At 33.9% G+C, this 144,179-nt stretch overlaps 1 protein-coding gene and 1 long non-coding RNA gene across 2 annotated transcripts; both read right to left on the reverse strand.

Annotated features, from left to right (window-relative positions):
* Positions 1–21,811: 21,811 nt before the first annotated feature.
* Positions 21,812–121,123, reverse strand: osy (ABC transporter oskyddad). The gene is made up of 9 exons (XM_073979414.1): positions 120,542–121,123; positions 101,190–101,571; positions 55,202–55,361; positions 54,843–55,105; positions 54,658–54,751; positions 30,903–31,330; positions 30,621–30,840; positions 23,084–23,261; positions 21,812–23,016 (listed from the first exon to the last, which is right to left on the reverse strand). The coding sequence occupies exons 2-9, from the start codon at positions 101,417–101,419 to the stop codon at positions 22,262–22,264; spliced, it is 2,328 nt and encodes a 775-aa protein (XP_073835515.1). The 5' UTR covers positions 101,420–101,571; positions 120,542–121,123; the 3' UTR covers positions 21,812–22,261.
* On the reverse strand, positions 73,941–86,612 carry LOC141400069 (uncharacterized). Its single transcript, XR_012412080.1, has 2 exons — positions 82,779–86,612; positions 73,941–80,859 (listed from the first exon to the last, which is right to left on the reverse strand). It is a non-coding gene; the product is annotated as an uncharacterized lncRNA (long non-coding RNA).
* Positions 121,124–144,179: the final 23,056 nt, after the last annotated feature.

Here is a 144,179-nt window from a genome sequence, read left to right on the forward strand (position 1 = left end):
TATATTCAACATATATCCTAACCCCAATTCAGTTTTCCAGTTCCCCTGAAACCCATTTGAGGACTATTTAGTAGTTTTTGTATAAATAAGTACGAATTTTCAAAACCTCCTCCCTACCTCCACTCTAAACACCAATTGCTAATCTAATACCGAATTTCAAAATTCCAGTTCTACCCTTTACAAAATCACAAATTGTACAAAATTCTATACCATATAGCAAATACCAAAAGGTACCAAATTTTGTACCATTTAGCACTTTTCGTACACAATTTTCCAAAATGTACTTTCATATCACAGCTCTATCCGTTCACCTAAACCCAAATTATAGCCAATGTAGTTCCATTTAGCACTTTTCCATAAGTACGAATTTCCAAAACTACCTCAATCCTACACTCCAACAATAATCTGTTCACGCAAATACAAATTATAGCGAATTTCGTACCATTTAGTACTACTTCGTGCACATTAGTACGATTTTCCAAAGCTACCTCCATATCTCAATTCTTTATTCCAACAGTAATCTTAATTCCAAATTTCAGGATTCCAGCTCTTCAAATCCAAATTATACTAAACTCACTACCATTTAGGACTTTTCGACCTTTGGTACATCTTTCTTACTCTTCATCAGTGATCCCCATTCCAAATTTCAGTATTCCGGCCCTATTCGTTAACCCATACCCAAATTGTACTATATTTAGTACCATTTAGTATTTTTCGTATAATTTTAATTCGAATTTCCAAAAACCTTTCTTTTTTACTCTCCATCAGTGACCTTCATTCCGAATTTCAAGATTCCAGCTCTATCCGTTCACCCAAACCCAAATTGTACTAAATTTACTACCATTTATTACTTTTCGTACACTTATAGTTCGAATTCCAAAAACCTTTCATTTTTACTCTTCATCAGTGATCCTCATTCCAAATTTCAGGATTCCAGCTCTATCCGTTCACCCAAATCCAAATTGCACTAAATTTAGCACCATTTAGTACTTTTCGTGCACTTTTAGTTCTAATTTCTAAAAACCTTTCTTTGTTACTCTCCATCAGTGACCCTCATTACAAATTTCAGGATTCCAGCTCAATCCGTTCACCCAAATCCAAATTGTACTAAATTTACTACCATTTAGAACTTTTCGTGCACTTATAATTCGAATTTCCAAAAACCTTTCTTTCATACTCTCCACCAGTGACCCTAATTTAAAATTTCAGGATTCCAGCTCAATCCGTTCACCCAAATCAAAATTGTACTAAATTTAGTACCATTTAGTACTTTTCGTACCCTTGTAATTCGAATTTCCAAAAACCTTTCTTTTTTACTCTTCATCAGTGACCTTCATTCCAAATTTCAGGATTCCAGCTCTATTCGTTCACCCGAACCCGAATTGTACTAAATTTATTACCATTTAATACTTTGCGTGCACTTATGGTTCGAATTTCCAAAAACCTTTCTTTTTTACTCTCCATCAGTGACCTTCATTCCAAATTTTAGGATTCCAGCTCTATTCTTTCACCCAAACCCAAATTGTACTAAATTTAGTACTTTTCGTACCTTTATAGTTCTAATTTACAAAAACCTTTCATTGTTACTCTTCATCGGTGACCCTCATTCCAAATGTCTGTATTCAGCTCAATCCGTTCACCCAAATCAAAAATGTACTAAATTTAGTAAGATTTAGTACTTTTCGTACCCTTACAGTTCGAATTTCCAAAAACCTTTCATTATTACTCTTCATCAGTGACCCTCATTCCAAATGCCTGTATTCCAGCTCTATCCGTTCACCCAAATCCAAATTGTATTAAATTTAGTACCATTTAGTACTATTCGTGCACTTATAGTTCGAATTTCCAAAAACCTTTCTTTGTTACTCTCCACAAGTTACCCTAATTTTAAATTTCAGGATTCCAGCTCTATCCGTTCACACAAATCCAAATTGTACTAAATTTAGTACCATTTAGTACTTTTCGTACCCTTGTAGTTCGATTTTCCAAAAACCCGTTGGTACATCTTTCTAACTCTCCATCAGTTACCCTCATTCCAAATTTCAGAATTCTAGCTCTTACCGTTTGCCTAATACAAAGGGTACCATATTTAGTACCTTTTAGTACTTTTCGTACACTTCTAGGTCGAATTTCCAAAAACGCAGCCTTATCTCACCCCTACACACCAATAGCAACCTACACCCAAAGTTTCAACTTTCTAGCTTCAGCGGTTTCGTCTGGGCGCTGATGAATCAGTCAGTCAATCAGTCAGTCAGTCACTCACCTCACTACTCTTTTATATATATAGATTATGTGTGTAAGGCCCCAAAATTTCAATTCAAAAAATGGGCAAATTAGACAAAATCAGATATCTTGGCGTAATATTTGATGAACGTCAGACATGTAGACTTCATCCTCAGTAGAGCCAAAAAAATGTATTTTGCCTATCAGGGAGCTTTGGGTCACAATGGTGGTCTTGGCAATAACATCAAACTACTAATTTATAAGCACGTAATCAGACCTATCATCTCCTACGCCTTTCCTACCTGGTTTGTAATCTCTTCAAGCCAGATGGAGAGGCTTAGGAGATGGGAAAGGTCAATACTTACCTATTGCCTCGGTATGGGTCCATACATAACACCTGATGATTCATTTAAAAGGCTTTCATGTCGTGCAGTTTATGACAGGGCAAACATTGAAAGGTTGGACAGGTTCCTGGTAACGGGGGACCTAAACTTTCTTGAGACTTCACGAAATGTCGACAATGCGCTAGTGCGAGGATTCCTGGAACATCCTGTTGATAGGGACTCTATAATGCCACGAAACCCCTCCCACCTGTAGCATTATTAAAAATTAACGAAGAAGGTCTATTGTGCAACAACGAAAATATACTAATGTTTTACCATAGACGGTTCAATACGATGAACACTACTGCCCAGCAAAATTTTATGGAAGTGGTTCCATGAGATGCCATGATTTCACTGGATCTTTTGCATTGGTTCAAATGAAGTCGTGAAAGATCCGATCTTTTCATCAGCATTTGGACCCATTCGAAGGAAGTCGTGAAAGATCCGATCGTTTCATCAGCATTTGAACCAATTCAAAGGAAGTAGTGATAGATCCGATCATTTCCTTAGCATTTGAACCCATTCCATCAATCCAATAGAGATGAATTTTGTGTTTTTATATTAACATATGTATATATTCTTTTATTTATCTAAATATGTACGTTTAAAGCAATGTAAGATTTATATGCTAGGAAGTCCCAACCATTGAGCTTAAAGTAGACTCGGACTGCACTCTTTGGTATTAGTTGTGTTCCTTTACGTGCTTGAGGTTACCAATTTTTTACCCGCAAAGTGTTTCCTTACTTTTAAAAGCATACAATTTATATGAGAACAGTTCACCACTTTTACCATTTTTGCAATACTTACCATTTTTTAAAGTAAAGGAACAGGCCAATTATAAAAGTTTCCTTGCCTGCTCTAGAGAACCCTGCTCAACAAGTCGATTTGTAGATCCCTTCAAAACAACAAACATTTCCAAAACGTTGTAAAATAAAATTCACGAAATAGTAATCTGCAGTTGGAGTCAATGTCGAAATCTGCACTGCACTGATGGGAAGTAAAATCCTTTTGTAAGATGAATCAAAACCTGTTGCGGAGGAAGTAAACTCTGTTGCGTGCAGCGGCGTTGTTTAGACTGCAACAGCTGGGACAACCGGAAGTCAAGTTTCTCACTTAAATTTACAACCTGTTGCTTGCCAAACACATCGTTCCCGAAGTCTGGAAAATAGGCCAGCTACTGAAGCCCGAAAAGGATGCCAGCAAAGATGAATCTTACAAACCGATTTTGTCGCCCGTAGCAAGGACCCTTGTGGCTATAGTTCTTCCAGCATCAGAAATAACTTTCCAGGATTCGTAAGCAGCACAACAACTGCGCTGAAGGCCATCTCCGTATTAGCAGAGGACTCACTCAGAGCAAGCCGTGCTCATAATCTAGAAAGAGAAGTCTAACGTTACAAGAGAGAACCTCTAGATCAACAAGCCTTTCAACCAGGTTTAAGTAGCATTCACACGAATGCAGTCACAGATGCAGTAAACAGTTATCGTGTGAATGCGGTCCTTGGAGAACATCCACCATCTATCGCAGCTGAGAAGCGCCAGCTGTCAGGACAAACCAGAGTAGTTTTGCGTCAATTCGCTCGGGATGGTGCAGCCGTTAAAATTCCTATAGGGCAAGTACTGATGACACGACACACTGCTCCTTTTCAATTGTCCTACCAATCCTGCTAATAAACTTAAGTTTGCAGCTTTGTGGTTACAAACCATACAAATAGCGAAATAGCCACATTCTTACGACTGATAGACCCAGAGTCAGATTAAGCAGAAAAATGAGAAAACAAACATATTAACTACTGTTACAACATCGAGAACAAACTGCAATTATAGATGTAAACTTTATGATGATAAATAAATTATAGTTATTTCATTAATTCCTTTGAATTAATAAAATAAAAAAAAAAATGAAAATCATTTTTCAATACAGCATTTTCCATTTTCCGAACAAGACGTGAAAATTACATGCCAAAGGGTTGGTGAAAATGACATGCCAAAGATTAGTGAAAATGCTATTCTTGGGAATTGGTTAAGATGCCATGCCAAAGAATTGTTGAAGATGCCATTCCATCGAGTTAGTAAAGATGACATGCTTAGGATCTGAAAATGAATTGCATCTTTTGGGGGTCACGCTCTTGTAAAAAGAATGAGTGAAGATGCTGAAAAAATGACATTCCATTTCACTTGCACCCATTCTTGAATAGCATCTTTGGCATCGAACATTTTGCTGGGTGACACCGTATACATAACGTCCCAGTAGATCCTTGTAAACATACAAAGATACACACATTATATTTTATATTAGGATCTCATTCGACTGGATACAAATTCTGTACCTAATTTAAAAGAACTACCTTAAAGCACTATCTAGGTTTCAAAAGACAACCCAAAATGGATAAATCGAGATAGAAATTAATACATTCTCCATATTAAAAGTGTTCATTTTGGTCATAGGTATACACCTGTATCACTCATACATACCTACATATTTTTTTTTATTTCGTCTATGGAAATACACTTTCCTTAAAACTAAGCCTAATAATAGCATTCAGTAAAAATAGATTGTAAAACAAAACAAAAAATGATAGAGAAATGATTTCATTTAGTTGATGCTACCACAAACTGTCAAACTTGATTTAAGTTCTTAAAATAATATCTCTAAATTTAAGAATTGTGATTTATTTGTTGAACTATAATTTAATTAAAATTTTTTGAATGAAATTATGTGGAAAATATTGTAAGAATCTTTTTTTTTCAAAATAAGTCTTCGTCGCAATACAAAACGTACAATAAGAGAAGACCATGAGGCTCATCCATCCTCTCTAAAGTCTATTGAGTCTATTTGTTACCGACAAACATTTTTAAAATAAAGTGCAAAATTTTGGATCAAAAGTAGTAACAAACGTTGATAACACTGTTGCTATCGGTAGGACTTAGCGGCAAGTTTATTTTGGTCGCTATCTTACCGACAAATTTTATTAATATCAAAATTAAAAACATTTTATTTTGGCCGATCTTTGTCGGTACGCAAACATTGAGTTAGTAAATACCACTACTGATGCAGACATTACATGCGAACATCTTCTTCATACTATAATCATAGAAAAACAAAATGTCAAGAAGGGTTTCTTACAGAAGAACTAGCACGACGAATCATCATACTTGAATAGGCCCTAAGCACCATGCAAAACTTCGTGACAAATTGTACTGCGATTTTACCTATAAAATAAAAAAAAAATTCCATTGTAGACACCAAAAATCAATATGTTAGAAATTCACAGGAGTGCGAGTTCCCTTAACTGAATTTTGATGTCCTGTACCTTCATACTGTTCTCGAACCGCAAAAACCACAATGTACGTGCTAGATATGTCATATTTAACCAATTCACTATCTTTTTCACTTTCTTTTTTAGATTACAACATACATTACGAAATACATACACATATGTTGAAACAAATGGATTGAAGACAATTTGTAGTATGTCAAGGGAATGCCGATTTAGTTTGGTGGTATTTTTTATCACAGTACACCTAATCGCCTATTAATTGTATGTCTAATTTTGAATTTATTTTTACCGGGTGAGATTCAATATTGTTACGTCTTTACTAAATATTATTATTAGTATGAGGGTGCCACCGTGGTGCAAACGTAACGACATCCGCCTTGCACGCCGAAAGTCGTGGTTTCGATTCCCTGGCCAGGCAACATAAAATTTTCAACGGTGGTCAAATACCCTTCAGTAATGTAGGCGACATTTCCTGAGTATTTCAGCCATGTAAAAATTCTCTACAAGTGTTGTCTTAAGACACGCCGTTCGGACTCAGCGATAAACAGTATGTCCCATATCATTGAGCTAATATGAATCGGGGTGCACTCATTGATATGGGAGTAGCCTCCCTTGTCCCGTCTGTGGAACAATTATGTTATTATATACCCAGCAAAATGTTCGATGCCAAAGATGCTATTCAATCATGGCTGAAAGTGATCTGGCATGTCAACTTTTTAGCATCTTCATCGATGAATTTTATATGAGCGTGAACCGCAACAAATGCTATTCATTTTTGGATCCATGTCATTTACACCAATGCTTAGACATGTAATTTTCACTAATGCTTTGGCATGTCATTTTCACCAACCCATTGCAATGACATTATCATTACGATGAGAGTTTTAACAACGTTTGTTGTGATTTCGTGTCTCCGACAACATCAAGCCTACTGTAAATAATTAATCTTATATATTTAGAAAATGTGTATAAATTAAAACACAAAATTCTTCTCTATTGGATCGATGGGATGGGTTCAAATGCTGATGAAAAGATCGGATCTTTCACGAGATGGATAGGCCATACACTCAGAAAAGATGACACTGATCTAAATAAAATGGCCTTCGAATGGAATCCCCATGGTACAAGGCGCAGAGGACGTCCCAAATGACATGGATACGAACAATTCAGGCAGAAAGCAAGAACTTTGGAACATGGCCAGAAATACGAAGAATTGCCCAAGATAGACAACGTTGGAACGAACTAGTTTCCGCCCTATGTTCCGTGTACATATGAATGTGTTTTAATATTGTTAAATAAATGTTGCCAAGGAAATAATAAAAAAAACAAATTTCCTTTACAATTCAATTTAAAAAAAATTTACGAGCACATCTACGACGTTTGGTATAGAGGTTAAGGACAAAATTCGGGTTTCAAATCTGTTCGCGTTTACAAAATTGGCCGATGCGCGCAAAAGCTATAGCAGTTTTTACTCTCTTATAAAGAAAATTTTTTATTTGTTGTATTGAGAAAATGTATGCATATATCAGTAACAGCATTTGACATCAGTCCGTGGATGCACCATAATTTCTAAACTTTGTTTTAATTTTCGCGGAAAATCAAAAAAAAAAATAAAAAAAATCTGGGAGCAAATCTAAATTATACTACCTCAGAGTCCGTATAAACCTATAAAAATAGATTAAAAATAGCTACAGAATCTAGACAACGCGTAAAAAATATGAAACCAAAATTATAAACATTGGCTTTATAAATTTCAAATTATAGCAACAACAAAATAGAGAAAACTTATTGTTAAAATATTCCAAATTTATTTTTTGGTTCGATTAACAAAATTAGAAAAGAATATTTGGGAGTTCTCCAACTATTTTGCTAAAACCCCATACAATAATTAATGTATACTGCTATGGTAAACCATATTTCTTGATGAAGTTTTACATCAAGAAATATGGTTTACCATAGTGAAAGCTTAACTGCTTACTGCGATAACTTATAAGGATAGGAAATTTTGATTTTCAATATAGTCTGGCTTAATCCCATTGTTGTTGTTTTAATATTTAAAACATCTAATTTATTTGTGGAGAAGGTTTGGCATTGTGCGCCAAGGGGTAAGGTAAAGAAGACTAGTTTCGACCCTCGCCACAGGATCTCATCAGTTTTCTTGTTTTTTTTTTGTGGATATTCTCCACCGAAGTTATTTTTCAATAATTTCTTTAACAAAAAACTTTTTATACCCAAACATGAATCGTCAGCTCGAAGTATAAAGGTGAACCAAGAAAAAAACTTCAATGAGAAGTTTTCCTTTGGCAACCTCACACAACCCCGACGAAAGTGTTTGCCACTGTTATGTGTCGTTAATTTTCAACGAAGTCGTCATAACAAAATGTTGTTGGTAGCTGTTTTCTAGCCATACAACCATACACAAACCGTGCCAATGTTTCTCTAATAGAACATTGGTGGTTTTTTTTATTGGGATAGCTGTTACAATTTTGATTTTTAAAATAGTCTGGCTTAATCACATTGTCGTTGTTTTAATATTTAAAACAACTAATTTCTTAGAGGAGAAGGTTTGGCACTGTTCGCCAAGGGGTAAGGCAGGGAAGACTAGGAAATTAAAGTAATATTGAAATTACTATCATTCAAAAAATATGAAAATTAAAAAGCCTGTTATTCGCGAATTAGTTAAAGTCGGTTGATGCGCATCCGATTTTTGATACAGCGAATCAATCTCTTTCAATATCTATGGATATTTCGATGTTTGACTCAGCGGACATTGTGTGCCGTCTGTTGCATCTCAGTATATCAAAAACCTTAAAGTGGGTAAAAGTCGTTTTAGGTGGATGCAGTGGATATATCGAAAAATCCCTCCCTCCTAAAACACTTCCTTTAAAAGAATTTCAGTCATACTATATAGAACATGTTAACAGTTCGCGAATTCTGGAAGGGTGAAACTCGGATTCCTCGATTGTAAAACATTTTTGGTTTTTACCATATATATTGTAAAAGTCTTTAAACATTTGAAGTGAAATGGAGAAAAACTGTGTAACTAACTGGGAGCCAATGTATTCGAACAGACCCCACAGAATGTACATATATGGAAAAAAATAATATGGTTTGTAGGTTTATTATTTAGATATTTGTAAATATCAGTTTGCGAAACATTAAAAAGAATTGGATGTGATTATAATTTTTCTGAACAAAATAGCCAAAAATAAATGTTGGTTAGTTTTCGTTCGCACCAAAATAAAAACAAATTTGACGGCTATTTCCGTAGCACGGCGATACAAATGCTTTGTCTGAAAGATTGTACTTTAAAAAATAAAAACAGTACATTTATTTTTATGAAGTGATTGACCACAAGGGAAGTGGTGACGGTGTTTGGAGCCAGTCTACCTTTCAAAACATCCCACATTTTACAAACTCTATGTTTTCCAATTCATGGTTGTTTGTTTATACTTACATGTATGTATCTTGGTAAAAACTTACATACATACACACATATATATCGACTTCCTGTAACCACAGCATCCTAAAAGGAATTACTCCGCAAACTGACCTTAAATAAAAAACGTCATGTTTGTATGTCTGTATGGCGCATCGAAGCGCGATTGTTGAAATTGTTTGTGTCAGTTCAGCTTTCCTTTGGTATTTCAACAATTTGTCGTAATTTTCCTTTGCAGCTAGGTTGACGGAAGTGAGCAGTAATACAGAACAAATGGGTGGTGGATGGGGAGTGGTCGAAGACAGCATAAAATGGGAATAATGATAAGAGCACATTTTATTTTCCGGACAATCAGTTTGAAAGCAACCGCAGCCAATTTAGCTAAAAGATTCTTGGCAATTTTCGGGCCTTTACTTCGCAACCACACGGCACGCTGGTGCGTGTAGTAGAAGCGTATAAACTCACTCATACCTAGACACACAATTACGTGTTAATGGCAAACAAAAAGCAGCACTCAATGACACTGCACACCGCATTCAAGCTGGGTCTTTTACTAAGTGCTACACCTTGGCCCCACTCAACCCATGCTTTACACAAGCCATTAGTTGAATCCATAACCGCTTCCGTTTACCCAATTGGGCCGACCGGGAGCCATTCATTTTCATGTCCGTGACAAATCACAAATGAAGTAATCACTTCATTTCGCAATGAAAACCCAGCATTGACATCTTGCTTTTGTCCTGTATTCTTCCTTGCTCCAAGAAACATTCGAACATTAGTTTAACAGCCGGTTTTCAGTGATTGTGTGTGTGCACATTGTGGTTTAACACAACAAGCACTCGCACACATACATGCATAGTAGTTTGCGCGTGTGTTTGTCACCCACAGTAGAAGGCATTAAAATAACTCTTCAATATGCCAGCTTAAATAAACCTTCACGACTATGGGGAACTGCAGTTATTATCACCTACGGATGCACGCCATTTTATTCAAGGAGGAAACCGCAAATCCCCTTAAGTGAATTTTATGGCGCTGGTTGTGGCCAACAACGACTGAAAACGCACTGTTTCTCTGTTTCTGGCTCAACTGATTAACTAGTGCACCGAATGTTCAAACGGTACATAATGCGTGCGAATACCGGCAAGGATGTTGCCATATCGTCCTCGTAGCTTAGTGTTTATTTGTCTTTTATTAAAAATACCAAAACTAAAATAACAATAACAACAAAAATAAAAAATAAGAAAAAGAAGAACGTTATTGTTTCAGTTTACGCATAAACAGAGTTATGTATGAGTGTGAGTGCATGTGAAACTCATTCGGGGCGATGTGATAGGGGAATGAACGAGTGCCACAATACACGTCCTTTGTGGCTGAGGAAGGATGTGTTGGGAAAACCATCTATGAAAAAATAACCGCAAGTGAGGCAATGTTGTGGCAGGTTCTACATATAGTCGGTGTCATGCTTAAGTGTTCCGTTCGCCATTTTTAGTGTTTTGAGGTAAATGTATCTTCAAATTCGGTTTAGTAGTTGCGGAGGAATTCAAAGTCAAAATTAAACTTTTGAGTTTTTTTTACTATTTTTCATAAAAATTATGAGCGTGTTTATGTTTCTGTTTTTTTATATCTTTCTATATATTTAAAATTCTAAATGGTTAAAAATATAAAAATATTCTTTGGGTTTTCATAAAACTCATATACAAACTCATATATTTGTTCACTTGTGTAAAAAATCTATAATTAATATGGGCAACGGAAAGAGAAAACACACATTTTCCCATGTAATTTCATTAAATTTAAAAAATTTAAAAGGCGGAACGGAACTGGTACGAAACGATTGAAGTAGGACACTCACGGACATCTTTCTGCAAATACGAAACTCTGTTTGTTCCATATTGTTCCCTAAAAATTCTGCTCCACTAACATTGGAATTTCACTAAAATTTAGTACCTGGGGAAAATAAAATAGTACTACGTATGAACGCTGCGGTTATTTATAAACATTTTTCTTGAATACAACAATCCTACCTATTAAAACAATGAACACAATGTGTGTAATAGTTTTCGAGAAATAGCTATTTCTTTCAAAAAAATTTTGCAAAAATTACTTATTTTCCAAAATGTGAGAAAATTGTCCTATTTAGTAGCACGTCACACGTTAGTTAGTTTCAATATGATTTGTCATCCGATATGACATGAACATCCTTGAAATTGGGAAATGGCGTATGGAAGACTTAGGTATGACGCCACGATATACAGCATAAACATTAACAGAAAAAATAATAAACAAGGAGAAGACGAAGTGGCTTTGAGTGGAAAATCCTCCAAATGGTTTGGATGAGAGGGAGACGGAACAACATGATCTACTTAATATGTATGATATTTAGTTTGCTATGGATAAATTATGAATTTAACTATCTCATAGTAGGGCGCATTGGGCTAAATGCCGCGCCAACTTAGTTTACTGTTAACAAAATCCATGAATAGTCGTAACTATGCACGTATGTATTTCTAACAATTGCAACAATTGAAGCAGACCCAAAGGTGTGTGTACTGCATATGTTCGTATATTACTTTCCGTTCCATCGTCTTTAAAATGACAAGCTAATTAGGGTTCTTTGTAGTTATTCCAAAACGGGACGAGTCTTATGCTGGTGTGAGAATCCTAAACCTTAATGTTTTGTCACAAAAATAAATAATAAAAAAATACAGGTCAAAATATTTCAACTTTTTTTTTAATATGCCGTTTCCATGGATATGCTAATTGAATTTGCGAAAACGAAATAAATCTGAAAATTGTCCAGTTAAAACAGGTCATGGTAAATATTTGCATGTGCTACATCCATTTAGACTGAACATTTAGAAACAGTTTGACTTGCTTTTTTATATATCAATTAGATGAATTTTGACTATACCATGGTGTAATACATACTTTTGTATACACCAAATTGACAGAATTTAATAGGATCTACTTAGAATATTCTAAATTCAATAAATAGCTTTCTAATATTTTCTATACAGTGCCACATACAAAGACATGAAGTATAGGTACGGTGACCAACCGTACTCTATTATAGAGTACAAAACTCTATTTTAGGTATCTGTATCCTATTTTGTATATTACCCCATTTGTCCTCTATTTTCATTGGGCGTACTCTATGCCCTCTATATTGGTTTACACATAAATGTAATCCAATGAAATCAGATAACCCAAGGTAGAAATTGAACAAAATATTGTTTCGGATTAAAAAAAATCACTGATTTTTCAGTTGATTTTAAAATTTTTGCTAGAGTATTAAAAAATTTCCGTTCTCTTTTTGGCATGTAACTTTTTGTAACTCTATTTTCATCAAAAAATATTAGTCACCGTAAGTATGGGGCATATCACATTCTGTCTGGAGTAAAATCGAATGCAATTAAGTTTAAATTTATTTTCTCCAAATATTTTCATTGACAATTTGGTTTTAATAAGTCAGTGTTGTTTTTGTAAAATGTTTAGTTGTTGTAATTCATGCAAACACCTCCTTCAGCAACGATTGAGTGATTTTTTTTCCACAATCTCCTTTCATTGGCATCTATATTATTCCTTCGGCATTGGAAAGTGTTATTTCTAATTTGTATTTTCATCATATCCCTCATTTAACGGCAACTCAAAAATCTGCCTCAACTATAACTTCGTTTAATATATCGACACTTACTTACTTAGCTGGCCCATTACAGAACATTTGTTCCATAGACCGAACTAAGAAAAGATCTCCATTTCTCTCTGTCTATTGCTTGGCTTTCTGGAATACCGCGCCTTGCCATCTCTTCATCCACTTGCTTGCGCCATCTATTCTTTGGCCTGCCAATTCTGCTTGCACCGCCATGTGCCATGTATTTATACGCCTTTTTAACGGGTTCATCATCTCTCATTCTTATGATATGGCCTAGCCAACGCAATCGCTGCATCTAGATACGTTTAACAATATTGATGTTGTTGTATAGCAGATACAGCTCGTGGTTCATGCGACGTCGATATTCACCGTCAACGCAGATTGGTCCGTAGATCTTCCGAAGAATTTTTCTCTCAATTACACCAAGCACTGCCTTATCTGCTTGCGCAAGTACCCAGGCTTCGGAACCATACATCAGCACGGGTAGTATCAGTGTTTTGTAAAGCGTTATTTTTGTTAGACGAGTTGTGGCTTTGTTTTTAAGGTGCTTACTTAAGCCAAAGTAGCATCTGTTGGCCAATACAATTCTTCTTTTTATTTCACAACTGATGTCGTTTGTTGTGTTTACGGCGGTGGCGAGGTATACGAAGTCTTTTACTACCTCAAAATTATAGGAACCAACTTCAACAGCTGGTCCGAGCTCAATGGACGCATTTCGCGTTGACACCATCAGCTTGGTCTTCTCGCCGTTTACCGCCAGACCCACTTTAGCAGATTCTCCTTTGACTTTCACAAAGGTTACTTCTTTTACTGATCGTCCCATGATGTCTATATCATCAGCACAAGCAAGTAACATGTGGCTATTGGTGTAGACTGTACCACATCTTTTGACGTTTGCCTCTCGTATAACCTTTTCAAGCAGGATGTTGAAAAGATCACGCGAAAGGCTGTCAACTTGCCTGAAACCTCTTTTGGTACAAAACTCTTGGGAGAGGTTCTTTCGTATCTTAACTGAAGATCTTGTGTCAGTTAGAGTCATTTTACAAAGCCGAATGAGCTTTGCGAGGATACCAAATTCAGACATGGCCTGGAATACCTTTGAACGTAGCGGACTGTCTAAAGCTGCTTTATAATCGACAACAATGTGATAGGTGTCGATCTGCATCTGGTCGATGGTGGACTTGCCAGGTCTAAAGCCGCATTGGTAAAGTCCAATTATTTCATCGACCACCAAAAAATTATATTTTTCTGGCTGCCGGTTCCCTGTTGATTTTTGTAGTCTGACTCCATTTCCGCTTATTCCACCCTAATGTCTTATTCCATCTTAATGTCACACATTGTCTCCAACTTACGTATCTTGTGAGTCTGGGGCGTAACAGCAATTGTTGCTGACCTTTTTGCGAGAGAAAAAAGTTAGTAGTTTCTGCAAATTATGCTCATGTGTATATGTTGCACGTTTAATCTCGATTTAATGCCGGTTGCAGCGCTACGGTTTTATTGTTTTCGTTCCACGGATTTCCCGTAACCACCGCCTTGATTTCCAGTTCCACACTTTTTCCCCAAAAATCTTTGCGTCTTCAACCAGAAACTTCTCATCAACTGACAGGAAAAGGAACCAGGCAGGCTTATGAAAATTACTAACGTGTGTAGCAAGTGATAGTCATACCACGAATAACAAGTAAGAAAGGGCTATAGTCGGACTGGGTCGACCATTTGATTCGCACATTTCACGGGATTTATTTGTTATGATTGATACAATTGATAAAATACCAGATATGTAGCATACACATACGAGGTCTAATCAAATAAACGTTATTTTCAAATTTCGTGGTATGTTGGAAGGCTCGTCTGTTATATATTTTGGTAAAATCAGCCAATTTGGATAGTCACTTTGTCTTAGGCAGATAAAAAGGTTAGTCGTGTTTTGGCGTGTTATTCGATTTTTTACTATTCCAAAAATATGGATCAAAGAGATTGTATTAAGTTGTATGTAAAAAATTAAATTAAGTGCACATTGACATTTAAAATGTTGACTGTGGCGTTTGGTGAGCCTACTATGAACAGAACATAATTTCAATTGTGGTATAACCAGTTTAAGGAAGACGGAGCACGTCAACAACCGCAGGAAATATTGAACCGATAAATTGTTGTCTAATAAATTGTCCAATCATCCAGAAGAGGCAAGACAGAAAAAAACGAGTTCGGTCTTATTTCTTTTATGGCACCGGGTTAGGGTTAATTCTAGCCTTGGTTAATTCCATTACCACTATAAGCACACGCGTACCATAATTATCACTGCTAACTTAAAAGGCTCGACTTTAAATAATGAATCAACAAGTGAGCAAAGGCTATAATCGGGACGCGGCCGACTATGTGATATCCTGCACCACTACACCTATGCATAAGTTCTTCACTGGTACACATTTTTAGAGAGCTTTTGTACGAAATGACTTAGGCTAACTGAGCCAAAATAATTAATAATTTTTGATTTGACTACTGTCGACAATGTACTGGGTACTGATTGAAAGCTTTGCAGAGGAGAAAAAGACAGAAGCGACGTATTTGTCATTAAACAAGTAAAAAAGAATCAGTCGGCTTTGCCGACAGAGATATACCCTCAGCCTGTGCAAATTGAAACACTTCTTTCACAAAAAACTTATGTATTTAGGGGGGTTTCAAAATTTTGGTCGTATGAACCGACAAAAATGTTGATTAGGATTAAAGTTCAAAAATTTTGCGGAAAAGTTACTTAAAGGAATGGACCGACATAGACCATGGGGGTGCCATAGGGGGTTTTTACAACCTTCAGGCTGTTTTCTCACGAAGTATGGACTTGCCCCTGAAAAAACTTTTACCATCGTAATTGAGGCAGCGTATGTAAGTTGCTTCAACAAAAATCAAAGTGATTCAATAGCAGGTCTTAAAGTGAACTTATCCAAAATTCTGTGTGGGAGGTACGGGATGGAGGGGACAAATATAGTCCATATTCGAACCTGATCTATATCTGGTAGATATTATGAGAATGTGTAAAGTATGGACCAAATCGGTCACTCCCATCAAGAGTTATCGTGCGCACAATTTTTCCGAATATTTTTGAACTTTTGTGGGGTAGGTACCTGAAGGAGTGGTCCGATATGGCTTATCTACGAACTTAAAGTAAGTTTGGAAACAATATTACGAAGGCCAAATTTTGGCCGGAATCGGCATATCCGTTCGAGAATTATCTTGCGCTTCCACCCATAAACATGGTGTCATAGGGTTTGTTTTTCAACTTTCAGGCTATTTTTTCAGGAAGTATGGACTTGCCCCTGAGGAAACTTGTACCTTCGTATAGGAAACAGTGAATACAAGATGTTACAACAAAAACAAAGGCGATTCGAGAGCAGGTCCTAAACTGAACTTTTCCGAAAATTTGTGTGGGAGGTACTCGAAGGGTTTACCGATTGAGTCCATATTGAAACCTCATCTAAGTCTGGTAGAAATTTCATAATGTGCAAAGTATGGACCAAATCGGTTACTCCCTTCAAGAGTTATCGTACGCGCAAATTTTCCGAGCATTTTCGAACTTTTGTGGGGGAGGTACCGGAAGGAGTGGACCGATATAATCCATCTTTGAACTTGAACAAAATATTATGAAAGCCAAATTTTTTACCGCATCGGCAGATCCGTTCGAGAGTTATCTTGCGCTCCAACCACTGCACACGGTGTTATAGGGTTTTGTGTAACTTTCAGGCTATTTTCTCAGGAAGTATGGACTTGCCCCTAATGAAACTTACAGCGTCGTATAGAGGACAGCGAATACAACTTGCGCAAACAAAAATCAAAGCGATTCGAGACCAGGTCCTAAACTGAACTTTTCCGAAATTTTGTGTGGGAGGTACCCGAAGGAGTGGACCGATTGAGTCCATATTGGAACCTTATCTAAGTTTGGTAGAAATTACACGATGTGCAAAGTATGGACCAAATCGGTTATTCCCTACAAGAGTTATCGTGCGCACAAGTTTTGCGACAATTTTTGAACATTTGCGGGGGAGGTACCCGAAGGAGTGGACCTATATGGCCTATCTTCGAACTTAAATCGAATCTGGACAAAATATTTCGATACCCAAAATTTGAACCGAATCGATTGATCCGTTCGAGAGTTATCGTGCGCACCAGCCAGCCAGACAGACAGACAGACAGACAGACGGACGGACATTCCTAGATCTACTCAAAATTGTCTGAAACGGATATCGTACAAACATACTTGGGGTCTAAAACCATTATTTCGATGAGGCACATTTTTGGTCGTATCAAAGTGTAAATACCCTCTTTAGCCTAAAGGCTGAGGGTATAAAAATACTTCAAAATATTAAAATTGGGATAGCTTAGTGCATTTTGCAATAACTCTGATATTTTACCATCAATGTCAACACATATATATATCCGCATTGTAAATACAATTCCACACATTAGAAAAAGGGATATCTGAGCATCTTTGTCTATATCTCAAGTATTTGACCACATTAGCAACACAATTTGGATCAATAAAAACATCAGAATGTCATGATGAAATTGTAGCCAACTTTCTACGCATCTTTGTAAACATGAATTTCTTCAATATGAGATATGTATTTTCATATTTCGACACCTCCAAATAATAGTATGCTAAGTCTAAAAAGTGAGTTTTGCAGGAGAAGCTCTCAAAGTTTGGAAATTTTTTTGAACTTCAGTACTATGCTAAGTCAATATTTGTTTATAACTTCTGTTCGGATTGACCGATCATTACCAAAATTAGACAGAATTTAAGTTAAAGGACGTTCGACACCTCCAAATAATAGTTTGCTAATTCTGAAAAGCGAGTTTTGCAGGACAAGCTCTAAAAGTTTGGAAATTTCTTTTATGGCACCGGGTTAGGGTTAATTCTAGCCTTGGTTAATTCCATTACCACTATAAGCACACGCGTACCATAATTATCACTGCTAACTTAAAAGGCTCGACTTTAAATAATGAATCAACAAGTGAGCAAAGGCTATAGTCGGGACGCGGCCGACTATGTGATATCCTACACCACTACCCCTATGCATAAGCTCTTCACTGGTACACATTTTTAGAGAGCTTTTGTACCAAATGACTTAGGCTAACTGAGCCAAAATAATTTTTGATTTGACTACTGTCGACAATGTACTGGGTACTGATTGAAAGCTTTGCAGAGGAGAAAAAGACAGAAGCGACGTATTTGTCATTAAACAAGTAAGAAAGTATCAGTCGGCTTTGCCGACAGAGATATACCCTCAGCCTGTGCAAAGTTTGGAAATTTCTTTGACCTCCAGTACTATGCTAAGTAAATATTTGTTTATAACTTCTGTTCGGATTGTCCGATTATTACCAAAATTTGACAGAATTTAAGTTAAAGGACGTTAAATATAAAAATGTAAAGAACTTGAAAACATGCTAAGTCGACTTAGCATACTATTGTTTGGAGGCGTCGATTTGAACATTCCTTCGACTGAATATTATATGTCCATCACCAAAATCAATAGCCTTTTTCCCCTATGGGACCCCCATCAGTGACGATCCTTATAATTGCGACCTGGAAAAATCTTCGTTGTTTGTCCACGTACGCCAACAAACTTTGCATTCTTGTAAAGGAGAAGTTTTCCACTTTCATTATCGCTTTGCTTTTGGAAAACTCATAATAGAAGTGGAGATATTCCCATTAGAATAAAACCTTGTGTTTTTCTTCACACAAGATTATTGCCCATTAAGACCCCTGAATCTGATCCGACCATCACCAAAATCAATAGGCTTGTTCAACAGGACCCCCATCAACCCCCAAAATTTCGTGTCGATTCGACCAAAATTGCGACTTGTAGCGTGATTCCAAGGTTTAAATGGACAGACGTACAGACACACAAATCGACTCAGCTCGTTGAGGCATACATTTTGGTATATATAAGTACAGGTCTACGATCATTATTTCGATGCGTTGTAAACTATGTAATATTGGTTATAAAAGTAATATTGGTGTCCTATTGGAGATACTTCTCTCTTTTGTCTACCGGCGTTATATTTTCCAAATACTGTAACTTTTTAAAGCACAACATCCGCCGACTTTGAATAATACCCCGGAATTAATGATTTACAACAGAATATTAAATAATTGTGTCCCCTCGCGGTACCCTCTTCTTCCGCTTTTCTAATTACGGCAGGGTATATTGCAATGATGAGGAATTCTAAAAAGTTTGAGTCAAAAATACTAAATTTGATATATGGGTCCTATGATGGTAATTGTTTCCTTTGAACCTGCCCGCTTTATATTTTCGCGACAACATACGCTGATATAATATTTTACCAAGGTTCTAGGTCAGAAATATAGTCATATTTAGTATTTGTATCTAGTATTAGGGGACCTTCCCCGTGTGATTACCGCTTAGTTTGATCCATAGCGAGGCTATTGTATGATTATCTTTATTGCGTAGTTTGAGGATTGTCAATCCGATAATACATCATATAGGTATATTAAATTTTATTGTTGGATCCAAAGGGGTTACTTCCCCACTCCACCCTTCCAATTGACTAACCGCCTTTTTTCTCGTGCCATACTTGTTTTAGATTATTTTCAGCATAAATTTTAACGATTGTAAAGGCCCTCAAGCGAATATTGATTCAAATAGACAATATTCGATGTTATCACATCAAGGGGAGAACTGCTCCCCCTGACCCCACACCGCTTGTTTTGTAAGAAATGACGTGTACTAACTTCACACTTATTTTGATCAAATTTGCATACTGTACCTGTTACCATTCTAAAGATATTCGCATAGAAAATCTAAATTTTTAACATGTACCTTAACTTATGATGCTATATCTCCGCATCACCGTTGAATTTCAAAAATTATTATGTTACTTTCAGGCTACGGTTTAGCGGTGTTTGATTTATTAAGGCACAAACAAACGTACAGCTGTTCATATCGGAATTTCAGATGACAAAAAATAAAAAAATAAATGATAGATTTTTATTTTTTATTGTACAATTTTAAGCTGCATTAATGCCATCAATTTATGCAAAATGGAAAATGATTTTAAAGCTAAAATTGTCCATTACAGTCCCTAATGTTCAACATAACGAAAGGGGGTTTAAAGATAAGATTTTAATATATCTTATCTTTAAAACTGCCTCTGAATATATATAATGTTATTTTGTTTTGTTTTTATTTGTACTGTAATGGGCAATTTATAATAATGCGTCAACACTTTTTTATAGTAACATTGATATGTATGAAAATTGTCATGCTTTGGATGTATGTATATTGAAAAAAAGGAGGACTATTGCTCAGTATGCCATTCGAGTTTTCTTGGTCTACGAAAGCAAAGGAACATTTTCATAAGTGTTCTTTTGAAATTTTTTGAATATGTCCAAAAAGAAGTCTTATGGTCGTTGAAATTGTTTTCGCTTTCCATTTGAACATAAAACAAATCATTGTGGCGTCCTATTGCGTCGCCAAAACTTCGGAAAAGGCTTTTTCATTTGGCGTTATCACTTTAGGGTAGACAAAGGAGAAGAAAGAATAATTGGTCCATCATTCGAAACGTCCGCAGTGACAAAGTTCACACAGTGCGTTAAATGGTGTTAACTTGTAGTGACTTTGTTATCGTTTGCTGGAAACCAGACCTACAAAGAGTTAGCGTCTTTGCTTGTTTTTAGTTCCGCTATAAAATCACATTGTAAATTTTAGTTACCCGGCTTGCCCCGGCGGACGAAGTCTCTCATGCGTCGACATGGGTGAGACATGTGGTTGATAAAGATTGACATCGTTTATTTTGCTAAACATTTATGTTTGGAAACTGTCGAATCGAAAACGGCTTTTGTTCAATGGCCAACCCCCTGACACACACGCAGTCAATTACGGATGAATGTGTAAGTTTGGTTGGTGTGGTTTTATGGGGATTCGAATGTGGAGCAAGTTGAACGGACAGACATAAACATCAATTCCCGATTGTGGCCGTGGTGTCGAAATGTAAAACTGAAAAGTTTGGAAAGTTGAAAATGTTTCGTAATCCGGTTGCAATGAATAGTTAGCCGGCTTCGTCGCCCTTTTTGGCATACCCGCTTCGTTACTGCATCTACATCGATGGTCACACAACGTCATAGATGACGGAATGATGCTGAGACTGTTGCGGACGTAGTTTATCCCCGGAACCCGGAAAATGGTGTGTTAATTAATTGCTCAATTAACTTGATGTTTACCATCTGTTACTGGATACAGCAATAACACTTTATTTCGCAGTCTAACTTGAAGCATCCCGATGCTGTTTACGGTGGCGATGATGATGAAGGTTTGATTTCTGTTGCTACTCTTGTTAGCTATGCCAAAACGTTGAAGCCAGCCACAGAGTAATAGAAGGAAACTTGAGACGCCTTCAACGTCATGACTCAACACACACACACAGTAAGTTTGTGCATAAGTATGTATATGCCATATATTTAATCGCCAAAGAAGTAACATTCAACTTTCGGTCTTGCAACATAATACTTGCGAAAAGTTCAAAAAGTCAATTGTTGAACATTTAGGCTTCCCCATCTCTGTTACCACTCAACCCCCCCACCTTGTTCCCTGTTACGCCAAACGATGTAGATATATTATTGTCAGATGTTCATGGGTGTTGAACAAGGAGAAACGGAAGAAGAGTGCGACTATGGCAAAGAATTAATTGTAATATTTTGCATTTTTATTAGGATCGCAGTGAGAATGATGGAGTTCAAAGATTGCTGGTGCACACACATACTCATACTTACATTTCTTCTAAGTGCCAACGGTTTGGCGGCATTGGAATAAAACTCTTGGCACAATGCTTGCTGGTTACACTACATATACATACATTTATTTACTTTATGTTGACCAAAATGACAATTAAAATGGAATGCGTAAAACTAAGATGTCCCTGTCTCTTTAGATGTTTTAAAACTAAATCGGCCACATATAGGTCGACTTTTCTTTTAAACTACTCCGACATTTCCCTACCAATACACGATACACACCACTGGGTCCACTGGGTAGTGCACATTGGCGGCATATTTTCATGTATTGATGGAAAAGTGTGGAGGAGATGTTTGTGCCATAGTGCGACACGCTTACATACTAAACGATTTCCAAGGTAAGAAAATTAATTAAATACTAATAACTAACAACTAATAATTTTTATGTTGGCTAGCTGGCCAGAAATGGTATTTTATAAGAGATGTAAAGATGTTTGGTATGTGACATGGCCAGCTGCACGCAATGACTATGACATGACATCACAATTAACCTTTCTTAAACTTGAGGAGACATATGCTCAAGACGAGGAATACCAGAACCCACGACGATATGGAAATAAACCCAGCATAAACGGATGGGTTGGACATATCCCAACCACGTTGTAGGATTGAGCGAAGCGATTCCGTTGGTTTAGTTAGCGGTAAGAAGAATGTTATGAACTGCAAGACGGGGTACATGCCTTCAATGGGCCAAATTATGCCGCACAGCATGACAATGGGCAGGAAGGATCCCATGGCAACATAAGTTGCTGTGCGTTCGGTATCTACGGCACAGGCTATGACAAAGCCGAAACACATACCGCAAAGGCCGTTCAAAAGGCAAAGGCCGACGACTAGCCATATGTTACCGACCACTGTCAAGTGGAAGAAGTAGAAGCTGACTACGAGGACAAATATCATTTGTGCAAACATCACGGTGAACTGTGTAATCACTTGCGAAAATAGAATTTCTGGTCCCGTGACCCCGGCTACTAAACATCTCTCCAACATGCCTTCGTTGCGGTCGATTAACATAGCTCCTGAAGTTATAGCCACCGATAAGAAGAATATGATAGTGAGAATGACACCAGGTGCCGCAAAATCCGTGAAGTTGGGGTTGTTGAATCCATATATAGGCTCCTTCCAGTCAACGGGCACTCGGCCTAGTTTTGGATTTAAATCACAGTCGATTAACATCTTCTCCACGAAGTCGAAGAACGTGTACTGCAAGTCTCTGTAAATGAGCGTCGAAATCTGTTGATCTGAAAATAAAACAAACGAAATTGATCATGGACTGAATCTAATCCGAATTCTGGCTTTGGTACTTACTTGACATATCCAGGCGGACATCGAGTTCAGAACTTTCTACAGTGGCGTCATCAGTAAAACGGGCATTCTCAGTTCTATCTACCAAAGAAGTGGAATAGTTGCTCTGGAATATTAAAGAGCCCCAGGCTTTGCCTCTTTTGACCATGTCGTGTGCCTCCTCATCGCTGTAAGTGTACGTCTATGGAAAAAAAATTTTAGTGAAACCCATTTGTATTCAATAACAACATATATATAAAAAACTACACTCCCTTTTAGGGAAGGTCACTTCTTAAAAATAAAAATGGAATGACACATATAAACAGCTCTATCGATAATTAAAATGCAATAATACTCGCACATAGTTATGCAGTTGTTCTTGCTTAGAAATAAAAAGTCACATTTCTTTGTGATGTAGCTACGTTGAGTTATAATTAACTTATCTCCATTAATTACTTGTGGGGATTGGAAGACAGAAGCTCAGTTGCCGCCTTAACTAACATGGATTTCGAATATACTACAGAAATTGGACTCAAGTTATCCTTGGTTGTTTTCTAACATTGACTTCGCAATTTATCAACATCATTTGGAAATAAAAGATGTCACCTCCACTTCCGTTGAAGTTTTGGACATTCGTAACGTAATTGACTTAATTTGGTTATTACCTTTTTTCAGATGTTGCGAAGGCTGTACTGGGTTCTACAAACATAAACGAACGAAGGAAAAAGGTGCAGGGGGTTACTATCGAATACTGCTTCTATGTTATTTTGCCATTTGTCTTGGCCAAATGAAGGCATACTCTACGAAGATACTTTATATCACGCAATGGAGGATTATGGCTTAATGGCTCAATTGTGTACCTTATAATTTGTTCACAAATAAAATGAAAGACAAGCGAGATGGATGACCACACAGTGTATAGAGGAGGCTGGAGTAGCCATAACATTGGGAGGAAATAAAGCTCTTTGGGATTAGTGTCTTTCTTGCGTGTGCCCCATATATCGGTGATAAGATTGACAGAGATTTGCAGTTAGTCCCCTTTACATTGACGTGTGGCATTGCCATTATGGCGGCCGTGTTTATCAACATGTTTTAGTTCCAGTTAAGCAGGACATTAATGTTGTGACAAATTGAATCAAATTATCTGACAGTGTAAAATCTTCTTTAACAACTCAAAACAAGACTAAGGCCATGTTTATAATATATAGCCTTTTGCAGGGTGTTTGTTAAATCCGGTTATATATAAACGTTCTCCAACAAATTTAAATGATTATCGGGTGGCCTGTATATGCCTGTGGATTTAATTTTTTAAAGAACAAATGTTTAAATTACTCCAGGAAATGCCTTTACGGATTTTCTTTAAAAGAGGATGTTAATAATGTTAAAATTAAAAGCCTCGGAACATAGACGTCTGGCTTTCTAGCTTAAGCTGTTTGAGTCCGAGTTTGGCTCGGCCGTTCTTTTTTATTATTTTATCCGAAATTACTGAAGCAAGAATGCCATGTTGCTTAGGTAACGAGGCCTAAAAGAACTAGGTTGCCCTTTGACAAGTAAAACAATTAAAAAAACAGTCAGCGTTCAGTTATATCTCTGTAACGTCAGCCTTTGTGAATTAAAGAACAAATGTTTAAATTACTCCAGGAAATGCCTTTACGGATTTTCTTTAAAAGAGGATGTTAATAATGTTAAAATTAAAAGCCTCGGAACATAGACGTCTGGCTTTCTAGCTTAAGCTGTTTGAGTCCGAGTTTGGCTCGGCCGTTCTTTTTTATTATTTTATCCGAAATTACTGAAGCAAGAATGCCATGTTGCTTAGGTAACGAGGCCTAAAAGAACTAGGTTGCCCTTTGACAAGTAAAACAATTAAAAAAACAGTCAGCGTTCAGTTATATCTCTGTAACGTCAGCCTTTGTGAATTGTAACCGGCTACACAACAAAAACCTTGTTCCCCAAAATTTAGGTAATAGGATAAAAATATGGATTTATATTAACTCACTTATTGCCACTGGTTGTTTAAACGCCACAAAAAATGGTAGAAAAAATTGACTCAAAACTCGAATATTGTTATTTTTATGAGATTTTTTGTATTTTCAGATAGTATTGTCTATAATCTATAGTTCCACGCTTATAACATTTCATTTACCGTATACATTTGCACACATTTGGATTTTTTTAATGATATGTCATATACATTTAATCTTAAATGTTACATCCATAAAAATTCTGGGATTTGTTAGGAATGTACTAAGAGTATTTCCTCAATCACAAACCAAGGGATTGGAAAATATTTATACACATTACCCTACAGAGTTTTCGGTAGTTTTAAAATAAGACCGATTCTAGAAAAACTATGCGTCAAAGAAAAACAACGCTTTACAAAACACAGATACTACCCGTGCTAATGTATGGTTATGAAGCCTTGGTACTTGCGCAAGCAGATAAGACAGTGCTGCGTTGACGGTGAATATCGACGTCGTATGAACCCCCAGCTGTATCTACTATACAACAACATCAGTACAGTTAAACGTATCGAGATACAACGATTGCGTTGGCTAGGCCATGTCATAAGAATGAGCGATGATTAACCCGGTAAAAAGGTGTATAAATATGGGCCACATGCATGGCGATACTCGCAGAGCTGCCAGGCCAAGGCTTCGATGAAGCAAACAAAAAGCAAAGCAACAAACAGAGAGGCTTATAAGACAAATATATAATAGGGTAACTAAGTAAGTAAGTATAAAATTTTAAAATCTTGGCGCTAAGTGGGTTAACCCATTTCGTACTTGGTGTTCGATTTTTCGAACAGTAAAACACTTTTTTCAAAGTAAATATATTAAGTCTCATATGTCAGCAAATAAAAAAATCTTCTCTTGAAAACTCCCTCTCGATGGTAGGGGTACATTTTTGAAACCTACATTTTTGGATACTTTTTAAATTAATTTAAAAAATATATATTAAAAAAATTAAAGTTAAAAAGTAATCATGAGGAATTATTGCCAATATATGTAACCGTTTTACAAAATAGAAATAACATGATTTACATACGCAAGCGCAACTTTACATATGTGCAAAGTTGACTGTTCGAAATTTCGAATAGTGGTTCTTATCCTATATTTCAGTGGCTATATCAAAACGTGAAAATTTACTGACAAATTAGGGGGAAACGTTATTATAGACACATAGAAGACTAAATACAAAATTTTAGCCATTCCTGTAGGATAGTACGGCTAAAATCCTGAAAAACCCAACAATCGGGAGGTACCGTTCTACTGAGGCTATATAAAACATGGACCAGTGCTGAAAAATTCCTGGAGGAATGTTTAGTATCCCGAAAGAATGCTAAATATGTATTGAATTGCAACCATTTCTGTAGAATGATGCAGCTGAATCTCTGAAAAAACCCCGAAAATCGGGCAGTACCGTTTTGAGAGGGTAATCCAAAATGTGGCCAAAATAAGACTCCATACCACTCTTCTACCATTTTTTCATAAAAAAAAAACGAAAAATCGGAAAAATTTTTTGAGTAAATTTTTGACATCAGTGGGTACTAATTACCCTAAAAAGTATTATTTTTTAAATAAATAAAAAAATTTCTCGGGACGAAATGGGTTAAAGCTCAATGGTGTTGCGGATAAAGCACACGAAGGAATGGACAATGCGGCCAGTTTGAAGTGGATCATATCTTGTTAGTTATTCCTTTTGACAGATATCGGTCAAACCAGTAACTTCAGTTGGTCACCGAATAATTAGAGCATTTGGGTCATTATATGAAGAAGCATGGACTTGGCCACGAAAAACATATATCCACGGTGTCAGGGACGTAGACAGGAAGATCATGTTAGCGAAAATTTCCTATTTTGCCATATAACAGCCAAACCATTGAGATTTTCGATCCAACACTAAGACAAAAGTTGTAGCCAAGAAAATAATTAAGTACATTCGAAAAGCATTGAAATACTCCTTCAGGGAGCTTTGTCTTGAGAAGGTGCACATCTTTCGGGAAATAACGATAAATGACATTGTGCTACAAAAGTTGACCGGAAAATATTCAAGCGTTCGGATGCAACAATTATATTATGTTGGGGTCGTTTGGGTCACTTCGCTTTATTGTTTTATAACGCTAAGAGCAGTGAAAATGTAAACGGGCATAACTTCTTTTTTTACCACGGATTTCTATTTCTTTATTCTTTTTTTCCTTTTAAATGGATGATATCTTTCGAATCGGTTAATAAATGGCTAAGTTATAGTGGTTGGTTCATACCAATACATACCAATACAATTCAAGTCAAAATCGGGAGGCTCGATTTTCAGCGTAGATATATGGTCCAGTGGACTTTCTGATTCCTGGGATTGTACTGCGCAAAAAAGTCCACTGGACCATATATCTACGGTGAAAATCGAGCCTCCCGATTTTGACTTGATTTGATGTTATGTGGTTGCTAAGCCGTTGCAGTACCTTGGATATTACTACTATAACATTTCTTGAAAATCCACACTTCTCCAAATAATTTCATAAAACTCCACGGCCGAAATTGCGTTAAATATGTCCATTCCTTTTTTGAGGTATTTGAACTTCAAGTACCTCTTTCGCAATAAGAAAGTTTTCACACTCAAAAGGAGCCACAAATTTCTGAATATCCTCTAAATGCAAACTTTTTGAGGAAAAGTATTTTGGTTGTGTAGCCGGTCGATCTGTCCATAGATGAACGTTTCAATTCACATAGGCTGAGATTGTAGCCCTGTCGGCAAAGTCGATTGATACTTTTTTACTTGTTGAAATTTTGAGGATCAAGAATTGGTTTCCTATCAGTTCTTTTTCGTCTGTCTTCGCAAAGTCCTTTACCGAAGAATAGAAAAGAAAAATTTCTAGAAATATACATCCATTGAAAGTACTTCTTTGTTCCATATGGTCCTATTTAACCAAACATACTTACATTTATTGAGGGTTTCTAGATGCAGTCATTTCAATTTGTCTCCTCTGCTTATCTCGGAAACTTATTTGAAGTACATAAGCAAATTTGTAGCAAGTGATCATTATAAAATAACGCTGTGATACACGAAAATTTTGCATGGATTCTGATGCATAAATTTGGTTTTGTGGGAGTCCATGAAAGACGAAAATACATTTTGTTTCTTTGGGTCACTTCGTTTTTGGATTTTATAAGGGTAAATGTAGCAAAAAGCGGTGTTTCTTGGATTTTTAACTTTGAACGAGCATAACTTATTTCTTCTACATCGCACTACTTCAGCTTATTTAGAAGGAGAGAATAATATCTTTCGATCAAGCCATAGCTTTTTAAAATCGGTTAACAAATGGCTGAGCTATAACGGTTTAAGTGTGAGAAAAACGCATTAAAAACAGAAAAATGATTTTTCTCGTGTTCCAGGCTGCGTAGAAGATGCAGTTAACATTGATTTAATTTCGGAAAAGGCAGAGAAGACTAGTTTCGTCCAATGTCACTTGGACTCATCAGTTCTCTTAGTTCTTTGCATTGAAACAAAGTACTCTTCCCCAATTTTATGAGCTCAAGAATAAACGAGACCGATGAATTCGTTTAAATGAATTCGTTTAAATAAATATTTAAAAACTCTTGTAGTCGCATATGGACGTTTGGGGGTATTCACTTGTAAATAACTTTTCTTTTTTAGGCCATCCTAATGTTTAACCACGTCAAAACGTGGAGATTTTCCAGCCCTTAGAACCAACAATACATTATTACAGGTAATTCTGCAGAAAAATGTTATAAAATCTTATAAAGTTTCGAAAAATGGTTGATAACCCTATAGTGGGGTACACACGATCAGTTTTGACTGTCAGTTTTGCTCAAATAATCGGTTGCTTGCTAGTGTGGTCGCTAATTTTTGTCAGTCATCAGCAACCACAAAATATTTTGTGGTATTTTGCCGTTTGTGTTGCAAGACCTGCAATATAGTAAAAATAACGCTGAGCAACACCCTATTCTCCTAGCAGCAGAATGTTTCCTGGCATCTGATACGTTGATCTTGGACATTTCCGCTAGAGTTTTTGCAATATCTGTTATTTTTCCGTTCAAGTATTTTTTGAACAAATTTGTATGCGAAAGCAATTTTTGACAAGTCGCTTTTTGCTAACTTTACCATTAAAAAATACGGGAACACGACGTACTTTTTTAGGCAAAAGCAGGGTTGCATATCATGAGTATTGTCATTTCGATGTTCATTTCGTTGAAATCACTAAATGAGATGATTTCATTTTCATATGCGAATTCATGGCAAATTTTGCTGATATCGAATGAAATCACGAAACGATGCCGAATGTAAACCAGCTATAAGAGTCTAAGCTTTGCCATCGAGCTTTGATTTTTCAAATGCAATGTATTGTAACAATTTAAAAAATATTTATATATTATGTTTGGAAACTTGTTTCTTTTTGTGGATATTAAAGAGCAGTATAGATGTGACGATGGGGGTGTAATGTAGGCGATATTTCCTGAGTATTCCAGCCAAGTACAACTTCTCTATAGGTGGTTTCGTAAGACCCGCACTCGTGATTCAAATCATCCCAGAAAATTGTTCGATGACCAAATCATGAGTCGAATCAGGGGTGCAAGTGACTTGTTATAGGTGAATCACCTATGACACACGGTCTTAACAATTCTTTGTCATGTAATTTTGCACCACTTAAACAATCCATAATGGTTTCTTTTTTAAAAGCAGACTGATACTTTTTTACTTGTTAAATATCGCCTACGTGTTATAAGGGCTTTACTTCGTTCTTTTGTATATTTAGATTTATTCAGAAAAATTGTGCTACGACGGATAACAAATTTTTCTAAGCTGCCTCATACAGCGTCGAACCTCAAATTGTACAAATGCGGATCGAATTTTATTTATGTGATAATATTTCATTGTAATAATGCAAAAAGCTCCATAACACATTTTAGGTATTTTTTATGTAACTAGTTATTATTATTATTATTATTATTATTATTATTATAATAATTATTATTATTATTATTATTATTATTATTATTATTAATATTATTATTATTATTATTATTATTATTATTATTATTATTATTATTATTATTATTATTATTATTATTATTATTATTATTATTATCATTATTATTATTATTATTATTATTATTATTATTATTATTATTATTATTATTATTATTATTATTATTATATTATTATTATTATTATTATTATTATTATTATTATTATTATTATTATTATTATTATTATTATTATTATTATTATTATTATTATTATTATTATTATTATTATTATTATTATTATTATTATTATTATTATTATTATTATTATTATTATTATTATTATTATTATTATTATTATTATTATTATTATTATTATTATTATTATTATTATTATTATTATTATTATTATTATTATTATTATTGGCGGAAATATAAACCTAATATGTATAACACTTCCGCACACAATTTAGAGATGTTATAATTTAAGGTGTGTTTATTTTTTCAATAAGACAAATACGTATGTATGTACGTCATTAGAAAAAAAATAAAGCAATATATCAGGGAAGGGAAAAACTCACCAGCACATAGCTTTTGTTTTTGACAAGCATATCCAGGTAGCGACAACTCAACATCGTCTGATTGCAACCCATGGTTTGGGGACAGAACTGTTGGGCAATCATTTCATCGGAAAGTTCGTGATTGGCTATAGCTATCTTTAGACCAGTAGGATCGTGTCCAATCGCGTAGCAAAACAAAATTATTTGGACTACAGGCAGACCCAAAATGAACAGCATGACTCTACAGAAAGGTAAAAGCATCAATTGGTATAGGAAACTGCCGGCGTATGAAGTCACACTTACCCAACATTGCGTACCATCCACAGGAAATTCTTCCACATCAATGCATGTAAATGGTTCCCACTCATGACGTGCAAGTGGTACCAGAAAGATGCGGGTATCTCTTGCTCCGGCGGCAGTGGTGGCGCTGGCACTGATGATGAACTTATAGGATCACGAATTGCGGAGGACATTGATATGTTGTCACCGAACTCCCCGGATATTTCAGCTGCACCCTGTTCATCGGACAAATCTAATGCTGGGTTCGAGATAGCTGGCACAGACACTTGTTCGACGATTTCTTGGGCTATGGAAGAACGCCGTCTTTTGCCCATATTTTGCAGAATGGCCAACTTTAAGAATACTTCTTCCAAGGACTCTGCATTGTACTGTTGCCTTAAGTACTCAGGAGATTCTTCTGCTAACATTCGGCCGCCACGCAGCAATCCAATCTAAAAGGCAAAAAATAACAAGATTAAGAATGTGTTGAGCAATGTTTTGAATGCAGCCCAGAACCAATCGTCGCCTTTTTCTTCACTGTAAAATAAATCACGCGACATTGATTAACCCCCCAGTTGGTAAAAACAAAACCTCAACTACTTGTACATTGAAATATTGCCAAGTTTTATGAACTTTCGCCCATTTCCTATCGTCTTGGTGGTCCTCTTCGGCTATGCTACGTCTTCCTATCAAAGCAAATGTGTAATCGTGGTTTTGCATAGCTTCCAAGCAGTCTCACCACGAAAAGACACAATTATAACCACCCACAAACACCCTGTCGTAGCTATCGTTTCGACCGGAAATTTTAGCCGGTAGCAGGCGGAAATTGACTTAATTGATTTATGTTCGAACATGACTAGACACATCGTCATGCCTTTGCCGCTTTTTCGCTTCTTAGTGCCATGTCAGAAGAGATGCACACTCTGGTTGGCTTTTCATTGCCCCTGCTCCATTCTAACTCGAAGCATAATGGAAACGAAAGCGAACCCAAAAAAAGTTGATTTTCTCTTGTGTTCTGGAGGGCTTTTGTTTTTATTTCACTTGAAATCAACTACCAGGCATTCGAACTATCTCCGCCAAACGCTAACCATGATGGCCACATGAACTGTAAGCATGTTTGTACGCCTACCAACGAGTGTGTGGTCTCTATTCGAAAACTTTTCACATTTCTCTTGGTCAGCTTCTGTAATTATAACAGCATTACGTTTATATATTCATGTCCTTGCATGGATCGATGCTTGCCTGGGCATGAGTTCTTGGGGTAATTAATGAACTTTATTCGAAGATTGATAAAGTTCGTTTTGACTCCGTGGAAAGAGCGAAAGCAACAAAATTGAATCAAAGTGTGAAACCAAGGATAAACCTATAACGCTGGAGAATGAGTGCCTCTCAATCTGTCGAAAATGTACGTTGTAATCCGATTTAGATTTGTTTCAGTAGCCATAGGGAAATATTCGAAGTACACACATTCATCCACTGTTATTGGGAAAAATGGAGAAGAAACACACAAATTTATTGAATTATCCCTTAATTACCAGTCTTTTGTTGCAGCCCACATACATTCAGAATATTATAAGTATAATAAATAGAAATAAGCCAATACCGAATCTTGTTGACTACATCATCTTTGAAAGCAATGTAAAATCTATGTAACATATGTAAACACATTTGGTTTCATACCCAACACGCCATTGTTGTTTTTTAATCAAAAAAAAAAAAAAAAATGAGACATTGACCGCACAGTACATGGCAGAAAAATCTCAGTTTTAAGTATCGTTAATAATATTATTTGTGAATAAATTGATAATATGTAGTTCTTCGATATCTTGATAAAAATTATACCTTTGATGTAATAATATGTTGGGATAATATCTAGGGTCGGAATAGTCACAAACTTTCTGGCGCTATTTCAACACAAATGACTGTCCATAAAAGTGGAACATATCACTTTTACATTGATGCAAAGAAGATTTATGTACATATATCCATACATACATAGTATGGGATCAAGCAACGGCGAAATCGCAATAGTCTATAACCATCTTATTTTTCAATTATTTCATTTTTAATTATAATGACGAATTTCCAAGTTTGTTTGGATAAATTTTAATCAAAATAAATAATATTAAATAATAAATAAATTATATTACAGGATGTTGTCAAATATCAGAGATATTGAAAAATACGCTATTCTATCCCATTATCCAATTTGTGGAATTTTTATGTTAATGGATAATATCTGTGATTCTGTTGAATATATGTATTCCAAGATGAAATCCTGATAATTAAATTAGGTCGTCTGAGCATTAAATTAATACCAAATACATATCTATATTGGTGTTAATGGTTTAGTTTTCATATTTTGAATTTTTTTGTAATGATAAATATATCTGCTTCTATTCTAATAACGGAACTTTCTAATCAAAGAAGTCAAGAATAGTTTTAAACAAGTACAAGTAGGTTATCGACTGTGGTCAGATATAAAGCATATAAAAACGACGCCATGTTATAAAAAATCAAACAATTAAAAAGTAAATGTGTCAAATATTAATTTTCCAGTGGCCATATCTTTTTAATTCAGAGCTCTTATGCGCAGACGCAAACGGCAATCGGTATACCCTCAGCCTTTAGGCTAACGGGGGTATATAAACATACTTTGATACGTACAAAAATTTGCCTCATCGAAATAATGGTTGTAGACCCCAAGTACAGTGACGGCCAACTAATTAGGAACAAAAAATTCGTTTTAATAGCTTTCTCGATTTCATTTAAAATTGGTTCGGAATGATGTCTGTCTATAAATATAATTTTTGTCATAAAGAGCCAAATCAATATTCATATTTTTGGTGCATTAATGAAAAATAAGGCCTAAGCTCACATTATTAGGGATTCTAGTAATATTTCGGCTCCTTAAAGGACTTGCGGTGGGGATAATGCATGAAATCGATTGAATACATTATAAACTAATTAATTTCAATCAATTCTTGAATAAAAATGTACTTCAATTAACGTTAATTTAATTTCATTACTACAGTCCCTAATTAACTGGCAAGGCTAATATGGACCATTTTTAGAAAAGTAGGAAGTCCTTCCCTCGCATAAGGCGAATCTCCGTATGTTTTAACATCACTCGATAGTGCTTATACCAATACCTCATATACAAAATTTATTTCATAAAAATCTTCATATATTGGAAGTGAAATCCAGTAAAATATTAAAGTCAATTTGTTGTCCCTAATTAGTTGGAAGCCACTGCATGTTCGGACGAAATCTGTTTCTGACAATTTGGAGTCGATTTTTTTCAGATTTTTTTTTTTTTTTTGCTAACTGTTGCCGAAAAGTTATTAAAATATTAGTTTCATAACTGCAAATAGTTTAAGCTTTAGTTTAATGCGTGGATATCTCGAAAACTAGAGCAGATAGGAGAAAGCCGACTAGAAATTTAGAAAGTGCATACCGGAAACCTGTGGAAACCACCTGTATCTCAAAAATGGCGAATGGAACACTTAAGCATGACACCGACGATATTATGATGTATTTTTTAAAGGTGATCACTGAAACCGGATGAGCATAAAAAGTAAATACACTTTTGTGGAAATTATGATATTTTTAAAGTTTTTAACACTAAAATACTACTGATACTACATCGTGGTCGCTAAATAGAATTTCAAAAACATTATATCAATTAAAAGAGAATGATTCGCTGTATTTAAAAATCGGATGCGCATCATGTGATTTTGACCATTTTCGGTTTATGTGCATTTTAAAAGTTTTAATTTTCAATAGAAGTTTATTTTAATATTAATTGATGGATTAATATTGGAATGGATTCGTGATTTAATGAAAAGACGTATTAATGTTCGCCATTAGGAAAACTATAAAGTAAAATTAGCTGTAGCAGAATATCGCCATTATTGCCCACAATTTTGGCAAAAATGAAATTAACTCGAACAATTTTTCTTATACTTTTGATATGAAACCATTTAAATAAAATATGACGGCAGAAAGATTTTTCATTTTTTTTTTCTTCATATAATCAATCTTCTTCTTTTTGCTAATTGCTTGAATATTATAACTACAACCTTTATGATTTATGGTTAATATTATTTGTCATGATGTCTGGATTCTGCTCTTATTTTGTTGTAAGTTTAACAGCTTTTTCTTCAAAACATTTTTGGAACTACAACTCGGTAGTCCGGACACTAGAATTTTTTACATTGTAGACTCGGTTATTCGGAAATCACATATTTTTCTCACCTTGATAATCCGGACATCAATATTTTTCCTATTAAGTTTTTCAAGGCTTTCGGTCCAAATCTCGTCTTACTAGACATCCCCTGTCAACTCAGTTATACAGTCAATATGACTATTTGAATCTGTCAAATAATTTTCGTACCGTTCAACCATTGATGATTGGCTATGACAAGCAACAGTATTTAAAACCTAGGGTTGGGTAGCCTAGTTTCCTGATAAATCGATATTGGGTGGTCCTTTCTTCTAAAGAAATTAGTTAATTGGACTTCCGATTAGTGAGAAAGTCTCTTGGGGCATGATTATTCCAAGGACATTTAACCTAGATTAATAGGTTAGTTTTCATTGGGATTTCTAGCTAAACGAGCAAACGAGTGAAGTCCTTATATAGGAATATCAATAAATTTAACAATATAGCATGGCCGCTTTTATTTCCTTTCCTTGATATTCAAAATCACCGGTAACTAAGAATTGTTGTATTGCAGTCTCGTAATTATGCAACCAGTAGATTTAAATTACATTTTGTCTTATTCGTTAGCTATTAATTACATTTATATAAAACAATGTTCCTTTTTGATTTCGTAGACGAGATGAAGTCATTTGGTGATGTTCATAGAAATCGCTAATTATTCCCCATAATGAGATGAGTGTATTTGAATTCTGAAGTTCTATCTGAAGGGAAATACAATATATGTATGTACGAAGTGTATATCCTTAAAAAGATTATGAATAGATATACACCAGTTGCCGAAAAGTTTCAGATGACAAAATAATCAGCAAATATCACCTAAACTACGCTGCACAGTGTGGCCAAAATGGGATTTTTGTGCCAAAAATGTGTATTTTCTAAACGGTAAAAGATAGAGCTATGAAATTTGGAGGAGATGTTTATCAGACAGTGGACTTATATTCCATGTAGTTATGTGATATTCGGTCAACGCCTTCTACAGAATTTTATTGAATAAAAATTTTTTTTTCATAATTTTTAAGTTTGTGTAATATATATATATGTATTTAAATCAGAATTTATAATTTTTAAGTGTTATTTAAAATAAAGATTTAAAGAAATAAAAACATAAAACAGAATTTTCTCTAATAAAAACAACTTAAAATAGTTCAAGTAAAAAGTATACTGTAACAAAAATACTACAAATAAACTCATATAAGACTATTTAATTAACGTAAAAATGGTAATATTTCACTGTTTAAGTAATGTTTTTTAGTTTTTGAATTCTTTCTTAAACTACAAATAAATGGATCAGATGATATTAAAAGTCCTCGTTTGTGGCCATTCTAGAAATCTTGCGTGTGAAGTTGTGGCGGTATTTCCTTGTATCCTTGTGACGTGACTCTTGTGCCTCCTCCGATAGTTGCCCAATAGGAAGTATACATGCTTCTATTATAGATTTTCCATGAAATAACACCTTATGTACAGTGGGCGGCATATTATACCAACTATAATTTTCTAAATAAACCTTGCACGTTTCTTGTGCGTATTCATCAAACTTTACCGAATCTATTGATTTACCAGACAGTAGACATCCCAAAATAACTCGAAATCTCGATTTTTATTTCTTCCAGCTTCAATCCACATTTCTCGTAACTTGGCGCAAAAACGTGATGACATGTTTTTTATCAAGGTTTCATCGATAACTGCATTTGATGAAGTTGGAATATTGTTAGTAATGTACTCCTGAATGCTTCTCACTTTATTATGTCGAGGCGTTTTTAGCCATATATCAAATAAAATATTGTGTGGAACTTTAAGAGACATGGTAATACAAAAAGTGGAAATGAATAATAAATAGCAAATGATAACTTGAAGTTTTAAAGTAGCGGGCAGCTAAACAATCGAAATTTCAACTTTCGGTTAGAAACTGTGTTCACAACGTTTAAAACCCTTAATATGGGGCAGTACCGTTATATGGGGACTATATTAAAACGTGGACATACACTGACAGCTTTTATAATAAATGATTCTCACTTGCAGAGATCCCAAAATACAAAATTTCAGCCGATTTGGTTGGCAAATGTGGACAGAAACACCAAAAACTCTTCAAATGGGCGGTACCGTTCTATGGGGTCTATATTAAAAAATGGACCCACTTTGACAATTTTTGGTAGGGAGATAGTGTTCTCGTAAATAACCTTATATTTCAATTTTTAACTAAATCGGATAATTGCTGTAGGTAAAATCTTGAAAATATATAAAATCGGGAGGTACAGTTATAGGGGGTCTATATCCCGGCGTCGCACGTGGTCGCAGCTAATTTATTGAGAAATTGATAGCTCAACAGCTCCTCTAAATTTGTGTACTATTAGAACTGCGGATAACCGCGGGGCTTTTTTGTTATATCCCATTTAAAAAGACCAATATAAGATATACACGTAGAAAAGGTTCCAAAACAAATCCGGGTTTTCTACAGAAGTGTTACACAAATGCAATTACTTTTAAACATATTTTAATACGCCAGATTTCGTACTATAGTTTAGCAAAAAGAACCATTAAAATTTTTCAATAACTCGCGACAATATGGTCCACACAAAATCGACAAATTTCACTGTGTTTTTGAGTATTCGTTTGCCGTAAAAAAAGTCCATGTTATAGGTACCGTTACATCAAAAATAGCGGTACAACCAACGAAATTTTTAATTTTCTCTCATAGCTAGAATGTTTTCTATCCCTACATGTAAAATTTTTGTAAATTTTTAAAAAAAAAATTTTGGCATTTTTGGCACAAAATATTGAATTTGGCCACACTGTGCGCTGGAGCAATATAAAATGGTCGTAACCCATAATATTTACTTAATATAAATTTGTTTATTTTATATGTCAGGTGATTATCTAGTAAAAGTCCATTATTAATGATTTAAACGTACAAAGTTATATGTTTTTGTTAGTACTCGATAATCCGGACACCGCCGATACATGTGGTGTCCGGATTATCGAGATTATACATAAAATTTATTAATAATTTTTTTCGCGATTTCATTGGAACCATTAAGGAGTATATTTGCATATACGCAAAGACTACAAATTTTTTTAGTGATAATCGGATATTACAGCTTATTATTTTAAAGCGCGATTTTTTAGGTTTTTTTCTAGTTATCAGAATTTAAAACTCCGTATGATTCGCGCGCATCGTTTGAAGTCGATAACAAACACAAATTTGGAATGGCGATTTTTGTGTAAATCTATATACCAAAACTCATTGATGTGGAACCAGAAACATATTTGGACTTCTTTAGAATATTTTGCCCATAATTGTTTTCTTCCAAGAAATGATAATACAGGACGGAACATGTGTACTTTTACAATAGGTCCATTTTCGCCCTAAGTGGTACCAAGTTACGTTTTTGGGGACGTTGGCTTCATTATCTTGAATTCAGTAATACCTTGTTATTGAACATCAAATGTTAAAAACAGAATGAATTTTATGTATAATACGGGCAAATAGTTTTAGCGTTTCCAGAGATATGGGTCGCCGAATTCGCCAAATAGCCAAAAAATCGAGATTTCCAAAACATCGAGGCCCAGTGGCACATCTAAACATCTTCAAATTGTGCTCACTCTTTGGCAACATTAAAATCTAACAAAGTGAAACATTTTAGGCTGAGCTGTCAAACAAATCAACATCGATTTTTTTTAAGACCACCCATACTTATAAATTTATATTTTTTTACACATTAAAGAACAACTTGAATTTTAACTATGATATGTTAACAAACATAGCGGCTATAAAAAAGTGATTCAAGCATGGATTTAAAGCTACGATGGCATCGACATCTCAACCCATTTAACCTTTCACTGTTTATGTATTAGCCATTCGCCAGAATATTGAGCATACGACATTATGGGAAACAAGTGATATGGGAAAACAATGTGTCTCCCTGGTACGTCATATGCAGGTTTGGTAGCCTTTGCACCACAGCAAGCGACATGTGGAGGGGTACTGCCGGGTACAACAGACCACAAACATGTCAAACGAGACTATTGTTGCACCAAAGATAGCAACTTTCATCTCCACCCACTAACAGACAAAAGTGCTATTTCAGGCCAAATGCAGAATGAAAACGGAATCACAGAAAAAAATACACATGAAACCGGCAACAGTTCTGTTCGTTACAGTTCAGCTCAGCTCCCTCAGTTTGAAATTCTTTTTGTTTTGGCTCTGGCTTGTTTGATTTCGTATCACATGAATAAATATTATCCTTATAGAAAGTTTTTGTTCTGATTGTGAATGTTGCTTAAAACAAGTAGGGTGAAAAGAAGCAAAACTATCTGCATTTGAAATTTCTCCCTCTCATGGTTGCCTAGCGCGTACAGTGGTTTTCTCACGCCAACAAATACCCCCCAACCCATTTTAAGAACTCATGTATTTGTTGCCGTGTACTTAGTTTGTTTATGTTTGATGTTTAATCATCAATATAAAGTAAACAAGTATCAGTCGACAGGGCCTGTGAATTGAGCTATGTATGGACAGAACGACAGGGCCTGTGAATTGAGCTATGGACAGATCGATTACCGGCTACACACTCACTCCAAAAAAATCGTCACTTTTCTGGGTATTTATCTTATCATTTGTAGACGTTCGGAATAAATGGTAACGTTTTGCTAATAAATTTGATTTGAACTTTGTTGAACTTTTGCGGAGTAGTTACCTGAAGATATGCACCAACATAGACCACTTTCGAAGTGGATTTTATTTTGGGATTCATTCCCCTGCTTTTTATTGAGCCCATCAGTAATTTTAGATGTTCGCCGTAGGATTTAGAGCTATTGACCCAATTTGTCAGGAAGCATTGAATGGCCTAGGTAAAAAATTCAAACTTAGGTAAACATTTCAAACTTAAGTAAAATGTTTAAGTTCTGTGAGGGAGGTATCCGAAGATGTTGTCCAATATAGGCCCTCTGGTAGGTTGACATATATCTGAACGAAATTTTATGATGTGCTAAGTTTCACCCAATTCGGATACTCATTTCGTATGTTATCGGTAGTTTCATTTGTTGCTAACCGGTATGTATGGACTTGGTAAGTACATATGAACTTTCCCCCGAAAAATATGTACCGTCGTAATAGGAAAATTTGCGTGGAGTGCATCTGAATGAATGGACAAATATAGTTACATTTCATTCTGATTTTTTAAGAAATATTGCGATGTTCAAAGTTTGGAACAAATCGATTGTGCCCTTCGAGAGTTATCGTGGGCACCTTTTAGGGACATTTTTAACTTTTGGGGGGATGTACCTGACATGCCAACTTTTCGAAGTTTAACTAAGTTTGGTTAAAATATTATCAAAATTTGGACCCAATCGGTTACTCTGTTCGGGAGTTATGGCTAAGTCGTCTCCCAATTATCTGAAACTGATTTCGTCCAAACATACTTGTTGGAGTCTAAAACTAAAGTCAAAAAATGTGTGATGTTATCGATTTTTTCGATAGTAACCGGTAATCGATCAGGTAATCTTCAGGGAATATTATACAGGTAGACGCCAAAAAATGTGTCTATTTTAAAACAAAAACTAAAAACCAAAATTATGAATGAAAACATGTCAATATTTGTGGAATTTGTTGAATAATACATTGAATAATAATTTCGGAATGAAGTAGTGCTAAGAAAATAAGAAAATTATTTATGCTTACAAAACCTTTTTGGCATTGTTGTAACAGATTGCTAATACATCTACCTTAATAGTTCTCTCTCAAAATAAATGAGAGATAATTTGGTAGGTTTTTTTGCTTAGCCTCTCCGAAAGAGTCTTTCCTTTGGTAAACAAAGGCGGATGTATTCTATTAAATGTTGTTCTCCTATAAAAAATGCCATTAATATTAAAATTTTATTGCGGAAAATTTTTAAATTATTTTTAAAGACTGCAAACAGTACATTTTGGCTAATGAATGCATACATTTGTATATGTATATATTTTTTAATTATAATTTTAATTCTATTTTTCAAACGAGTGCAAAGGACTTTTCTCAATTTTTATTGTTATTTTGTGTTAAAAAATTCTGAGATGTTTTTACTAATTTTATTTTTCATATACAAACCGACAACAAACAACAATTTTTACATTTTTTACAAAAAGACATTAAGAAGTCTTTCATTTTGTTGGTTTACGATAGGCAATTTAGCTACGAATAATTTCTTGCAAATTTATGCTCAATAAATCGATAACGAATGTTGTCATCCTAACTTTGAGTACTCGGGACGAAACAACTCGATATCGAATCACATAATTAGGCCCCTGTTTTATATAATATCAATGTTATGAGGGCGAGCATTACACCGTCCGACAGCCAAAATTACACATGAACCGGAATATATTCGTCTGAAACTATAGGCAAAATGGAGTAAAATGGCACTTATGATTTTTAGTATTCTCATAATGTTGACCTTTTAAAGGACATTCAAATTTCAAAGGACAACAGTTTTCAAAAATATTTTAAATACTTGTACTTTATATAATAATTTTCATTTATAGCATTCAACGACACCATCCTGTAATTTTTTTTCAAAAAAATGTATGTTAATTTCCTTTATGTAGTCCAACACTTCCCGATATTTCAATATCGTAGCTTTGTAAAGGCCTATTTCACTATGTCGAAAGAAAATGAATGCGAACGAAAAACACCTTTTCATGGTAATATTGAGTTTGTTTTTGCTTCGAAACAAATACAAATATTGAAAATCATACACGAGTTTAGTAGTTTTTCTTTCACAAACAGACCCTAATATTCTTTAAAGAAAACAAAAAATTTTTCTATATAACTGTGCGACACGAACAAAATGAAAACAAGTAAGAAAAGCGTTAAGTTCGGCCGAACATTGTATACCCTCCACCACGAACTGTATTGAAGTGAATATGAACAATTAGTTTGATTTCGTTTATAAAAGTACTAAACTCTTCCTTTTATTGCAGGAGTAGTTCATATATCTCGGGTGCCACCGTGGTGCAGTGGTATGCACACCCGCCTTGCACACTGAAGGTCGTGGGTTCGATTCCCCGGCCAGTCAACATCAAACACTTTTCAACGGTGGCAAAATACCCCTCAGTAATGTTGGCGACATTTTCTGATTATTTCAGCCTTGTACAACTTCTCTACAAGTGGTGTCTTAGACACGCCGTTCGGACTCGGCGATAAACAGTAGGTCCCATATCATTGAGCTAATATGAATCGGGGTGCACTCATTGATATGAGAGAAGTCTCCCCTGTCCCGCCTGTGATGTTTGTAGAACTATTATAGTACATATATCTCAACTGATAATACTCCCTTCAAAACAGCTCATATGGGGCGACATATTCGTTCTTTCCAAAACATGGACCAATATTTACAATTTTCCGAATTGAGCGAAATACATAATAATACATACGACTAGACCTAAACCTGGATATTCTGGATTTGGATAGTTAACAACATCGGGAGCACCGTTCTATGGAGTCTGTATAAAACGTTGAGCTGTAGCGATAAATTTCTGGAGGAAAGTTTCGTAACTCCAGCGAAGTCTAAATACCAAATTTCAGTTATTCCAGTTGAATAATGTGGCTAAAACTTTCAAAATACAGAAAATTGGGAGGGACCTTTCTATGGGGGCTATATAAAAACTTGGGACAATACCGGAGACTAAATATAATGTTTCACCCCCAACGAAGACTAACTATCAAATTTTAGCCATTTCGGTGAGATACTGAGATCACAAACTTCAAAATACCGAATATCGGGAGGTGCCGTTCCATGGGGGCTATACATATGAAGACGTGGACCTATACCGACAAATTTCATATGCGTTTAATACCCCAAATGAAAACCAAATACCAAATTTCAGCCATTTCGGTGGAATATTAAGACCACAACCTTCAAAATACCGAAAATAGGGAAATACCGTTCTATGGGGGCTATACTAAGGCGTGGACCTGTACCGACAAGTTTCTGAGGGAAAGTTGTATACCCCCAACGAAGACTAAATACCAAATATCCGCCATTTCTGAGGAATACTGAGGCCACAACCTTCAAAACACCGAAAATCGGGAGGTAAGTTCTATGGGGGATATATAAAGGCGCGGACCTATACCAACATATTTCATATGGAACGTTTTATAGCCCCAACGAAGACTAAGACCAAACTTCAGCCATTTCGGTGTGATAATGAGGCTAAAGCCTTTAAAATACCGAATTTTATGGTAGAAATGTTTCGTAGCCTCTGGAAACACAAAATACAAAAGATTCTGTGTTCAAATGGGACTAATACATTCGAAATATCTTAAAGTGACGTGTACTATGTATGGGGCGCTCTATGGGGGCTATACCAAAACTTGGACCTATATAAACAAACTTTGGTAGAAATGTTTTTTAGCCTCTGGATACACAAAACACCAAATTACAACCAATTCGGTGGTCAAATGGGACAAATATCTTAAAAATTCCTTATAACGACGACGCGTCACTTTGTATGCGGGCTATACGAAAACGTGGACCTATTTCGAGTAGTTACAAACGGAATGCCAGACTTAATAACCATATGGTGGAGGGTATAAAAATACGAACAAACCATATTCGCGGTTATCGGCCCTCAATGGTTTAATATTTACCAAATAATTTTGAATTGCTATTTAAGGCTTATATTGGAAAAATTCACATTTTAAAGAGATTTTGGACCTTTGATGTTCTCCTATTGCAGAGTTGTGTGCTTAGCGGAAATCTAGTTCCTTGCCCTGACTTTATGCAGATCTTTTCAAATATGGGCCGATTGGTCTGTATCATAAACATGGGAATATGTTATTCTCATCTGCATCATGTTGGGGCAGACCTTAAATCTTTGAACCAAGTCATTTTGTTTGTGGTTTTCCAAGCCAGTTTAAGCCAAATCATATTGAGCACTTCGAATTGGTTTACATTTCCCAAGACCACTTTTCGCGTGCAGCTTTAAAAACTTGGATTCATGCTTTCTTTCCATTGATTCCAATATTGATGATGTACATGGTAAATACAGATTTAAATTCTTAAGAATGTGAAACCACTGTCGCAATCCCACACGTATTGCTGTGAGTGAGCTTGTAACATATTTGATTTGGGCTTCACAGTGGGGTTGAAATGAGTATCTCTGTAGTTTAAGGCGGTGATGCATAAAATTCCAATCACATTAAAAGTCATTCGACTAACAAAGCAACAGACTGTGTGCCACAAAATCTATGCATCTGTATGTTTACCAAAACGAAATACATACTCAGATATGAACTTCTATATGTATTCGTCACGATATTTATATTGCTACAACTTTAAAATAACTCTCATTTTTTTTTGTTTGTCGGCGTTGGTTGCGTTTCAGTTGTGGCACGCCAATTGGGAATTGCTTTGCATATGTATGGGTGTTAGTGTATTTATGTATTCAAGTGCCAGTACCAAATGATATTCTTTGTGGGAAAGTAAATGTTTTTCACCGACACAAATACAATTTGGCAAATGCTATTTTTACTTGTAGACGTAAGCAGGAGCAATAGGGTAACAACATTAGTTTCCCCATAATAGACTTTTCACCGACGTACGGAGGGGCAAGTCAATGCGGTCTTTGTACACAGCAAAATTTTGGCAGTCATATAAGCCGAATAACTCATTACAATGTAATGTAAACCAGCGACTTAACAGGTAAACATACAACTAAAATCTCTACGTTATGGTCTCATCTTAATATAGATTGTTTTTTTTTTTTCGAACAAAAAGTTCATCTAGTTTTTCAAAAGTAATAAAATATGTAAATTTTGCAGTATTGTTGTATATTTTGCACCATATCTACAAAACTCCTGGGTTTATTGTAACGAGATCTTTACAAAATGTTTTGAAATACTTTCTGGGATGTTTGTGGAACAATTATATATATAAAACTATTACTAGTACAAAAAAGGAAATTAAGTAAGTCGGTTAAAAATATATGAGTTATGTATGTTTTGTGCTTTAATTTTTTGATTTTTTTTCAAAATAATCTGGCTTAACCCCATTGTTGTTATTTTAAAACAACAAATTTATTAGTGGAGAAAGTTTGGCATTGTTCGCTATGGGGTAATTGGTAGTTTCGATCTTCACCACAGGATCTCATCAGTTCCCTTGTTTCTTGTATGTGGATATTCTCCACCGAAATTATTTTTCAATAACTTCTTTAACAAAGAATTGTATACCCAAACATCAATCGGCTCGAAATACATATAAGAGTGACCACATAAACAATTTCCATGAGAATTTTATATTTGGCAATCCCTTATAGAACTTTTTGGTAGTCATAACTACTTACAAAATCCACTAACTCATTATTTTAACAAGGGCATGTCGCACTCGAATAACTAGTTATTCTATGACCACTGGAAGTTGAAAAATAAGATATAAGCTAAAAAAAATACTTTCTATTTTTAGAACAGTTGAGGTGGAATTTGTTTTCAATTTCAACTCACTTCATATTTTTTATTTTATTTCACTCTTTGCTGGGTTTGAACACACGAACTTCTGATTTGTAGCCGAATACGCTACACACTATGCCACGTTTACGAACATTAAGGGTTGTTTAAATACTTACATGTGCACTACCAATTGTTTTTTGTTTACAAAAATACTCGCCCGACGGTGAGCTTTGAACACACAACCCCAAGGATTTGTAGTCAGAAGCACACACTCTGTGCCACCGTACTCATAACTATAGTTACCTATAAGTAAGGGTAATATAAGTCGTTTTTCTGTCTACATTACTTTGTGTAACCCATTACAAATGACTAACGGATGCGAATTTTTGTTGGGCCCATCTATAATGTTTGCAAAAAAGACAAACCTTCTCCATTGTAATGTATCGTCGATTACAACGAAGGCAACATAACAAAATTTTGCTGGCCTGCTTATTACAGCAAAAGTCCACCATCAGAATAGCTAGTTTTGTAATATTTTGTATTTCTTAACATTGGTACCTTAGTGCTCATAATTGTTATAAAGCAGAAAAATTTCAATCATCCGAACTCAGGTAACAATGTTAAGAAATACAAAATATTAAAAAAAATCAAGGAGTTAAAATCATTATAACATGCCATTTGTTAAGTAGCTTAACTTTGGTTGAGATGTTTTAAAAGTAATGTCCTTAAAATCCCCACACAGGCCATGTTTGCAAACTGTTCCAAATTTTGAGAATTTTTAGTTAGTAAAAATTTCTAGATTAAAAAGTCTATATTAGGCTTTAAAATATCTGTGCCTATCAGTTGGACTTATATTTTATATGAAATCATAAATAATGTGACTCTTAGAATCGCGATATTTCAATCATTCTTATTTTAGTTTTTTATAAGGCTTACCGTTTCGAAGAAAATAAAAAAAAAACTTTGTAAAAGTTACAACATTTGGCCTTTTTTGACTCATGTGATCGGTTACAACTTCAACTACATACATTTGACAAAGCCTATATTTCTGTCCCCTCGCGTATTATTAAGTATTCGCGTCCCCCGCTTTCCTTATTGTGGCAGGTTATATTACAATGATGATGAATTTTAAAAAGTCGAAATAGATTTAATGCAGCTTTGATTCAAAAATACTAAATTTGATATGTGGATCCTATGATGGTAATTGCTTCCTCTGAAACTGCCCGCCTTATATTTTCGCGACAACATACACTGATATAAGATTTATTTTACCAAGGTTGAAGGTTTCTCGCACTTATAGTGAGTCAGAAATAGAGTCATATTTAGAATTTGTATCTATTAGGGGACATTCCCCATGTGATTACCCGCTTACTCTGACTCTGAGAGAACTGCTCCTCCTGACCACACCCCGCTTCGCACTTATTTTGATCAAATTTGGAGACTGTATCTGTTACCAATTTAAAGATATTCGCATAGAAAATCGAAATTTTTAAGAGGTACCTCAACCTATGATGCTATATGTCTGCATCACCGCGGAATTTCAAAAACTATTATAGCATATGTTACTTTCAGGCTGTGGTGTAATATACTCTAACAATTTCTGGAAAATACGTTAAGCGGGTTTTGAGTTATTAAACAAATGTACAAACATTTTTCTATTTTGAAGTATTACCCCAATGCACACGGGTCGAAATCACTGATATAGCGGCGCGAAAGTTTAAAATTCAAACAAATCAAAAATCAAACGAAATTTTTTCCATTGAATCGATTACAGACACTCTGCTGACTAAACTGTTGTTTTTACGTTGTTGTTGTAAATATTCTCTCATCTATTCACTATCCAATGTAAGAAACGTTGCATCAGATTTTAATATATGTAATTGTTGCAAAATATCTAACTTCATATTTGTTTAATTGTTAAATAAATTCTTAATAAGACTAAACAAAACTTATTTTTAATAATTAGATGAGGGTGTAAATTAAATGAAAAAAATTGTTTAGACTTTCCTGTAAAGTAACATAGTTATATAGCAATAAATTTTCAAAAAATATTGTTTTTCTTGTGGTTTTTAGTGCAATATACTTTTGTTAAATGGAGCGTAACTACAAAAGCTCCCTAAAGTCCAGTTCAATTCTTTTTCGACAAATTAAATTGGACTTCCTAGATTCCGAATAATACATTTTTGGCTGCCATGTGGCTTAAATCCTCAAAATACCAAAAATCGGGCGATACAGTTATATGGGGGCTATATCAAAATGTTGATCTATGTTCACAATTTTTGGTGGAGAAGATGTATAACCAACGAGAACCTCATTCAGGTTATTTGGTCTGAAATTGTGGGCAAAAAATCCTCAAAATACCAAATATTGGGAGATACCGTTATATGGGGGCAATATGAAAATGTAGACCACAATTTTTTGTGGAGAATTGTTATGTCCGCTCAGAACTCCAAATACCAAATTACACCTAATTCGGGCGGAAAATGTAGCTTAAATCCCCCAAAATACTGAAAATCGGTATTACCTAAAAAAGGGGCCTATGTCCACAATTTTTGGTGGAGAAGTTAAGTGACCGTTAAAAACCCTAAGTACAATATTACAATTAAGTTGGAAGGAAAGGGTGGCTTAACTCGTCCGTTATATGGGGGCTATACCAACATATTAACCGATGTTGTTCATATTTAGTCCATTTGCAAGTTATAATTTTGCGCCGATATATCAGTGATTTTGACCACTGTGCAATGACTTAATTTCATATTATTCTTTATTACAGAGATTCTATTATTTTTGTCCTTCTCCTATAAAGTAACAACAAATCGAGTTCGGCCGTTCTTATGTCTTACCACCGATATTTAAGTTATCAAACGAATGTGTTGGTTATTGCGTGTGTATTAGGGTTATTACTTTTTAAACTTTTTTCTAAAAAATGATTTCCTGTAGCAAGAATGAATGAACTTTTGCCTATCAATGACTAAAAGAACGTTTATTTTACTTAAGTATGCGCAAACCACATTGAAAATACATTTTTTGAAAAAATGCTATGAAATGAAATAGAGTCTCATAAAATTATTTCCAGTTACACTATTGGATTACATTTTGCCTATTATAAGTTTCATTCCATTTAAATATTGAAAAAGGTACCGTTCAAAATACTTTTAATTGATATGAAATATGAAATAAAATTATATATGATGTAAAATGATATATATGTAATGATATTATTATAAATTAAGTGAGAAACAAAAGGTTATGCCATTTTGGTTATGTAGTGTGGCTCCAAAACTTATTTTCAGTTATACATATACATATCTGCTTATAGTTAGTTACCTTTAAAATTTGTCATACAAGCTCATATAGGAACATTTTCAAATGTCTTTGTGCGCGAACTTTTTTTTGTCAAATCACCTTATAATTAGAATTTTAAATAATCTTAGGTAAAAACTGATAAAAATATGATACAGGGATTATGAGGTTGTAAAAAAGTCATAACCATAGGGTGTAGACCACAACATTGCGTAAATATGGGCATCAGTAACTTAAATATTATCAGGTAATTATCTTCCTACCACTGTCATACTTCTTCTTTGCTTTGTTTACACACAAACGTGACTAATCACCTGGAGTTCAACCACTGTTGTTACGATGAATGTAACAGATTCGGAATTTGAGTTTAAGTCCTTACTCAATATTAAAGAGAGATCCCAGGCAAACTTTGGTCACATTAATTATTTGTTAGACACATACAATGTCACGATAACGATACATATCTCGTTGGCTGGTTTCTTTCTTATCATTGTTTGTTTGGCATCTTCTCCCGCTATAATTACTCGGAAATTAGCATATAAAGTGCATGGAAATAAATAACACACACACGCACACATAAATGCACACTTAGATACGTAGGACAGATGAATTAATTGCTCTTGATGTTTAAAATATAGTGGAATGGTTTCCCTAAATACTAAGCAGAGAAGAAGTAACCAACAAAAGATGTTTCTATCTTTGCAAGGTTTAAGGTAAAAAATCCCACATCTTTCCTACGACTTAAGAAAAAGAAATGTCAAGTTCCAATGTATGCCTGGAATGGTGAAAGGGAGGACCGAAGCATTTTTTATCATCACACGTAGCCACATGACCATTATCCATTTGGACAAACTTCTAGGGGAGTTGTCATTCACGTTGTCCTTTTCTCGCTTTGTTTGCCAATACAATAAATGTTTGTCTTTTTAACACAATCACTCTTTGCAGAGAGCAATAAAAAGAAGATTTAATACAATGTGTTTTAAACATTTAAAGCAAACCTCCTGCGACTAATGCGGATGGTGATTTCCTTTCGACAAGAATCCCATCTGACTCTGTCGTCTGGATAGTGTCCGCACGCAGAAGGGGTGTGAATGCGCGTGTGGTTGTGCTACAATGTTCTTGCCTATTAAGTCGATAGTGTTGTTGTACGGAAAACTAATGCGAGCAATTAATCACCAGCACTTGGTGCGACGAAGCAATTGTGTGGATAGAAGGACAAAAATACACATCTAGGTTAAATGTTGAGTCTCAAACCTTTTGTCTGGACATTTAAGGGGAGAGGAGCGATATAAAAAAAAATAAATTTTACTTTTTACGTAATACTTTTAATGTTTTACATAAAATCATACAGCCAAGCAGCTATCTAACTCACGTCCCTGTCTTCATGTTGACGGATTCAATAATATGCATTATAATTTTCATATTAATACGGTAATTTCGTGATATATAGAACACTAGCAAGTGCTCCAACCATTTCGACGAATCCATTGAAGATTCTTAAATCTTCGAGTCCATTACTTGTTTGTACTTTATGAAACATTAAAAATGAAATTAAACATGTGTGCAGAATCTATACAGATATCACAGAGAAATACAGTCATAATATAGACACACACCAAACAAGTTAAAAGCATCAGCCGCCTTTGTCGACAGAGATATAACATCAGCCCGTGTAAATTAAGATATTCAGCTATGGACAGATCACATACCGGTTGAATATCCGAAATATTTTTCCCCAAAAATTATGTATTTAAGGAGTTTTCAAAAATGTGTGGTCTTTTCTGGGAATACGAACATGTTGACCAAAATATGGGACTTTCTGAAACTTTTCGGTTTTTTCTCTTAACGTCTGGAAGTCCGAGTAAATTTGATACAAATAGTTCTTGAGCATAGCGAACTAGAGAACCAACACCAATAACTATGAGGGCGATTACATATCCATAGAGAACTAGAAAAGCATAGACGCTACTCGAAAATATTGTCTATATCAACAGTTTATTCTGTTGGAAAAGATAGCTATATCATTAAAAATACGTGAAAACTGCAAGTACCTTTACATGATGGATATGATGGAAAAGATTGTTCTATACCAATAATTAATGGTTCATCTTCTTTTATTTGCACATCCGTTGTTCGGATATAAGCGATCATACATTAATTAGTTTTACAAAATAAATTTATATTTAAAGTTACATAAACATTTGTATACACTACACAACAATGTGGAAAGGGTATTATAAGTTTCCTGAAGCGATTTTAGGATGTGTGTCCGTCTGTCCATTAAAATTTGTAATCAAACTCCAGGCAGCAATCGTGGACCGAAATGCTCAATGGAGGTCAGCTTCAAACCAGAATAAACACCTATTTTTATTGGTGATGTGAAATGGACAAAAACCAAAATGTTTATCAGATTTTGTACCGGCTCTGTAGGTCGCAAATGGTAGTATGACAGAGACGAATTTTGCAATTCATAATGATGATAGTATTAAGCGGGTTATCTTTAAAAATAAAAGATTTTTAAGCTTGAGGTATTGTGTTCGTTGTTTCTATTTTTTTTTCGATATTTCGAGAATGAAAATTGCGGCAAACTTTATGTTGGTACGACGAAAACAAAAAAATTAAAAACAAGAATGTCGGCACACAAATCTGACAAAAAACTAAGAAACAGTAACATAACACAGAAAACTGCACTCTCAGAACACAGTAAGAAATATAACCACGAACCAAATATTGACAAAGTTTAAGTGTTACAAACCGAGAGAAGTTACAAAAGGAGACTCACATTACAAATGCTCCACATAAACAGTGTACCAACAACAAAGAAGGTCAACAGGGAGACACAGCCGAATGTCATGTGGCATGGTTGGCGTTTTCTCTGGCCGAAATTCGGATGAAAATCTGAAGTTTTTGCAGACTTTTGGAACTAATTCGGTCCGAATTCTGATGAACTATCGTATGAGCTTCTGATTTATTAATCGAAATTAACTGAAATTTGACTGCATTTTTAATGAATATACAACGACCAATACCCTCAGCTCCACGAACACCATTGTATTTTGAATAAATGTAAATACCATGATATCCAAACTAATTACCTAAACACCTGCTATGTTGTATATTAAAAATTATAGCAATTTTTACAGAAAAGGTATCCTATAATTTTCTTACATTGCAAGACCTTACTTAATATTTCGACCCGTTCGTTCTATTATTACATCTTACAGAGCTGCATGAACTTACAATATCCTGTCCACATTGTGACATCATTTTTCAAAATTAATATAACATACTCTACCTTAGAAATTAATGTACCATGGTTGTAAGGTTCTTGAAATTACCCTAATGTGAATATCACAATTTGTGCAGTATGTAGCCGCAAAAGTGAGCGTTATATCCAAAACATGTTTGCAATAACATTCGATGTGCAAATTTCGGACAAATTCGGTAAAACACATTTTTGAATTATAGTGTGTACCCTTTTACGTCATAAGGACGATAGACTTATATAAGAATTACTTCATTTTTAGATACAACATTAAATTATACAGAATTAAAAGGTACATTTTTTGCCTTTAATAAATTCAAATAAATTGGAGCATTATGTGCTTGATACAATATTTCCTAAAATTAGCTCATGTCCTACGTGCCTGTGTGGTGGTAGTTTTAATATTTGCATTGAAAACATTATAGTTCTAATACACATACATTGCAGAACTGAACATTTTTTACGGTTTCATTTTAGTCGGAAAAGTAAAAAATCATACTAGTAAGTTCGTCCAGTAGATTTAACCTCAATTTCACACATAGCTTGATATGACAACGCAACTGTAGTTATATGCGGAGCCATCCATCCCCAACCTTAACAATGAACAACGAAACAACAACTCAATCCCATTTCGTCTATCGCTTATCCCTTTTTTATTTCAGTTCCTTTTATTTGTTTATGTTTTTTGACTTTGTGTTCTTCTCTCGCTTCTTTATTGGTTTACTGTCTTGCCATTCATTTAAGTTCTTTTCGCATTAAAAGCTTAAATAAATCTCTTTGTAAATGCTTCTTGTTGTTTTATTTGTCCCCTGCCTAGTACTCAACAAATTTCGACTTGCGTACGTTTGCAGAACAATAGCCTCTGTCTCAAGTGTGTATAATGTTTAGCGGTGCCTTAGACCACAGATTGCAGGAGTAAAAATTAACCAGGAAGATAGTTATAAGTAATTCATCAAGACGACGAAGACAGACAATAAAAATAGCCATAACCGAATTTCGGCTTACCCCAATGTTAACAGCTCTTACACAAATCTATGTATTTAAGTCACGCAATTATATTTTATTGTTGGGGAAAGTAAATGTTTTTATGTTGCGCTATTGCCAAGGCTGTGTGTTTTATTCCCTCAACGCTGTCGTAGCCCTGTGACTAACACAAATCCAGTATTCTTTATGCCTTACCGAGATTTTGATAAATTGTCAACGAAAGCACGGCTTGTCGTATCATTAGCACAAGTTGTTTACTGGCTGCTCTCCGTACGGTCAAATTCTCCACTTGATCTGAAATGTGGTATCGCACAGTGATTCAAAATAGTGTTTCCTGGCCAAAATTCTACAACTTTTAAACGAGGAATTAAGGGTGAAAGTCCAACCTTTGAAATTTTTAAAAATGATAAATGATATTGGGCCTTTACAGAAAATATGTTTCTTTGCTCACGTATCTATTTGAGCGAGCAATTGACACTTGTGTATAAAAAGTTTCTTGTTGAAAAACAAGAAACAAGGGAACTGATGAAGATCTGTGGCGAGATCTGAAACTATAGTCTTCCCTGCCTTACCCCTTGGTAAACATCGCCAATTTTTCCCACTAATAAATTAAAGTTGTTTTAAAAAAATATTAAAACAACGACTATGGGATTAAGCCTTACTATTTTGAAAAACAAAATAGATGTCGTCATCCCAAATAAAAAACGCCAACCCTCCTAAAAAGTTTAATGGTAAGCGGCACGTATTGAGGATACATGTCAATGAAAAAGAAATTGCATCAACGAATTCTGGTTCTGACAGCATCTTACGTTTACTTCATATACCCTACACGACTATGTGATTTGAAACAATTCTTCAGGCTTTGTAAGCCTGATCTTCGAATTTTCTAGCTGACATATCTTTAATGCAATCGATTAAGCAATTGAACCACTGTTGGGCAGAAATGCTCGGCCTCATACACAAAAGTGTAAAAAATACATGAGTCTCTCGCAATTTGCGCACCATTGAATTGAACCAAATTCTCCAAATTGGAATTTCGATTCGTTAAAGATTTATGCACAGGGGCGGTGCACACGGTTGGGTCTGAACTGTTCATTCTATGATTTTTTTAATGAAATTACTTCGATATACATGCAACATCTAATAATACAAATTGCTATAGTCAACAACTCAATTCGATTTCAATATCCGATAAAAGTACATGATCGTAAATATGTATCTTCCTTAAGGTAAGGTCACATTAGGCAAATATTTGCTCCAGCGACCGGCAGTGTGCGCTTATTAAGTGTAAATGTAAATAATGCATTGAAATGTACACTCACTTCTTCTCAGTAAGCGCACACTGCCGGTCACTGGAGCAAATATTTGCCTGATGTGACCTTACCTTCAGTATATTGTTGTACACATTACAAGAACCTTTTTAAGATAGATGTACTACCGATGTCTTATTATTTTAAAACACGTTGAACGGTTTTTCATATTCCAAGACAATTTAGCGAATTCAATTTTTAAATAGTGTTTGTACCAACTATTCTTCTTAAGGACATTAATCCACTTTACATGTACGAGTATTTATTTTTGCACTTACCGCATGAGCTTGAGCACATTCATCGATGTAATGCGTTGTAATTATCACAGTTGTGCTACCATTCTTAGTTATGTCCACCAGATGATCCCAGATGCTGCAATAAGGAACGAATGTACCAACAAATGTTGGAATAAAATAAGAAGAAAGGTAAACAATTGTTAATTGAATTAGAATGATAGACTTACCTCTGTCTCAATACGGGATCGACGCCAGCGGTGGGTTCATCCAGAATTAAAAGTTCAGGTTCCTGTAGTAATGCAACCGCCAGACTTACACGTCGCTGTTGACCGCCACTCAAATTTTTCACAAATTTGGAACCATGAGGTAAATTCAACAGTTTTAGCAAAAATTCGGTCCTGTCTTCTATATCGGCTGCCGACATGTCAGCAATAAGGCCAAAGTATTTCAATGTCTCCCTCATCGTGAATTCGCCGTATAGTGCCACTTCCTATTATTCGTATTAGAGAAAATATCAATATCAATTTAAGGACGAACTACAAAAATAATATCAGAATAATCTGCCCATCTCGTCGTCTTTTCTTACCTGAGGCATATATCCGATTCTGGGACCTGGCACACCAGAGCCCCTTGAACCTGGGCGGCCACCAAGAACCCATATTTCACCAGAATTCAATCGCCTTCGTCCGACAATGCAGGACAGTAGGGTTGTCTTTCCACATCCAGATGCTCCCAGTAAACCATATCTGTAACGAAGAATGATTGGTATGTTCATTAATATATCATGAATCGTGCATAAATGTGGGGAATTCGGAAATGAAAAGAAGAACTCATATTACTGGTCGATTTGGTTAAAAGTTCCCGCACCGAATGCTATTTCTAAAGCTGGGTGCACACTATCAGTTTTGACTCTCAGTTTTGCTCATATAATCGGTTGCTTGCTAGTGTGGCCAGTCATCAGGCAACCACAAAATCTTGTGTGGTTGCTGGACAGTTTGACATTAATCGATATTTCCGAAAAATCCACAGTCAAAACTTATGGTGTGTACCCCGCATAAAGGAGTTTTAATTCTTATCTCCTTGAAAATTGCATATATTGAATATGTAAATCCAATGCATGGTGCAGTTGACTTAATAAGCCCAGCTGATGTCTTCTCTTGCTGTCAAAATATATTTTGTTTTAACAAAGTAATAGAAAGGAGAAAATTAATAAGAAACTGTTTTATTTGACCAAAAATATATTGTTCTTTATTTGAGTTTTGCCAATAACATTTTCTTGTTTAATTCTATTTGGTGCAATCCTCGCTCTAAAAACTTTTGACACCAAGAGAAAACTGACATTACTAAATTTTTCAACGCAGAAACTGTATCAGATTCAATCGATGCACATTTTTTAGTTTTATGTATGAGATTCAATCGATTTTTTTTTTGAGTAACGACTTTGGGCATTTATTGTTATTAAATTTGGATCGTTCGGAAAGTTGTTTTTATAGCAGCCTTGCTCAGAACGATATTTAATTACTCCTTGGGTTTTGTTGACACAGAAATAAATTTATATTTATTTCTAATTTTTTAATTTTTAAACTTTAAATTTTTAAATTTATAATTTTTAAATTAATAAAATATCGAAAGAAACTTTCAAAATAGTTGTTTCCTTAATTCTCATTCACTTTTTTGCTACAAATGTTTCGGTGTCTTCAGTTTTATCAATCAATGTTAAAATTTGTTTTTTTTGTCTTTTTTTTTTTTTTTTTTTTTGAATATGATAACAACTCCTTGTTTATCTCTATATTTATCTGTGATCGATAGAGCTGGCAAAAAATCTATGGCACTATCGATAAAATCGATTGTTTTTTAAAAATTAAATATCGATAGATAGTTTTGCCTATCGATATTATCGGAACAAAAACCCCCAACCCAAAACTCATTAAAATAAATAGAAATTTCGCTGCTTTTCGGTTTTGTGTGTGAGAAAATAAGCCCGTAGTCACACGTACATATTTTTCGGAAAGGTAAAATGCATTTTTTTTAATATTTTTATAAGATAAAAGCAATTTTTTATTCTCCTTTGCATTTCTGTGAACTACTTGTGCAAAATGTCAAGAAAAGCACTGACATTTCCGCCATTTTCATCTCCAAATTAATGGTGTTGACAGCTTAACGATAATATCGATAGTAATCGATATTTCAAACAATTATATCGAAAATATCTAATGTTGGGAATATCGATGGTTTGCCAGCTCTAGTGCTCGATAGGACTTTAACATATTATTCGCTATGCATTTATTATTATACCCTACACCACTATGTGGTAAGGGGTATTATGTGTTAGTGCATTTGTATGTAACATACAAAAGGAAGCGAGATAGACCCATAGTTCCTTCTAGGGATATACATAGAATCACTTTCTGAGTCGATTTATGCATGTCCGTCCGTCCGTCCGTCCGTTCGCAACATACAGGTCGCATTTGTTGACCGATTTCGCTGAAAATTGGGGAATACAATTTTTTTAGCCGTCGGAAGATCAAGTTCGAAGATGGGCTATATCGGTCCAAGTTTTGGTATAGCCCCCATATATATTTTCGGCCGATTTCACGTATTTTCTGTAACACACACGCTATATATGTCCGATTTCGATGAAATTTGGAATGTGTGACTGAATTTGGTCTAAAAATATATGTGCCAAATTATATCGAAATCGGTTCAGATTTGGATATAGCTCCCATATATATGTTCGCCCGATTTCTCGTATGTGATGTACCAATCACGCTATATACCTCCGATTTTAATGAAATTTGGAATGTTTGACTGAATTTGGTATAGAAATAAGTGTGCCAAATTATATCGAAATCGGTTCAGATTTGGACATAGCTCCCATATATATTTTCGGCCGATTTCACGTATTTTCTGTACCAAACACGCTATATATTTCCGATTTCGGTGAAATTTGGAATGTGTGACTGAATTCAGTCTAGAAATAAATGTGCCAAATTATATCGAAATCGGTTCAGATTTGGATATAGCACCCATATATATTTTCGGCCGATTTCGCGTATTTGCTGCTCCAAACACGCCATATAAGTCGGATTTCAATGATATTTGGAATGTGTGACTGAATTCGGTCTGGAAATAAATGTGCCAAATTATATCAAAATCGGTTTAGATCTGGATATAGCTCCGATTTATATTTTACATATTCACAGTGGTGTAGGGTATCATATAGTCGGCCCCGTCCGACTATTGACTTTGCTTACTTGTTTTTTGTATTAAAGTTGTCGTGTCATAACTCCCAACGGACATAGCTGCCAATTTAATTTTGGGAGTTATGTCCGCATTTGTCAGTATAAAGGGGTGAATTATAAACAACTTATAAAATATATTTTTTTATTTTTAGTAAAAGCAATCAATGAAAATATATTCCTGTCTGACGCTCTTTTTCGAATATTGATGCTGTAATTGTCAATAAACATTTTTGTATAGAATTTTTACATCACGGAATTTTAATTTAAGGACATGTGGACCCACTGTAATTGCTACTGCGTGGAATAAATATAAGAATCTAAGGAGAATATCCAACATAACATTCTAATAACTAATTTATCTGTTGTACAATGACACAGTCATTCACATTTTAAATTTGATTTTAAAATTAAAACATTAACGGTTGAGGTTAGTAGTCATATAATCAGAGATTATCGTTTGCGTATACAAATTTTTCATTGTTGGGATTTTTGTTTAGTCGTAATGTCCTGAACATGATCAGAAATATTAAATCGGCTAATTGTGACTATAGATTGAGCATAAATGGAATTCTTTCTACCATTTGATAAGTCTTCACCTGCTTTCAATGTAGATTTTTCTGTTTGGAATATTACGAAAAACAACTTAAATAAACATAATACTAATTTTAATACAAAGTAAAACGTATATTTTATGCCTTTTGATGAAAAGAAACATAAAGAAGATTCAGTTGTGGTTGGGGACAATGCTCAAAGGAAATGGACTTCTCGAATTCCTAATGAAAAACGCTTTGACTTAGATTTGCTTTATATTTGTTTGTTCAGCGCAGCTACCAATAGGACATGAGCATTTTAGTCTTGCTATTTTAATTAACTTTTAAGAGAACTTGGATATTATTTTTTTGGTAATGGTCGTTGTGGGTGGTTTGAGAACATTATGTGTCGGCACGTACAGCCAGCCCTTGCAATGTGGGGGTGTACTAGAGCTGCCCTCTTGTTTCGAAATCTGGTCTGTGTTTAATTGTGGTTTGTGTCTATGAAATTTCGTAAGTTTGTGGCATTCTGTGTGCTTTACATGCTCGTTCAGTGGTTTGTTTAATGCCTAACCTCAAAGCCAAAGGGAAGAATCAGAAAAACAACCACAACAATGAGTAAAACAGTTTTCGGCTACTCTGTATACCATTTGCCGTCGGCTGAGAACTTTAAGTTATATTAATATGTGTATCATACGAGAACGCGTTCGAATAAAAAAACAATCGAAGGGTGTACAAAATTCTGATTGTTTTTCGACCATTATAATATAATGTATTCATTAGAAATCTTAAACTTTGTAAATTCTCTTGAACTGGCTTTTCGTGAACTTCGAATTTTGAGTATGAAAAAAAGAAAATAGTTCTTAAATATAATGTGTGCTAGCCAGCGTTTCTATTGCTAACATATTCATGTTTTATTTGCTTTTACAATCACCAAGGCTTTTAGTTGCATACTGCAGACAAAGAGACTCAGACGTTCAACGATTAGTAGCATGAATTGATCCCCCAAAAAAGTTCAATTTCGACCACAGTCTACACTCGACCAATTCAGTACCATTCCACCTGCAACCGTGTACTAGATTTAAAATTTGGAAACTTTTTCCTTTCTAAATTTGTCAAAAAATTAAAAAAATAGTAGATTTTTGCAAGTTCTGGAAAGGAGCAATACTGTGAATAAATTTTCGAACCTGAAAATATTGTGGATGGAAAAACAAATAAGATATGTATTTCCACTTGAAACTGTTTCCCACTGAAAAATAACATTTTGAAAATATCAACCCCCAATTTCGAGCTTTATTAGACTATTCTGATCTCATATCCAGACATGGCTTTTTTTCTTAAAAACAACTTCACAAACATAAAATCTTTAAAAAATCGAATTTTATGTGCCTAAAACAGCTCTGTTCAGAACGTTATATTTCAACGACTTAATACATTAATATTTATGTAATTTTACTAAAATGTTTTTAATTACTTAATATATGGAATCGTTTTCGAGGTCATTTTAGTTCAATAATTAATATAATATAGAAAAATCTTTATTTCCTATTTCTTCTTTGAGCAGTACTGTCCTTAAAGCTATACTTGTACCTATATTTGTACATAGATGTACCTATATGAACTTATTACTTTGTTTTTTTGTGTTTACTAAAAAAATAATAAAATGTACCTTTTCATGGAAAAGAGTACCTAAAATGGTACTTTTTTCTATGAAAAGTTACGTTTTTAGATTTTTTTAATTTTCAATCCCTGCCGGACGGCATCAAAATGTCGCAATAACGAAAAACAAATTCCGTGGAGATCTAGTGGCTAGAGGTAGTAGTATATGGTCCGATTATGGCCTTTTCTTAATGGTTTTATTTTGGAAAATGTTAGTATGGAGGATATATTAAGTTTGTTTTTCCGTTTGTAACGCATTGAAATAATTTGCGTCGAAAATTTTGCGACCCTATAGATTATATATATACATGCTTGATCAGGGTAAAATTCTAAGTCGATCTATGCATGTCCGTCCGTCCGTCTGTTGTAATCACTCTAGCATCCATCAAAATTGAGAAAATTTTGGAAATGTGCATCTTTTGTTTTGCAGGCAGGTCAAGTTCGATGATGGGCTATATCGGTCCACATTTTGGTATAGCCCCCATATAACGGTACCCGATTTCAGGTTATTTGACGTTTATAGTCACATTTTCAGACAGAATTAGCTATAATTTGACATTTAGGGTTCCTAGTGGCCAAAAAACTTATATTCCAAAATTTATGGATATAGGTCAATGTTTTGATTTAGCCTCCCGATATTGGGTATTTTGAGGATAGCTACAATTTGTAATCATACTAGCTGTAATTTGACATTTGAGGTTCTCAGTGGCCACCAAACTTCTTCACTAAAAATCATCAGAATATGTCCCTTTTTTGGTAAGGCCCCCATATAATATTACCTCCCTATTTTCGGTATTTTGAGGGTTTTAGCTACAATTTTTAACCGTACTAACTGTAATTTGACACGAAACTTCTCCACCAAAAATCATCAACATGAGTCCATGTTTTGATATAGCCGCCATTAAAAGGTATCTCCCGATTTTCGATATTTTGAGGGTCTTAGCTACATTGTGTGTCGGAACTGCCAGTAATAAGAAATTTGAGGTTCCCTGCAGTTACAAAACTTGTATACCAAAAATTGTGAAGATAAGTTCACACTTGATATAGCCCCCATATAAAGCTACCACATGGTTTTATATTAGGTTTGATAATTTAGGCATTTGGGGTATCCGTGATCGAAACATTTTTGCACCTAAAATTGTGGCAGGAATGGAAACTAATTATTACTTTTTAGTTAAGAATATTTTATGGTGGAGGATATAAAAAGTTCGACTTTAGACTTGTTTAGATTAGGCATTTGGGGTGTCCGGTCAAAGAAATTTTGCATCTAAAATTGTGGACAGGAAAAGAAACTAATTATTACATTTTAGTTAAGAATATTTGATGGTGAAGGGTAAACATAATGACTTTTTATTTGTTATTCAAAAACAATTGTAATTGACCAAAGCCTAAACTCTGAGCAAATACAAAATTAAGATAAACCTAAGCTTGAAACAAGTACGAAAGCATCATTCATCTGTGCCGACAGAGATATACCCTCAGCCTCGAATATAATAAACATACGTGAACACAATATTTCAAACGTCTATAGGGTTTTTTTAGTTTTTAGACCAATTTCTCAAGAAGAATGGACTTGGGCCCGCGAAAAAATCGTAACTAGGGCCACTAAGAAAATTCATAAATATCCGAGACGGGTCCTTAAACGACACATATTCCAAAATGTGTGTGGGAGGTACAAAGTTTGTAACAAATCGGTTTCGCCCTACGAGAGTTATCTTAGCCACTAGGAGTATGAACGTGCTTCCGAAACAATTGCACCGTCTATCAAGGGCCGCAAGGCCATCATGTTTAAAACAAAACGATTCAAGAAGAGCTGTTAAACTATACTTTCCCTGATCTATGCATGAAAGTATGTAATATTTTCACATCCTTTGCTTGGAACAATTCGGTTACACGCTTCGTTATTATTGTTATTGTGAGTATCATCATAGTAAAAATTTTGAATTTTTGTGGGCGAAGAACCGGAGGAGTGGACCGATATGGCCCATCTTCGAACTTAAACTAAGTTTGGACAAAATATTACCAGACCCACAATTTGAATTAAATCGGTTGATCTGTTCGAGAGTTATAGTGCGCAACAGTTACACAGACATACGGACATGGCAGAAACGACTCCAAATTGCCTAAAACGGCTTACGTCCGAACATACTTAGGGTCTAAAACCATTATTTCGATGAGACACATTTTAGATCGTATCAAAGTGTATGTAGGGTATATTTAGCCTAAAGGCTGAGGGTATAAAACTATTGAATTCTTGACTTTGGTCTTTGGGAATATGAAGATTATTCTGTGTGAGTGGCAAACATCTAAATGGCCATAAATATCGTAAACTTCATATGTTGCCGTATCCCCTTGTATGTTTTCAATTTTACAACTGTCAAAATTAGAGTAAAAATAAAAACTAGTAAGCCTTTTTAACAATTGTTGAGTACGCAGACACTCATATTTTCATTATTCTACTCCATTAAAATAAATGCTATAATAAAGTTAGGATACACTTTTGTTACGGCATCCTTTCATTAACACTATTACTATCCTAGTTTAAAATTATGTTTTAAAGTCAAAGCTAAAATTTATTTTCCGCCAACATTTTGGGGACCCTTATACGAGTATGCAGGCTTCGTGCACCCAGGTTTATATATTTAACAATATCAAGGAAAAATTTAACTTTTCACCATTTTATCCATTAATATACTCGTTTACGTTGTAGATTTGATGTACATATGTATGTTGTTGCTGCATTTTGTTTTGACTTCGTTGTTTAGCAGGTTGTAGTTATACTCCGTTGGATGATTATAAGAGGGAAGCCGACAAATCCATAATTAAAAATAAGTTTGTATTTCTCCGGAAATGAGCTGAGTCAACAATTAAACAAAAGCAGTCATGGCGAGAAGATCCTTGTTGCAACACGAGAAACCCCGGGCATGGTGTGTTCGCTTATCATCCCATGGACAACTTTTGTTATATTCCTGAGTTTACGCAATGGCATTGAAGTTTGAACAACTTACAGCAGTCAAGAATGCAGCTGTAATAAGAGTAACTTTGTCGGTCCTTTGCACGACACTGAGGAGAAGAACTTACCAGCCCCCAGACAAGCTTTTTTAAATCACCAATGCCGCCACATAACACAATGGTCAACTGATTGCTAAGGAACTTCATCTAATTGGCGCTAATATTTTTGCTCTCCTCCTTACACTGGAATTGCTTCACAAACGAATTACAAGTTAATTGAACAAATTGGAATGGTTTATTAATTTAAATGAATTGTGGTCAGCTTCAGTTATTGTACGGAGACATAGATATGTACATACATACATATGTATGGGAATTGTATGGATACAGAGAAAATTAGGGATATACAGAGCGTGCGTATTGTTTTAAACACGACAATTTTAATGACTTGAAAATCGCAACGAGCTTGTTGACCACCACTGCCCCCACACAATCGCCGTAGTCAGAATACATAGTGAATTCGCTATAAAATCAAATAAAATTAATGTACTGTCATCCCAGTCATAATGAGGATGTGCCACACTAAATGGTTAATGACTCAGATGTGGCAGCATCTACTTACTTACTGTTGCTGGTGGTAATGATGATGAGTGAAATCATGGACGGCAGAGATTTAGATTTTATCGAACTTTAACAGAATGGCCTTGTTGTAGCGAACTGCCTATGTAATGACGCAAGTTAAATTCTTTACGGCACATGATTAACCAATAATTACGCAAACAAAAAGTAGGCCCGAGCATTATTAGCTGTCCGAGCCAATGAAAGCATCTAGCCAACCATTCTGTAACAAACACAACAGCGTTCCCTTTTTATTCCTTTTTGTGTTTGCTGTTCGTTATTGTTATAGCTAAAAGCCAAAGAACTAAAGAGAAGACTCAGCATACAAATTTAATTATGCTTAGACAAATAGCAAAAGAAAATAAGCCAAAAGTACAACCAAAGGGAAGTGGTGAGAGACCAAGCAGTCGCCCAAACATACACAGTAATAGCTGTCAAATACGAAACAAAGTAAAGTAATGACGTTTAAGAAAAAAAAAACATAAAGAGCAAAAGTTGTTTGAAGACCCCTTCAGCCATGCTCGAGTCCCTTTGTTCTAAATACACAATACAATTCATTTCAGCAACACCTCAGCCTTCACTGCTGGCCGCAACAATATCAGTACGAGTGTTTTGAAATACAGTGGCTCGTTGGACTACAATCGCTTCATAAGTACAGTGAAATCATTTCTTCCGGAATAGAAATTATTATGAGCAATGCCCAAATTATGACGTTATCAGTATTTTAATATTGCATTTTTTATTCATTCTAAGAAGTCTTGAATAATACATACCAAAGAATTCATTCAGTGAAGCATCCAAAAAGATATCATTGCACCCATGTAAAGGCAAGGCAAAAAAGCCTTTTGACGACGTCCACATAGTGTTGGACTAATATGAGCATTGCTACGTTGATTAAGTTGTTTTCACCCACTAAGCACAATCGCTCCCAAGAAATAATTTCATATCAAACTTAAGAATGCTCATCCACAAAGATTCTTATCATTGTGACCAGATCTAAAAAAGTGTTGCAGCTAAATCTGGATTGAAATAATGCTAAAATAAATATTAAAATGCCAAAAAATAATGCTAAACTTCAAAACGTCGTTTTTAATAAAATATACCCTCCGGCATTATATGAAAGGCATATGATTTAGTATTTAAAGTTCCAAAAAACTTCTCCACCGAAAATTGTGGACATATGGTCCACGTTTTGGAATTGCCCCCATATAACGCTTCCATCCGACTTCTGGTATTATGGCGTTTTTAGCAACATTTTCAGACCGAATTACCTATAATCTAGCATTTAGGGTTCCTAGTGGTAAAAAAAAGTACCGACCAAAAATTGCGGACACAGGTTAATTTTTTGGAATGGCCTCATATAACGGTACCACCCGATTTTGCGTATTTTTATGCTTTAGCTACATTTTCAGACAAGACCGAATTAGCTTTATTTTAGCATTTAGGGTTTTCAACAAACTTCTTCATTAACAAGTAAGAAAAGTCTATAGTCGGACGGAGCCGACCATGGGATACCCTATACCACTATCCCTGGACAATCGCTCTCCACGGAACTTCTTTTCAATGATTGTGAAAATTTTATTATCAAATATCAGAGATGTAATGTATAATACTTATGACCAAAAAGTTATCTAGCATGACAAAGACATTTTTGTAGCATGAAAGGAAAATTTAGTTCACACAAACTAAAATGTAATGAAACCCACTTATGTAGTACTACTACTTACGTTGTTTAACCGCTACGTAATTGAAATTTTTACCAATTTCACACAAAAGTTTCAGTCCATTTAACCCGCAAAGTATTATCTGATCTTCACTTGGGTTTGTACGCTTCTTCTTCATCATAAACTCAAACTTTGTTTAAAATTTTGCGGGTTATTATTTTGACCTACAGAGCCGCTACAAAATTGGTTAAAATTTTGTTTTTGGTCCATTTCAACCCCTGAACATTTCACGATCATCACCAAAAACTAATCATTTCTATTCTGGCCCGAACCCAACCTCCTTAAAAAATTCGTTACAATCGGTCCATAATTGCTTGTTTACAATTTTTAATGGACGGACACACATCGCTAAATCGCTTTATCTCGTCGAGATATGAATTTTGGCATTCCAAATAAGGGGTCTAGGACGAATATTTCGTGGCTTTACATAAACTTTTGGAGAGACTATATGTAGCATGGGATAAAAATGTGGTTCTCTACACAGAACCCATTATATATTAGGCAGTAGGCCCGTTATCTAGCAAACACTTTATTGCAATTTACATCAGAGGAAAGGTCAGTAGTTTTTTTTCCATATTTAGGCTACTTTGCGAAATATATATGTCCTCAAGGAATTAAAATATCGACCAAAAATAAAATTTTTAATATTTTTCATACAAAAGTAATTTCACCCGCTAAAGAATATCAGACCATCATTCAAAATTGTAGGCATCTTTTTCGACCTATACTCTTACCCGGTGAAAAATTTCGTGACTATTGATGTATAATTGCGACTTCTACACGCAAAAAAAAGTCGGCCTCTCTAACATATGTCCCAAACATATTTTGCAGCAAACATATATATGTTTGCAACAGTCCCAAACATAATATATGTTTGGGTCTGCAAACATATATATGTTTGGGAGGAAACAAATATATGTTTGGGTGCAAACATATATATGTTTGGGTGCAAAGATATTTATGTTTGGGTGCAAACACAGATATGTTTGGGTGGAAACAATTTTATGTTTGGGTGCAAACATTTTATATGTTTGGGTGCAAAAAAATACAAACCAAAAGGCACAAAAAAAACAAACACATGCACCAGTGGGCGCTTACTGAGAGCAAGGGAGCGTAAAATTCAATGTAAAACACTTTAAAATGTGTGCTCACTTGCTCTCAGTAAGAGCTCACTGACTCACCCACAGCCGCGAGAGCACTGTTATTACTCTCGTTGACAAACATCCTCTCTCCACCCATGAAAAAAATGTTCTAACATAAAAAGTATGTTTTACCCAAACATATCAAATTGAGATATGTTACAAAATGTTGCAAACATATATTTGTTTGGACCCAAACATATTATGTTTGGATCCAAACATATATTTGTTTGCAACCGGTCCCAAACATATATTTGTTTGGATCCAAACATATTTCTAACATACATTTTTCTGCGTGTAGTGAGTTTAGTATTACACTACAAACAAATAACGGAATATACTAGGCTGTAACTCTGTTATCTGATCATGCATACCAACATAATTGGCATCAATTGAAAGGTCAAGCGTTCCACTTTCAAGCATATCTCACTTGTCCGGAATGTCACTTCCAGGAGTTAAGATATAAGCAGTATATTAAAAATTTTCACAATTTTCACACAAAAGTTTTGGTACACTTAACTCTCTAAATATTATCCGATCGCCATCCCAAATTGCAAGCTTCTCCTTTGTGATATACTCTTACCTTATTTAAAATTACGCGTTGATCGGACTATTTTTGAGACCTACAGAGCCGCTAGAAAATTGGATAAATATTATGTTTTTGGTTCATTTCACCCGCTAAATATTTCACGATCATCACCAATAAGAATAGGGATCTATTCTGATCTGAACCCGACCTCCATACACAATTTCGTGACGATCGGTCCATAATTGCGGCCTGGAGCGTGTTTACAATTTATAATGGACAGACGGAAGGACGGACGGACACACATCTCAAAATCGCTTTATCTCGTCGAGATATGAAGATTGGTATACCACATTGGGGGTCTCCGACGAATATTTCGCGGTGTTACATGAATTTTTACCAAAACAAAATTATAATACCATTTTCCACATCGTGGTATAGGGTATAAAAACTGTGAACATAAGTCTACGTATTGGCACAGCCGGGCTGTAATTAGCATTTAGGCTTCGTAGTGATCAAAAACGTCACCTCCTAAAGTTGTGCACAAAGGTTAAGGTTTTGGAATAGGTCTTATAAAACGGTACCTGCTGATTTAAGGTACTTGGGTGTCATTTGTCATTTGCACCATATAACGGCACAACTGATTTCAGTTTTTACATTGTTTTATTTAACTTGCTTTGGTGCCCGTTTAATTCAAATCTGGTAAACATTTTTAACACAGTTGCAGTTGACCAATCGAACTGAAACTTTGCACACTTTTCAGATTTAGATGACAATACATGAATATGGAATCAAAACCAATATTGGTAAATTTTTATAATGTTTTAACGGTGTTTTATTTAAATTGCATTTCAAATCTGGTAACTCAATTTTGACACAGTTGCAGTTGACCAATCGGACTAAAACTTTGCACACTTTTCAGATTTAGATGACAATACATGAATATGAAATTAAAGCAAAGATTGGTTAATTTTTACAGTGTCCTAACGGTATTTTATTAAACTTAAATTTCAAATCAGGTAACTAAGTTTTTGACACTGTTGCAGTTGACCAATCGAACTGAAACTTTGCACACTTTTCAGATTTGGATGACAATACATGAATATGGGCCCATTTTTTCGTACAGCCCCCATATAGCGGTACCACCCGATTTCAGATATTTTGAGGATTTTATCTTTATTCTTGCCCGAATTAGCTGTCATTTGACATTTGGGATTTCCAATGATACAGGCATTTCCCCACCAAAATTGTAAACAGGTTTTGGTATAGACCCCTTATAGCGGTACCACTATTTCAACGTCCATTTTGTATTGAAATTAATTATTATTTATAATAAATGTGCACAAACAGCAATTCTTACGTTTTAACGACCAAAATGACCAAAAACTGCCAACATTTGTTGAACAGGGTGGTCCCGTTGTGTGGGGTCTAAACCAAAACATTGACCTATGTTAATAATTTTTGGTACGAAGGATTCATATCTTCCAAGAGGTCAAAATACCAAATTTCAGCCGAATCGGTCATAAAGTGTCGCTAAAATCCACAAATATCTAAAATCGGACAGTAATTTTATGTGGGGGCTACGACAAAAAATTGAACTATTTTCAAAAAAATTATACATATTTGTTTTCTACACTCTGAAACCCTTAAATATGAATTTTAAGGGAACTCGGTTGACAGATGTGCGTATTACCGTTCTATTTCAATTGGATACTACGTACAGTCACAACAGGTATTTACAAAAAATTCTCCCATCTTAAAATAGAAAAATCCAGTTTATTTTAACTGTGGCAAATTTGAGCACGATTTTACTTCTGAATTTATTAATACAGACCCCCTGCTATCTACCAAATTCGATTTGGAGGTGGACAAATTTGGACATTTTTTTAAAAGTTTAAATATATTTAAAAAATATTTGTAAAAAATAATTTTCAATATATATAACAACATTGATTTTATTACGCTAATTTTACAAATTTCATCTTTCTTTTTGTAAATATTATGAAAGCTTCCCGATTCATAATTGGTCTCACTTCTGTATATTCATGCAGCAACGCAATACAACAAAAATTGTATATTTTACAGAACAAAGTCTGTTTTATTTTTACATAAAAAAGTGTCAACTTTGGTACTGCGCCAATCAACGAATACTAACGGTATTTACAAAAACTAATTATTTTCAGATGACTTGATGTGTTTTTTATTATTCTGTGCAAAAACAAATTAAAATTTCGAAACTTCAAAAATAGGGTTTTGGCCAAAAATTTCCTGATTGAAACCTATGTGCATTGGTATAGAAACTTCCTCACTAAAATGACGGGCATATCGCTCATTTACTCAAAGGAAGGAAGGAAGTCAAATTTTAATCGCGAACTTAAAACGCGTTTTTCTCGAAAATGGATTTTTTGTAATGTGTCATTCTTTGAGTAAATGAGCGATATGTACAGGTTTTGGTATAGCCCCCATATAGCGGTACCACCTGATTTCAAGTGTTTTAGGATTTTATCTTCGTTTTTAACTCGAATAGGCTGTAATTTGACATTTGGGGTTCCCAATGGTACTGAAACTTCCTCACCAAAAATTGTGGACATAGGTCCAGGTTTTGATATATCCCCCATATAGCGGTACGGCCCGATTTCAAGTGTTTTAAGGATTTTATCTTCATTTTTAGCCAGAATTGGCTGTCACTTCGCATTTGGAAGTCCCAGTGGTACAGAAACTTCCCCACCAAAAGTTGTGGACATAAGTCCAGGTTTTGGTATAGCCTTTATATAACGTTACTACACGATTTCAGGCATTTTAAAGTTTTTATCTAAATTTTGCAAATACCAGGTGGCCCAAAAGGCGAATTCAGGGGCTCAATTCTCTTTCTATGAAAGCGTAAAATGAAAAGACTCTCACATGTTCATATCATTTTTGATTCAGGTTCTTTGCAAACGGAAAATAGCTGTTAATAGCTGTGTTCCTTTATTTACCTGAGGTTACCATTTTTACCATTTGTTACCATTTTTAACCTTCAAAAAGTGGTAAAACTGGCAGCATTTTTTAAGAGAGTGAGAGAGGAGAGAGCGCATATGCCTTTCTCTTCTATCACAGGCTACCAGACACATTTCTGCAGGTAAAAAATGGTAGAACTGATTTTTCGACATTTGTTTGACGATTACTTCACAATGAAGAAAAAATTAACGAAAAACAGAAGAAGAAGGCGAACGCTGACAAAACAAAATTAAAAACTGTGGAATAAAAGAACAAACTTGATTTTTATGTTTCTTTTTGACATTGCTACCAGATCTACCATTTTTTCGTTCCTTTACTTTTCTGGTAAAAATGTTCATGAGAGAACAATTTTGACAGTTTTCTCTTTTACCATTAAAAAAGTAAAGTAACAAAGCTAATATTGATTCATATGAAAGGTACGATGAGAGAATGGAAATTTGAAATACATGTATTTTGTTGTTGTTTGGAAGAACGCACACGAAACACGCAATGAATTATTTTTTTTACCTTTACACAACGAAGCCAATTCTCTTATTGTGTAACTGTGAATAAAAATCCAAAAATTTTATCACATGAAAATATTTTTTTCATAAATATTTTTTAACTTAAAACATGAATGTATGGTTATGAAAATGGCTTTTGAATGGTAACAGGGATTTTTAATGCAGTAAATTTATTTCAAAAGCTTTTATTACGCGAATTTCACGATATTGACATAGGAAGAATAATTTGATTCCACAATATGAAAATGTACTAAGAGTTTCTAAAGCAAATGTAATCAGTTTTGTAGGAACTATATGGATATAGATTGTATGATCGTCTATGAAAGTCCCAATTTACATTAGGCGAGTTTACTTGCGGCTATTGTCAGTTTTATGAAGAGAGAGGTGAGGCATATGGTAAACCTTTGCCTCTCAACACCCTCTCTCACCAACAAACTGACAATTGCCGCAAGTAAACTCGCCTAATGTAAATTGGGACAAACATAATTGTTTTTTTTTTTTTTTGATATTTTGCCCATTGAGACAACAAAAATTCCATATTGCTCCGAAATGTTAGAATAATTTGTGTTGCAGTTGTATCGTTGTCAGTTCAGACGATGAACATAAGGTTCTCTGTTTGTTCTTTCCCTATGTTTCATTCATTTGACATTTGATTATTTTTTAAATTTAAATAACAAGGTTAGAAATGTTTCATTGCTACATTGCACATAGGTTTCAATCAGGAAATTTTTGGCCAAAACCCTATTTTTGAAGTTTCGAAAAAGAGTTCGGGTTTTCGCTAAAAAGGCATCATTTCAAAAACTGAGAAGCCAATTGATAATTCCCTTAGCCGGGATGAAATCATGATATTGGTAGCGATCAGTAAAATTTTGCAACACTGTCAGTTCGTTTTGAAAAACATTACTCTCTGTAATAGAGGGTAATAAATGAAGTTGAGCCAATGGGGGAATACTCCACTCAAGCAATCAGTTTCGAAATTTTAATTTTTTTTGCACAGAATAATAAAAAACACGTCGAGTCATCTGAAAATAATTAGTTTTTGTAAATACCGTTAGTATACGTTGATTGGCGCAGTACTAAAGTTAACACTTTTTTATGTAAAAATAAAACAGACTTTGTTCTGTAAAATATACAATGTTTGTTGTATTGCGTCGCTGCATAAATATACAGAAGTGAGATCAAAGTTATTATGAATCCGGAAGCTGTTAATGAGTACTTTCATAATATTTACAAAAAGAACGATGAAATTTGTAAATTTAGCGTAATAAAATCAATGCTTTTATATATATTAAAAATTATTTTTTAAATATATTTTTTAAATATACTTAAACTTTTAAAAAAATGTCCACCTCCAAATCGAATTTGAAAGATAGCAGGGGGTCTGTACTAATAAATTCAGAAGTCAAATCGTGCTCAAATTTGCGACAGTTAAAATAAACTGGATTTTTCTATTTTAAGATGGGAGAATTTTTTGTAAATACCTGTTGTGACTGTACGTAGTATCCAATTGAAATATAATGGTAATACCCTCATCTATCAACCGATTTTCCTTAAAATTCATATTTAAGGGTTTCAGAGTGTAGAAAACAAGTACATATGTATAATTTTTGGAAAACAAAACATGTTGAGAATCACAAAATTTGATTTTATGAAAACTGAATATGAAAAGGAATTATGAAATCGAAAGTGTAAACATATTTTTCACTTCATATTTTCATATAAAGAGAATTGACCCCCAGTAGTGCGATTCTCTAACTCATTTTTTGAGATACCGACAAAAATCGGAAACTTTAAAACGCAAAATTATAAAAGAAAAGTTCAAATAAAAATTGACAACACTGTAGCTATCGGTAGAACTTTACGACTACTTTTTTTTAGTCGCTAACTTACCGAATAATATCGTTAATTACCGAAATTATAAGCATTTTAATTTTACCGATTTGTGTCGGTAACTCCAGAAATGTGTTAGAAAATCGCACTACTGGTCTTCATTTGCTTACAAAACATATGTTTTTAATTAAAAGTAAATAACAAATATTCAGTACTATAAATAATATACATATGTGTACAAAATCTTTATTTAAGCTTGTCAAAGAATGTTTTATGGTTTCCTTCTTTCTTTCCATTTTCTTCTAATTTTTTCGCACAATAAATATTGAAAGTCTTCACTCACTGGGATCTCTGACGGCAGAGACGACTGATACATTTTTTTTTGTTAAAAGTAATAATGGGGTATGAATTATTACAATCATATTTAATAAATGGTTTAGTAATTGTTATAACACTATTTCAATACATGTACTGACAACGATTCAGGACGTAATCGATCAAAATCAGGGTTTAAAAGCCAGTATCTAAAAACATTAGCATTAGCTGTACACTTCAACTGCTACACAATATTGACACACACGGCTAAATTAATAACCGAACGCATATTTATTTTTGAGCATTTTTGCTTATTTCGTCTAATATTTTTTCGTTAGGCATAACCGAAAACCACGCTACATATTTAGCAGTCGGCTGACCATTCGTCGCAGCGAATTAGCCACAGAGGTTGTTTTCAGTGACAAGGGCTGCCAAAGCAGTAATAAAAAAGGTGTCATTTAATGTCAAAATGCCCCCATAATATGGTATAACCTAAAGAATACTAATTATTATTGTTTAAAAATAAAAATATATATTGAACGGCTTCACCAAAAATTCACATGTCCTTTGAACGAAAATGAAGAATTAATTATATCGTGATTTTTAATACCTTACTCTGGTACCCCTGATCTCAAAAACAATTGTTTGCTGACTGGCTAAGCCGTTGAAACTTTGTTGCTTATTCTCTTTTCTGATATGTGTTGATCATGCACGCAGAAAAATATATGTTAGAAATATGTTTGGATCCAAACAAAAATTTGTTTGGGACTAATTGCAAACAAATATATGTTTGGACCCAAACGTGTGTTTCGTTGTTGTTAAGCAACGTAGCGAGCGAAGACGAAAAGAAAAAATGGTATTAATTATGTTGGTCTTTTTTCATCAGTGTTCTAGTGAACATCGATGAGTAAAGACGGTAAAGTGAGTGAATAAATCAGTGTTTTGTCCTTTCTTAGAGAAATAGTGCTTTTTAGTAAATTAAATGTCCAATACATTTTATAATTGAATCAAAAAGGTGAATGGAAATATTTTATTGGACAAGGAATCGCATTTAATATTGGTAATTACATCAATACATTTTTGATATACATACATATGTATATTTAAAATATGGATGTACCTATTTATTACATTATATAATCATTTGATTCCAGATGCCTGTTTCCCGCTGATGATTTCAACTTTGAAGAAAATGTGTTTTATTTCACAACTAAGGAGAAGCGTTCAACGATGTTTCTATATAATTTTTTCTTTTTAAAAGTGCGACTTTTTATAAGTTATTTCATTCAGTTTTCTTTTATTAATGTGTGTTATGTATTTCTTTGGAATTTTGTATTTACCTATGTGTCTTTGTTGTTTTGCCTTTTTTCTATGCCCTTCAATAAAAAAACACCACCATTTATAAATGTGTATATATGTTAGAAATAGCCAGCGAGCGCTTGCTGAGAGCAAGTGAGCATACATTTCAATGTGTTTTACATTGAAATTTACGCTCCCTTGCTCTCAGAAAGCCCTTCAATAAAAAAACACCACCATTTATAAATGTGTATATATGTTAGAAATAGGCAGTGAGCGCTTGCTGAGAGCAAGTGAGCACACATTTCAATGTGTTTTACATTAACATTTACGCTCCCTTGCTCTCAGAAAGCGCCCACTGGTGCATGTGTTTGTTTTCTTTTTTGTGGCTTTTGGGTTTGTATTTGTTTGCACCCAAACATATAATTTGTTTGCATCCAAACATATAATTTGCATATGTTATGTTTGGGACTGTTTGCAAACAAATATATGTTTGGGATATATGTTAGAGAGGCCATTTTTTTCTGTGGGTGTGCTGCAAAATATGAGTAAGCGTGTCCGATGCTATTTTATTATAGCGACAATATCAAATAACATCAGAATCGCTAGCAATATTTTTGTGAAATTTGTTGCTACATGTTGCCGTTGTTCATTGTTGCTAAACATATTTCGAAGAAATTTTAACAGGCAAAGCTGCAAAAATTCGGTGCTTTTGCTAATATGGCGTTAGCATTTTAAACCCTGACTGAAATATTAATATGGTGCCTGATATACTGATTAAAAGTTCAGATGGTGTACTTCATTGTGTCGAAATACGTCTAATAGAAGTAGTTAAATACACGATCTTAATAAAAAATACATTAATGGAAAATAGGAATAGCAAATAGCCTTTTGCAATAGCCCTGATATTTGAACTACAACTGCAGAAAAATGATAGCAACTTTTTGTATGCTTACATTCTTCGTCGATTTTCTTTGCTTTTCTATTATCATTAATAAATTTTAGAAAATAATCAATTAACTAACTGCTATCTTATGCGAGTTTGAGACCAAAATATAATAACACTATTACTTTAACGTGCCTTTTGATGACTTTATCGATACCAATATGTATTGAACTTATATGAAATATAAACAAGGAACATAGCTAGATCTTTCAGCTCTTTCAAATTGAGGTATGTTCTAAGGTGGTCCTCGACCAACCCATTATTTAGACGTGTTACAAACGTTTTAGCCAAATATCTTGCCCACATAGTGGTGTAGTAAACATATGTATGTACATACATATATTGAAATAAAAAATAATAAACAATTGCCATCTTCAAAATTATTTCTTATTTTCTACTAGGTCTAATTGTAAACTAAGAAGTATCACATCTCCAATATTGTCATAATTTCTCTACATCCAACTCGTAATACTTACATATGAACATGTACATATGTTCATATTTGTTCACTTGCTACACTGTACTATGACTCAGATATTTAACTGACCGACAGACCATCCATTATCCATCCATTCATCTCACACTCAGTCAACCAGAATATTGCATGCTTATGACAGAATGTTAGTGCTATGGAAAGACAACGTAGACGACAACCAAAAGGACTATTGCTAATCCATTCTGTGTGAGTGGAACAATGAAGGGCGAATTTGTTACAGTGCTGGCCGAGTGTTTCTTTGATAATGTTATCAAGCAGACAATTGCCGGGCGAGAAATCGCTAATGCCTGACACATATACACAAAGCAAACCAAAATAATGTCAAACAAATCATTCTGGTTTGAGTGTATGTGACGGTACTGTAAACCACTAGTCAAGTTGTTACTGTAAGAACATTATAGCTGTATCTATGCCAACGTAAAGTCCGAATTCGACTATCTATACTTATAGTCTTCTGTGGCTTTTCTTTGTTTCTCCTCTATCACATTTCATGACTTGAGAAAAGCAGACAAAAACTTTTTATTCAGGTTTCACTTGGATGCGATACGAATGTCTTTGGGTCCGGAATTGTCGAAAAGATAGAACCTACTCGCTTTCCAGTTTGTAACACTAAATATCAACGTATATGAATTTCACCAAACAAAATATATTTAAATAAAAACGTTTCCTTGAAGGGAAAGGATCCTTTACAAAATATATGAAATCAGCAACATTTTCATTCGGTATATGTTCATTCTATATCTGGACGTAGAACACGTACAAATTTCCATGACAAAAAAAAAAAACAAAAACTTGTTATAATTCTACACGTTATTTGCCATTACCACCATCGTTGTTTTCATTTTACTACCAGGCTTAGGTACAAAATTTTATTTCCACGGACTAATTGAAAAAAAAAATATGGAACATGTAGCCAATATTTGCAGAGCAACGGAATCATATGTCCATTATCAATTCGCTATTTTCAGTTCACTAGTCTAGACTACATGGATTGGCAATTGGTGGTATCTCGCAGGTGACGTGCCTGTTCACTCAATTGAATACCCATTCATATAAATTAACAAATTTAGCTTGCTTCCTCCCATTAACACCAGTAGTCAGAAGCATGCAACAGATACTTTCGTGTGTGGCATACGTAAGGGCGGACTCTAACGCAATCTTGACTGTTGATTTTTTCATTGGCCAGTATTAGTACAGTCGGGCACCTTGATGGTGATTAAGGCTGCAGTTGAGCCTGATAAGTGGATACCATGTTGTGCATGCTCCTTTTGTTTTGCTAATGGCGAATTCAGCTGTTTAGGCAAAATAAATATGAATGTCGTATCTGATGTACGGCACGCGATGCATGTGAATGAATTTGTCAAGCATTCAGCGATACAAATTGCCATATTATCACGATTATGAATTAGGCGTTTAACGACACTCAATCCTATTCCTAACAACAAACAACATCGGGCATCAGGAGCAAATGAACGCACGGTAATTGATTCCAATACGCCGATTTTTTAACCGTAATTATCGAAATGAGTGCGAAGACGATTTTCAATCCGGCACAGTACTTAGCAAGAATATATTAGGAGAATGTACGCCTTGCAATGCAATACGCAAGCAAAGTACGCGGTCATATGTCATTTATCATTTACATTGCATTTATCGTATAGTGTCGATAATTCGTAATGACATGGTACCGACCATTTCAATGGAATTATCGAGTTTTTCGATACTTTGATGCGAATTATTGGGATTCAATCGACAATTTAATGAAACAATATTGGATATATGTATTGTAATATTTGTGGATTTGCCATATTCCGACAATAATTATACACTCATTCCGATAGGAACAAAACATGATATGCATGCGAAAGCATTTTTATTTGGTGCCAAATTTAGTTCAAATCGGTTATGACTTATTTTGTAAAAAATATTTCTATTGCTATGCACTGCATCAAAAGTCATAATGTACGTGCGATTACGGTACTTGGTCTGAAACAAAGTATAAGAATATCAGAAATGGGTTGAAATTGAGAAATTTTGAGGTCTCAAGCAATGAACATGACATTTTGGCAGAATATTAATGGAAATGGAATGTGTTGATATAACACATAAACGTAATAAAATTTGTTACGTATAGTATATACTGGTTTTGACTATGCTATATCACTAACGATTTCATCCCGGCCAAGGGAATTTTCTTTTAGATTTAATGCTTTTTGGTGAAAAACTGAGATTGGTTGCGATCGGCAAATTTTGCAATGCTTGTCAGTTCGTTTTGTAAACATTACTCTCTGTAATAGAGTGTAATATGAAGTTAAGTCAATGGAGGAATACTCCAGACTTAAAGCAAACGTATGATTAGATCTTCAACAATAATGATTATGATTAAATCTACGTCACGACTTGTTCGTTTACACTTCACTATAAGTATAAGAGAATTCGTTCTGAACTTCAAGTGATGTAAATTTTTATTGGCAATGTCAGTATTTGACAGGCCCTTTGTCATCATTTAGTCACTCTAAAAAATTTTCATTTTTTTCTTGTCCAGAATAAATTGTAAATTCGTTTGTTTTGGCCTAGACTCGCGCTCAATCGCAATTATTATCAATTGAAACGAAATCTTTTGTTTTAAAATGATTGACAGAATTCCCAATTGGTGGCACGCAAAAATGACCTCCACTCTGTGAAATTGGTGTGTGTGCGGCCAGAATGTGTGCAAAAATATTGTGACATTTTGATTAATTGTTATGGTGTCACTAAAGTCCGCAACAAGAGTGTATGCTATGCAAATATGTACATTCTCTGTTTATAGTTACAGAAACACCAAATTGGAAGGGATGTTGTACCACAGTAAGGCGGCACCAATACTTCAATATACAAGTGCATACATTAGGGATATGATTTTTTTACAATCTCTTCTCGCCGAATTGTACTTTGATGATCTTTTACCTAAGATTAAAGAAAATCTTAATCACGATACAAAAACCTCACGCCCAAAATCATTTGAAAATTTTTACTTATCAGCACTTTGGATAATTTTTTTGGAGTAGCTCTAAGCAGATATATGCATAACTGAAAACAATCATTAGAGCAACACGACATAACCAAAATGATATATATAGTAACATGGGGAGCCTTCGCCACTTTTTTGTAAGTGCTCGCGACTCAACACTGTTCAAATTTTTTTTTAAAATTTTTTTTTTATAAAATATGTATGGCTGTATACTACAAATTGAAAAAGATTTTCGAAGTATCCAAAAGTGGCGAAGCTGCCCCACCCATGTGGCACCTTCTCCATAGGGGTGGGGCAGTTTCGCCCGAAGAAATAAATGCTTTCTTGGTTTTTATGCTTCAAATTTAATAAAAACAAGTAAGAAAAGTCTATAGCCGGACGGAGCCGACCATGGGATACCCTATACCACTATCCCTGGACAATCGCTCTCCACGGAACTTCTTTTCAATGATTGTGAAAATTTAATTATAAAATATCAGAGATGTAATGTATAATACTTATGACCAAAACCAAAAAGCTAGCATGACAAAGAAATTTTTGTAGCAGGAAAGGAAAATTTAGTTCAAACAACCTAAAATGTAATGAAACCCACTTATGTAGTACTACTACTTCAGTTGTTTAACCGCTACGTTATTGAAATTTTTACCAATTTCACACAAAAGTTTCAGTCCATTTAACCCGCTAAGTATTATCTGATCTTCACGTTGGTTTGTACGCTTCTTCTTCATCATAAACTCAAACTTTGTTTAAAATTTTGCGGGTTATTATTTTGACCTACAGAGCCGCTACAAAATTGGTTAAAATTTTGTTTTTGGTCCATTTCATCCCCTGAACATTTCACGATCATCTCCAAGAACTAATCATTTCAATTCTGGCCCGAACCAAACCTCCTTAAAAATTCGTTACAATCGGTCCATAATTGCTTGTTTAAAATTTTTAATGGACGGACACACATCGCTAAATCGATTTATCTCGTTTGGCATACCAAATAAGGGGTCTAGGACGAATATTTCGTGGTGTTATATAAACTTTTGGAGAGACAATATGTAGCATGGGATAAAAATGTGGTTCTCTACACAGAACCCATTATATATTAGGCAGTAGGCCCGTTATCTAGCAAACACTTTATTGCAATTTACATCGGAGGAAAGGTCAGTAGTTTTTTTCCATATGTAGGCTACTTTGCGAAATATTTATGTCCGCAAGGAATTAAAATATCGACCAAAAATAAAATTTTTATATTTTTCATACAAATGTAATGGTCCATTTCACCCGCTAAAGAATATCAGACCATCATTCAAAATTGTAGGCATCTTTTTCGACCTATACTCTTACCCGGTGCAAAATTTCGTGACTATTTAGGTATAATTGCGACTTCTAGCGTGTTTATTATTACACTACAAACAAATAACGGAATATATTAGGCTGTAACTCTGTTATCTGATCATGCACACCAACATAATTGGCATCAATTGAAAGGTCAAGCGTTCCACTTTCAAGTATATCTCCCTTGTCCGGAATGTCACTTCCAGGAATTAAGATATAAGCTGTATATTAAAAATTTTCACAATTTTCACACAAAAGTTTTTGTTTGAGATGGCGATCGGATAATATATAGAGGGTTATATTATCCGATCGCCATCTCAAATTGGTATACCACTTATAATACCCTTTTCCACATTGTGGTATAGGGTATAAATATAAAACGTAACATAAGGGTAAGTACAAGTACATTCTCGAAAGAGAAAAGAACAAAATTAGGGGCCATAATCGTCATCGGCTTAATAGGTAAACATAAAATGCATTCATTTTGTTCCCGCACATTTTTTAACGATAAAGCTAGCTATATCATACAAATTTGTTCAAAAAGTGCGGGAACCGAAGTCAAGAAATTTGTAAAAAAATTCCAAAGTAAACGTGTCAGGCATCAGAAGCCCGCAATTATGTTGCTATTATTTCTCGCCCATTTACGTTTAAGGTGTAAAGCCCAATAACAGCAATTGTCCATGAATTTTTCCAAGAAAACAAGAAACTTTTTAGTATGTTGATTTTTTTTCATCTGAAAGAGCACATCTTTCTGTACTTTCGGAATTTTTTTGTTGAAACATGTTGCGTAATTTTGCGCGCGACTACGAAACCCTGTTTTTATTAAAAGGTTTTCGATGCTAACTCTACTGAACCGATCATCATATAGCTTTATGGGCTTATTTAGAACATAAAGATCTAATCCGATCGATTTTTTTAATATTAGGTTTTACAAAAAAAGCTAAATTTAAATTTTTGGCTTAATAAACTGACGTTTTTGGTCATACAACGCTCAAAAAAGTTGATCGATGAAGTATTAGATGTTGATGTTCTTGATAAGCTCACAAATCTGTGACAATCTGTTCATTGGTTTTCGAGTTAGAGTTGGCACCAATTTCAAAATGTCACTTCGAAAAACAACGTTTTTAATTATACCCTACACCACTATGTGGAGAGGGTATTATAAGTTGGTTTTGGGCAAAGAGTTTGTAACGCATCGAAATAATGGTCGTAGACCCATACTTATATATACCAAAATGAATGTCTCGACGAGCTGAGTCGATGTGGCTATTTGTGTCCGTCCGTTAGTCCGTCCGCCCGTCCGTCCGTCTGTCCATCTAAACCTTGTAATCACGCTACAGGTCGCAATTTTGATCGGATCGTCACGAAATTTTGGATGTTGATGGGGGTCCCGGAGGGGAAGAAGCCTATTGATTTTGGTGATGGTCGGATAATATTTAGGGGTCGGAAAGGGCAAAAAACTTAGGTGGATAAAAAGACAACGTTTTTTTCCAAAGCGAATATCTCAGCTTCTATATGGGGTATACCAAAAGCAAAACCTGACAATTAAAGTAGAAAATATAACCTTTCTAATGATGTCAAGTAGGTGCTTGTAGGTGATCAAACAGCGAAGATATCACAATAATAGCAAATAAAACCCCAATTTTCATTTTTGCGATTTTAATTATATTTATGAATATCACAGCTTTAGTTGTAAACTTTCCAAAAGCAAAGCCTGACTATGAAAGTAGAAGATCCCATCGTTACAACGATGCAAACTAGGTCGGCATAGGTAACCAAATGACGGAGATATCGCAATAGTCCCAATACATCCCATTTTTCTATTTTTTTGGAAATCACGCTACAGGTCGCAATTTTGATCAGACCGTCACGAAATTTTGGGGGTTAATGGGGGTCCCAAAGAGAAAGAAGCCTACCTTTCAACGATGTAAAGTAAGTTGTCGTAGGTGGTCAAATAGCAGAGATATGGCAATAGTCGATAATGCATCCCATTTCCGTTTTTTTTTTTTTGTAATCACGCCACAGGTCGCATTTTTGATCGGATAGTCACGAAATTTTAGGGGTTAATGGGGGTCCCACAGAGGAAGAAGCCTACTGATTTTAATGATGGTCGGATAATATTCAGGGGTCGGAATGGGCAAACACTTATTTGGAGAAAGTCAACGTTTTATTTCAAAGCCAACATCTCTGTTTCTTTAAGAGGTATATCAAAAGCAAAACCTGGCAAGGAAAGTAGAAAATATTACCTTTACAACGATGTAAAGTAGGTTGTTGTAGCTGCTCAAACAACAGAGATATCGCAATAGTCGGTAATGCATCCCATTTTCCGATTTGTTTGTAATCACGCTACAGGTCGCAATTTTGATCGGATCGTCACGAATTTTTTGGGAGTTGATGCGGGTCCCACAGAGGAAGAAGCCTATTTAGTTTGGTGATGGTCGGATAATATTCAGGAGTCGGAATAAGCGAAAAGCTTATGTGGAGAACAGTCAAGGTTTTTTTCTTATGCGAATATCTCCGCTTCTGGTTGGAGTATTCCAAAGGGAATACCCGTCAATGGAAGAAGGAAAGATCTCGTTTATATTGATGCAAAGTATGAGAAAACCGAGATATTGTAAAATTCAGTAATATACCCAATTTTTCCATTTTTTGTAATCACGCTACAAGTTGGAATTTTGACCGGATAGTGACGAAATTTTGGGGGTAGATGGGGGCCCCACAGAGTAAGAAGCCTATTGATTTTGGTGATAGTCGGATAATATTTAGGGGTCGGAATGGGGAAAAACTCATTTGGAGACAAATTCAAAGTTTTATTCTTTGTGAATATATCGGCTTCTAGTAGGGGTATTCCAACGGCAAAGCCTGTCAATGGAAGAAGAAAATATTGCCTTTACATTGGTGTAAAGCAGGTTGGCGAATGTGGTCAAACAAAGGAGATACCACAATAGTCGGTAATGCATACAATTCATGGTGTAGGGTATCACATGGTCGGCCCCGTCCCGACTATAGCCTTTGCTCACTTGTTTTTATGTTATGTTTATGTTATGTCAACACATACAAAACACAATAAATTTTTCCCTTCCAACGCCCATATCTTTGGCAATATTCTTCCGATCCACTTAAAATTTTCACCAAATATTCTAGGCTACTTATACTTTAAAATATGCATACTTCGATATTCTGATATTTTAAATGGGGATCACCCTAAAGGGTTTACATGAAGAAAATACATACATATGAAGAAGAAAATACATATGTATGTATTTTGGTAAGCTTATGGCCTTATATATTTCAATTTCCTGGTAATTCACATCAGCTAACCGTAGTAAGACATAATAAAATAATGCAAAAAAGTGTATAATAAACCAATAACCTTTGCATCTACACACAAAACACAACGGGTCGTTCGCTTTGAACTTGAACGGTCATATCATAATCAATTTTGCTCTTTGATACTTTATACTACATGTGCTTCATTTTTTCAAATTTTTTGAAAGTGATAAGTAGGGGTAACCTCTTAAAGTAATGTGCAAGTTTAGCTAGTTTTTTTCACAAAAAGTTGTAAAAATGGTAAAAATAGTCGAAACTTATTTGTTTTGTAACAAAGATATTATTGCGAATGAAAGCGAAATGTTAGCGAATTTTGAATTTTTGTATGATTTTGGGAAACTGATAAAACAAAAAAACTTCTAAGGTTATAAGTTAAAAATTTAGGGGTTTTTTGGTTTTCGGAATTATTCTTGAAAACGGTGGGTCAAATCAAAAAGTGACCACAGGCAATGTTTGGTTTTTATTTCTTTACATAGAACGAACAATTCTTGAGATATAAATGTTTTTAAAGTAGAAGTAGCATAGAATATGTAGTAAAATTTTAAAGTCGATCGGATCACTATTGCCTGAGATATGAGCTTTGGAAGGGACAAATTTATAGTGTTTTGTATGCAACATAAAAATTAAAAACGTTGTTTTTCGAAGTGACATTTTAAAATCGGTGCAAACTACAAGGGTTTCATAGACGGTTATTTGCCATAATACCACATAATATTTTTCAATAAAAAAATCAGAGACTAGATAAAGATGTGCTCTTTCAAATGAAACAAAAGTTTGGTTTTCTTGAAAAAATTCATGAAAAACCGCATTTAAATTAGTTACTTTAAATACTATAATAAATAATAGTATGCAATTTTCATAGATATATGGTTTGTCTTGAGACTCTAAGTATAATTTTATGTAAAATCTTTCTTCCTTTGACACTTTTCGTCTAGAACTAACTTTCATGTTACATTCATAAATCAATTCCAAAAAAAGGAAAAATATCATCAAAAAATTGGGAAACATTTTTTATGTTTTTCTGCAAAATTGACACTGACATTTAATGATATGTAATCTAAATAGAGACTTCATTTCCTTGGTTGCATCTGAAATTATGTTTGTGGCACAATTTTGAATAAATTCATATGAAGTACGACTTTAACCCTAAAACGTGTTTTTCAATATTTAGTGGTGTTCACAAAGGATTTTCTGCTGTACTCTGAGACGTACAGTAAAATTTTATGACGAACACTTTTTAGAATATTTTGATCTGATACTTTTTAAAGAGTTTTTAAACGGTTTCGAATCCACATAAGTTTGATCCTAAATTCCCCATCAACCTAGATTCCATTGTTGAAGATTACATTTAAAGAAGGTGATGTTAACAGTCGAACAAAAAAAAAAAAAAATAGCTAAAATATTTATATTTGTTCAAAAGTTACAGAATTCTTATCAGTAAAAAGGTGGCGAAGCTGCCCCACCTAGATGGAGGAGAAGTCGCCCCATGTGCAATTATTTTAAAATATTTAAAAAATAGGTCATTATAAATTATTTTTTTAAACGAACACTTTATATTAGTATTCACAACTACTGATATTTTAACACTATGATGAATCCTTTTCATATTTCGAAATGTAAAAGGATATATATCACCCAATTTACTTACAGAAAACTATTTTTACCGAGTTATAAAAAAACTACACCATGAGATTTTTATACCCTCAGCCTTTAGGCCAGAAGGGTATATCTGGAAAAATGACTAAAATTGTCTTTTCCATTTCAAAAAAATAAAAAAAATTTTGATACTACATCAATGATTTTTGGTTCATAGATTAAGAAAAAATCATCATTCCTATTATTATATCCTATTAACGTTAACTGAATTCGTACCCTTTGCGATGATGCAAAAAATAATCGCAAAATCTCGATGGATTCGCGAAAAATCAAATTTGTTAAATAATTTCACGTATTTACAAACATATTTTTGAAACAATAGCGCTCATACTTACGAAAAATATATAAAACAATTATAACAGCATCCAGACATTTTGAGGAATAAAATGAAACCTAAGTTGTGAAGGTTGGAGCTATAGTATTCATGTTATTTGCAAAAATACGAAGAAAATATTACGAAAAAATTAAAATCATATTATTCTAATTTTATTTTTTTATGGTTTTATAGGAAAAGTTGGAATAAAATGTTTGAGTTCTTCGCCATTTTCGTCAAAATTTCACGCAATAATGATGATATTCCGTTGTAACAAATTTTTCGCTTATAGTTTTCCTATTGGATAATATTATTAGAACCTTATATTAAATCACAAGGAATTCCAATTGTGGCATAACGTTAAAATAATGTCATATTGAATATTACAACATTTGAGACGCATATAAACCGCGTAATTATGAAAATGACATGAGGCGCATCCGATTTTCCAACACAGTGAATCAATCCCTTTTATTTGATGTACAGTTTGTCAAATTCTATTTGGCGGCCACGATGTAGCATCCGCTGCATATTAGGGTGCAAAATACAGTAAAATGGTCATAATTTCTGCGAAGTTCATTTACATTTTATGCGCATCCGATTTCAATAATCACCATTAAAAATACATCATTCTATGCCGTTTCAACGCGATCCATCAAGAACCGTGGATGTAGCATCGCACTCAATTTTTAGAAAAAATCTATTATATCTCTGCATTTACGACAGTTTTTAAATATCTGTTTTCTCGCAGTTAAAACACGCGTATCGATCTATTTATTTAAGTGGAACTGACATATCCAAAACGCGTTTTAATATGCGATATTTTCAAAATAATTTTTTGCCAATTTTCGAAATTTGAGGAGTATCATATCAGTGAAGTTTAAGGGCTCCTCTCGGATGGTTTTGCAATTTTTCAGTAAGTTTTCCTTGCGGCTCTCTTTATGACGGTACAATTTTTTTCTTGCGGAAGTCCATACTTCCTGAGATATTGGACTAAAAGCTCCAAGAAACACTGACGGCACCAACCAAAATGGCAAATCCGCAAGATAATCCTCGCAGCGAATTTCTGATTGGTGCAGGCTTTGCACATCGTATTATTTCATTCAGTCATGTATTAGGTTGGAATATGGATTGTTTCGGTCCACTCCTTCGAGTACCTCCCACACAAAATTCGGATAAAGTGAAGTTTAAAAGCTTCTCACGGATCGTTTTGAAATTTTTTTCAGTAAGTTTTTTTGTGGCTCGCTTTACGACGGTACAATTTTTTGCCGGAGTAAGTCAATAATTCCTGAGATATTGGCCTAAAAGCTCCAAGAAACCCTGACGGCACCAACCAAAATGGCAAATCCGCAAGATAATCCTCGCAGGGAGTTTTTGATTGATGCAGGCTTTGCACATCGTATTATTTCATCCAATCCAGTATGGGATTGAAATAGTCCACTCCTTCGGGTACCTCCCACACAAAATTCGGATAAAGTGAAGTTTAGGAGCTCCTCTCGCATCGTTTTGACTCTTTTTCAGTAGATTGTTGGAGCGGCCTCATTTACAATGGTACATTTTGTTCCGGAGTAAGTCAATACTTTCTAAGATAATGGGCCAAAAGCTTCAAAATCCTGTCGGATATTGTGCAAGATAACTCTACAACTTTTTTTAAAATTTCTTTAAAACTTATTTTAACATAATTTAATATTTTGAGTCCTTTATGAGGAAGTTTGGTGGCCAAAAATGTTTGGCATATGTCAATGATTTGGTTTAAGCCCACGTTACGTTACCTACAGATTTTAAAGCAAACTCGTGATATAAAATCAATATATTTTATATACGGCATAATTATTGTGTTTGGTTTGGTTTTGGGTATTTCTCCGTCAGCACAGCTGAATGATATGTACTTACTTGTTTGTTCACTGTTAAACTAAAACTGACAATGTTTGGAGGGTAAAAGATCATCGAAAACTACATAATTCATTCATTATAAATAAGTTATAGATTTTATGATAATTGCTGTTGGCGAAGGCGCCCTAGTGGCGAAGCCCCCATGTTACCATACTTTTGCTTCTCACTAATTTGATGATCATACAATTACATATACAATGTACATACATATGTATATCATTACACTTTACATCACAATATGAAATTCATGCAACACTGCGAAATATTCGCCATATCTCGACGAGATATTAAAAATTGTAATCAAACTCCAACACGATGATCATATAATATTTAGCGGTTTAAATTGAACAAAACTTTTGTGTGAAAATTGGTAAAATTTTTAGTATAATGACTATATCATTATTCCTGCAGGATATAAGTTGTATTTCGAAGCGGAACTCTTGACGTTTCCATTGATGCCAATTATGCTTATGTAAGTGGTAAGATAACAGAATTACATCCTAGTATACACAGGGATCTCACAGTTTTAACTCTGTGTTGCATTGTGTGTATAGTTCAATACTGACATAATTTTGTACCAGGTAACAGTTTTGGTCTAGTATTTAGCGTCTGAAATTGAATTTTGTGGGGAAAATTTCAATTTTTTTTTATTTTATCTATACTATTCTGGGGGCATGGGTGCCACCGTGGTGCAATGGTATGCACGCCCGCTTTGCACGCAGAAGGTCGGGGGTTCGATTCCCCGGCCAGGCAACATCAAACATTTTTCAACGGTGGCAAAATACCCCTCAGTAATGTTGGCGACATTTCCTGAGTATTTCAGCCTTGAAAAACTTCTCCACAAGTGGTGTCTTAAGACACGCCGTTAGGACTCGGCGATAAACAGTAGTTCCCATATCATTGAGCTAAATATGAATCGGGGTGCACTCATTGATATGAGAGAAGTCTCCCTTGTCCCTATGGGATGTTGTGGAACAATGTTTTGTTTTTTTTTTATTCTGGGGGCATATTCAGACAAATTACGAAAACGAAACTTGAAACCCAATTTTTGACATCTTCCTTGAAGCAAACGGGCGCATTTATGTTTTTGGTCGGTTTATAAATAACTACATTTATCTGCTACAAAAAGTTTTCAAATGTACCTAAGTTTTTGTTGTTTAAAATAATGTAATACTTTGAAAATTTTCGTTTTTCATTCGTCGATTCGGCACCGAAAGCTATGTATTTATAAATATTTTTTGATATTATATTATATGTAACCAGAGCGGTCTGTCTGTCCATTACAAAATAAGGAAAATGCCATCTGTTCATGACATGTTCAATAATGACGGTATATGTATGTGGTATATCTCTAGTATGTATTGTGGTATATCACCTTATGTATGTTGATCGGACGGCTAAAATATATGGCAATCGTGTAAAATAAACTCCATGGAAAATTATTGTCGAGGGGTAATGGTGTAGGGTTTCACATGGTCGGCCCTGTCCGACTATAGCCCTCTCTTACTTGTTTTATTTTTTTTTCCATTTCATACATAGTATTTTTTAAAAAAATATATATAATTTCTTCAATATTTTAATGGAATACATGTTATTGTAGTCATTAATAGGCAAAAGTTCATTCATTCTCGCTGCTGGAAATGGTAAAAGGCAAAAAAGTCATAACCCTAGCATATTATGTACATATATATTGCCCAGTACACCAAATGTCTACTCGTCTGCTCAAAGTCGGAAGATTGTTCCACAGAGTCTGGCAGACGTCTGAGAGTATTCTGTTTGTTTGTCTGAGTGTAGTTTTTTACTTTTTGAATGAAATATTGTTTTTTTTTTATTTTCTCTTTTCTTGCATTGAGAGAGAATTTTGTTTCTAATTGATAATTGATTCTTTGTGTTGGCACATTTGTATGCACGTGACTTTTATAAAGTGAGTAAAATAATTCTAACAGAAATCGACCCGAATACTCTAATTTCCCTTCCTTCGACAAAAACTTAAAAAATTCTATCGACTATTCGGCCGAAAACACGCCAACCACTTTCGGCCAGAAGTCGGACCGAACTGGCATCGAAAATCGGAAATTTGGTTTGCTGGGTATCCACACATAAACACTGATATTTGTTTAAACACACATTCATATAAACATCCCACACACACACCTACATAGATTCCTATGAAAATGCTCCATTTAGTCCGACGTGTAATTAAACCCAGCAAAAAAAAATGGAAGTGGTGCAAGTTGGAGTGAGGATTTCATTACATGCATGGATGCGCTTCCAGTGGACTAATGAAAAAGGCAATCCTTTTCCTCACATTTGGATTACATCCAACAAGCACTTTTATGTATAAACGATAAAAAATTCAATTTTCATTCAACAAATGAAATTAAAGTAATACGGCGTTTATATTATAGTTTTTTTTGCAGGGTTAACCTTCTTTATGAGGATTTGTTTGAAGTATATACAATGGAAATGACATTTGAAACCCAGACCCACTGGGTTAACCTTGTTATATATAAACGGCCTATAAGAATAAAATTAAAATGTCTTATTAATGGCCTGTTCCCGTACTTTACAAAGTGGTGAAAGTCGTAAACGATTTTCATACAAATTTTGTGTACGGGAACGCAAAACTCGTAAAAGTGGTAAAAATTGTAAAAATGGAGTGCTTCCTAGCTGCGTGCTGCGGAAGCAAAATGGATTGCTTCCTAACTGCGTGCTGCGGAAGCAAAATGGAGTGCTTCCTTTCTGCGCGCTCCCTTGTAAAATTCACTGAGGAATTCATAGAAAAAGAAGCACTTCGTGACACTTGCACCAGTGATTTAACTGCTTCCGTGGATGCAAACTTTTTGCTGGGAAGTAGCATTAGTTGTTTATGCCTAAAGTGCCTGTTATACATACATAGGTGTGTACATACATATGTACATATATATGTACGGCTAATAGGTGTTTCGCTTAAATATGACCAAAACGGACATATCGAGGCCTTCTTTGAAATCATCAAACAGATAAATGGCTGCTTTTATTCCTCTTTTGTAATAACGTAATTTTATTTCTACGATAAAATAAAATAAGGATTCATAATGTAAAAAAATTATTTGTCGATTCTTAGCCCCTCTTACAATAATCAAGTATTTTGATGGTGAGGTACTCGTGTTTTAGCACCTATTGTTGTTGTTCAACGCTCACTGTCGGCACGCAAGTTTTTTGTAAACAAAATAAGGAACAGTTGGTAGTGCACATGTAAGCGTTTAAACAACACTTAATGTTCGTACGCGTGCCACAATATGTAGTGTGTTCGTCTACAAATAAGAAAATCGCATGATCAAATTCAGTAGAGAGCAAAACAAAATAAAATAGAAATATGAAGTGTGTTGAAATTGAAAATTCCACCTCAACTGTACTGAAAATATAACATGTGTTTTTTAGATAATTTTTTAACTTCTATTGGGCATCATTACAGCGGTTGAAGAATAACAAGTAATTCTGTGTGACATGCCTTAATAATCGGTTAGTAATGGGTTAGTAAAGACTACCATAAAGTACTATAAAAACCAATTATTTTGTAATTACTTTTTGCTGGGTACTGCTTTTTTGGGAATTTAGGTATTACTCATATAATTAGGTATTACTCATATAATCGAAGATTGGGTGGTAACTAGGGGTGTTTACCAGTAGCCAGGAAAATTGCTAGTTATTCCCTAGTTACCCGAACAACTGGGTTAGTTTGAGAAAATAAAATGGGTCGGTATTTTGAATTATTTTATTGATTTATTTATTTATTTATGCCTTTAAAACGTGTCTATAAACTTTTTATTTTTTTTTTTTCAAGAATGTGTTGCATCAATTTGTTTTAAGATTTTTTTTGTTTTTTTTGTTTTACGCTCTACTCGACAGCTACAAAGCAAGAATTGACGCAATAACTAATAAATGTTTCTAATGAAAATTATTCATATACGTTCACGTTTTGTTGTATCTCCGAATTTTGAACCACATTGGCTGTTATTTGACACCTTGGGTTCGAATTGACGCAGAGTATTGCCGATATATGCCCATGTTTTCACTATAGCAAGATTTTCAGTATTTCGAAGCTTTTAGCTAAATTTTTAAAAACATCGGCTGTATGGATGGGGGCTATATAGATATTGGAAATACTTTTGGTGGTGGTGGTCAAAATAGATCCACGTTTAATACAGGGATTAAAATAACTGTTCCACAAACATCCCAGAAGGGACAAGAGAGACTTCTCTCAAATTAATGAGTGGATCCCCATTCTTATTAGCTCAATGATATGGGACCTACAGTTTATGGCAAAGTCCGTACTAAGACACCACTTGTAAAGAAGTTGTACATGGCTGAAATACTCAGAAAATGTCGCCAAGAATACAGAGGAGTATTTTGCCATTGCACAGTGGATCCACCCATTGGCCAAAAATAAAAAAATGAATGTGAAAATTTTGGTACAACATCTGACAAATCTGATAGCTATGACATGGACCTTTTTAAAAATATATTAGTTTTTGTATTATTCGAACGCGATCTTCTTAAGAATAGCTTCAAAAGTCGGAACATTTGATAAATATTTTTGTTGTGAGTACAACCTATATTTTAAGTGCAAGTAAATATATCCAGATATCGCGAAACTAATACGTATAGCAAAATATTATAGTGGATTTTGAAGGAGGTAATAGCTTAGTTTTCATTAAAAATAGTGTGCTTAGTTTTCATTAAAAATAGTGTTTTAGCGTGTTGTGGAATTTTAGTTGGCTGCATATTTTCTTAGTGTATTTTGTAATGCCAATTCGATCATATACTTAAATTTGACCTAAGGTTTTAGTCATGGGAATAATTTCCCAAAGTAGGTCATGGGTTTAAGATTATTCAGTATTAAAATCAGCTGCCATCTAGTGCCAGACTATAAACGGTGGGTCGCTGACTAAAACTGCCTTTGAATAGGGTTTCTATAGATATATTAGCTTATAACTCTGTTATCTGAGCACGTATATTAACATAATTGGCATCAGTGGCAAAATGAAGAAATCTTCTTCCACATTTGTCTTACGTTGGCGGTACGCGCCTTCCAGGAAGAATACTATAAGAACTAATTAAAAATTTTACCAATTTTCAGACAAAAATTTTGATATTTTTTATTCCGCTAAATTGATTGGATTTTATGTTGTTTTGGAGATTTTTTTGTTTCACCAAGCCTAGTTTTACATCATAAGACAATCGGGACCTTTGTTCATGTCATTTTGTATTAACAGCATGAAACAATTTTTACCGTATACCCCCTCCTGAGGGAAAGAGGGGAGAATGTTACGCTCGTGGTTTCTTACAACACTCTTCGCAGCAGCACAAAGCTGTAACCGGCGCATTGGCTTGATTTTTACACTCTAAATATTTTTGGCCACTTTCTCCATACAAGTGGATCCACTGTGCATTGTTGGAAAATTGTTGTCGCCTGGCTGGGGAATCGAACCCACGACCTTCAGCGTGCAAGGCGGGTGTTCATACTATTGCACCACGGTGGTACCCATACAGGGATTGTATTCGCGAAAATGTGGAATAGAATCATACAGGGTTTTAATGTGATGTAGGATATTAACAGTTCGGGCCGAACATAACGTATTTTCTTCTTTTTAAAGTACATATCCGGATATCACACACTAATAATAGAAAACATAATCAATTGAACAACTTTTTTACCACAAGGACTGATTCTGATAAGAAGAACTGTCTCAAAACCTTTTATGTTATTTGTATATCATTAATTAATTAATTAATATAATATTCTTTTATGTCATAAAAACACAAGAACTTTCCTGGTAAAATATAAGTGATAGAGTCCGTACAAGCCAACTAAAAATTTAGAAAATTACTTTAGAAAAAGGGAAAACGTTTTTATCAGGAGTCGGGCGATACGGACTCGTGGAATCCGAATCCTACTTGAAGTACTATTTGAGACTACGAAACCTACACCACAAAAATCTTTATCCTAAAAATTATACAGTCATGGAGTTTTCAGAATTTTGTGGCCTTTTTGGATGTATAAACTTCCTACAAAAATATCGGAACTTTTGGGTATATAAATTCACGATTGTGCTCATATGTGTGTACGTTGTGCTCTTAAATTTCGCTTGGATAAAAACGCAAAGTATTGCACTTTTGCGGAGAAGATATCTGAAGGAATGGACCCACATAGTCCATTTGGGAAGGGGACCTAACTTTAGGAGTCATTCCTTCCGATAGTTATCGTGGCAAGCCGTCATTTTAGTTGGTCACCGTAGGAATTAGAGCGTCTGGGTCATTATGTCAGGAAGCATGGACTTACCCAGAATTTCCCTGTAGACAAGACCGTAAGGAGTACTATTGTCCAAACAGCCCTTAAAATGCACTTATGTTTAACTTTTGTTTATCCGAAGATGTTGTGCCATATAGATCCTCTTTGTACTTGATATACGTTTGGAAGTAATTTTACGAAGGACTGATCCATATTCGAACCTAATCTATGTCTGCAAGAAATCGATTTGGACCAAACCGAGAGTTATTGTGAGCAACATTTTAACAAAACATTTTAAAATCTCTTGCAGGAAATGCCCGAAGGAGTGCACTGTGGTTTAGTTTGTATGGGAGATAGCGACAAAAATATTTCTAATCAAGATATAGATCGATCGATATCAATATAGAGTGAATATGCATCGTTATTCTAATACAATATTTCTGTATTCCCAAGTTTAAAATGGGGGTTCTATTCAAATGAGCCCAATATTTTACTTTATTTTGTTTTAGTTGTATAATTCGTATATAAATTGAATTTAAATGCAAATTAATGCCTAAGTTTAATTCCAAACAAAATATTATAAATTAAACACTTCATATCTTGAATATTTCGAAAAAAATATAGATTGAAAAAAATTTTGTAGCGGGGTTCTATTCAACTGAGCGGCAGTGTATGTCATAAAGAAATAGAATATCCATTTACATTATATATCGTGAAAATATCAGTATCAATTTTCAATAAAATGTGCTTTTGATTTTTAAAGACTCCTGGTGATTAGATAAGATTTATAGATATGGCGTATTTTGAGACATGTAGTAAAATTTTTTGACAAACAATTTTGTAGAATATTTTGATCTGTTATGATCATATTTTAAAGAAGTTTTTGAACGATTTTCGAAAAATGGACCAAAATCACTCCTTTGATGAAGCGCATGAGGGTTAATATTTTTAACAAAATATATCCTCCTCATTACTAAAATGCAAGAATTCAAAAAAACTATAAATGAACATTCCGCCCCGCCTACTTAGGTTACATCCCGACGTAAACTTAACAAGTAAGAAAAGTCTATAGTCGGACGGAGCCGACCATGGGATACCCTATACCACTATCCCTGGACATTCGCTCTCCACGGAACTTCTTTTCAAATGATTGTGAAAATTTAATTATCAAATATCAGAGATGTAATGTATAATACTTATGACCAAAACCAAAAAGTTATCTAGCATGACAAAGACATTTTTGTAGCAGGAAAGGAAAATTTAGTTCACACAAACTAAAATGTAATGAAACCCACTTATGTAGTACTACTACTTCCGTTGTTTAACCGCTACGTTATTGAAATTTTTACCAATTTCACACAAAAGTTTCAGTCCATTTAACCCGCTAAGTATTATCTGATCTTCACGTTGGTTTGTACGCTTCTTCTTCATCATAAACTCAAGCTTTGTTTAAAATTTTGCGGGTTATTATTTTGACATGCAGAGCCGCTACAAAATTGGTTAAAATTTAGTTTTTGGTCCATTTCATCCCCTGAACATTTCACGATCATCACCAAAAACTATTCATTTCTTTTCTGGCCCAAACCCAACCTCCTTAAAAAATTCGTTACAATCGGTCCAAAATTGCGGTCTTAAGCTTGTTTAAAATTTTTAATGGATGGACACACATCGCTAAATCGCTTTATCTCGTCGAGATATGAATTTTGGCATACCAAATAAGGGGACTAGGACGAATATTTCGTGGTTTTACATAAACTTTTGGATATGTAGCATGGGATAAGAATGTGGTTATCCGCGAGAACCCATTATATATTAGGCAGTAGGCCCGTTATCTAGCAAACACTTTATTGCAATTTACATCAGAGGAAAGGTCAGTAGTTTTTTTCCATATGTAGGCTACTTTGCGAAATATATATGTCCTCAAGGAATTAAAATATCGACCAAAAATAAAGTTTTTATATTTTTCATACAACAGTAATGGTCCATTTCACCCGCTAAAGAATATCAGATCATCATTCAAAATTGTAGGCATCTTTTTCGACCTATACTCTTACCCGGTGCAAAATTTCGTGGCTATTGATGTATAATTGCGACTTCTAGCGAGTTTATTATTACACTACAAACAAATAACGGAATATATTAGGCTGTAACTCTGTTATCTGATCATGCACACCAACATAATTGGCATCAATTGAAAGGTCAAGCGTTCCACTTTCAAGTATATCTCACTTGTCCGGAATGTCACTTCCAGGAATTAAGATATAAGCTGTATATTCAAAATTTTCTCAATTTTCACACAAAAGTTTTGGTACATTTAACCCTCTAAATATTATCCGATCGCCATCTCAAATTGCAAGCTTCTCATTTGTGATATACTCTTACCTTCTTTAAAGTTACGCTAGAAAAATTAAAGCCGCTAGAAAATTGGATAAATATTATGTTTTTGGTCCATTTCACCCGCTAAATATTTCACGATCATCACCAATAAGAATAGGGATCTATTCTGATCTGAACCCGACCTCCATACACAATTTCGTGACGATCGGTCCATAATTGCGGCCTGGAGCGTGTTTACAATTTATAATGGACAGACGGACGGACGGACGGACACACATCTCAAAATCGCTTTATCTTGTCGAAATATGAAGATTGGTATACCACATTGGGGGTCTCCGACGAATATTTCGCGGTGTTACATGGATTTTTACCAAAATAAACTTATAATACCCTTTTCCACATTGTGGTATAGTCTCATAGTTTTAGCTCTACTTTCACAATCTGCACAGTTTTCCTTTTAATTTTTTTGGGGTCGCAAAATGTATTCTTCTCTGATTTTGAAACACACAAACTTCTGATAGCCAGACACTCATGCTAGCAATTACAGCATATTTATACATGTCTGAAATTACACAGTTTCTACAGAGCAATCAAGAAACCTGCAGTTCATTCATTTTATAGTTAAATCCCACAAATAATACATTCATATATGAAAAGCGGGTCAATGTCAATGTTTTCTCAAATGGTTAAATCAACATAATCGAATCTGTGCTGCAGTCATACAAAAGGCCATCGACATCGACAGCGTACATACATACATATGTGGTGGGTAATTATTGGAAGATATAGGAAGTCAAGCAGTGAACATAGAAATAAAAACAGGTAGCATGTAACATGCCCACAGATCTGCACAATTCTTGACGTTGTGCTACAGCTGTATGGCGCTCTTGAACTTTAAAATATACCGTTGCAAAGAAATAATTTTGGGAGCAAAGTCGTAGGTATCGGCACACAAAACAAGTAGTTGTCGGTTACGCTATTAGCGCATCAAACAAAGCCAACCTATTGCACCAAACTTGAAAATAAAAAACTTCTTTGTATCTGCTGAATGGCATCCGGTAATCAGTACAACCTTATATGTGTCGTTAGCGTCTTGTTTGTTTTTCTCAACTGATTCCAAATTGACTAGTCTTGTTAATTCCAACGGTTTCGAGTACAGTTGTTGATGCTAGCGCAAACTTATTCCGCTCTCGACGCTCATCTGACCATGAAAATACTACAAAGTTGTCCAACTGGTTTTGTGCCATCCATGATGATAAATTCAGGTATTTGTAAGTTTGCATATACTTCATACATACTTAAATGTGAGTTTATTAGGCTCTACTGAAAAACGCAATTAAAAAAATAATCAATATTTGGTGAACAACACCAATTGTAAAATGTATTACTTAAAGAGATCATTTATTCCACACTTATTAGAACTATAATTAAACCGAGGAATGCGAAACAAACTTCCTATTGATTCCTGAGATACAACTACAATTAGTCAAGTAAAAGCTAAATAAAATATAGAAACAAATTTAAATTTTTTAGAGTTTGACAACAAATGTATTGCAAAGGGCAAAATTGTAAAAAATTTCATATTAATTGTTGGCTTATGGCAACAAATTATGTAAAAACTATACGGTTTTTTGTTCACAACAATACAATACAATACTCCGTCGAAATATACAAAGTTTATTTGCAACTCATAACAAATACGGACAAAAATAAGAATTACCTACTACTTTGAGGTGAAAATAAATGTATTGCAAAGCGAAAAGCAGTACTAAAAAACTAATCAATTTTGAAAATGTTTGTAGTCATTATGCATTTTTATGACTTTTGCGGCTAATAATGGACAAACAGTATTGAATGTGATAAAGTTCAGTGATAATAAAGGCCGTCGTGGAGGGCCTTCAGACAGGTAAAAAATCTCTGAGACCATATTGACAATAAACAATGACGAATCGGCCGCAGAAAAGTATGCAAAGAATGAATATTTGACTCAATATGTATTGTCGGATAATGGACCAATGCAAAACAGTCCGATTTTGGCTTTGAAAACATCGAAATACTTCTGGACACTATAGGGAAAAAATAGACCCTCAGTGTATTATTTTGAAAGACCTACAACAGAGCTATATTTCCTCTCTCAATATTATTGGAATCACTTCATTTTTACTAAATGGATATATATTATACTCTGCTGTCATAATAAATCCCAAAAAGTGCGCCAAATCTAATAAAACCCATCAAATATGGAAATAATACCCCTTCTAGAAAAGCTGAAATACCGAATTTTTTGGAACTATATTTTTTACCAAGCAAAAAAGTATGCAAAATCGGGATCACGGACATAATAAAGATTAGGAAGACATCCGCACTGACATCATTAGGAAATATTTAATAGTCATTATTCTAAAAGTCGGTAAAACGGGTCCAAAAAGCTCAAGCACTTTCAAATACCACCATTCCAAAGGCCAGATCATGACCTATTGATCTTATTTGTGTAAGTCAACTCGGGCCAAACTCCTGATATTAATCCTTATAAATTTTTTGGATCCAGTTTAAGAAAAAACTCGAAAAAAGTCCTCCAACGAAAGATCAAGATTTAATAAAAATTGGGGGACCAGTACCCTTAGAGTGTAACATGCCGAGCCTTAAATTTTGGTTGAAATAAGCTCATCACTAATCCAATGAATGTCCAAAGGGGATAGACAACTCATTAAGACATAACTTTGGTAATTCTCTCAAAAAAACCGTAGATTTGGTAATTTTTTTTTGCAATACATTTATTGTCACCTCCAACTAGTAGTTAATTCTTATTTTTTACCGTATTTTTATAAATCGCAAATAAACTTTGCATATTTTGACGGAATATTGTTTTGGGACCAATAGCAAGAGATTTGCACAAAAAAATCGTATAGTTTTTATATAATTTGTTGCCAAACGAACAATTAATATGAAATTTTTTACAATGTTGGCCTTTGCAATACATTTGTTGTCTAACTGTACATATATTACAAACATCCCCGAAGGAACAAGGGAAACTTCTCTCAAATCAATGGCAAAGATTTGGCGTTTTTTATATGCCTTAAGTTTATTATTCGAATCTGAGGACAAAGACAGAGAAGGTGGTTATGTTAGGCAGATATTCTGAGACATCATAGACTAATAAAAGTATAGCCAGAGAAATTGTAGTGTGCTTGTTTTCTCTAGGCGTAGCCACTGCATATACATATGCACAGTCTTTTCACTCAATTGTATTTTTCGAATACAATTTTTGTGGGAAAATTGCAAGATTTTGTTGCATATTTTTATATCAGAATGTACATTCGGGCAAAGACTACCCACATATTATCTTTTATCAGAATAAATAGCTTAAAAATTAGTAGTTATTGTCATTTTAAGAAATGCGAAGAATTGAGTGCGTAATCGGCTGACTCAATTCTAACATACTCACTAGGGATATCGAAAGGGACAGGTTTTCAAAAATCCCGGGATTCGGGATTTCGAAATTCTTTAACACGGGGTTTCCGGATTTTACGGGGTAATTTTAGGACCGCGGGATTTGTCGGGACTTTGCATTATAGGAGTATTTTGTGAAGTAAAAAAATAATTTTTCCTTGAAAAATTAAATAAGTTGATATAAATAAAAAAAGAAAATAGTATTGTAATAAAATAAATAAATAAAAATAAAAATTTCTCTCAATTTTAAACTATGACACAAAAATTGTACAAACTTTTACAAAATGATGTTCGATAACAAACTTGTTCAGCACTTGCAAGTAATTTTTACTTGCGAAGTTATCGAACAGACCTTATATGTTTTAAGAAACTCCCTTTGACATATTCCTTTACGGAACATTTTCTAAATGTATTACCCTTCGTGGCGTAATTGATCAATTATACTTTCAACAACTCATTCTACAGAGGATTATTCTTCCATATGTGGAAAAAGCCTCATTGAAAAGTAACTTCGAAAATTCCGGGACCTGAAAGAAATAAATCCCGGTATTCGAGATTTGAGTGATCCCGAAAAAACCGGGTTTTCGCTAATACTCACTCTTTAGACATGGAGACATGCTATTAAAACCTTACCATTTGAAAAGTACACCGACTTAACAGAATGTAATATGATATGTTCACTTATTTTGTTTATACTCAGTAAAAATACTCATTACACACTCATTATTTTAACAAGGGCATATCAGCTGAAATAAGAAGTTACTACTGACTTAAATAAATATGTATTTTCATTTAAATAAGTAGAAACTATTTATTTCGGGAGACATGCCTATGAAAATAATGGGTTTGTAGTGAGTATTTTTGATGATTAGTATTGGCAGAAATTTCAATGATGTTCACATATTTAGTAATTGCGTTTAAATGTGTTCGGAGATAATAAATAAAACTTTCAAACAAAATATTCAACTTATTTCATATTATTAAATTTCCTTACAATAGAATAAAATCTTAAAGAAGCTTTTCAGTTCAAAATGTTTGAGCAGTACTCTGTATAAAAGTTACAACATACGTATGTGTGCGCATTTCGTATGTACTAATACTTTAGTGGGCAATTCATTATTTAACGAGAATTGAGATTAGTATTTGTTCACATTGTGGGTTGAATTTATTGCAAAGTAGTGAATCAACGCGGAAATGTTTTTGTTTTTTAATTATAACATTTGACTTTGGACCATCAATACTCGTATATCAGTAGTCATTTGTATCTGAAATTTAGAATATCAATATGCGATGAAATTATTCTTATCCAGTGGCTTATACCGACAATAATTCACGGCTTCATATCATACTCTGAAGGTAGTCTGTTGACGAGATAATGACTATCTCGGCGGTAATTAAATTGTAATCGACTATGTATTTGTGTTCGTATTTAATTCATGCATTTTTATTTAATTGACCAGTGTCAAGAGGTTACATACCGTTAAGGTTTGTGATAGCGTAATGGGGTCGTGATCAATTATTAGGAATAGCACAGATGGACTTCGATTATAGGTGATTTGATTAAATGGAACCTTTATAATCCAGAAATAAAAACATATTTTTGTTTGTTTTGTACTGTTTAACGGTGACTGTTTCTATTATTTATTTGATAATATTTGAATAACACCATGCAACATTTTCGGGCAATCATGTGCAAACAACTTCTACTGCGGATTTTATGAAAATACTGACCCAAGCAACTAAAAACCTAGTTGGGTTTGGCTAAATATTCCATTTTTCGAAGAAATAGGGACTATGTATATTTAGCAAACTTGTAGATAAAAGAACGAAAAAAATTCAACCCGAAAAACTGCATTACCGGCTTAAAATTCGTAAAATAAATTACCATTTTTATATATTTAGCACAATATCTCTCAACCTTTTAAGTTTGTCGCTATCTGCTATCTTTGATCAAAATATTCGCTTGAATGTGATACCAAATCACGGTGTATTCACTACATTTAAAACTTTAAAACTTTAAAATTCTCTTTGACTGTATAAAGTAGGAAATATTTGCCAATGGTAACACTTTTATAGTTATGGCGTGACTCAAAGATGACTAAACATTGTTATTCGACTATACGGAATGGTTTTGGTCTCGACGGTCGCGAAAATACACACATGCATACAATAAATTATATTAAGGGTGCATATTTATAAACATATCACTTACATAGATCCCTTCGAAACAGTCATATTCAATCCATCAAGGACAACATTCGGATTTTTCGCACTTCCATACATTTTGTGAGCTCGTCGAACACATACAGCCTGCTGACGGCGAGAGGCCAGTGTAGATGGCTGCGAAACGAAATGTCGACGTCGAGCTGCTAAGTCGACTTCAGAATTTGAAGCATTTGCGGCGGGATTTACTGGCTGTACCCCCTCAGATTCGGCGTCCATGCTTGAAATAGAAGTTGTTTTCCAAGGTTTTCGTTAATACTCGTAAAAAATATTTGTTTCTCCGCAGGGAAATAAAATTGCCTTTTGTTATTTTTATATAGTCTTATTGGTCAATCAAAAGAACTGACATGTCCTCCTCGATTAAATATTATCTGTAATAGAAATAGAGGGAATACAAATATTATTAATTTCGTATAGAATGCATATGGATGTGTATGATGTCTCAACCAAATCTATGTAGCTATCAATAAATGTAATAGTTTATTCTTCATGGATTCTAGTTCTAGAGGAAATTGCAACAAAGATTAACATTTTAAGAAAAAACTATTAAGATTTTAAGGAACAGCTCTTACTTGTATGTGTATGTATTTATTTTATATCAAAAGAAAAGTTACTGTTCTTTCTGACCGACTTTACATACTAAACAAATAATAAGTTTTGTAAAAATATAAAAACCAATTTTTATATTACAAAATCGGAAAATCTTTTTTTTCTGTTATAGGCTGAGAGTAATTACATTTTAGTGGATTTTGAAAATACACCTATTTGATGATTTGATATGCATACGCATTTTCATAAAATATATACATTCTTCATTCGTGCTTCTTCAAAAAAGTTATTTGATGTTCCCTATCAGGATCAACGATCAATACAATTATTCGTACTTATGCTCATAGCGATATTTGCCCTATAAACCAAAAAATATAGCTTAAGCTTTGAAAGTCCTAAAGTCGAGGCATTCAAGAAATAAATACAGACATTATTTAATAAATTTTACATTAAAACGAATAAGGACACATCTAAAGACATCTATGAAACACCTCCTGAACGAAAAAAAAATTTTTCATTGATTCAAAAGTTATAAACTTTTTGCCGGTTTTTAATGACTTTGGGCCATGTAAAGAAACACGGGTGTTCACGCGATAGATTGGTAAATTATTACAACTGCATGCGCACTCAATATGCCCACTGATAAACTCTAAACGACATTTATTTTAGAATTCATCACAGCAAAATACCAGTTGTGGCACATTTTGTGTCTTTAATATTTGCAAGTCTCTCCAACTGTAAATAATTGGACAATTTTATAAATTGAGTTATTTTTATCTATTTATAAGCGGAAACCGAATATTTAATGTAGTATTCATACTGCGACCTCTTTCTTTGGATTTCGAAATGATTTTCAGCAATAAAGCTCTAAAAATCCGAACTTATGAATTCACTGAAACATTTCGGTTCACTAAAAAACAATTGATTGTAGCAGGTGTTTTTTTAGCGACATTGACTGTATTTGGCTGTAGTAATCCGTTTCATATGTATGTCCAGAACCTGCAGTGAGTGTGACCCTATAACGAGTTGTATTCCACCCATCAAAATTTCTGGTTAAAATAATCATTCATTGTGCATATGTGTGTGTTTATTAGTCCTTTCCCTCGTATTGTATTATAATTGAATTCTATTATGGGTGGCTTTTGTTTTGAGATTTAGGATGCTTTCTCAGCACTTCATTGTTATCGGAATGAAAAATCCAGTATTTAAAGAATAAAATTTAGGGTGCAATTGCAATAACGGTGTTGATGTGAACATATGACAGTGTGGAAAGGAAACACAACTGTTACAAGGACGATAGCATGCAACAAGAAACAAAGATACAGTCATTCATAGATGATGCTGCACCTTACTGCTCTTGATGCCAGAACATAACATTGCCTTGATAAGCTTTATCCGTTTGGCAGCAACAGCTGCTAATGAACGACATTGCCAATGTAAAATGGACCGAAGGATTGTTGAACACAACGCCCGCAGTAACCATTCTATACCCAATTTTCATTTTGTATATTTGTTTCGTTGTGTGTTTATATGAACCGTTCAACAATATATAGTTATGTATTTGGCCCTCCTAGCTTACGATGGATAGAAAATATTTTAGAGGGATATTGCATGTTAACGTCTATGGAAAACAGATTTCAAGACTTTCGATTTGACATATAGTTAGCATCTGAATAAGGTCACAATAAGGTCACACAGGAGGCGATTTCAGGTCTTATTTTTCTCTTCCTGCTAAAATTTTTTGTGTGAGGAATCCATCAAAGAAGGCCTTAGAGTTCATCACCACCTAAAAGCACCTATAGAACGTTTTAGTCACATTATCCAAGCGAAATGATTGAAATTTTGTGTTTAGTCTCCGACATGGGTACGAAACTTGGTGTGGACTTATTGAATTCATCAAAATTTTGTCCTTAAACAAAAGAATTTTTCTTAAAAAAAACATTTTTTGACCGATTAATTGTCAAAAATGCCTCATTTACTAAAAATCCAAATTTTGACTATGACAGTCAACCATATTTTAAAAATATTGGAAATTTTTAAAATTCTTCGTTTCACGAGTATTAGGTACTGATAAGCTCACAAAAGTGTATGACGATCGGTCCATCGTTTTCGAGTTTTAGTGGACACCGCAAAACACTTGTATAAAAAGGGGATTATGTTTAATGAGATGGCTGGCACCTTTATATATTTAAAGTACTTATTTTTCACAACTCAACCAACGAATAATATCGATATAAACTTTTATACAATTTTTTCCCAACCCACTAATTTTAAAGTTTGGTTCACAAAACCGATGTACTAAGTACTACGGACTTGCGTAACTGTAGAGACCATATGATCACTATTTACTTCCAAACAAAACTAAATCCAAGTTTATTATATGCAAAACAACTTTTAGAACCACCATTACTTTAAATATTAAAAGTTATAAATTGTAGTAAAATAAGGACAAAAAAAAATACATATTTCCAACAATTATCGAATTTGAACCTTCACATGGACAAAATACTTAAATATCAATGCCATAATTCAAATTCCTTCAAATTGAAATGTTTTCTATCAATATAAAGTCAGTAAGTAACGGAGATATTCGCTAAAAAATACCTATTTCCCCCCGAAAAGTTATTGCCGAATTTGGTACCTACCTATCATTTGACACATTGAAAAAGGCAGCTCCAACTGTGAGAGCTTCACCTTCACAAGCGTGGGTTAATTACATATTTATGAACATATCAAAAACATACTGAGTCGTTATTTTATTTATTTATTTTTGGAAAAAATTTAGTACCATAAGTAAAAAATGAAGACAATTAATAGTTTTCATGAAGCGAGTAGTGAGTCCTCTGTTGATGTTTCTGCAACTAGAATCAAATCGTAGCATAGTGGTTGAGGGTGTGGTACTTCGTTAGAATTCATTTTTCAATACAAATTCCTTAGGCCATGTTAGCTCGATAAATTCAAATAATTAATTAAAAACTTTTATAAATAATGGCCTTCGTCCTAAAAAGACAATAATAAATAAAAACTCACAGCAGAGCCCGGCTGCCCCGGGTGAGGTTTGAACCTGGGTCCTCGCCAAGAAACAGACAATGTTGTCGAGGTCTTAGCGTTCTAAGCCACTGCCAACCTATCATATCAACACTTTTTTTAAACGATATCAACAAAAACTTCCGAAATGGAGGGCATTACAATTCATGAAGGAAACTCCCCTTCGATTGTACATGTGTATGTATTGAGAAAATGATTCCTAGACAAGACACTAGGGTGACTTGATACAGAAAAAGACGTCAAAAAATACTTCATATCTACAAATTTGTAAAAATGGTTGTATAAATAGAAGTTATCAAAATCAGCCTTTGTCTTCTAGCCATTTACAGTCAAAATATGCATGATGAGCTGGCCTAAACCACCAGCGAAACGATCGTAGCATAGTGGTTGAGTGTGTGGTACTTCGCAAGAATTCATATTTCAATACAAATTCCTTAGGCCATGAAGTTAAGTAGTCCTTTTGTGTAATTGTCTTTGATATATAGGAGCATTATGTTACCACTTCATTATCATACTTTAAAATGGTGGAATCTCTGAACCGTATCAAAAAATATCCCCAATACGCCCATTATTTAAAAACATTATGAGTTCTATTGCCTTTATGTCTAGAAGCAAAATAAACATTATTATTGCCATTCTTAAAATTATGCTAAATTGTAAATTTTCCATTTGAAAACATTCAGTAATAATAATATTTTGGCAGCTTCCATGGATTGACTCTAAATGCTCGACAATAGAACAATATCTGCTGCTTATGAACCCTAATGGAGATAAGTGGTTATTTATATACCTATGCATGTGTAAATTGCACTAGCTTATGAACGAGACGTTTAGTGCATGGCTGACAGAGAACAAATTTAGTAATAGGTTGCCATAAACCTTACACCCCATCAGGTTAGGATGTAATCGGTTGGTTTTTTTTTTTTTGGCAATTGTTTCACCACCACAAATATCTGAGTTATTTGGATGTCCTTCGATGCAACCTCCTCATTCGCATTCTCTTTCCTTTTTTTATTTTTTGGACATTAATGTCCTTTGGCAATTACAAATGAGTTTGGCAATGACATTGTGTCTCCCGTGACTGACTAAACATTTATATCTCTAGACTATGTGTTTAGACCAGGGTTTCGGAGTCGGAGTCTATGAGTCGGAGTCGAGCAATTTTGCTGGAGTCGGAGTCGGAGTCTGAGTCGAAAAAAATAACTCGACTCCGACTCCGGGCAAAATTTTTTTCACGTTATAGAAATATAACATTCAATTTTGAACAAGAACATTTTTTTAAACCATCATACATATATTTTAAAAGAAAGGTATAAGAAAACATATATTCAAACGGTATATTATACTAAGTTAAAGGACCATTCACAGGGTATTTACTATCCTCTGAAGTGTAGTCTATTCAACCCTATTTTGTTGATCCAATTGATTCCTTACAGTTTTGCAAACAAGAGTAAAGTTCTATGACAATAGAATTTAGATTGGACCTTTAACCTCTTTCATCAGAAGTCTTAGTTGTCTTCTCACAAAGGTCTATTGGTATTCTCATCTTCTGTTTTTGATGAGTCATCCTTGTCTTCTATTAAAGACATTATGGTCTCTATGGGAAATCTTACTGAATACCCTGTGACACAAAATGGAAGTCAAGAAAGCCCGAATTGAGAGCCCCAAATGATCTCATAGCTGGAATTTCTGAGTTATGACATAATTAATTTTTTGATCGACCCCCATCAATCATTGAGATATTGTTTCATAATGTTTAGATGACATGTTTTCAGTTAAATAGAATGAGGAACCTTTCTCTCGAATATGCTGTCCTTCTAGCTCAGTTCCTTCCACGTCCTTCTTGTTCTTGAACTCAAAAAGTAAAACAAAATGAAATTTTCTACAAAAACGTTCCACCGAAAATTATATTTAGGTTTCCCTTATCCAAGAAATCGATATTGTCACGTTTTCAAAGCCCTTTATCAGTTTTACTCGTTACTTTCTCAAAAAACCCGTATGTTTATGTATTTCGGTAAATTTCGCAAAATCTATTAACTATATATGAAATTCGGATGGTTACGCCTCTGAATTAGAGCATCATAAATTCGTTGTTGGTCAACGACAGATTCATCTCGCTATAACTCAGAAGTCTGACAAACGGCGAATCTTTCTTCTAGGACATTATATACTCAATGAGGGCTTAAGATGCAGACATTCAAATAACCGGATCCGCCCGCCAGCATGCACGAAATTCAATTAAATACATAATCATAAAGTTTTCATAAGAAAGGATCGGGTAAAAGTGATAAAGGACAATGAAAACATGACAATTTCGATTTCTCGTCCTACATAAAATTTTCCTAGCAACATTTTTGTAGAATATTTTCATGCACGAAATCTCATCGTGTGCGAATTTTTCAGTTCCAGAAAACATCCATCTGCCTTCGTGCTGGATGGTGTACACAAATATTTCAATAAAATATCCACTCCACACCAACGCTTAAAATGCAAGAGCTGAATTTTAGTTTAAGGGGTGATCCCTACTTATAAATTTCAAATTTTTAAGTCGATCGGAACAATATTGCCTTAGTATGAGCGTTGGATGGGAACAATTCATTTTATTTTGTATGAGGCATATAAACGGTGTTTTTCTCGAAATCGGCCGCAAAAATATATCACAAGTGGTTTATTAGTTTTCAAGCTAGAATTAGCACCGCAAAAGGTTTTAATAAAAACAGGGTTTCGTAGACGGCATCAAAACTTCGTAATATTATTCTATTTTAGATGAAGAAAAAAATCTGCCAAAAAGTTAAGTAGTTTTGTCGAAAAAAAAAAATCATGAAAAATGGCTTTTACTGGGCTTTATAATGTGGGTCTCCTTTTAAGGCTAAGCACACTAAAATGTTGGCTTACATCCATTCCGAAACTCGGTCATGAATTGTTTATAATTTTTATTGCATGTATTGCCCCTCCATTTTCAGATATTTTGAAAGTTTAAAGATTTTCTCACGCGGAAGAATTCCGTCCAGAATATACTCTTGCAAAAAAAGGAAAACCGACAAAACCTTTCTAACTTTGCTATTTTTCAATGTAATATTCGAATGCATTCCAATGAATGCCCTTTCCAATGAATATGTAACGAAAAACGAACGCATTAGCCTATATAGGCCAATATATAGGAAAATGATAAAAATTTGTGAACATTTTATTCATTTTTAGTGGTATAGGAATTCAGGAATTCACACTCGGAGTCGACCCGGAGTCTGAGTCGGAGTCGTGAAAAAAACTCGTCTGGAGTCGGAGTCGGAGTCGAGCCAAAAATACCTCGACTCCGAAACCCTGGTTTAGACCAATGTAGACTTGGGTGCACTAATTAATGTTGTGGAAAAATTCAACAGTTGTTCTTCTCGATATGCCACTCCAGCAATTTGTGTGTGCTCATCTGTGCCGTATACTAAGGAATGTGTATGTATGTAAGTATATAGATATGTGTAATGTGTTTACAGCCTGAGCCAATAACGAATTAATATTTATAGCATTCCCTTCCTACCCGACTACGTGCACAGTACGCACACGGACTCGTAGCTGGTTTATTGGACAATTAATTATGACATTTAATCAGTTCACATAGGTAACGAGTGATTAATAATTGATTTATATCCCTGACGACATCGTTGCTCATTAAAAGTGTAATCCAATTCTATGTGAATTATTTCACATTATTTATTGATGAGTTGATATGTTGTTCTTGTTGTCATTTGTTTAATGAAACAAGTATAAGCGGAGTTAGGTTCGACTGCGCCGTACATTCTGTGCCCTCTGCCACTGAACGTAAACTTAAATGTCTTCAAATATGTCAATGCAATAATAACGTTCATACACAGCATAAGGCCATTCATTCAAACATTCATAGAATAATTTAAATCGAGTGGAAACAACTTCAGCTAGATTTCTTTATTCTATGTTTATACACACATACATCATACATATTTGCATACATGTCGCTCAGTAACTCAAAGACTGGCAAAACACAAAAAATGCATCTTCAGAGTTAGCAATTTATATTTTTTCTACGGCTTAAAATGTATCTTGTGTCAAATTTTCAAACTCAATGAGTTACAGCTCATTTCCTAGGAGTTTTGCATAAATCAACTAAAAAGATTTCATATCATTATACTCTTTGAGGAAATAACATCTCCGAAGGGACAAGGTAGACTTTTCTCAAATCATTGAGTGCATGCAGATGTTTTTGACTTAGGATTCTATGTTTTTAGCTTCACTAAAATTCCTTATATATACTTCATTTTAACAGATAGACTAAACTACCAAGGAGTATAACACTAGTCATAAATGCTTCAGGGTTTGTTCATTATTTAGTTTAAACCGATAACATTGCCCCGATCCAGATATATTGGACGCCGAAGTAGCATACAAATCGAGATTTTCAAAACTTTGAAACCCCAGTAACACGTGTTGACATATTCCAATTGTGTTAAAACTTTGGAGGTGTGCCGCCTAAGAAAATTCAACATCGATTTTTTTAAACCACCCAATTGAACTTATTTGGATATTATCGATAAAGTCACCAGACATTTTCATATCAAGTGAGTGCCGACCAACCTGAACGCGTTGATTTTTTTTTTTTTCAAAAAAAAGTAATTTTTACTTAGTATATATTTAGATAACAACTCCACCAATAGTCATGCTTCATTGTTGTTCATTATTTGCTTTAAACCGATTACATTACCTTCTCAAGTGCTGACTTTTGCTTTGTTTTTATTGTTTTCGAAGGGAGATTGCTGTGGTTTCCATTTCCAGTTAAAACTTCCGTTCGAAAAGTTCGCAAAAAATAACCATACAAAACAATGCTCAAGTGTTCTTGAACTGCTTAAAAGTTGATTTTATTTCGTAGTCAGTGTGTGAGTATCGTCAGTCCATTTCGAAACCTAAGAAACAGACGACATCAGCTTACGAAAACAAACAATATTAAACGTGTGCAATTGTTTTAGTTTGTATGTACTATCTACAAATACGAAAGGAAACTGCTTCGGTCGATAGTGTAAACAAAACCAAATCCAAAGGTACTCAGGTGACAGAAATGGAAATAAAACAAATAATAAAGGGTGATAGCTTATACCACTAGTGCTGAACGTAAGCTTCCTAGGAATAAAATTTCTCTTAGGGAAACAAGTAAGAAAAGGTATAGTTGGGGCCGGACAGGAAGCCATAATTGAAGCTTGAGGTATTCACAAATATCATCGAATATTGAGGTTTGATATTAGAAGGAACCATCTCGTTCCTTCGAAGCCTTGACTACTTACAGTGGTTTTGCCTTGTAACATTTTAAAATGTAGAAAGTAGATTGTTTACATAATTTGTAATGGTTTATTCGGCTCCCAAATTTGCCGACTATCACAAAAATGACCATCTCCCCCTCTGGGGCCTGCACTTCCTGACGATCGGATCGAATGAATGATGGAAAAACAATATGCAACCTATAGGACAAATAACTCATCTTCCCAAAATGTTTTTTGGATATTTGTTGGGAAATTATTTTTAAAATTGTGTAAAACGTAATGGAAATACAATAGCTTTTCAGAAACAGACGAATACTTTTCATTTTTATTCCCTACACCACAATACGGAAAGGGTTTTATCAGTTTGTTTTCCGATAATTCATGCAACACCGCGAAATATTCGTCGTAGACCCCCCATGTCGCATACCAAAATTCCGTCTGTCCATCCATTAAAAATTATAATCAAAGTTCAGGCCGCAATTATGGATGAATGAATAATAACAGGATAGTATTTAGCGGATGAAATTGGCCATAATTTTTGTATTTTCAATTCTTAGGTGTATATACAGACAAAATTAAGAACGCGAAACTTGAAAAAATATAGAGGTTCAATAGCAAAACTACTGTCGAACATATATGTGGGTTCCTTTATCATTATGGTTTGTTTGCAAATAAATACATTTACCTCATGCAGAAAAATCTGAAATTTTTACCACAGAGATCTTCTCGTCCTAATTTTAAAGTTCTTCGGGGGGAAGTCCATACTTCCCGAGATATGGGCCTTTCAAGTTCCGGAAATCCTCTTGTTTATAACTTCGTCATTTTTGAACTGATAATGACAATATGGGTACCATTGTAAAGCTTGCGGCTATCATATGCAATACAATGTATCTCTAAATAGCGGGCCTTCGGCCGGGGACTTGAGACTTTCTCCTATGGACAGGTGCAAATCTCGGGCACGGGAACAACATTTCCTTTTAAATTGTAATTTTTCCAAGTAAACAAGGGATTTTCGAAACTTCAGAGGCCCATATCTCGGGAAGTATAGACTTTCCCCCCAAGTCCAGCTGTTCGTATAATCAATTTATGCCAAAACAATGCAATACCTCGATATATTAACGAGGATTTATACACTTTGATACGACCAATTATGTATCTAATCGAAATAACGGTTTTAGGAACTTTGTTTCAGACAATTTAGACTTGATTTACACCCGTTCCGTCGATTCGAACCAAATTTTGAACTTCGTACATGGTAGCAACCGATTTGGTCCCAAATTAGCACATCATATTATTAATTCTAGACATAGATCGTGTTCGAATATGGATCCACTCCTTCGAATAGCTTCCACACAAAATTTGGAGAAAGTGTAGTTTAAGATCAGAAGTGTACTTATTAAAAATTGTTGGTAAATGTCAATGATTTGGTATAGCCCCCACATAACGATACCTATAAATTCCACGAGTTTTGAAGCAAACTTGTGACACAACATTAATATATTTTATATACGTTATAATTATGGTGTTTGCTTATTTTTTGGTCAGAGGCTGATGATATATATCCCGGGAGCACATCTGACTGGTGCTTTCTTAATTGTTCTTGGTCAATTCGGTAAAAATCGCCTAAAGCTATATTTAAATGCTTTTGGTTTTTTTTTTTTTTCTTAACACAAATTTTAAACAAACATACATATAATGTGACGCAATAATATAAAATAAATTCCATTGAAAACTAATGCCCAGGGCATGTGGTGTAGGGTATCGTATGGTCTATCCTAGAGCAATAATTAGTAATATTTACCATTCTGCGTTATTTTGAGCAATCAATTCAAATTAAATGTATTTGAAGTAGCATTAAGTACAGTAAAAGCTTTACAAAGGTGTAATTCTTTTACAAGCAAACAAATTATAGTATTCGAAAAATTTGCGCTCTTCTTCATATAATGCATTTCTAGTTTTCATTTGTTCTGGGTAGAGAGAAAATGATTCAGAAGAAATGAAAAGCTTGTGACTTTGTGCGATAGGTACTGGAATCGTTACGTTTCTTTTCGTACTCTGGAAGACATACTTAGAACGGCAATAGGTTTCGTTAGCTGACTATCGCATAACAATTTTAGAGTTTTGGATCAACTTGCAACAATTGATGGCTCATCATTTTAAATTTTCAATTAAGCAACAACTTTGTATTTCTTTGTTGTTAAGTTCACTAAGAAGTTTTTGTTTGATTGGGACAATGGCTCTGCTGTACCGTTCGTTTTTTGTTCTTTGCAATGACTTATCGGTTTCATAGATTCCAATTCCAGCAACCTTTAATGAATTTTGAAGATAATCTCGCTGTGAAATGGCGTTTTTGTTGTTTATTATGACAGTTAAATGACTACTACTTACTGCCAGTATGATTGACCTTGAACAGAGCGAATTATTTACATCTACTCATCTTGCTTCTGAGAATTTCAAATGTAAGTAAATAAGCATGTACATTCATACATGTCATCTAACACAAATATGTATGAAACTACTAAACAAATCCATATGTTCATATCAACGTTAATATATGGAAGTAATTACTTATTGCGAGTTTAAAACAAGGTCATTATTAGTACTATACTGGAATCTGTTTAACGTTAAAACATCTCACACGCAACATACATAGCTGCTGTACGTACAGGTGTACACATACATATATGAATATTCAAAGATAACTATATCATTGGTTCGCTTGGAAATACCCTATGACGTTGTTCGAAATCTTTTAGATTTGCGTTATTACTAGTGCTGGAGAAAGTGCAAATTGCATTGGCCGATATATGAAGTCAATTGATGAAAAAATTTATCACCAATATTCTTGACAATTTAACATAGCTGAAGCCAAGGTTTACCGTTTTAGAACACGCGACTTGTGATTGTATATTAGACAAATTAAATATTTTTGGATAAAATTAAATGTTTTTGGACGTGACAACAAATATTTGCCTTAAAAGATAATTTGCGTGGAAGCTGTGGCTATGTTTATTTTAAAAATGGGTTGAAGACAACCACACTTTTCCCGAGTTTCTTGACAAAGTAAAAGTAGAAGCAAACCAAATAAGAATGATCTCACTAATGTATTACTTTTCAAAATTTAATCTGCTTCTATCATTAAATGATGCTGATATTTTGAAGCCAGATTTACAGAGTTTTTTGACATTTAATTCTAGTTGCGTTTACAAAAAAATGAAAATCACCTAAAATTGTTTCTGAAAATATCGCGTATTTTATGGCGTTTTCTGCGGGTCATTTCCACAGCAATGAAAAAACTGATACAGCATTATCGTTTTTGCGGAAACAGAGATTTAAAAACTGCACTGATAAAGGAGCTATTTTAATTTTATCCCAAAAATAGTGTTTGATGCTACATACACGGTTCTTCATTGACAACCTTGAAATGGGTATATATCGACATAGATTTTCATGGTGGACACTTAAATCGGATGCGGGCAAAAATTATATGCACTCTGCGCAAATTGGCGATGTTTTACAAATTAAATGATATGGTCTTGCTGTAGATGAAAATCACATGCGGACAAAATGATGTTGAAAATGCATATAAATTAAAATGGATTATTTGACCTGTATTTCGATTTCAGAAGGCTTGAGATATATCCCCAGCAACCCAGTTATCTTCCTCAGTATCAATGTCTATAAAGCAAAATCCATATCTTTAATTGGGAGATTTAATTTTGATTTTTCCAAAATAGTCTGGTTAATCCCATTGTTGTTGTTTTAATATTAATATTGTTTTATTAGTGGAGAAGGTTTGGCATTGTTCGCCAAGGGGTGAGGCAGGGAAGACTAGTTTCGATCCTCGCCACAGGATCTCTTCAGTTACTTTGTTTTTTGTTTGTGGATATTCTCCACCGAACTTATTTTTCAATAACTTCTTCAACAAAAAACTTTTTATACCCAAACATCAATCGTCAGCTCGAAGTATAAAGGTGAACCAAGAAAAAACTTCAATGAGAAGTTTTTCTTTGGCAACCTCACACTGAGGAATTTTTTCTTAACCAAAAACCATTGATGCAGCGCGAAAAAAATTAACCTTTTTTGAAATGGAATAGGAAATAATTGACAATATTTGTGATATACACCCATGTCTAAAGATATTATTTTCATACCCCAAAAATATATATTTTTTACATTGCCTTTCCTTTACGTCCATGCATTTATATCTTCAAACACACACAATACATACATATCTTACAAGATTAAGCTCATACACATATTTATTTGCAAGTATAAAGTTTGGCCATTTACGTCATGTAAATTGATTAGTGCATAATGTACGTATGTTTGTATTTATGTATATACATATTTTCATCTGTCTACCTTCTTTACCACTTTAGGGCTTCCAACTCAATAAGACCCTTCAATCGAAGTAAACCTTATATTGCCACATCTTTCAATGAAATTCCATGCGCACATATTTAGAATTCATAGCGATTGATTTCACATATATCCCTTTTTTAATGAATTTATATGACCATGACCCGACTCGTCGAATCCATCGAATTTGTGTGTGCTCATGTGTGTGTGTTCTTTACATCTTCAGATTTATTTTTTTAAGGAAATTTCCTTTGTATCCGGCAGAACGAAATCGTTTATAAACTTGAAATGATGCCCTTAATAAATTTGTATTTTATTATTAATCGATAACAAATTTTACAGAAGGTGATTGTCGATTCCAACCATACTACGGATAAATTAAGGAAATCATCATTCTGTTATTTAAGGGGATACCCACACTTGCACATTCGAAATATTTTAAAAATAGTTTGTTGGCTTATTTCTAAATATGAGTAGCATATCACGAATGAAACGAATAAAACAAAATTGAAATTTTTTAAAATGATCTCCTTTGAAGATAATATTATTGGGGATTTAACAAAGCAACACAAATATATGATTATCTGTCGATTCGTTATCAAGCTAGAAAAACTGCTTTTTAAACGGGGTTTCGTAGGCGGCCATTTGTAATTTTCTTGGAAAAAAATTATGAAAACTGTTTTTTTGGGCTGCACGACTGGGGGTAACCCCTCAATATAATCTGCAGACCACTAAAGATGGTATTCGCTTTTACCACAAGAAGACGCTATAGAATAATTTACTGTTTTACATATGTAATGTCGACTTTTGGACCATGCGCCACTTGGCCATTGTTAGAAAAATTGGAATACAATTAATTCAACAAATACATCTGTAGTGTGATTCTTTAAATAGCTAACGACAAAATTACCGACAATTATCGATAACTGGAAATGTTTATTTTTAATTTCGATAATTATCGAAATTTGTCGGTAAGTTACCGACCAAAATAAATTTGTGACTAACCCCTACCGATACCGCAAGTGTTGTCAGCTTTTCATTCATAACTTTGCATTTTAATTTTACCGATTTTTGTCGGTAATGGCAAAAAAAGTTAAAGTATTCCTCTGCTGTTCAATATGTAAATCAATTGTTTTAAATGTTGGTTTGGACATATCTGCGCTTTGCATAATGTATTTCTTTTATTCGCCAAAAGGCTTTGTTTACATGTAAGAATTCAATATAAATAAAATAAATATATATAATACATATATTCATATGTAAAAGTATTTATTAATAAACTTAACTTTGGCAATAAATACAAAACAAATGACTTTCCACGGAATAATGTTGATGTTTGGCGATATATATAAAATATTTGACATTTCACGGAATAGTGTGGCATTTTGAACAATAATCTCTTCCTTTAACTTAATAAAAATAAACAACAATATACGCTACGGTTCACTACGGTTTAAACTTTATTTTTAGAGCATTTCCCGCTTATATTTCACTCAGACAATCCCTGTAATTCCCGGGAAATCTTATATACTAAAAATGGACTGTGAAAATTCAAGTATAAATTGCTAAGATTTTCAAAGAATTACTTGCATTTGAATGCCTTTAAATTAAAATTATTATATTTTTAGTCATAGACCAGAAATAAGGAATATGAATAGTGGGAATAAAACTTAAAACAGTACAATTTCCTTGATGTTAGGATGTTCCACTTCGTATGATGCCCTACATAAGTTTATGGAAGATTAATTTTCTTTTCATATTGAAAGTATCGAAGTTTTGAAGTACATATGAATGGTTTCAACATTACGAGGTATTTCCAGAATCGGTCTAGTTCTAACTATTTGGTATGTATTGATTTCTCATTTTTGGTCTGTTTTACTGACATGAAAGGAAACTAAATTCAATCACCAAATCATGTATTTTTGTATAAATATTTTGTGTAATTAAAAACGACGTTTTGTACTAGTTGTACAAAAATTAGTAAAAAATAAAAGTAAATTATTCGTTCTATATGTAAGAAAGAATTTTATATCGTAATTGCATTAGGTTATGTCCCTTTGTGTAGAAAGTATCTTTACTAGGGTTATGACTTATTTACAACTTCGTATCCGTGTAGCATATTTTCCTGAGTTTTTAGCCTAGATAAAATAACAACTTAATTATAAAGTGATTCGATACAAAAAACCTCCCTCAAAAAAACATTCCAAAATTTGTATTTATCAGCACTTTGGAATATTTTTTGAAGTCACTGTAAGCAAATACATATAACTGAAAACTAGTTTAAGAGCCACACGACATAACCAAAATGACATAATCTTTTGTTTTTCACCCATTTGGGCCCATAATAGGCAAAAGTTCATTTACTCCTGCAACAGGAAATATTTTTTTTTTTTTTTGCGAAAAATTATATTTTTTATTTTACAAAGAATCGTCATAATGCCGAAAAAGAGTCTTTACCTATATTGAACAGTTTTTGCAAAATGCTAAATTACAGCCAATTCGGTTGGAAAATTTGGCTAAAGTCGTCAAAATACCGAAAGTCGGGCGATACCTTTATATATGGGGGAATCTGTTTTCTATTTTTTTAGTTTGCCCATAACATTCTATTGTAGCTGTTTTGTTATTGTGGGGATTATGTGGTACTGATATATAAAATATACCACATATTTTAAGAGAAAGCCCTAATAAACAAAACTCCTGCAAACGCACAATGCGGCTCAAACAGAAACTGTCCATAATCCGACTGTACTAATCTGAAACATTTTTTACTGTGTATATTGCAGTTAGAACTGCAGTCAAATGCAAAACAACGAATATTTAATTATAGGCGACAAGATGTCATTATAAAAATGATTTTTAATTTAATTTGGCAGACCAGTGTTTGTGCACCATCGAGAAAATCGCATAATGTATTTGTAAACCAAATTAAATAATTGTTAAATCAAATTAATTGGACCAATAACTAACTCAATTGACTGTGTGCAGATTTCTTGTATGGACACAGACATATGTATGTACATTAGGGCTATGTATATATTTTACCCTACTTTAAAGTTAAAAATATGGGCTTAGTATCAGGTTAGAGCCAACATTTATGGTAAATTAATTCTTAGTAGGCCCTATGCTTTCCTTAATGGATTGTGAATAATATTTGAATGTGAATAATATTTTTTTTTTGTTTTCGGATAAAACAACAAATCATTTGAAGACTTTTGATGGTTTTATGCAATGCACATATGATACAACTGGTTTTCTTCCATTGCCATATTGGACAATCATATTTATGTGTTAAGAACAATTTTCAACTGGAAACGATATTTTTTTATTTTAATTTTTATCCAGTTTAAAATGTTTGAGTGTAATGTGGTTAAATGATATTCCTACCAAATTGGTCTTTGACAGCAGCTTGTATATCCAAACACTCCTCCTTTTTGATATTAATGTCATTTGAGCAAATCCATACAAAAACTACAAATACTTACTCTAGCAATGGTACTGACCAAAGTTCACACCAATGAGTTGAAAAATTTTAATACGACATGAAGGTCTCAGTTTGCTAGCAATTACAATTACAAGTGATATGTTTATTGTTTTTAGAGAACATATTAACTTTAATACGTTGATATCAACGATGAAACTGACCTCAAACACACTTCTAACAAAAAGGTCATGGCCATATAATTATTACAGTCGTTATAAAACTTGAACAGAAGCGTACAATTTCAACTTCAGGTTTCATAAATCCAGATAAAGATTAAAACGTGAGTATATGTATTTTGTATATGAAAATACACATCAACCTAAAGCATCTACAAATATTTAATATTTTTAGGTACTACTTACTTATCAAACCAAACTGTGCAAAACAGTTCCGAAATTCTGATGCCTCTTCCGGTTTCTGATGCGAAGCCGAATTCTGTATGAACGTTATATGGAGATTGGAATGATTTCAAACCGAAACAGGAGGGAAAAGTTAATAGACAATCAATATAACTTCAGCCGAAAATAAAAAAAAATTCTTTCGAAATTGTAATTGTGTAGAAATTTCGAACATTCACATTTTGGCTTGCTTGGTTAATTCCTATGCTGAAAATGTATTACACAATTCTACATACAATTGCCCACAAAATTGATGGCCATAAAAATGTCCTTTCAATTGATGGATGAGTGTATAGACATTTCTTCAAAATATTGTTGTATCTTAAATTCGGCATAATCGTAGAGCATACAATGTCAAATTATTAACCCGACATGAACATAAAGTAGTTTTCGATTGTTGGTAATTGTTAAAACCTTTAGTGAGAACTCCAATTTAATGTCTTCGTGGATTCCCGACTTATTGCACCACGTTTTCTCCTATGGGTTGTTCTTACATTTTGCAGAATTAAAAAAAATTGGTGGTAGTGCGGTATGAAAATAGTTTGCATCGAAGCATCGCATGCCTTGATTGTTCGATTATTGATTTGAGCCACTGTATATGCACATGTATGGCGATTTATGCAATAACAAGAGATAGCCGCGTTACGTTGAAATCATGGTTTTGGAATTTTGCGGTAATTTAATTATTTTAATATAATTTTTATTATTTTGTGTGTACTATGTTATAAATGTGAGCTTGCATATTTATGTATAGATGTATGTATGTGGATTTTCGTGTGTGTGATTTGCTTTTGACCGCAACACCGAATTGGCCTTATTGTCCATAAAGGCTCGACCGCACTGGGATCTGCATTTTTACGTGGTTTGGCAAGACTGAACCAAATCAAGGATAATTGTTGTCGTCATTAAAATAAAACAAATGTGGAATGCATGTTACAATTTAAATTCTCCCCTTCGAATCGAAATGTCTACCAAAACCATTGGCTTATGCACATGGTAAAATAAGAGTATTAATATATTTCGAGAATTGTTGTAAGTCGAAATATCATCATATTGTTAGTGTAAATCATTGCTACGTCAAATAACTCTTCATAAAGCGGTGTTTACACTAGCCATCAATGTTATATGACCTAAAATTTTCCATAGTTATACAGTATTGTATTGGAGATTTTCCTTAAGCCATTTACTTTTTGCGTCCACACCAGCAAAAATGCAGTGAAATTACGTCTCCACATTGTCTGTGTGGCAGATATGCAATGTTTCTATTTTGGGTCATATGACATTGATGGCTAGTGTAAACACCCCATAAACGAGAACTGTTAAAAATGTTCGTAGGTACCGGGCTTGTGTTGAACATTGGCTCTCATATAGCAATTCACCAATACCGCGAAAAATGTGACAGTATGCTCTTTATGACCTTGCCTCTGCATTTTTATTCTGCAGTTGCTTACTCGGAATGGTACACATGTGCATATGTAGCTTGTAATAATTATTTTAATTGGAACCAACTATTCACTTTTGTAAGAACCATTTCTCACACTGAGCACAATTACCAACAATTGATCGTATAAATTCTTAAGAATTTTTCATCCGACTTATGTATGTATGTTTTCCGTTTACTGATACTTTCGTATTACTAATTACTTCAAGTATGTAACTATCAATGACGGACCCTATTTGTATCAATACTAAAATATTTAAAATTTTTTACTATAATTTTTATAACCGCCTTTTGGACCCTATCTAATGTATTCGACTTTAAAACATGGCCAAAATTAAACATCAAATTAAACCTGAAAAACGATCACACTTTATTTGGTTCATGTGCTGGTTTTGCATCTTTTGCCCTGACCTTGAGCCCCATTCCAATGGAAGTGTAACGCACGCTCTCTCTCTTAATAAAACAGTGGAGTTCATTGTACGCGTGTGTGTGTGTGCTGACTGACGGACAGCTCTGTGAGACAAACCAAGAAGTCATCGTACTAAGAGAACTCTCATTGTCAGATACAGTGATTCGAATAAACCGGACTGAAAACTTTACACAAAAAACATTTAACGGATTGACAAACATACACAATGGCTATATAAACACGTACATACATAAGAATGTATACATATAGCTAAATATATAAACGTTGAGCGGAAATTCTTTGATATTTTCTGTACCAGTTAATGTAAACTTTTTGCATTATCTAGTTTGTTTGTATAAATGTACTGTACTTACTCGGTCGAAAAAATTTACGTCTTAGGCCAAAATTGTTATATATTTAACGGTATGCTCAATAAACTATTTATAAACAAAATTGTGTGTATTGCCTGATTAACTTCAGGGTTTTTACCGCGCACTATTCTATCCTAAGCGATAAATCTATTCAATTTAGTAGATTCAATTAAAATTCACACGAATGTTGGTTGTGATTCACACGCCGACAGTTGCTTGGAACTGTTTGAGCCAACGTTTAGCTTTAGACTGATCACAGCAGCAACTGCTAAAACTATGATAGGTCAGCTTTTTTTGTAAACAAAGGCAACACACAAACCGAACGAGACTCTAGTACTTGACTAAAAAGATCACAACTTCGTACTAACTTGTTAAGATCAAACAACATTACATACGTTTCGTACAAGCCAGCTTATAAAATTCGAGAGAAGCGTCAGTGAATTTAGCCAGACCGTGATATGTATGACGTACTCTGTATGTATGTATTTGTGTCAGTAACATGAACAATGTTCTGGTCGTTGTTTTTGCGGTTGTGCTAAGTCTAGTCGTTCAACGTTCATCTTATTCGATCGCAAAAATTCCACTACGTCTTTGGAGTTATTCCCCTACCTACCTGAGAGGTAATAACTTATCTACACATTACTTCGTACAACAAAAACCAAATAAAGTACATATGCTTTGTCTCTACTTTTATTTTCTATTTCATGATTATTGAAGCTTATTATTTATTTGTTGCAGTCATACAAAGTCAGTGCTTCTTAGAAAATTATGTTGTTGTATTCCATTTGACATCGATTTCCAAATAAATGTTTAAAGTAGCAACTATGTACGAAGCCTTGCTTGACCTCATTAAGCATTTTCGGGCATAGGAATAATGTGTGGCAATCGAATATTATCTAGTGTTGAGCACTCTCGTTCATTGAACGGATCGATGTTTATTTTTTCATCATCATTTTCTTGTGAATATCGTTCATGTTTCCTTCATCAATAGCCTTTTATCAGTCTTAATATACGAAAATTTATTTTTCGTAGATCCACATTCCATTTTAATTAATTAATACAGTTTTTGCACAATTGTTCACTATATCATAACATAAAATAAAACTATGTAATAACGTAGATAAGAAAACAAACAGAAAATTAGATGCATATAAAGACTATTCGAGTACCCTATTGAAGGGCTATGTAGTGCACTAAGTTTATTTTACAGTATTTAAAAATATATATTAAATGAATAAAAAATAAACTATCAAAAAAATAATTAAATTGAAAACAATCCGAACGATATACAAGATATGTTTTATTTTTAAAATTACCAACGGAATGTTGTTTACTAGAAACAAATAAAGAAATAAATGAATTGTTCATCGTTCATTTCTCTACACTTTAAAATGTTAGAGGAAGACAGAATGAACTTAAAGTTAAATGATTTGAAGAGTTATATTCACTCGTTCAACCTAATAAAGTAAAAGAACGAAAGAGCTAAATGAACGAAAAAGCCAAGTGAATAAGATTATCTAAATGAACGATATAAACGAATGAGCACGAAATGGTTTCGTTCGTTCGTTTCACGGAATATTTCCTTTGAACCGGTTGGTTCATGAACGACTCGACTCTCATACTATCACGTCATTTTTGCAATAACAGCCCAGCCACTTTATGGCTTCATCTACAGCTGGCTAATCTTAGTTTATGTTTATAAGTTGTTGGTTTCATATTTCGGAAACCGATTGGATTTTCATTTTTGGATCTTTGGCAAACTTGTAGCTCCAGTTCTGGATAACAAAAATGAAGGCCATGTCAATCCATAAAAGTGGTTATTCAACCGGTTTCTAAAAGATGTTGTCCGATTTCCTTCACTTTGTCAGATTACATCAAATTCAAAAAATAGTATCCATAATACGAATGTTAGTTGCTTTGAGGATGCGTAGGACGATTTTCTACCATTACAAATAATTTATGGTAAGTGTTTCCTTGGAATACTTAAAAGGCCAATAGCCTAACAATACAACAACAGAAGAAACTAACAGAAGGCAAACTATTGAAAAATACCAAACGGAAAATTTAAATTTTTCATGGCTATGACCTGATACATGAAAGTCAGTGATGATTCATATTTGAATTTCGTTTTTTTTTATTCCAAAATACTCTGCAATAGTAAAAAGTTATAAATGAATAGTTTTTAACGTGTTAATTTTACTTGGCTTTCTTGCACTGCTATTATTTTTCACACGAAAAACCTTCCTGATCAGAAAACATTAATGGTGTTTCTTAATAGTTACATATTTATGTAAAATATTTTAGCCCGTGAGGTCTGGCACCTTATAAGCATTCACCATATGTAGATAATTACATTGTTTTAAGGATTTATAGCAGCATTATGGCAATTTTCATACATAGCAGTTTCGCATTGCTATTATTTTGCACGCAACTGTACATATGTTCCCATAACATCCCCGAAGAGACAAGGGAGACCTCTCTCATATCAATGAGTGCACGCCGATTCATATTGGCTCAATGATGTGGGACATACTTTTTATCGCCAAGTCCGAATGTGCCTTACCACTACACTTGCATAGAAGTTTTTCATGGCTGAAAAACGCGGGATATGTAAGCGAACATTACGTTGAGGGGATTTACCACCTCCAAAAGTTTTGATGTTCTTTGTTCCATTGCACTTTCGTACTCTTCGCACACTAATTGTGCGAAATTTAGTACCATTTTGTACTTTTCATACACATAAATATGAATTTCCGAAATCTTTCTCAATCCTCCACGCAACAGTAATAATAATTCCAAATTTCACGATTCCAGCTCTATCCATTCACCAAAATCTATATTGTACCAAATTTAGTACCAGTTGACACACGTAAGTACAAATTTCCAAAGCCACCTCCGTATTTCAATCGTACACGGCAACAGTAACAAAACAACAAAAAACCTCCATATCTCAATCCTCCATTCTAACAGTAATCTTAATTCAAAATTTCAGGATTCTACCTCTATCCATTCACCCAAATTCAGATTATACCAAATTTAGTACCATTTAGTACTTTTCGTACACATATGTAAGTACGAAATTCAAAAATCACCTGAATATCTCAATCCTCCACTCCAACAGTAATCTTAATTCCACATTTCAAGATTTCCCTCTATGCATTCACCCAAATCCAAATTTAGTACTTTTAGAACGAATATCCAAAACTGCCTGAATCCTATACTCCCACAGTAATCTTAATTTCAAATGTCATGACTCCGTTCTCAAAAATCCAAATTGTACCAAATTTAGTACCGTTGAGTACTTTTTGTGCTCATAAGTATGAATTTCTACATCTACCTCAATCCCATACTCTAACTGTAATCATAATTCCATATTTCACGATTCCTTCTCTATTCGTTCAATCAAACACAAATAATACCAAATTTAGTACTGGAAACTTGAAATTTGGAATTAAGATTACTGATGGAGTGTAGGATTGAGAAATGGTGGTGGTTTTTGAAATTCGTACTTATGTATATGAAAAGTACTAGTATACATAAGAACGAATTTCCAAAACCACCACAATTTCTCAATCCTACACTCCATCAGTAATCTTAATTGCAAATTTCAGCTCTATCCGTTCACCCAAATCCAAGTTGTACTAAATTTGGTACCATTTAGTACTTTTCGTACGCATTAGTACATCTGGGAGCTATATTCAAATCTGAACCGATTTCAATATAATTTGGCATAGTTCTTTCCACATCAAATTCCGGCACACGTTACAAATTTCAATGAAATTGGATACGCATAGCGTGTTTGGTGCGTCATATACATGAAATCGGCCGATAATATATATGGGAGCTATATCCAAATCTGAATATATATATATATATATATATATATATATATATATATATATATATATATATATCGACAAAAATTTCTAAAATCGTCTTTTCCATTTCAAAAAAATCAAAAAAAAAATTTTGATACTACATCTATGATTTTTCGTACATAGATTAAGAAAAAAATCGTCATTCCAAATCTGTTTTCGTTACCAACTTTGATTGTTGCGCGCAAAAGATATGACCGTTTTAATTATGCTAATTAGAAAAAATTCTAAAAAAATCGCGGCTTAATATAGTAAGCTGCTATATCCAATTGTCGTTAACTGAATTCGCACGCTTTGAGAATATGCAAAAAAAAATTCAAAAAGTTTCAATGGATTCGCGAAAAATTAAATTTGTTAAATAATTTCACGTATTTACAAACATATTATTGAAACAATAGCGCTCATACTTACAAAAAAATATATAAAAAAATTATAGCAGCATCCGGACATTGTGAGGAATAAAATGAAACCTAAGTCGTGAAGTTTGGAGCTATAGTATTCGTGTTATTTGCAAAAATACAATGAAAATGTGACGAAAAAAATAAAAATTATGTTATTCTAATTTTATTTTTTATGGTTTTATAGGAAATGTTGAAGAAAAACTGAATGAGTTCTTCGTCATTTTCGTCCAAATTTCACGCAATAATGAAGATATTCCGTTGCAACAACTTTTTCACTTATAGTTTTCCTATTGGCGAATATTTTTAGAACATTATATTAAATCACAAGGAATTCCAATTGTGGCATAACCTTAAAATAATGTTATATTGAATATTACAACATTTGAAACGCATAGAAACCGCGTAATAGTGGAAATCACAAGATGCGCATCCGATTTTCCAAAACAGCGAATCAATCCCTCTTATTTGATATACACTTTGTGAAATTCTATTTGACGACCACGATGTAGCATCAGTTGCATGTTAGGGTGCAAAAAACAGTAAAATGCCCATAATTTCCACGAAGTACATTTGCATTTTATGCGCATCCGATTTCAATGAACACCATTAAAAAATACATCATCCTATGTCATTTCAATGCGATCCATCAAGAACCGTGGATGTAGCATCGCACTCAGTTTTTAGAAAAAATCTATAATATCTCCGGATTCGCGAACGTTTTTCAATATCTGTTTTCGCACATTTTAAATATGCGTTTCGCTCTATTTATCTAAGTAGGAATAACACATCTAAAACGCGTCTAAATACGCGATATTTTCAAAAATATTTTTTGCATATTTTCAAAATTTGAGGGGTATCATATCCGCCGATCTAGTGGATGGATTTAGACGCGCAAAGGCTTGTTACATTCAGAACGTAAAAAAACTAAATTCACGCGGGTTTCCACTGAAATCGAAAGGCATTTGTAAGTTTTGAATCCAAAAAACTGGTTTTTTAAAAAAAAATTACGCACAAAAATTTCGACTTTAAGCTGAGATTGTTGTGAACCTTTGAAGGTTACACGCCCGAGTTATACATCAAAAAATGCGTAATCGCGAGTACTACAATCTCATAATCAGTTTTTAAACGAGTACAGTTGCGCGTTCCGATTAGAGCAAAAATTCAAAAAACCCAATTTTTCAGTCTTCAAAATGTCAGCATCCGTTTGAGACTGATGCGGTGGTTATATTAAAAAATCATACATTAGAACTTCATCTTTGAAGTGTATTCTTTAACTTCTTCTTTGAACATTATACTCTACATTGTATTGTAAAGCCGCTAATTGAAAATTGACTTAAAAAAACTCGTTTCCTTCAACGATTTTTTCCGATTTTTTTACATTAGTACGACCACAGCTTCCGCTCAAATTATTATTTTAAGAAACCCCTCGGTGAATCGTGCTAAAACAGTTTATTTTACCTAAATGCGTTCAAAAGTTATGGTATATTACAACAATTCGCGAGATACAATACCCCATACCTAAGTTTCAACAGAAGTAAATTTTCTACAAAAAGGCCGATATATGGGAGCTATATCCAAATCTGAACCGATTTTAATATAATTTGGCATACTTTTTTCCAAATCATTTTTCATAACACATCCAAATGTTGAAGACCTCTGATTTCGATGCTATATTTCCAGACCAACGTGGAATTTCAAAGATTTATATTGCCAATGTTACTTTTAGGCGATGTAGCAATAATCTCTGAAAATCTTTCTTCAAAAAAAAATATATATCAGGAAAAATGTCTAAAATTGTCTTTTCCATTTCAAAAAAATCAAAAAAAAATTTTTGATACTACATCAATAATTTTTGGTACATAGATTAAGAAAAAAAATCAGCATTCCAAATCTGTTTTCGTTACTAACTTTGATCGTTGCGCGCAAAAGATATGACCGTTTTAATTATGATAATTAGAAAAAATTAAAAAAAAATCGCGGCTTAATATAGTTAGCTGTAATATCCTATTATCGTTAACTGAATTCGTAACCTTTGCGATGATGCAAGAAAATAATCGCAAAGTCTCAATGGATTCGCGAAAAATCAAATTTGTTAAATAATTTCACGTATTTACAAACATATTTTTGAAACAATAGCGCTCATAGTTACGAAAAATATATAAAAAAAAATTATAACAGCATCCAGACATTTTGAGGAATAAAATGAAACCTAAGTTGTGAAGGTTGGAGCTATAGTATTCATGTCATTTGCAAAAATACGAAGAAAATATTACGAAAAAATTAAAATCATATTATTCTAATTTTATTTTTTATGGTTTTATAGGAAAAGTTGGAGAAAAAATGTTTGAGTTCTTCGGCATTTTAGTCAAAATTTCACGCAATAATGATGATATTCCGTTGTAAAGAATTTTTCGCTTATAGTTTTCCTATTGGATAATATTATTAGAACCTTATATTGAATCACAAGGAATTCCAATTGTGGCATAACGTTAAAATAATGTTATATTGAATATTACAACATTTGTGACGCATACCGCGTAATTAAGAAAATGACATGGTGCGCATCCGATTTTCCAACACAGCGAATCAATCCCTTTTATTTGATGTACAGTTTGTCAAATTCTATTTGGCGGCCATGATGTAGCATCATGCAGCAGATGCTACATCATGGCCGTGCAAAATACAGTAAAATGGTCATAATTTCCGCGAAGTTCATTTACATTTTATGCGCATCCGATTTCAATAATCACCATTAAAAAATACATCATTCTATGCCGTTTCAATGCGATCCATCAAGAACCGTGGATGTAGCATCGCACTCAATTTTTAGAAAAAATCTATTATATCTCTGTATTTACGAGAGTTTTTAAATATCTGTTTTCGCGCAGTTTAAACACGCGTATCGATATATTTTTTTAAGTAGATCTGACACATCCAAAACGCGTTTTAATATCCGATATTTTCAAAATAATTTTTTGCAAATTTTTGAAATTTGAGGGGTTTCATTTCCGCCGATCTAGTGGGTGGATTTTTACGCGTCGTGGCTTGTTAGATTCGGAACGTAAAAAAAACTTAATTTACGCGGGTTTCCACGGAAATCGAATGACGTTTGTAAATTTTAAACCAAAAAAAAAAGGTTTTTGAGAAAAGTTTACGCACAAAAATTTCGTGTTTGGGCGCAGATTACTGTGATCCTGTGAGGGCTACACCCTCATGTTATACATTAAAAAATGCGAAATCGCGAGTACTACAATCAAATAATAAACTTTTAGGGAAATCCAGCTGCGCGTCCCGATTAGAGCAACAATTCAAAAAACCCCATTTTTCAGGTTTCAAAATGTCAGCATCCGTTTGAGGTAGATACAGTGGATATATTAAAAAATCATACATTAGAAACTTCAACTCTGAAGTGTACTCTTTAACTTCTCCTTTGAGCATTAAGCTCTACATTGTGTTGTAAAACCACTAATTGGAAAATAACATAATGAAACTCTTTTTACATCGAACGATTTTTTTACATTAGTACGAATCGGGCTAAAACAGTTTATTTTACCGAAATGCGGTCAAAAGTTATGGTATAGTAAAACTGATCGCGAGTTACAATACCCCATACCTCAGTTTCAACATAAGTTAATTTTCTACAAAAAGCTTGATATGTCAAAATGCAAAAATCCTTTGCCATTCCATTTGAAAAAAATTAAAAAAAATTTTTGCGAGCACATCTACAATTTTTGGCATAGAGGTTAAAAAAAAATTCTGGTTTTAAATATGTTCGCGTTCACAAATGTTATAGCGGTTTTTATTATCATATAAAAAAAAATATTTAAAAATATCTTTTTTGTTGTTATGAGAAAATGTATGCATAAATCGTTAACAGCATTCCATATCTATTCGTAGATGTTAAAATAGATATTAAATTTATTATTATTTTCGCGGAAAATCAACAAATAATAAAAAAAACCACTTTATATTAATAAAAAAAAAATTTTGAAGTAAATCCAAATTATCCTTACCAGAGTCAATACAAACCTTCAAAAAATAAATTAAAAATATCTGCGGAATCTAGACAATGCGTGGTAAAATATGAAACCAAATTTATAGAGATTGGGTACATAAATTACATTAGGGCTATAACCAAAAAAATACCACCACATAGCCGTGTAGAGCATGGAAAACTATTATGAAACACGGTGTCAATTTTTCTCTATCGCGAAAAAAGTTTCCGCACCAAATGCATTGAAGTTCAGTAATGCATTTTTTAATTTTATCTGTTATAACAACATGTTTGCTTTTCATTAAAATTTTTATTTTTTTGTAATCTAATTTAAAATCATTATCAAAGCGTTCTGGACCAATTTGTTCTCAAATCGCGCCATTTCGGACCATATTAGGATTTTTTGACACTATTGCAATTTTTGGTTTTTCTTTATAAACTCGTGAATTTTATGTTTATATTTTTTAACCTATCGAACGAGAGAATATGGGGTCATTTGCAACGAATTCGCGAAAGTTACAGGCTGTTTTTGTTGACTTTGCTTGTGAGAATCGTATTTGTTTTCTACAAAAATACAACACCAGTACCATGTGGGGAATTTTGTCCTAATAATGAAAACGCGTTTCTAAGATCGATTCGGTGAAAAAGTCTCCGCACCAACTTTGATTACTAAAACCCTTTTGATGCTTTTTCTACTTATAATTTTAAATTTGCTTTGTTTGAATAAATATTTATAGACAAAAATACAATTCTCACAGGCAAAGTCAACAAAAACAGCCTGTAACTTTCGCGAATTAGTTGCAAATGACTCCAAATTCGTTTGTCCGATAGGTTAAAAAATATAAACATAAAATTCACGAGTTTATAAAGAAAAACCAAAAATTGTAATAGTGTCAAAAAATCCTAATATGGTCCGAAATGGCGCGATTTTAGAACAAATTGGTCCAGAACGTTTTGATAATGATTTTAAATTAGATTACAAAAAAATAAAAATTTTAATGAAAAGCAAATATGTTGTTATGACAGATAAAATTAAAAAATGCATTACAGAACTTCAATGCATTTGGTGCGGAAACTTTTTTCGTGGTAGAGAAAAATTTACACCGTATTTCATAATAATTTTTCATGCTCTACACGGCTATGTGGTGGTATTTTTGATATTTGCAAAAAAGTGCAAAAAGTTATATCCCTAAATTACATATTATAGCAACAACAAAAGAGAAAAACTTATTGTTGGAAAATATTGTTGCAAATAGATTTTTTGGTTTGTTTCGAAAATTAGAAAGAAATATTATTAGATCCGTCGCGTAAAAAAACTAAATTCACGCGGGGTACAAAGGTAATTGAATGGCACTTGTAAATTTTAAACGCAACAAATAGGTTTTTTAAAAAAGTTCAAGCATCAAATATTGGCCTTTAGACTCCAATTACTAGGATGCTGTAAGGAGCACACTCATGAGATATGTATTAAACGACGTAAAATCACGAGTTCTATAATCCTATTATGTGTTTGGAATATTATATTGTTGCGCGTCCGAATTATTAAAAAAAAAACCCGAAACTCCGGCTTCAAAATGTCAGCATCAATTTTAGGTGGATGCAGTGGATATATCGAAAAATGATACACTAGTATCATATTGCCCATGAAGTATTCTTTGAGTCTTTCTTTGGGCATATGTCTATAAAATGTAAGGTTAGCCCAGAAATCGGAAGGGAACATACCTATTTTTCTACATTTATGCAAACACAGCTTCCACGTAAATTAATTTTAATGGTCGACCTTATAGGATTCCTCCTAAAACACTTCATTTTAAAGAATTTCAATCATACTATACAGAATATGTTAACAGTTCGCGAATTCTGAATGGGTGAAACTCGGATTCATCGAGTTAACTTTTGGAGGGGGAAAATACCGGAAGGTGCGCACCGATAGTGCCAATCTTCAAACTAAAACTTAGTTTGGACTAAATATTACGAAGGCCAAATTTTGGAACGAACGGTGGAACGGTTGTCGTACGCATAGTGCCATATCGGGTTTTTACAGCTTTCAGGCCATTTTCTCAGGAAGTATGGCCTTGTCCCTGAAAAACTTGCACCGTCGTAATGGAGGCAGCGAATACAAGTTGCTACAACAATCAAAATGAGTCGGGAGGAGGTCTTAAACTGCACTTTTCGCAGCAGTGAGAGACATAGTCCATTAACTTTTGTGGGGGAGGTACCCGTGGGAGTGGGTCGATATGACCTATCTTCAAAAAATATTACGAAAGCCACCAGCCAGCTGGACTGACAGATGGACAGACGGACCGTCATGACGTCATTGCTGTATACCATGAAATATGAACATAGTTGGACGAAACGAAGTGTTTTTGATCAAAGCTCAAAAATGTGCCTAAAAAGTCAATTTGTGCAGAATAAATTAATAAAAATAGGTAAGAACATGTTGAAGCAAACGAGTTTTTTACGTTGTTATTCGACTACCGGTTAAACCGTTTAAATTGCGGATATCTGCCCAAAGTAAAAGTATAAGAATACAAAATGAACATTACACTTCTAATGTATCATTTTGGAAAATCGCCACTATATCCACCTTTTATGGATGCTGACATTTTGAAGCCAGATTTTAAGTGTTTTTTGTTTCTTTGATCTAACTGCGACGCGCATTCGGGTATTTAAAAATACCAATGATTCGCGATTACGAATAATTTTATATGAATATTAACTATGTAGGCTATACAACATCAAAGTGATCTACTACGTCAAAGGCCAAAATTTAGTGCGAGATTTTTTTAAAAACCCTATTTTTTTGAGTGTGCTGGGACCCCAAGATATTTTGTTTTTTTGACGGCCCGGATCATATAATTCATTGATCGTGAAAATCCATCCACTAGAACTGCTGAAACGACTCCTGTAAAAACAGAAAAATGTGCGAAAAATGTTTTTGAAAATATCGTGGATGGAATCGCGAAATAACGGTTCATTTTTCGTTGAAAATTTATGGACTGGTTTTCATAATATATTTTAGTAGTAAATTGGCGATCGTCTCTTGCAGTCTTCCTACAAAGTAATTTTAAAGCTTTATTGTATTAAATATTTCTTGTAGAAAGGTGAATTAAAATATATTGAATATAAGATCTTATTTATTTTGAATTGGATTTTATACTTAAAACATGTGACATCCGATTTTTTTTTCAACTTGAGTACTTTGTTAAAGCTATAACTAGGGAGTGTCACAGGATGGCGCCTAGATTTTTTATTTTAATTTTAGTACACATAGTTCTTAACAAATTTGCAAAATTTTAGCTGCAACAAACTGCAACAAATTTTTTTTATAATCATTTTTATAAAAAAGGTCAATTATGCCATTATTTTGTGTATTTCGCACCATATCTCCAAAACTGTTACATTTTTCGCTGACTTTCCTTTAGAAAAATATCCGCTTTACTGTAATTCATAACTCTTCAGAACATTCCATTCTTGTAAAATGCCTATATCACGCTGTTTTTGGCACATTTTTCAAAGACAATTTGATAAATATATTAACAATGCATTGATATCCCAAATACGAAAATAAACAGCCTGTGAACATTGCTTGAAATAAGTTTTGCATAAACTATGATATGAAATACCGCCTAAACAACATAAAATAAATATTTCAGATTTTCAGAATATTTTAAAGAATTACTGAGCACAATATTTTAACAATTTTTGCTAAAGGTTACTTGTTTGAAGTCCCAATAGTTTAGCTGCTACTGACCTTAATTTCAGAAATAAGATAAACTTTCGTATATTTTATCTCAAACACAATAAAAATTGCCATATATATTAATAAATGAGTTGAAATGATCCTTTTTGAACTAAAATTATCTAAATCATGGATAAACATACGATAAAATATTGATTTTTATTTTTGGCGCGCTAAATCGGTACTTTTTTCCACAGTGCAGCGGTTTAAAAACTTTAGTGGCATGAGAACTGTATCTGACTTATCTAAAAAAATATTATGTGATGCTACGTCCACGGTTCTTCATGGATTTGCAAATTATAAGCGTTATACAGTTTTATGCACACTGTGCGTTCTTGGGTGAAATTTAACTAAAATAGATGATTAACTCCGTTCTATTTTTCCTAACAAACTCACAAAGAATATTTTCTCTGAAAGAATATTCTCTCTTACAAAAATGCTATCTATTTGCACAATATATATGTATTTATTTTGTTTTTGCTATAATATGCAAACCGCTGTTATGAGACTTCAGTAAACATATAGTATATAGGAAGCCATAAATTAACAATGTTTCTCAATTTAATGAGTAGCGTTTTTATAACATTTTTTCTTATAATCAGAATTCAAACCGCGATAACTTTGGAGCGCAATAACCAAAATAAGTATCTCGAACATATTTGAGAATGGGATTTTTTCTCAAACCATGTACCAAAAATCTTTCATGTAGCTTAAAAAAATTAATTGTTTTCAAATAAAATATAAAAAAATTTTGACTTTTCCTCATATACCCTCGTTTCCATAAATGAGGGTACAATAAATAATTTTTTTGTTGATTTATGCCAAACACCAAGTAATTGGGGTGTAATTCATTGAGTTCTAGAGATATCAAAATGGACAACAAATTTTTTAACTTAGATAATTAATTCGGCATCGAGATATGACGTTGCTCGGAATTCGTAATTAGAATGGCGAAGTTAAGCAAAGTGCAAATTCAAAGGGTAAAAATATATGAGTGTCCAGATTATCGAGGTAGATTATAGAGTCTATACTGTAAATAATTTTAGTGTCCGGATTACCGCGTTGTCCGGATTATCGACATTATACTGTATCTCAAAAGGTTTTTTGGTAAAATAACAAATGTTTTACAATTTTATTGACAAATTTTAAAAAATTAAGAAAAAACATTATTCATTCAAATCCCAAAACCAAATAGGACTCAAAATTCTTGTAATTCGGAGTGTACAATCATTTAAAAAATCTATTTTAAATATAAAATCGCGAAATTTTTCTATTTTGTGCAAATTTTTCTATGTTTTATTAAATAATTTTAGTGTTCGCATTACTGCGTGTCTGGATTAACGAGTGTTAAAAAAAAATTAAGAAAAAATATTAATCATTCAAATCCCACTACCAAATAGGACTCAAAATTTTTGTAATACAAAGAAAGATTTTTCCAAATTGGACCAATATAAAATAAGTTATGCGTATTTCTTTGCATATAGTTTTTACAGAATTCGACTTTTTCAATGCGCGATATATCGGGAACCGTTAGTCAAAAAAAAACGCTTTGCTGATGAGCAGCATCAGCACAGCAAAAAATAAAGGAAATCAAAAACCTCATTTTTAAAAAGTGGCCGATTTCACTCAAAAATCCCCGCATATTCTTCATAGGGTCTCCGACGAATATTGCGATGTGTTACAAACAGAATGACAAATTTAATTATGGTGGAGGGAGGGTATAACAAAAACAAACATGATGGTTGTGTGATCCCCAGGTACATTTATGTTGGTTCATAACTTGTTGGGCATATACACTCCACATTAATTTGACACCTAACAAATAAAACGTTAACCAATAGCCCAATACTTCCGCCAATAGTGCTCTCTCAATTCATTCCCATTTGCTGAATATTTGCTTAAACGGACAGCATCCAGTAACAATTCGTACACATTATCGCGTAAATGAACACACCTATTATTTGCATTTATTAACTTGCCCAATTTATTAACTTTTATATATCTTTTTTGCAATTTTTAAGATATTTGCCAACCATCCAAGAAAAGATTATCATTTACTTACAATATGTAAAAATATGAACAGTAAAGTATTTCTTAAGAAGCTACCGTAGTTCTTAAAAAATATTTTTAGGTATTGTAAGTAAATAATAAACTCTATTTTATGTTTGGCAAAAATCTTAAAAATACAATGATAGCAACTTAAGAATATTCATACAATCATAATGCGAACTGTTGGGAAACAAAGAATGAAACAAATAAACAAAACTGACCTTAACCTGAAAGATGATTTTCATTTTATATTTTTTGCTATTCCCATTCTATTTTTTATTTTATTTAATTTTTTTTTTTCAGAAAATAATAAGTTAACGGACGATTCGCAATAACTGTTGCAACTCTTGGTACTTTTTTGGAAGTGTTCAGATTTGTTTCTAGAAAACAGTGTTGTATAGGAGGATTCGTGCCGAATTAAAAAAAAACAACAGTTAGTCAATACGAGTCGGTCACCGTTTTCGTTCCTCATATTGCCTGGGTCATTTGGTCGTATAACTATTTCAATGTCAATATTGATTTCAAGACTTTTGCATTAAAATCACTCATTACAATTTTGGTAGCATGTCCGTGCGTATGGTATTAGTATTGTTTTGAATGTGAAGTCAGGCTGATAGTAGAATTAATCCTTTGCAGAGTCGTTGACCCGTTCAGTCCGTGCCATCAGATTGTGGCGTGCTCCAACTTAAAATTTGTTGTTTGTGAGCAAATCGGAAAACTTTATGAATTACGCAATTATATGGAAAATGGAAGATATGTGAAATTGAACCCGGACATGCACCACGGTGACACATTGTCATATCAGACATATTTTCCATTACTATAATATTATTATAGTAAATTGTTAACATTCCAAACTCAATTATATTTAGTTATGTATTTAAGTTACGTATTTTTATTGCAAATATCATCATAAATATATATAGATGTATGTTAAAGAAGGCGATTAAATATGTAAAGGTAAACTGAGGTGTAGAAATGAAAAGAAATTCATTAAATTCTGGCTTGTTAAAAATATCTTTCAAATCACGGCTGAAATACACAGGAATAGTTATACCTGTGTGTTTCAGTGTAGTGTACCACTCAGAATTAACCGTCCTACATTTCTCAAGCCGCATAGTCGCCACACGGTCAGTTTTGCCGAAGAAACAGGCGACCATTTGCTTCGAATTGCTTCTTACATGAACAACATTCGTTAGATTTGGCTCACATTCGAAGACCTAAGCGGTCGATTCCTGTTTTGTTTCAGGCTATTAAGCAAAAATCCAAGATTCATCTGTATCGATCTTATAAACGTCGTTTAAAGCAACGCCATCGTTTTTATTCTCCAATCCACAAGAGCCAGAGCGGTTGTCCAATTTTGCTGGATCCAACGGGAAAAATCCATTTTTGCGGCCATGTGTTCATGCAATTTCAAATGTTAGTTGGTGGAAGAAATGCCAACGGATGCCTCTATCTCATGGTATATAACATGACGATCTTGCATTATCCGTTCCCGCGCGGCTTAATTTTTTTCTGACACAACGGCCGATTTTGGGCTTGCCCCACGATCTTCGTTTTTTGGCGAGTGTCGGTCCCGATTGAATTCATTAAACCAATTTTTCATAGTGATATAGGATTGCCCTTTATCGACATACAAAGATTCAATTTGATCGATGCACTTTTGTCAAGGGCGTAGCCAGGTTCTAGCCAGGATCGAATCTACGGGTGGGGGTCATATCCTTGCTTTTGTGTAATGTGTATAATTTTTTACATACAACTGAAACTTTTTGTAGAATATATGTATGTCCCTCTGCATATACCTGGCTAAGCCCATGATTCTTGCCGTAATTATACACGTCGAAAGTTGTGAAAAATGACCGTACAAAAAGTCATTGTCAAATTGTCCTGAGTACTTTTTGTCGAAAAACTGTCAAACTTTCAAAAAAAATCAATTGGCGCCTGGCTACACGCGGCGTTGCCTAGGCCAGAAAGTTTTCGTGCAGCCCTCGTATGTGTGCACCCCCAACTCATTGGTATGAAAGAAGTTTCCATTGTATCTTTTGGAATGTTTATGGAACAATTATTATTCTTTCACTGACGACGCACATGGGGAAACATAGTCCAAAAATGTTCGAATACTGAGAAGTTAGGCGAACATTACATTGCATTATTTTCAAAACATTCATGAAAAATGTTTGTTTTTCGTGAGTAGCCATAACCCTTTAATTGTGGTGGTACATTTCCACTTTTATGATCATTTTTAAGCTCATAACTTCCGAAGGCTTCACTAAAAAAGCGGTTGTTAATGTTCGATGGTCGCTTGGTCTCTTAATTACAATATTATAAAACTTCGGTATTTGTATAAGATTCGAAGCATTGCCAAAAGAAGGCACTCCACAACCGATATGGCTGATGAGCTGCGTAACTAACAGCGAAACCAGTAGCATAAATAGGTAATTGTGTGGGAGTCTCTTCGGCTTTCCTTTTTCAGAAGAAATTTGAAATGTGTGATGGAATCCCTATGTCGGTGATATTATACATACATATAAGATATAAATGTAACTTTTTTATGTATTTAGTGGTGAATTAAAATCTAGAAAATTTTAGGTCATTACAAAGTTGTATTAGGCAATAAATGAAGATTACCAAAATTACCCAATATTTTACGCGTTAAAATAAAGTTTACATTTTTGCCAAACGTAAGATTTTTTTATTTCTTTAACAACTTAAAGGCATATTTACCTTTTGAAATTCTTTTCATCACATTCGAGAGACCAACAAAAAATCACCGAGTATTTTGGTGTAATCCGGTGATATTTCCCCCATGGGTCCCGTGGTACCTCTTTCGGGGAACTTTTTCACAAAAAATGCCTTAATTTAGCTTTGTGTAATGTAGGAAGTTAATGGATTTTAGATCTAGAGACTATAATTTGTGATCCTTTATACAGTGTCGGCCAAAACTAAAGCACCCCTTAGTGCATTTTTTTAAATGGTAATTTTTGTAAGAAAACAATGTTGTAAATTTGTTTTGTATTTTTCTTTTTATTTATTTATATCTTTATTATTGGAAAATACAATCATAAGGAATTTAGAATTTAATAAACAAAAGTTAAAATTCAAAAAACATTTTAGGTCGCAAATATAAGCGGACAAAAAATTGGGACTTGTGTGAGATAGTTAACTCAAAAATCAACCGAAAAAAATGCAAAATCCAAGAAAATTTATTTGAAGACGCAAAATAGTCTAGGAAGCAATATCGGCTGCTGTGATTAAAAATTCTATATCCTCTGCGCCTAAAAGATGTTCTTGTGTCATCCAGAATACAGGATACGCAAAGAAATATTAATTTCAATAGCTTTTGTTGTACCTCGATTTGGGGGTGCTTTAGTTTTGTCCGCTTATATTTGCGACCTAAAATGTTTTTTTTTTTCAAATTTTTACTTTTGTTTGCTAAATTCCTAATTCGTTATATTGTTTGTATTTTCCAATAATAAAGACATAACTAAATAAAAAGAAAAAATATAAAACAAAATTTACAACACTGTTTTCTTAAAAAATTACCATTTAAAAAATGTACTGAGGGGGTGCTTTAGTTATGTCCGATACAGTATAAAAGAATAACATTTATTTCATAAATTTGGACGAGCGTTTCAGACCTCTGTCCATATTTTACATACACCTTAGGTATTAGCCGTCGTTTTTTAACCACAATAATGAACTGGTAAAGTTTTTTCATCGATCGGACCATAATTGTGGCATTTAGAGAATTTTGGTGAAAAGTTTCCTTTGGGCCCATACAAATTACTATGGAAACAAAGATCGCTAGTTTGGCACGGATTAGCGTTAACCGATCGTCATAAAATTTCATATAGAGGGTTTTTGGGTCAAATGGAAAATACTAGGGGATTGGAAATCCAATCAATTTCTTTTTGTTTTGTTTTTTTTTCGCTCTAATGGATATCCATTGTAGTGTAAACATTATTCGATGCAGTTTGTATGAATGTTTTCCAAATGCACATAGCTGAATGTGAGCACACACACACACACCATTGCTTGAAAAATTGTACCGTAGTGAGTAATAACAACCGGTTTAAATGACTGAATCTGACATTGTATTAACAATCTCTTGTGTAGAAATAACATTGGTAAATTCTATTGTCTCTGCCTTACACGAAGTTTCCGAAATAAAAACAATTGAAATCATGACGTTTGCAACTGTGAGACGTATATTTACCTAGCGTCAGATATTTAATCAAAGTATAAGGATATTTTGCTCTTTAAAAATAGAAATACGCATTTATATTGTAAACATACATAAATACCCAGCAAAAGAAGTCATTATCAAGTAATCACAGTAGTAACTACTTACAAATTGACCGCAAAAGTCATTATTTTTACATGGGGATGTCATTGGAAGGAAGTAAGTACTTCCTTAAAGGTGTTTTAAAATACATATTTAACCACATATCGATAGTCACAAAAAAACTAAAAAACATACAGTAGGTGTCAAAAATATTCGGTTTACAATTTTACCAATAATAACACCTCAATATTTTACCCAGCAAAAAAATCATTACCAAATAACGGGTTTTTATAGTACAGTTTGGTAGTCGTAGCTACTTACACAGCCCCATATTAACCCATTATTTTAACAAGGTCATGTCGCACTGAATAACTAGTTATTCTATAATCGCTAGAATATCTTGTTATTCCATGGCCACTAGAAATTGAAAAATAAGCTCAAATGTTAATAAGATGGACTTTGTTTTCAATTTCAACTCACTTCATATTTTTATTTTGTTTTATTTCGCTCTCCGCTAGATGTGATCATGCGAACTTCTGATTTGTAGCCGAAGTGTTGTATAAACGCTAGCACGTCCACCAGTTCTTTATTTTGTCAAAAAAAGCTCGCTTGCAGATGTTGAGCGTTGAGCTCATAACCCTAGGATTTGTAATGGGAAACACACCCTCTGTGCCACCGTACTCATAACTTGGAAAGAAGTATTAAAAGTAGTTACTTTTGTTTACATTACCTTGAATGGTCCTTATGATTTTAAAAAAAGACTTACAATTTTCGGGATATCGCGATCTAAAGGTCATATTAAAAATTACTACTCATTATTTACTTAATAAAGAGTAAAGTAAGTAGTTAAGTGTAAGCCATTATATATGTACTACCTGATAATGCGGCGAGTTATGAGTTCTCATTATTCGTTAATACAGGAAGAAATGATATGTGTCTACCAAATGTTTGCTGTGTATGTGTATGTACATTAAGGTTATGAATTTTCTTCAACCTCATATCCCTGTATCATAGCGTGATGAGTTTCTACATAAGATTACATAAAATCTTAATTAAAACAATTTTTAAATTTTTAAATTTGAATTTATTAGAAGTATGGGAACTTAAGAGCTACATGACATAACCAAACTGACATAACATTTTTTTATCAATAATTTTCTTTATTTCTGAGAATCATAAAAATGTCGTTAACGCTTTTCTTCAAAGATATAATTTTTTAACAAAAAAAAATTCAACATTTTTCTAAGTTGTTTGTGCATGACCTTTTTCAATATTTGAATGGAATAGACGTTATTTTAGTTATGGCGCTAGCTCCTTAGAATTTAAGCCGTTCTACGCTTATGGCAGGACTTTACTCATTTATACGTGTGAAAATGAAAACCTATCCTTCACTAAGTTGTTTAAAATTTATTATAATATTAGTGCACAATTCAAAAATTCATTCTACAACAACAATTATGGATGACTGCAACGAAAAAATTGTTTTTTTAAGTCGTAATGTCGGCAAACTAGAACTTAATTTTTAGGTAGGTAATGAAATGGGGTAATCTTTTCCAAAAACTCCACAAAAATTATTGATATATCTGAAATGTAGCTTATTGGTTATAGAAAATTAAAAATTAAACTTTTTAATTAATTTCTCGTTGGAATCGAGCATGATGATCATTCAATAATGCAAATGAAAAAGGAAAGCCGACGACGATTCGAACCCACACACCCACCACTATGTGACATGACATGTTTCGACTTTGGTAAAGTCTCCTCAGACATATCGGATGTGGAGCGGCTTCGCTGTTCTTGAGCTTTTCTTCTTTCAAATGCATTTTGTTTTGTTTTTTTACAAAAACAATGGGGATTTTCCCATTTAGTTGTGCTTTCATGAGAAACTCTTAGCGCTGCCTTTGAAAGTAATGAGTTTAGCTCTGAACGCTAACACGCCGTGACAACACTTTTCTCGCTGTGTTTTTCAAGGACGTGGGTTCAAACCCCAGCCTGGCTCAGCTGGCTCAAAATAAACATTAATGTTTGATATGCATGAAAAAAATGGCCAAAAAAATATGGTGGATCACAGGCAGAGCCAATAAGTTTTGTTCAGATCGCTTTTCGACATTTAAATCTGGGATTCACCTAGTGATTTTCCATAGTTATTGCAATGACGTGAATTTCGGAGTCCTTCTCAAATATTCAAAACCTATTTAGGCCACTTAATGAAGGATATAAATGAGAAATGTCCTGCCATAAGCCTAGACTGGTTTAAATTCTAAGGAGGTAGCACCATTTATTTTTAATAAGGACACGTATTTTGTCATAGAACGACTAAAATTAGCTATTTTAAGCAATATCCATCCAAAATTTGCCATTAATATTCATTTCTTGAACAATATTGCTTAGTATTGTAGAAAATTTAATATATTTTTAAACGATTTAATTTTTTAAAAATGTCGAACGTTAACTTTACTAAATTTTATGTTTCTGTACATCAGATGTCTCTACAAGGATATTCAAGTACAAAAAAGTCGAACTTTACCCAGAAAAATACTCCAAAAATAGCAAAAATGTAGTGCCTTAGGTGTTCGAATATGAATTTTTCCTTGACTCTGAACGTCATCTACCGTAAATGATGGAACTAATTCAACTATATCTTTGTTTTTATTCTCAAATATTCTCTATCCAATAAATTAAAGCACTTGTTTCTACCATATCTGCCATAAATAACGATTTTACTCATTTTTGAAGGGTGTTCGAATATGAGTTTTGCATACTGTATGTATGTATATTTCAATTGCCAATGACTGACCCCCAATACAATTTGGCAACACCCCTTCGCTGTCAACAGCATCTAATTTTGAGAAATTACCACAATTTTTGTTGTTTCATTTTGTAAATGGCTTAGAATGACGACGTTGATTCTACCTGAAGGCTTTAACAACCGTGATCACACTACAATGTGAAAATGATGTCGATGGTAATTGCGATGATAAATATTACAGCTCAATACCGTAACTCATCTGTACGACAAAGGATAATGTTGTTCAGCTGAACACGTACACAATAATGTTTGTAATAAACATTCTATCGTTCACACACACACACACGACGTATCTTGTGCACACCTCTCAGTTCCCACTGCTTCACGTACTCGTTACGAAAATACGAATTTACAATACCATGATCATAATTCTGAAATTGCGTGCTACAAGAAAATGACTCATAATTAATTATACTTATAAAGTTTCAAAAGTCCTACGTCGAAACTGTGGCAAAGTAAATACATACAGACACTGCACGCTGGTTTCAAAAGTCAAAATAATTAAGAGTATATTCATACAGTGTGTAGATAATAGGACGAACAAGAGTATAACAAACATTACGGGTCGTTTAAATGTTTATATTTATACATGTATGTACATTATATGCACTCATTTTTCGTTCTACTATATTAACTATTAACATACAATATTAACCTCGGTAAATCGAAAATCTTTTCATATGAAATCGCAGTACTTAAATTGTTTGCTTGCCGATGCTAAAACTTTAACTGAGGAACACATTCAGTGAAAACTTCTCTCTATTTTCAATCTTCTGATAAATCAAAACTAGCTTCTGCAAGAATTTAAACATTTTAGAACTTAAAATAATTTTCATTTGAAATCTTTTGTATACGGTACGCGAGGTATTTTTGAAAATATACGAAGGCCCCAAACTCGTGGAGAGTATATGACGAAAAGTCAAAAAATTTTAATATTGATGAAGCCAAGGTTTGCAGTACTATATTACGCGAAATATAGCAGTATATCATGAATTATTAGCATGGTGTGACCAAACGAAGTGCTTTTGATCAAAGCTCAGATATGAGGCTATATAAGTGAATTTTCGCGGAAGTTATGACCGCGTAAATGAATTAAAATAGGTAAAAACACGTTGAAGCAAATGAATAAATGCTGACAAGCTAGATTTTAGGTGTTTTTTGTATTTTCGATCTAACTGTGACACGCATTCAGGTTTTTCAAAAAACCAATATCAGGGGCCTAATTATGTGATTCAATTCGATCGAGAATTTGCTCGTGAATAAGTTTCGACGCGATAAAAAACGGCATGACAAAACTCGATCGAAAACGTTCAAGCAACGTTATCGATTTTTTCGATAGTAACCGGTAATCGATCAGGTAATCTTCAGGGAAAATTATAAAGGTAGACGCCAAACAAGTGTTTATTTTAAAATGAAGAAACTGACACATCACTCGCGTTTTTACGAAAACGGCGGTTTAAAAAATGTAGTGGCATGATAGGTGTATCCGACTCATCCCAAAACTAGTGTGTGATGCTACATCCACGGTTCTTGATGGAATTTGTTGAAATAGGTTTAGGTCGAAGTACTTTTTCATGGTTGATAGTGAAATCGGATGCGCATAAAAAGTGTATGCACTTAGTGCAAATTATAAGCTTTATACAGTTTTATGTACACTAAACTGTAAAAGATGCTACGTCGCACCCGCCAAAGTAAATCTTGGTACATGTATACAAATGAAAAGAAAAGAATTCGTTGTATCGTGAAACACATGCGCGCCATGCGATTTTGTCGATTTCGCGATTTACATGCATTTCACAATATACAGTTTTATTTCAAGACTATTCCCCATTTAAAATAACCCAAGATTATTTGGAATAGAATTGTTGTCTTCGGCAAGATGTAACCGTGTAAACAATAATAAATGTGAATTTTTGAGTGAAATTTAACTAAAATAGATGAATAACTCCGACCCATTTTTCCTACATTTCTTGAACAAACTCACAAAATAAATTTGAAAAATATTTTTGTTCTTACAAACAGCGTGACCGTTGTGCCACTAAAGTATCAATTTTGACACTTTTTTTCGGCGTTGATACTTCTATGACACGTTTTTATTTTGATACCAAATGTGCCACTTTTTCAAAATTTTTTCCACTTTTTCATACCTTGTGCCACTATTTTTAAATACATTGTAATGTAAACTCTCTACTAAAATCACTAAGAACAGTAGAAAAATCGTCCAACTACACGAGTTTGAATTAGGGAGTTGAAGTAACATGCGGCAAGTTTTCTTATTAGGTTGTTTTTGGGAGATATTTGCATCTGTAGGAATGAACGAAAATGTTTGGTAATGGTAGTCAGACAGTTTGATCCACATAACGGCTGCACTCAAGACTCCCTTTTTTATAAAGTGAAGATATTTGCAATGCCATCCTATCTACATTAGACTGTCATAACTTTCCGTAGAAGAGTTTTGTGAGTATTTCTACGGATAATGCATTTGG

The sequence above is a fragment of the Musca autumnalis genome, unplaced genomic scaffold, assembly GCF_047663935.1.
Source record: "Musca autumnalis isolate F117 unplaced genomic scaffold, ASM4766393v1 scaffold_1, whole genome shotgun sequence".
In the NCBI taxonomy this organism is placed as follows: domain Eukaryota; kingdom Metazoa; phylum Arthropoda; class Insecta; order Diptera; family Muscidae; genus Musca; species Musca autumnalis.

Bases quoted from the DNA above. Each gene is read 5' to 3' on its own strand.
- osy (XM_073979414.1), bottom strand. From the start codon at position 101,419: ATGGACGCCGAATCTGAGGGGGTACAGCCAGTAAATCCCGCCGCAAAT. The intron at 55,106-55,201 runs GTAAGAAAAGAC...TACGAATAATAG, and splicing joins GAATCGGATATATGCCTCAG to GAAGTGGCACTATACGGCGA. The intron at 54,752-54,842 runs GTAAGTCTATCA...TCCTTATTGCAG, and splicing joins GATCCCGTATTGAGACAGAG to CATCTGGGATCATCTGGTGG.